The sequence below is a fragment of the Sinohyriopsis cumingii genome, chromosome 2 (genome assembly GCF_028554795.1).
Source record: "Sinohyriopsis cumingii isolate HCF-2022 chromosome 2, ASM2855479v2, whole genome shotgun sequence".
Taxonomy (NCBI): domain Eukaryota; kingdom Metazoa; phylum Mollusca; class Bivalvia; order Unionida; family Unionidae; genus Sinohyriopsis; species Sinohyriopsis cumingii.
Window position 1 is genome coordinate 68,152,748 of NC_142962.1, and position 128,279 is coordinate 68,281,026.

General features: G+C 33.9%; 1 protein-coding gene across 5 annotated transcripts; it reads left to right on the forward strand.

Annotated features, from left to right (window-relative positions):
• Positions 1–65,396: 65,396 nt before the first annotated feature.
• On the forward strand, positions 65,397–118,705 carry LOC149805093 (uncharacterized). 5 transcript variants are annotated; one of them, XM_089947300.1, is made up of 6 exons: positions 65,397–65,718; positions 66,532–66,684; positions 105,165–105,539; positions 113,026–113,377; positions 115,749–115,973; positions 117,481–118,705. In XM_089947300.1, exons 2-6 carry the CDS (start codon positions 66,589–66,591, stop codon positions 117,696–117,698), a joined length of 1,266 nt encoding a protein of 421 aa, XP_089803426.1. In that variant the 5' UTR covers positions 65,397–65,718; positions 66,532–66,588; the 3' UTR covers positions 117,699–118,705. The 5 variants fall into 5 exon arrangements, with proteins under 5 accessions (XP_089803426.1, XP_089803440.1, XP_089803433.1 ...); XM_089947314.1 differs by having other exon boundaries at positions 65,397–65,642; positions 66,529–66,684; XM_089947307.1 differs by having other exon boundaries at positions 65,397–65,642.
• Positions 118,706–128,279: the final 9,574 nt, after the last annotated feature.

Consider the following 128,279-nt stretch of genomic DNA (forward strand, 5'->3'; position numbering starts at 1 on the left):
TAACTTGGACAAATGTTGGTGCAGATTGTAGAATTCAATACAATTTAAAGCTTTTGCGGTGCTCATTTGAGGTCATATGGTCATGCGGTCGAAGTACATGGTGTTCTGTGGTATGACGAACCTTTAACACGCAGATGATAATTTCCAGTTGTCGCCATTTATTCTGTCTTCTTACATTGTGTAACATATGAAAACTGTAAAGGAAACTGCCCATACAAGAGATCACATGTTTTGTTCATTCACAACTGGTCTCAATAAACGAGAGCAAAGAATAAAAATTATACTCTTCACGAGATGATATCGCTATTTCTGAAGACTGGTTTTCAAGATCTTCACCGTTTTACCGTAATTCTGTCAGGGGAAGCTGAATCTACTTACGCAGAAAGTGTGTTTGGAAATGCTCTTGCAATACACACCGTCATTTTCAATTTATAAATGGTTTATACTATAGAGACGTCATCAGATGCTACCCAAATTGATGAATAAACTGTCAGTAACCATTATTATTAAGAATTAACTCAAAGCGGTCTCATGAGATTCCACTGACATTAAGCTCGGTGTATTTTTAAATAGTATTGATATAGGGCTCACCTAATGGGAATATACAGACAGTTAACACGGTAAAACTGGGAGATAATCTAATATTCTATGAACTAATTAGAAAATTCTTGAAAAAATGAAGTGCGTGTAAATAGTTAAATATATAAATTAAGAGACACAGACATAAATAATGAAATATATAGACATAGACAAATATAGATTGACACGTGCAGAACAGCAAATAGTTGCATTTAGACACTGATATGAAAACCTATAATTATTAAAGCTATATGTATGAGATACAGGAAAAAAGAAACAAATTACAAGAAATAAGCTTGTGTCTAGAATGGAATGTATTATTTGATAATCCCTTTCGAGTTATGAAGTTAATTCTTGTTATTTAGTTCGTGTCATATATATGTCTCTACCCATCTCTGTCTCTCTCTCTCTCTCTCTCTCTCTCTCTTGTTTATATATAGTGCATTCTTATCCTGCAAAACTAGCTACAATTTATGTCATCCATTTGGCACGAAATTTTATTACGATTACAGGCTTAAAAGATCTAAGTCAAGTTAAATGTTTAACCGTTGGTTGCCTTGATATGTCTGGATTTATGGTCCTCAGCTGAGCTAGGAATTTAACGTTACATCTTTATTTGTTTAAAAGTTTGATCATATTGACATCGGCATATTTGTTCTCTGAACACATTCAAAATTCATTTATTATTAAAATTTATTGTACTTGTTTAAAATTCAGATATGCATGTTACATGATATAGGATGAATGTTAATAAATTTATAAGTTACATGTGGATACATAAATTAATGGCAAAGGGTGATAGAAACACAGATATGTGGATACATAAATTAATGGCAAAGGGTGATAGAAACACAGATATGTGGATACATAAATTAATGGCAAAGGGTGATAGAAACACAGATATGTGGATACATAAATTAATGGCAAAGGGTGATAGAAACACAGATAACGATACCTACCCAAGGGGGATTATTATTATGGTTAAGAAGAGTTTAAGATTAGATTTGACTGTACAATAACCACCAAGGGGGATGCTCTAAAAATATTTTCTAAAAGTACACTTATACATTTCAGATTATTCTGACAGGTTCATCTTATATGTATAACACTTTACTATCATATATACGGTATTAAACGGCTAAGAAGTATTAAATGGTATGATCTCATAAAATCAAAGAATGTGACCAGAAAGCCGAACAGTAGAATATAAAATAAGAAATCAGTGCTGTATGCTCTGCTTTAATTTAATTTTAACAAAGCTTTTTTATCCTTCCTAAACTCTATTAAAACGAGAATATTGTCTAAACATTAAAAAGAACCATTCGGCTCATTTATATGTGGCTCAGCGTACTGTTTCATACCATTTGGCATCATCCTAAAGTACAGTTATCGTAATCATACTATTTCGTATTGGCTCATTTCACAACTGTTTCGTGTCGTACCGTACTGTTGATAACCGTTCTTACTGCCTACCATGTTGCAAAAATCGTTGCAGGTACTGTGGTCGATTGGCCATGTTACAAAATTGCTGTTGATCGGTGATGTAGAGTTGAGTTCAAATATTGGTGTAACTCAGGAAGTTATCGTACGTCACCTAACGGATTCGAAGTCGAAATTGGTCCAAAGGCACGCTAACAAGGCAACATGTGTTACGAACCTTGATCTTTAAGTAACAGAAAGAACGTGAAAATAGCAATTTAAATAAAACCAACCAACATTTTATTTCTTAACGTTACAAAGTGAAATTTTAGAAAACATAGTATTGTGAATTAAATCTAAAATAATCCCCAATGTCTTATCACAAATCCAAAAGTATAGAATGTTCCCAGTGAATTTCAATAGTCTTGAATGTCCTGATGTACCACAATTATATAATCAACCATGGTTTTGAATGTGTTCTTAATAATCCCAAAATAAAGTGTTATCCAGTCAATGAGCTGATGAGCAATTTAGTAATTCCCATAAATGATTTAACTAACTCCTCTCGAATTATATCTGAACAGGAATGCAAAATATGATCCTAGATTCTCCAATACTGATATGAAACAGAATATAATTAAAATTAAAAAAACAACACAAACGCCTATAATTCTATGCAACTAGTTCCTCATTTACTGTATGCTTCTTCAGAAACAATATGTTTTGAAACAAACGGACTTCATATTTATATTTTAAAATAACAATGAAAAGATCGATTGGCCTGATAGAAAAAAATCATGTAATGTGCGATTATTTGTATTAAAATGTCTAGAAACATTAGAGGAGAACTGAGGATATATACAATTTTTTTATATGACAGCGATGATTATTCATTCTCTTAGAAACTTGCTGAATGTCCGACATATTGCATGTTACATTTTCTACATGTTATCAAATAAATCACATTAGTTGATATGCAATCAGTACGCATGTATAATTTTTGTTGGAAATGTAAAAACATTTGATAATGCTATCTCTACAAATGTTCATGTAAACAAAACCTAATATCCTAAAATATATGAAATATTCTCCTTGTCATCCCACCATTTGTAAAATCGGTATACCTATAACAATAAAATAAGTATGAAAATTAATGGATTAAATAAGAGAGATATGAACAGGGATGTAAAATAGAACAAGATGAGCTCCCGTAAATAAAATATAACACGATCAAGTACATAAATGAAATGAAATTGAACATGGCATTTGAACAATTCACCATCTGTAAGAAATAGTTACAAAAGGTATAGAAAAATACAATTAGCCGTGCTAGAAAATACCGATACCAATAAAACTAAATTTCATCAAAGAATTGAGTGATTCATGGAACTAAAATTGCCAGCGTTTCAGCATAACCTGGTTGCCTCCGGTCCTATCCAAAGCACTGTTTTCTTCTCTCTCTCTCTCTCTCTCTCTCTCTCTCTCTCTCTCTCTCTCTTTCTTCAGCCCCCAGCCTCTTCGGGTCAACAACCGTAACTTGGTTGTTGTCTGATCTCATTTCAATTGTGCAGAACAGGTATGAAGCTATTTGTTCCTTCAAATAAAGTATAATACGTAACATAAATATTTATGAGGTCTTTTCCTTCTGGGATCGAACGGTGTTCCCACTCTTTTCACGTCAGATAAAGCCTTATCATAATTCGTGATAATGAATACACACAACCCTATTATCATAAATTAATGTCGTTTCCCTCAGCGGTTTGCCGCATTCGACACCGCCGATCTCTCAATCAAACAAACCCACAAATCAACTACGCAAATGAACTAATGAACTTAATGAATTAAGAAAATTAAAGCATGAAATTAAAACGAATATATTCAACAAATAATTACAAACTTAAATCAATGCGCAGAAAAACTTGGACTGAATAATTTCGCAAGAGAAATTAAATAAGACATTGAATTTCGTCTGGAAAACACAAAAAGTATCATTAGTTGTCTGCTATTATTTGCAAACTCAACAAAGGCTTTTAGTGATAACATACATACCACCTCGTATTTCAAGCTCAATGAACATAAATATGTCAGGGTCAGTGAACAAATCCGATTTTATTTTACTTATTTCGAGACAAACATCCCAGCTGAGTCATGATGATGAAAAATACCATGCATGATCAAGCTGATAATATCTTTGACAACAACCATTGTGCTGGATCAACTCTTCTTTAGAGTTTTAGTTTTTTTAATTTGTTTTGATCCACAGAACAGACCAGTTTTGTAAGCAGCAGAACATGGCACATGATTTTGAATAGTTGTGGTAAAAGATTTACTCAGATCATTCAATGGTGCTTCAACTGCCTCGAGTATCGCCTCGAAATCAGTGTGAATAATAAAAGGTATCATTAGTTGTCTGCTATTATTTGCAAACTCAACAAAGGCGTGTTTTGACATTGTGATAGCCTGAACATCACGACAAAACAAAGCTTGGTTATATTTGTCTCGAGTGAAATCCTTGCAAACATTTCAAACAGAAGAACTTAGCAGTCTTGTTTTGGTTGTATTGTTTGCTGACCAATCTAGAAATGTTCTTGATGAGCACGTAATGATTTTTATACAGCAGCAAATTTATCGTTTTATTATCATCGTTTTTGCTGATCAACCTAGGATCAACCTAGGATAAACAATACATTTTCGTTCTGAATCAGCTCGCTTTTCAATACCGAAGATATTGATTGTGATACCAGGATTCAACTTTTCAAACTTTGGAATATCTTTTTCAGCATGTGGAGATTGAAGTCCGGTATTGTTTACTTTGTTAATTGCTCTCCGTATTTTGAAAGTGGTTCTAGATTGTGACAGTTTGATGGATAAATGTGAGCTAGAATACACCACAAGAGGCATAATTCCTCGTTGTTTTTTATGTTCAAGCATGATTCTTGTTTTTGAATAAATTCAGGTAATTTGGTGTAAGATGATCCTCTTAATGGCGCCGTCTTTACAGTGTGAAAGGTTATCTTGTTAAATTTCTCAATCGGCCGTTCTGAACCATTTTGTTGGTAGGAATCTACTTTGTTCATTATTTCCTGGTACAACTGATTATCTATTTCAGTAGTATTAATACTCGGGTAAATTGAAATTGGTTTTATGTTAAGCCAGGGAGTTATCTCCTTTTCCTCTTCACCCCCTTGTCTTTTCATCAACGTATTTGCACTAACAATGAATTTTATACCGCCTTGTTTTTTAACTTCGTTGGACACAATAGGTTTCATCAATGTCAGCAAATCTTGTAGATCAAATCCATCACTGAGTATCGTTTTGTTGTCGAACACAAATGATTTTTAAAATCCAGCAAAAGCTTATTTCAATTTCTAGAGCAACAATTTGTTTTCGTGTAATTCTCTTCAGCTAGACACGTTTTCTGTTGTTCTTGTTACTATTGTCTCTCAACATCCTTATGCAACTGTTTTAGCTCAATGTTTGTTTTTGGGTAATTAGCAAATGTTTTAGAGAGAGTAAAATAATGTTCCATATGAACGTCGAGCTAATTTAGATCTGGTGACTAATGATAAACTTATCAAGTCGTTGAACTCATCAGCAAATTTAACTCTGTTTGATCCATTTGATATTGTGTCGATGATATCATGAATTGATTTGGTGATGTTATAAACATCAGAGTTAGATCTCATTGGACCATACTGCTCTTTCGTCTGATTATGACACAATTTTTTCAATCTTCTTATCTTCTTATCTCTTGTCATCTTGTTATCGGGAATCATATCAACTAGTGTTGATATTTTTCCTGGCATTATTATACATTGTATATTGTTTCTGTAAATGGACGGTCAAAATTTTTCTTTTAGAGAGATGGAATTTATATAGCAAATGTCGCCAATGATTATCATGATTGAAGAATTTGATCACAGTGATTTTCATGATAACGAAATGCTCTATCAGCAAAGTAGACATTTATTGTACGCAGGTAAGAAGCTAGGTCAAATCATAAATATTAAAACAAAGAAAACTTTTGTTCGATGAATGCCTTTTGGTCTAGTTGTGATGGTTCGAGCAACTGAGGAAGATAAATTTGATGCAATGTTGTTATGCAGATTTATTTATGAAGTAATCAAAGGAACATAGAAGGAGTCTATCATGCTGATGGTGATAGAAAGATCAACGATATCGATAATTTGTCGTTGGAGGACGAATACAAAACACCCAATTTACACAAATTACGAAGTAAATGAAGACGACAAGATTAGAAACAAAACAAAAAACGAAGAAAGTGCTCGGAAATCTTAATAATACAGGTTATTTATCTGTTAGAGTCTAAGGTGAAAAAAAAAAAAATAAAACTTGTTATACTCACAGGATAATTTACGAGTTCTACAATGGTTCGCTACTGATGGTCATCGATCAGATAAATAGCATTAAAACAGTTAACCGAGTTTTTAATCTTGAGTCGGTAACACAACAGGAAAACAGATTCCGAGTTAATACAGGAAAGCATAATAAAACAGCAAGGTCCGTTCTTTCGTTGAATTTGAAAACAGGTGAAGAGATAAAATTTAAATAACTTTATGTAGCTGGTAAACATGTTGGCATTCATGTTGACTCAGTTCAAAAGTTCGCTCGTGATAAAACGAACTCACATTTTTCAAGCAATTTACAAATTCAAGTGAGGTAAACTTATATAGCAAATGAATCTCTCAAGCTTTCTTGCTAGTTTACACAAGATGTCTGATCAAGCAGATATCACAATAGAACCAACTTCCTATTGAAGAACCTGTGTACACTGCAGATGAAGGTGAAGTAGTTGATGATGATCAACCTATTCAACAAAAAGCAAGAAACAAGTACGACGCAAAATATCACGTTGCGAAAAAACTAAAAAGGTTTGATTTAAGTTTTAATTAGAAAGAATCTTTTTATACTGTGATGAGGATCTTCATAACATTACAATTGTAGGTCGTATAAAAAACATTAAATTCGATTACATATTTTCAAAAATATGATGTATCAGCGGAACATAATCACAAACGAGAGAAACATCGAGTTAACGGCACTTTGTACCGCAGTTAAGTGCAAGACAATATTACTATAGTATGAGAGAAGTTTTGACAGTATTATCTCAAAGTGATTTTCGTATTGTGCCAGTCAAAACTCAACTGTTCAATGATTCGGGATACCCTCTCCACTTGACCAAACTTCTGTTGCCTCTTTTCATCAAAACTCTATCAATGACTAACATATATTTTGTTAATTTTTCAGTTCTTGTTCATAAAATGGGCCTGCTATGTCCTGTCCGTTTAGATCTTTCAATTTGTAAGTGATTTGTACAGTTGGTAATTCCTTGTCAAGAACAAAGACCCCTTCTGTCCAATTATTTTGATAACCTTTCTCAATTTCTTTTTTCGACTGAAATTCGGATTCGGTCATCTTTGTCAAACTTGTTTCGCTTTGCTAACTTTTCGATATCACATTGATATTGCTCAAACTTTATTTTGCTAGCCAGCAGCGGATTGTTTATTGCTTCATTTGGTCTCATCTTAATTGATTTGTGTTTTGTATTGTTGTACTCATCAACAATCTTTTGTAATGAACTTGTTTGTGTTATTTGCTGTCATCTCCCTGTAGATCGTTTCTTTTAGTGTCCTGTAGAATCTCTCAAAAATAACACGTTTTCCTTCTATACCTGTCACATACTTTCATTATTATTGTTATCAAACAAAATAGGTTTTGAAAAACTCATCACCATCGTATGTCCTCAACTTGTTTGGTTGTGTCTCAAATTTTTTATAACGTCGTGAAATGCAATTGTTATTGTAGGACCCATCTTATTTTTAGTGGTACACTAAATTCAAATCTGCTGAAGACATCAAACAAAGTTAAGTACATATGTATTACCTTGACTGAAATCAGTTAAGTGTCATGTCAGTTAGATCAGCTGCCCAGATATCATCTACTACGTTTGCAACGACCCTTTTTCGTAAAATCTATTTTCGGTTTGTGAAGTTCTCTCTCTAGATGTTGAAGATCAGTTAGTCCATCACCAAGCTTATGTTTTGCACCAATTATTCCTTGGACAAACATTTAATCAATACTCTCACGAATACCTTTGGTTTCATTGATGATAGCTCATCTAACATCACTTTGTCACAATGTTGTTTGTTATCTGCGTTATCTATGTAACAAATGAATGTCATGTCTCATGGCGATTGCATCAACTTGGTTGCAAGATTCTTGTCCTGGCAATGGTTGATCATTTTCATCAAGTTGTTCATCAAGTGGATTCCATGGACCTGTACCTTTATGTTTTGGCAGTGTGCAACCAACTTTTGGTCGTGGTAATTTACATATTAGATTGTGAACATCAATTGTGCCTCCAGTTACCTTTTCGACAAGTGGTCAGAGTTGATACGTTTCAAAAAAGATTTCTCTACTTTCACAATTTTTACAGTAAATAATAATCTTGTTATCTTTATTTCCAAACGATAATCATCATTACAATCACACATTTCTTATTTTATTGTTTTATTTATTTTAGCAACACATGTCCTCTCCTGCTGCAGTTGGCGTAGGTGATAGCTTTTTCTTCAAGAACACACTTTTCTTTCTTCTGCAAACATTGCAAGAGCTCTTTATCATCCTTCCATTATTTTTTGTTATGACCTCTTCAGGATTAACATTTTCTTTTGGCTTCTTACACTTCAAGCAATACGTGAGCATGTTATATTCAGCTTTTAGATAACATCAAACTTACTTTTGAAATCAATAAATTTTGTTGCTTTTGCTCATGTGCTTGATAAAGCTAACACAATAATAACCACAAGCAGATGATCCAAGTGTTTGTAGTTGATTTGATGAGTAATTTATTGTATCTTTCACATAATATTTTATTCTATTAGATGGTGGTAATCCAAAAGACTCAAAATAAGTACTGTTGTATAGCGCCGCCCAATGTGTCATAGATCCATGATTGTAATCTTGTGTGTTTATGACACATAAACCAGCTTGTCTTCGCTTTAGTAATTGATCCTTGCTGAAAACACCAATACAGACTTTTACGCCATTTAACCTTTTCTCGATATCAAAATTAGTTAACGGCGGACTGTACCTGGTAGTGTTAGACCTCGTCCTATTTCCAGTAATTTTTGAAGAAGACTCCTATCTATTCCGGCAGCAGTGGTCCAATGAAACACAGATTCATCTGTTTTACCCGCCTTTTTCTTGGTTGTTGTTGACTTTCTTTTCTTTTGACTAGTTGATCTTTTCTTTGACATTTATTTAATCGGGTTATGCAAAATTATTTTTATCCCACTACCTTCAACAGCTCTCCTTGTTACTCCATATGCTGCTCCAGATGGAGCTGAAATACCCAATGTTCTTTGTACAGGTAATAGGTTTGGGATAATTTATTTTATTAACGTTGTTATTGCTGGTCCGAAGAAACCACCAGTTGTTCTCATTTATTTTACTTGCGCAGCAGATAGATTCAATATAAATGGAGATCCTTTTGATAATCTGTTCCTTTGATTTTTTTGTTCACATCAAAGCCGTCTTTGTTTCAGCTGTTGACCCTGGTTTAACTTTCAACGAAACCTTTTCTCGGTTAAGTACAGCACTGAACGATTTTCTTATTTGTCCTTCACTTAAAGTTACTTCACGAAGTGAATAAACCATATATTATTAAGTTAACACACAATTAGATCTGTACGCTCATCTTGCCCTTAAGTGTATCAAGAGTGATCTATCAGGCGTAATAAGTGCGTATGCGCCAAAAGCAGCTGGTGGATAATCACCTAGTGTAAAATTTGTCTCTATTTCAGCGGGTGATAACAATGTTCTTTCACTGTTGCTGGTCTGAAATCTCATTCAAGTTCTCTATCAGGGTATCTCTTCGAGTTGATTGATGCATAGATCCTTAGATCAAAATGTTGAAATATTTTATTTTCTTCTTGTGGATTTGCCCCAGGTCCTGGTTTGAAGACAACGAAAATATGACGAGGTAACTGTTCACTTGAAGCACTTGTTATTCTCCAGCTGTTTACTGTGGCGACTGGCATCTACTTATAATAAACTCATTGTTTTGAACAAAATATACTTTTCTACTAAATGTTTCAAATGATATAGGCTGGAGTTCTTTTATAACCGATGGTACTACTTTTGGTATCCACAATGATAAGTATGTTATTGCAAACTCACCATTGGCGATACCTGCTGCAATATGCATTTACTCTGATGATTCAGCTCTGTTATTAATTAATGTGTGCTTGATTCCTCTGAAAACTGTGTTAACGTCTCGATAGATGATAGCGATAACAATATTGCCATAAGTAGCACCATTGTCAGTGAAGGCTCTTCCCTTTGCAAATCATGCGTTGTAGAAGTTATGTCTAACTTCATGAAACAATATTATCTCATTCAACCTGTTATACATTGCAGCACCACCAGCGGCAGCTCCAGGCGGATTAATTCTAAGTGCATTACAAATTGCTGTTAGTGATCCCTAGCTGCATCAGCAACAGCGTCTGCCGTAGGCGTTGCAACACCTATCTGAGGATTAAAAACAATAAGATAATTTCTTACTAGTATTACATCAGGCGCCGGATCAGCTCCATGGGGAATTGTATCTCCATCAGGAAGCAATTCGGTGATTTCACCTCCACCATTGTCAGTGTCCTTGAACCAAAATATATTAGTTTCCGCACTTCTCGAGTAGTATTTGTTGTTGGCAAATACTCAGAAATATCTCCAACTGTTTGATTAGCAATTTGATATCGAGCACTTCTGAAAATATTCCAACCATTATTTTATAATGTGACAGCTGTTCCAACAGCATAAGCTGTACCAGCTGGCGCTTGTCTAATAAAGCCTCTTACCTCAAGAAAAGCTTTATGAGGCAACAAGTAGATATCTTCACCTCGTGTGTTAATTGTTCTTTGTCAGGCCTGATTAGGGTCATTTGTGTTGTCATCAACATACTCAATGTACTCGAACTGTCTTGTTGAATCACCGAAATCCTAGCTCTTAACGTATTATAATTAATCTCCAGTAGAAAATCTTTTGGGTCGCCTCCAGTTGTTGATATCAACTGCTTTATAATTGTGTTCAAGTCAGTAACATTATAAACATCTTGTGGTATTGAGAAAGATGCCCAGACTCTAGTTGAATAACGAGGACCACATTTATTAATCCAAATCAATCCTATTTCATATTGTTCTTTTAGATCAAGTTATAATGGTGGAGTGTACGTAACAGAAAAATTTGAACTGTTCTCACCTGATTGCTTTGAGTCATACAGTAATGTAACTGAATTCATTATAATTACAGTTTGATAAAATCAAGCTAGATCATTGTGAAGTATCTTATACTCGTCAGTTGTTATCACACATTTTTTTTCTCAAATGATCAAGTATCTCAATTATGTCGTTAGTATCACCGCCAGATGATATTAATGATATTAATATGTTGGTTAGTTCGTCATTTGATTAATAAATGACTATACCATGACCATACGTCGCGTATTTTCCAATAAATCGCCTTAATGTGGCTTGCTTAAATTTCTCAAAGTCTTTCTTGCAATATTCATACATTGAGATACTATCATTCTCAAAAGCAGTTACATCTCCACTAGTTAACTTATTAACACACAATAAAAATGTCAGATAAAGTAACTTTTTTATTTCATCCTCACTTCGTTCTTGCACAATATAAAAAAAAAAGATTTTGCTGTTTGATTGACCAGTTTAGCTTCCACTTGATCATTTTCCTCCGGGTCCTCTTTAGGAACAATTTTGTTACTGATAATCCTCTCCTCATCATCGTCGAAATCTATGAAGTCAAGTATCTTAGTAGGATTTAGATTTTAATTGCTCTTTTTGTGATTGTCTTTATTCCAGGTTATTCACCAAAAATTTCACGTTAGAAATTGGCGCTTAATAGGATATCGAGTATGCAGTTAACGTCATCCATGTTGGTCTTAAGCACATCAACTTCAGTTTTAATCTGATCCGATCTATCACTAAAAACACCAGCTAGTCCTCTTTCTTGAATTGACTTTAATTTTGCTGGTTCGAGAGTAGACTCAAATGGTTTGTCACCTAGAAGAACTGATGTTGCCGGTCTGAACTGTTTGTTGAGATCTTGTTCAACTTCACTCTGTCCCATCCTAGCCGATCTCCAAGCTTTTTTTCAAAAGTTGTTGTTGTTCACTCAGTCTAGCAAAATCTCTGGATCGTTCATACTATCAAAGATTATTCTACAATAATTCATATTCATCTGTGGTTCGGTTATTGTATGACGTAAGATAATTAAGTGTTTCTGTTATTTCATCATCAATTTCTTCTCCAGTATTGCGTGCTTCCTTAGCTGAAATCAATAATAACAGACGATCTACAATATCACATAGTGATTGAAAAAGTTGTGTACTGAATCCTTCTCCTGTACTTGTAAACAATTTGTTTTTATTTCATTTCCAACAAGAACGTTGTAATGAGCAAAATCACTGTTGTACATCTCCATTATGTTTTACCCTGATATTTCGATTTTCCACTTTTTCCTTTGTTTTAGAGTAACTAGGCTTTTAATGCTACCTTCAACTATTTTTTTAAAAAATGGAGAAGATGGTATACTTATTTATTTTTGGTCCGGCGAATTCTTATTCTTCTTCAATCATCCCATTTCCTTGCTGTACTTTACTCCATTGATTTTGGATGCTAGATTCTTCACTTCTTTTAAGTCAATATCTTGAATGACTTGTATTCAATAAATTAATATTATCAGCAACAGGATTCTCTTGTAAAGTTAAAGGACCTTCATTTTGTTTATAATTAGTGAAGTTAAACTCAATTAAACGCTGAAAGTTATTCTTATCGTTTAGAAAAAACTTAGCTATCACTAGTGTTTCAGTCGTGTCAAGTTGTCTTATTTTTTCAAGAAGCGGTCCACTACTCCTTCAGTTTTTTCTGCCGCTTGACCAACCTAGACAATATTCTTTCCTGTCCATATTACTTTAGTCACTCAAAAAAATTATCAAGGTTATGTCGAAACATCTTGGAACTATCGTTTTAGAATTTATCGTACAATAAGAAGTCAGGTTTGTTACCTGTTGAATTGTGATATTAAGCAGCAAACGTTTCTTTTGAAATGTAACCACACTGTTCTCTAGCATTGTTCTGAATATCAGTGTTGTCTAGTCCGGAGAAATAAATGAAACAACCTGTGTTACGCCTAATACAGCGATCCTGTGACAGGTGGTGATTTGTCTCAAGCTGCCAGCTTAGTTCAACTGAACAGAGCCAAAAACGTTAAAATAAACAAATTTGGTGACACTATGACAGGTGATCTTAACATGACTGGAAAATACAATCTAGACACAGCGTATCCTTTGTTGAATCCTGATGTAAAACAAGCAACAATTTAAGTAAGTTTAACACAGTGAACAACCGGAAAGTAAATAAAACTGGTGATACTATAACAGGTAATTTAGCGTTTGCTAGTGACAATATAGCTGGGTTACCAAGTAATTTTCCTCCTGGTGATACTAATGATGTTAATCACACGCAAGGTAAATTCCAATTAAAGAAATATGCGTTGCTCAATGGGTTTGAAATGTCTGGATCAATTTACATTAACACCAGAGTGATAATAGAAGATCTTTGACTTAATTGATAAAGTAATAGCTCAAATTCATAAAGACTTCACGTGGTCATTGTTGACTAAAAATAAATTGATAAAGAGATAAACCGATGAGCACCATGACGAAAGACATAATTCAATGACTGATCATGCAAAGAATAGAAAACATATGATAAGACGCGACAAACAAATCCGTGATAGATTTCATATGATGCTTGCATGACAAACTCGGATTAACATTTAAGGATTTTGATTTGTTGATAAAGATATATGAGATGATGTATGATGGAGTCATTGTACGAACAGTCTAATAGTTCTGTTCAGCAACATAATACACAGAGTAAAAAATTTCAATGGTTATACAGATGCTGAGTATTACGCTAAAAGCACTAAAAAATCTCGAAACAGAAAAAAAAATGTATGTGCTAGCAGAGTATCTTGTGCATTAATACACATATCTCTTCGATAGTTTGCCATAACTGTATCAAAAAGAATTAACTGATGAAGAAAGAAAATAGATGCTAGAATAAAACCAAATGATCTGCTGTTTTGGATAAAGGAAATAAAGTTCGGAAATTGAATCTATTCAATGAGATAAAGGTTTAATGTTGAACACATCGTTTATGTCGCTGATGAAAAGATGTATGCTAGAATAGATGCTGATGTATTACCCATTGATGAAAGTAGAAAAGGTGAGTATGACAGACCACTAGCTGCTGAATGAGAGTTATTTGCTGTTTCTTTTAATATAGCCTGTTGTTAAACCAGTTGTTGACTTTGCTGTAAAATCAGCGGTCGATTTCATTGATAAACATATGTGTAAACCTGATATAGCCAATGCCAGCAAAAAATGAGAAGTTAAAACAACACGATATACATTTTGATGTTGTTTACCTAGAATTAAAGGAATGTTAGCTTATCCAAGATAAAGATATTTTGATGAATTCGATTCATTTTTGGATAACAATCCTGAATTCAAAAAGGCTTTAGAGCACTATGATTCAAGCTAAAATACTGGTTTAACAGTTAACGATGTTGTCATGCAAGAAGGTTTTAAATATGATTATGTTGCTTATGGAAGATTTCCACATGCTTACTTTGTTTTGGCCGACTTTTTAATAAATATATAATCGTTTTACAGTTGCAGTTGCAGTTAGCGTAAAAAGGCAATTAATTATATTGATTAGTATGAAGATTATGATTATATCACTAGTGGAAAAAAAATCCCCATGATACAGATTTTCGGTCAATATTAGAGGCACGTTCTGAATCTTAATCTGAACGACATAGAATCAAGACCAAAATTTGATCCAATCTTCGGCAAATACAAGAATTTTCTTAATGATCCAGTAAATGTTGATTTTGTTAACACAGTAAAGGATACACGATTTTACTCTGGGGATGATCCAAATGCTGATGATTATCTTGGAAAATACGCGACAGCTTATGTTTTTTTTGGAAACGTACTTCACAACAGGAACGCCAATATTTTATGGTAGGGAACCTATCAGTTTCATTGACGGTGTTAAACCACCTGAAGTCGTTAACTATATCACAATAGACGAAATAGAGCCTAATTTGGGCAAAAACGTTCAACGAAAATTTACAGCTGATGAAAAAGAGCAGTTGAAAGATAAAAGGTCAGACCTATTTGATAAATACAAATCATTTCACTAACAACCTTTTTTCTACCGTTGTGAGAGAAGCTGCGCAGAATTTTTTCTTTGGTCTAGAGAACAGTAATGTTGTCAACAGCGAGTGATAATGAAAAAGTGTTTAGATTTTAATCATATATCGGAGCACATTCCAGATGAGAACAAAAACAAATTGATAGCACTTTCACTTAGTGTCATGAAAAAGGCTACTGTGCAAGAAAATCTTTTGCATATTACGGCAGAATACTAAATGTAACTCATTATTTACTAGCAATAATAGCAACATCTGGCTCAGCAACAACTGGAGCATTGATTAATCCATTTTTGTTAATTTTGTCTGGTGTTGGTGTTGCATTTAACATGAAAGCGATAAAGATGAATCCAACGATCAGATCACAAAAAAATCATCGTGCAAGATAGCATTTATTGTTTAAACTAGAGTGTCAAACGAAATAACTTGAGAGGCGTTAGCTACAACTTAGATGACTTAATGAAGAATTGAAGACAACAGCCAATTTGCTGAATAAAATTCTTCCACACTGGATAATGAAGTATGAGAAGACGTACGAGGAAAAGCATGGCACCATTTTTATCTAAACTTAAGTATAATAAACGTGAGAGATATGCTAGATAAAATATTCAAGAAGACATGTACGATAGGTGTGAGAGATCGTGGTCGAGAAAACCTAGAGTACAATGTAAAACCTTTTGCCGTGATGATAGGCAATGAAGTAGCAAGTCGTTCTTTCAAAAAAGACTCTAGTGAAATAAAGTTGACCCTGGTTAATGTTAATAGTAGTAACCTTTACTTACGTCTGCTTGATACACCTGAGTGTTTGATTGTTGATGAGATTATCCTTCCCAATATTACAGGACAAATACACAAAACTGATGATGGATCTGAACCATGTAAAAGTTTATAATGAATTCAACGATATTATGACAAATGATGAAGTACAAGAAGCATTTAGCGAGAGCAAAAAAAAACAAAATAAAACAAAATAAAGAAAACACTAAAGTTCACCTCTCATTTTATAAATTTAACGAATAGTATTATATGATAGCTAGACCAAGTAAAATCTGGATAGTTGGGCCAAGCGACAATTTTATCCAACCATTAAAATAATGAGTAAGATAGAAAATCACTAATCTTTTTCGTTTTTGATTTTGTCAAGTACAAAAGAATGAGATTTTTTCAAACTTATCCAGTCGCAGAATATACTTGAATCAGAGAATGAACCTAAAATAATTGAAAATTTTTCGGATACTTAGTCTGAAGGGTGGAAACCCCCTTTTGAATTCCTACTCAGTTTGCTAAATGGTCGACAAAATTGAATATGATTGACAAATAAAGTGCACTCAGCTTCAGCCATTGCAAATAGACTTGAAACTTTAAATTATAATCATATCTGATTCTAAAGCATACATCAATATCAATTCTTCATTATGCCCCATTTAAATTAGATAAAAGTATTCGTACTAAACCGAGTCTTGTTTCTTTTACATATTATATATAAATTAGATCTCTTTTATAGTTTCAGTGATCAATTGTGGAAACTGTCACACCTCTCAACGAGACAATCTTTCCAATGCACACTTGTAAATACTTACAAAAGTTTAACATGCATGCGGATATACAATCAAAGAGATAATAGTATTATCGAAAACGTATATTTTCCTCTAGAACTGAAATTATCGAATGCAGGTTTTGTCAACTAAACTTAATATGCTTCGAGCTTGAATAAACAAAGTTGGTCATTACTGCTAATGAAATGTAATCCTATACTTTACGTGTGCATATCTCTCGCCTGCATTTCACTGATCACCTCTTAGTGGAGTGAACATTAAAATTGTGTATGTTTTATTGTTTGGTTGTTTTCAATATTGCTTCCATTCATCCTTGTTTAAGCAAATTATTCCGCCTTTTCTTAAGTACATTCGTATATACGTCCATCCATGAACAAACCTGAAACCCTTATAGCGTCCGAATTTCTTCTCTGTTGTATTTATTAAAATCCCTATGTTGCTTCAGTCCAAGGAAAGAAATCAATATCAGAAAGGAAAGAGATGGAGACCACAATAACATTCGATTACCCGTAATTATGGCACTTCATCAGCATCAAATCAATAATCGAATGTCTTGCAAAAAACTGAACATTGGTTGCATTATTTATTGCACCCAAACCGATGTAAAGCTTTTGCGAATCATCGATTTAGATGCTCTTGATAATCAAAAAAAGCGTGATGACGTTTTTTGAGTTAATGCCTCACGTGTCTAAAAAGTAGGCATTAGAAAGGCATGTTAGCAATCTGACATTCTGATATTTGTTCAGTCAACTATGTGATCAAGTTGTATCTTTATAAAATTGTAGATTTAATCATTGAAATCTTTGATCTTTTATCGACAGTTTCCATACCCGAATTTCTCACAGCCCTACAAGTTTCAAATGCTGTCGGCTTTAACGTAATTTTTTTATTGTTTAAATTTAATTAAATTATCTAGGAAGTTTTTTCTTTAAACGGATGAAAATAACTCGTGCTTTGCTTGCTGACAAGTGTCTCCATGGAATTTGTCTTTCTGAAAGCATAATTAGGAAACAAAAAGGTATACCTTTCAAATGTGGGAACTCGGTTGAATGAATTTGAAATATTCAAAAGCCGCGCGTTCGATACGCTCAAATATAATTAAAATTAAGGGATAATACAGTTACCAAAGTTCGATTACACAAGGATTCAATAAAACAGCCAATTAAATAAACAAAACAAATACATAAATAAATAAATCATGCATTCGAAGTACAAACTACCATGAGTTTACATTCTGCATTTCACTCAATATTTGTGAGACTGCTTGCATTTTTTAACTATCGTTTATATAAAATTACTAACAGCATAACTTAAGGGTTTCAGTTTCGTTTCCTGTTTGAGTCGGTATCGTGAATCAGACAAAGTACTGTAACTCGAGTGTGTGGGCTACTGAGTTAACGTGTCTAATGAAACTTGTACACTCATTCCTATTCTACGTTTCTGTTAATGTCAAGATGCCTATAACGTTACATACGTGATCTCTCGTCTTCGTGTACAAACAATTGTTACAATAAATGACTATACATTTAAAAAAATTCTCAACCATTTGAATTCGTTTATTAGCTGAACACAAAAACTGTAAGGATTACGAATCAACAGCGTTCAGTCAACCGACAGGCCTAGTCTGATGGAAAGTAATTCATCTACATTGCACTCTTAAGAAAAGCCTATCAGGTCCATTGCACTTGTTGAACAAATGAAGATTGTTAGGTAAACGAAAAAACAAATATCTCGGCTCGACAGAGAATTCAATCCCCAATTCCCAAACCACTAGCATAAATTAAACGGTATATCCAATATACTCAGAGCGCAAAGTCGCAAAGATCATCTGTTAGTCTTTGCGCGTCTTTTGTTGTGTGAGAAATAATATGTTTGTGTATTCGTTTTCTTGAGTCATATATCTAAGCTATTAAAACGAGTGTCAAAAATCTGGTAGTACAAATAATCTTATAATACAAATAATTCAAATCAGATCAGGGCCGCGGAGGGGGAGAGTCATATGGAGATGGCCTCAACCTCTAAGGGCATCGAAAGAGTCTTTTTTTTTATATAAAAAAACCCCAACAATTCTGAAATAATTCGTTGTGTACATAGTTGTCTTTTTAATCTTGATATAGTAAATTATCTCGGCTAATTTTGACATTCGATTCGTTTCAAAATTTCACTATAACCAGGGCCTAGGGTCGTCAAATTCTCTAAGAGGCCTCAGCCTTGCTCAACGCCTAAATGGGCCTGAATACCAAATTATCGAAACCTATATGAACATTGGCGGGAATAACAATACAATTTTGGGTCGACGCTGTCGCATGGGCAATGTAAAAGATTCCACGATAGGGCGTATCTGTAGCTGATATATATCAAATGTTAATACTCTTTCGCCTTAAAATAAGCAATAGAAAAGTGTGAGAACCAACACGTTTTTGAAAATTCAACTAATAATCAATTCCATAAAATACAAAGTAATAATGTAAATTTACCTTACGGTACTTGTGAATTCAATCTAAAATACTTATATAATTTATAAAACAAGTAATAATGATTACAGTTCTGGATAAACTTAAGTGGTATTCCGCAAAAGAAATCAAACGCAGGAAGTGTTGATGTGCCTGTTGTGGCCTGTGACATGAGGACATGTCAGTTTTTTTTTTAATTACAATAATAATAGCCAAGAATATATACTTATTTGAACTTCGCTATGTAATGCAAGTCACTGTGTCCAGGAATGTTATTTTTAAGCAGCCTGTATTTCCAGAGGAAAAGAAAACTTGTATTAAATAATTTGAATAAATTAATTCCAAGCCCAATTAAATACTAGACACAACAGTAATCCAACTGTTTGCTAAGCTCTTACAGCAAGAATGAATAATTTCAAGATAAACAAGATTATATAGTCCTCTACTTGACCTCAGGTCACAATTAGCATTTTCTAAAACAAAATCTTATTACCTAATGGAAAATTCCGTACTGGAAGGTACCAAATATTTTTAATATAAAATCCTGGTTATAATTAAAAGGTCTGTTACCAAAATTACAATATAAACTGTGGTAAACAACAGGCAGACACGACGTTTCATGGGGAATTTCCAATGTTCTGGACTCAGATTGAGATATACATGTTGTTTGCAAAACCAAAATTGATGATTCATGTCAGGTAGAAAATGAAATTGATCTTGGACAAGATCAAGTCCAAAATATAATTATTCATAGCATATAACGAAACCAAAAATTAAAAAACGCTGTAAATTAAATACACATAACACATAATTACTTGTATTATTTACTCTAGTTCACGTTTGTTCCTTTTTAAACGTTAGACTTTTTCATACGATTTTATTTCTTCTGATTTTTTTATCAGTTTCATTTATTTCCGTTTGTCGCTTCTTATTTTTTCCAACAATGCATACATCCTCCATTGATATTCTTTCGTTTTGCTATAAGAATCATTTGTGAATGATTGCCATTTTAGTATCTGAGTTTGATCTATTCATCGTTTTATTTGATTCCACATTTCCTCCAATATCGTCTTATTTATTTCATTATGTTAATCGAAGCTCAACGACGTTATTAGTTGCTTCATGATAACCAAAGAAATATAAATTTGAAAAGAGACTGATTTGCAAGAAATGCACACTAATGGCGACAAAAGCAATTAGATGAATCAGTTTCATTATAGAAACTTAACCCATTTTAATCAAGCCAGGCATTCATCAGTTACTATCGCATTTCAACCTACCGAAATGTATCAGTAAGCGGATCTTGAAAACCGTATGCCTTCATTTAATTAGACCACCAGGAAGAAGACCTATATAAATAGTTAGACTTTATTCTGTGCATCAGTTTCAATACGAGCTTCCAAAAATATATGAGGTAGTACTACAAATTTGGCACTAGTTTTGAGACTACTCTGCCCATAGCAGCGTCGACCCAGTAACGTTCAGGACCCGTAATGAATTCGGACCGCTCAAATCGCCCCATTACGTCTTAGGTACTCGCAGTAATCACTAATTCATTATTAGTATATGGGTGAAAAGAAATAAAGCATAACTATCATACTTGTGGATGAAACATTATTCATAATTTTGTACAGATTTTAAGCTTTGAATCAGGGCAGCGGACAGGATTTGGTTGCCTTTGTTTGCCCTAAAAAAATTATAGTGGGACCCCTATGAAGTACATATTGTAACAGCGGTGGACCCCCTGACCGTGGTGGGCCCCCTGAATTTTTTTCCTAGTTGTCCCACCCTGTGTGCAGTCCTGTTTTGATACCCTTGGTAACATAATCGTACCTTACTCATAGTTGTGTAAATCTTATACTTTTGATACCCTTGGTTACAGATGAAACAGTGTTCAATTTTGTGTTTGAAAATGCTTAATATTGATTATTGATGGTTATATATCGATATAACAATCATATTTTGTTTATATGTTCCATACGTTGACTCTTGTTTGGCTATTCGTTTAAGTTACATTTTCTGGTTCAATAGTTCCAGTTAAAAATGATATAATTTCCTCACATCAGTTGTTTAACCCCGTGCGAGTCATTCTGATAAATCTATTGTTGGACTTAATGCGCTCAATTTTGATGTCAGATTCATTCATCGTCCAATTACATTATAAATAAACTTACCATTCACGAAATTGCTAATGCTGTATTGGCAAAAATCTAATTTCAACCCGGCTTCACACAGATAAAACAAGATGAAAGGTAATGATCTAACAAAATCTACAAACTTTTGCCAACACCGTTGGATGGTATGGGTCGATCTTGACAGGCAATTAAAATTAAAAACTAAATTTGTATGGACCGAATCTGTGATGGGTCGACTCCGGAATGGGCTAAGAATGTTATAGGCCGAAATCTCGAGTCACCTAACACTTCTCGTCACCTGTGCTGGGAGCAGGGCCTTGACCCGTCCCTGTCATACATATCAAAGTCTGTGTCGTACATTGCAGGACCAGCAGGAGCAGTGTTCTTCATCGACCCCAAGTCAAATAATGTCTATCAAACTATTTTTACCGTGTATTATACTGAAGTTTAAGGAGAGAGAGAGAGAGAGAGAGAGAGAGAGAGAGAGAGAGCTAACAAAAACAAAGTTGTGTTGGCGACGTTATATCAACAAAATGAAATCAATTTACCCAATATTATACCAGAAGTGTGGTCTTGCTTACATATGGTGAATGTTATTATAGCGAAACCACGCAATTTGTTGATTGAAAGACATCAGAATCATACTTTGAGCATCTTGTCTAATCTGTGCAGAAATACAAATCTTCTACCGAAGTATACAATTCGCCCAATTCATGGATCTTCAGGAAGATGCCACTGTATATCTTCAGCTATCGTTTAGTGCAAGTCATTGGGTAGCAGAGAAATTATGTATATGGTATTGTTTTTAAATTTCTGAGTGTTGTTAAAGTTATATAATTATTGTGAAATTCACAGGATTCGAATTCAGCCGAATCGTAATTGGAATGAAGCGTTATCTTGCACTTGCGACTTAATATCTGTTGTTTTCCGAGATTGTGCTTATTTCGACTAACCTTTGGAGAGTCGGTTTTATATATCACCATGTCGGCCTATTCTGCGCGTCGGGAAATTCTGCGCAACGATACATCATTTCTGTGAACATTGAATCAGGTGTTATTCTTGGTCGAAAATCCAATTTCTATAGAGAATGAACGATGATCCTTTAATTAAGGAATGTGATATTCATAAAGTGTACAAAAATGTCCCAGATTTCTACTCTGAAATGCATATGAAAATGTGATTTCTAAATATCAACATGAAAACCAACTCCATGACCTTCTTGAAATTTTAACCCAGAAAACCTTTATAGTGTTTATCTTTTAGAATCATACAAATAGATACATTTTTAAAAGATATAAATTTTTACCCTAGAACAATACTGCATCTTAATCCAAGTTTTTAATTGCAAGAAGTTCTGCTGTCCTAAACATGTCAACCTGCCTCTCGAAAGGATTCTGAAGACATTCATGGGCGTATAGTCTGTTTCTATATTCTTGAGTAATTTTCCCCATAAACAAGACGTTTGCAACACATTATATGCTATTCGTTGTTGTTCCTCCTCAACATAATAGCTTTTTTAAAATTTGGCTTTTACGAATTTGTTTACCAGATCGGTTTAGTTTGCTTAATATATCTTGCTATTTAGTGGTATTATTACGTAGGATTTTGTAAAACCAGATAAAAACATGACCTAATCATCGGCTGAAACGTTGACAGACATAATCCAAAGTAATGCATTTCGTTTCCATAGCCCGATGTATAAACATCGCTTCTTTCTAAAGCAATGCGCAGAAATGGCCGACAGATTGTGAGGCGTAAAAACATAAGGGTGGTATCCCGTGTGTCCAAAATTAGTATTTTTTTAACAGAATATTCTGGTGACAATTGCCGCTTTTCAAATGGTAAGCACTGCAGTATTTTGTATGCGTTTTGCGCCAATATTTGTGACGGAAACCGTACACAAGCAGAAAAAATCCCAATGGCGGTATATATATATATATATATATATATATATATATATATATATATATATGTATTGAGAATAAAAATTAAAAAAGACAACCAGTAGCTGCATATTAGAGTTCAAATAGTCGAAAGATGCACCGGTCACAATGGATTAAAGCACAGGCGCATTTAATTAAGGAGTTTTCAGAAATTTGCCGGAAATACCGAAATTTGTCAAAGTGTATACTCAGCTGAAGAAATTGAGGTTTTTTTTGAAAACTTGTGTAAATTTAGACACGCAGATGTTGCTAAACATAAATTAATGAAATAATGTCGAAAGAATAGAAATTCTGAGAAAGTGTTTAACGTCAAATCACTAAATAAAATAATAGTTTTCAAAAATTTATTTTTCCAAATATGCTAAGAAACTAATTACTGCGCTTAAGGGTGACGGGGTCTTTACTTGCCAAGAATATTGACAGAGTCCTCTCAATAAATTCCTAATCCGCTTATACGATTGCTTTGCGACACACCTTATTCAAATCTCTATTGTTTGTTACAATACTACACTTTAACAGTTGTATTAATGGCCAGGTAATATTGATCGTGCACGTCTGTTGTATAACACAAACGGGTCATATCAACGAATTCTAACCGAAACGTTTGACCACAACATATATTATTACTCCTTTCTATCCTCTAGTGTTTGTATTTAAAGTTGATAACAATTTTGGTAGTTGGTGTTGTTTGAGATGCAATGTATTTCTTGTTCGTTTATTTGTTCCCTATTGTAATCCGGGTATTGCTATCCTTGTAGTTGCTGGTAATGCGGTTCCCGACTAGTAATTCATGTACATGGTACTTTAATCAGAGTGATACCTTTATAGATTACCTCTCAGGGCAAGGCGGACTAAATTATGAATTTTTACAATAATAATATTTCCTTATTTATCCCTACACGACTCAGACATGAAATGTTATTCAATCTATAAACACATTGAGAGATATGGCAAAGAGAAGGTTAAACGGAGTTCATGCATTTTATTTGAATGCAACAAGTAATTGATTCGGGGCTTCCCTAACACATACACGAAAATTAAGCAACAAATTGTATCAAAAGTTTTTGTTTGTGTGACCATACACCAATTTAACCAAGTCAAATGTTTTTTTTCTTCTGATTTAAGTAGTGTATGGACTGAAACAGGCTCACATTAAAAAAGAAAATAGATCACCTCTAAATTTTAAATTTTGTTGCAATAGATTTGTATACGACACTTTTCTCAAAAAACGAAAACAAACTTTAGCATGATACTATTTTTATTCAGTTTGCTTTGGTGTAAACTCTTGCATCTTAACCAAAGGACAAGGTTTGATAAGGTCCAGATTAGATTCAAATCAAAATCATGAAGATAAAAGACGTTCGACGCTCTCCCTTAAATATTTATAAATTGTTATCCAGTACCGGTTTTAATAAAGAAAAGCAATCTTTAAAGACCCAGTGGTTTTCTCGTCCGTTACGGCACATATTTTCTTGAATTATGGACATGGTGGTTAATGCATTCTTTGCAAACTTATATTAATTTTATTTAATTTTATAGTTAAAGCTAGGGAAATGAAATTTGTTCCATTATTAACAACAATATAAACACCATAATACTTTCTCTTTTTTAAAAAAAAATATTATTCCCCTCTCTCCACCAATGTCCAACTGTTGATCCCTAAGGTTGAAATGTTTTTATGTCTTTGATGTGCAATGTGATGTCGCATATATATATATATATATATTTCAACCTTGATCTTTGACAGTTTTCTACGCTTGGTTGCACGTGTATAATTAAATCTTTCAGCTCATATAGACATCCAGTGTCATTTAACAACACTGTAGGCCTTGCCGGCACTTCCTAATTGAGCTTATACTTATTCTTTGATGAAATTATTCAGACGCATAGTGACATTACCGTTTCGATGCAAGATTACGCAGGTAAAAAAGTTTTTTAGCTGCGGGCGTATCGATTTCAAAAGAATTTAAGTACTAAATTAATATCATTATACTTAGCAACAGTGAATATTTTAACCAGGACTGTAGCCCACTAACTTCCATTGATATGGACATTCCATTGCTACGAAGATGAAAGAAAAGGGCGATTAAAAAACGAAGTACTTCGACCATTAAGCAGAAATAGCGCATTTTGTTTGTATGCCTCAAATGATAATTTTAAACAGACGCCTATATTCTAAACATATTTGTGATTTCTTAACTTTGTAAATTTTGTCAATTCTTTGTTTCCTATCGGTACATTGTCTGCAACGTGTCTTACCTTTGTACAGGGATTACTTCATTGTTTAAGAGTAGTCAGTCTTAAATGTAGCAGAACTTCTTGTATGTAGTCTTAACAAAGAGTGGTACCATGTGTTCGTGCATGTAGTCTTCACAGAAAGCGTTACTTTGAGTTCTTGTGTATAGTCTTCGCAGAAAGCATTACTATGAGTTCCATGTAAGTTTACTGATGAGTTCGAAATGGTATAACTGTCTTGAACCTCATACACTCTCCTCAAAATGTACCATTTGTATGGAACTTTGTAGTTGTCTTCAGCAGGAGACATCTTATGAATATTAAAGTGTATTTGCACGAATTGGGGTGATTAAACTAAAATGTGATCAATGTTTAAGCTAAATTTTAATCAGTACTGAGTGTTGCTGCCATTGTTGGTAATACAGATGATGGCTGACAGACGCGCTGTAGAAGTTACACCGCTTTGGCTGAGTACAAAACTGAGGGACAACTGACGAATCTGTATTGTTTAATAAAAAGCGAGCTTTCATTACGTGGATAACATCCATTGTTACGAACCACTCAGTAACACACTTTTTGTTTATCCATAAATCATTTCATATAAATCAGTTTCCAATTACATTTGATTGTTTCCACATAGTCAAGCTTATTAAATGTTTTCTATCACGGAGACCATTAGAAAGTAATAACAAACAATTCCACCCGATCCCTACATTGTTAAAGCCTTCAAGTCGGGGTGACAATCCCTCCTTAACAGCATTCTGCTAACGGGCAGATGCAGAGAAACTGTCATACAGTTTCTCCTTCACAGAATTCTGCTAGTAGGCAGACCCAGTGCGAAAAGAACCACACAATTGTTCCTTAACAGAATTCTATCATTAGACCAACATAAATGATTATCATAGTATCACTTTGTTACATATATACACAATACAGAACTAAAAGAAATGATAGTAAAATATTTATTTATCAGATAGATACATTATATATACATTTTACTGACTATTATCATTACTTGTAAAATCAAATTTGAGGGAGCAACTCAGGCATGCAGTCATTTCTGTTACTACACATGCCGAAAGAAAAGGTTAGCAGAATATCGCTTCTTTACATATTTACATAATACAGATTGTTTGTTTAGTGTTTGACACCAGAGCGACACAAGCAGGTTTTTCATACTGTGGTGATTGGAGTAAAGTACTTTGCCCAAGGATACACCGCGGTAGCTGATCTAGGTTGCTCTGATGGTAGATTTAAAACACGCACCCGTTCGTTCGTTAGTTCGGCACGCTAACCACTGAGACAGCGAGCCTGCCCTACACAATGCAAAGCTAAAAGAAATTATAGTAAAATGTTTATTTCTCAGATATATAAAACTTACATCCACACCAGACCGCTCCTGTGCCATAAATGGTTAGAGTGTCAACTTCGAATGAGGGAGGTCACGGGTTCAAAGCCCGGCCGATTCATACTAAAGACTTATAAAACTGGTACTTGCAGTCACATTGCTTGGCGCTCAGTATTAAGATGTTAGTACTAATATGAAATGGTGCCATGTGTCTGGGGTACGATGTCCAAGTGGCATACATCACTATAAACTGCTACACTGTAGACTTCATAGAAACATGACTAAAATTCTTAAAGCTGCATTAAAATTCCAATCCGTCTGTCAAACCTCTCTTATCATGTATTCTTTTAGATAGATAGTTTGATACAGGTTTTACAAGTTTTTGAGAGAGAGAGAGAGAGAGAGAGTCTGTTCAAAAACAGACCATAACAACAAAATTCAGCAAGAAAGAGCACTAACGTTAACCTGAATTTAATCATGTTTTATTAAATCGTAACATTTTTCTTTGGTTTCTTTTTCACTTAAATTTAAATTGACCATGCCGACTGCACTTAAATTAAAATTGTTCATGCAGATTTAACGGATCCACCCTGTAATAAAGAAAGGTAAAACTAAGTTCTGCACTGAAATATTCAAAGATCATTAAGTTGACTCTTGGCTTTTGATTCTGGAGAGCTTTTTGTCCACTCAGATCTTCTTCCTCAGCGTACATGCCACTAACTTTTCAAGAGAATGTCCTGCAGCAAATTCTGCAATAGAAGGACCATTAATACTTACATCAGTTAGAAACAGAAGAGTTCATTTCATCTTTAATCTAGAAAGTATACGATCGATTGCCTACTCTTCGTTGTATATACATGGGTCTTAAAGCGGCATGTGTGGATCACAATTAGAAATACGAACATAACTGGTATACGTCTATAACAATTTGCTTTGAACCAACACTGCAAAAGCTATGTTATTGATATTATTGTTATGTGTGCAGCTTTATGTATTTCAATAATATTTGAACATTTGTTTTTGAAAGGAAACGGAAGAAATAGTGACTATGTTATACCAAAAAAGGTTCGTACAGACGAATGAAAGCATGCCGCGTCAATTGGTTAATATAGGAAATTGTTACTAAAAAAACATATTAAAGTAAATGCTGAGCTACTGACATTTATATCCCTTTTTCAATAATGCACAGTTGGCGAACAGCCTGGTGGAAGCGCCTCCAAGGGATCGGAGGTGAGAGAGGGACTATTACAAGAATATGGTAAACCAATAGAAGAAAGTGATGACAATAAATACGACCAAGCACTAGAATGCAATAGCTCACCTCACGTTAGCGAAAAATCAACAGTAGAAAAAGAGCACCACGAAAGCGATCAACCAACACGTCTAGGGCAGCTTCCATCGTACGAAGATGCTGTCGGACATAATCATCCCAAAAGTTAAAGACAAAATATAGATACACATATTCGTCTTACTTTATCGACCCTTCAAGAAATAAATATGGTTTATGGCGTACACAGCAGGCTTTATACAGGAAGGTTGTAAATAGATTGCATATGTCTTGAAATCGAAACTTTGAAACAAGAGATAGCTAACTATGCAAAGACATGTTATTAACTCTCCCTACGTACGGAATATTTAACTTATTTTGAGAAAGGATGACGTTTAGATGAGACATGAGAAGACAAAAATATGTTTCTTTTCCTGTTATAAAATGTATTTTGACGTCTGTTGTCATATCAAAGTTTTAAAAGCAACTAAGAGTTACGGAAGCATCCTCCGTTCCCAAAGTGATTAACAAAAGTTGAGATGGTCAAATCTGGGAAGTACTGAATTATCGCCATCTATTAATGAGTTTTTCAAATGTTTGTTTGAACGCAAATCGCTTTTATGAAATCATAGTCAACAACACATCGGGCAATATTACAAAGAGTCACTCACCAAACGTGTTACTGAAAGAAGACCAAAGAAAACCAAGTTCTAGTCTTACGATGACATTCTTGGAGTAAACACAATAGAAGTTCAACTGTGGTTTATAACAACGGATATCATTGCAAAGCTAACAATATACACGGTACTCATATTTCATGTCATTAAAGTAAAGCGCATGCTCCATCAGTGTCAATGCTAATTTTCTAGTGTTTTTCAAACGTCAAATCTCAAGTTCAAGACTTTGCTAAATAATTAGGAACGCACTCCTAGAAGTTTACTTATAACAATAATGAGCAAAGCAGCAATGTAATTTTTCTGATAATGTAGATATGTTTGGCCATCTATGATTTTATTGGAGTGTCTGTATCCCTTTATTTACCTCAGAACATTTGCAACACGTAATATATTGTCAATGTTACTAGGAAGTCAAGGATAAGAAAACACCGCTGCTCTTTCAACAAATCTATTTTTACAGACATAGTTCAAGATTAATTTCTGGAGAAAAAAATATCAAATGATATAAAAACTAAGTCATTGACTTTCTATGAAATGATTTACGAATAGTTGTTCTTCCCATACCGCAGTAAGTTGTTATGAAACATTGATTATTTTAGAACATTTTGATCTTATTACTAATAAAATTATGCATGACACTGTCATTGAAAAACAATGTACGCACGCACAGATTTTCTTAATGTTTAAACATCTTATGTTCTGAAAAGTGTAAATACGGGATAACATATATACATATATTGTTTTGATTTTAAAAAGGGTTACAAAGTACTATCGATCTAAAATTTATACATTTTATATCTAATTTCAAAGGAATGCACATAGGATATTTTATATTTTGTCGGTATACTTTGAGGACCTTTAATGTATTTGCGCCACTATACTGCAAAATCTTACGGCGGGACCACAACGTGTTGTCGGAATTCGTTCCACGCAGCATACATTTAATTTTAGCAAACTTGCAAAGAACTTCATGATCAAGGAAAATTAAGTCAAGTTTAATTTTAAGTTGTTATGTACAAATGTGACTATGAAATGGCCTGTTGACTTAGACTATTAGCTTTGCATCACAAATTATGCTTCGGCACAAAATTTTATTATAATTATAGGATTACAAGATCTATGTCAAATTAAATGTTCAACATTCGTGTCCTTGAAATGTCTGGTCTATGACCCTCAACTGACCTAACAATTTAACGTCACAGATTAAAGATTTGTTTCTAATTTATCATATTGGTTACGGCATGTTTGTTCACTGAACATATTCCAAGTTCATTTGTTTCAAAGTGAAAAAGAAGAAGAAGAAATTAAAATGATAATCAAACCTCCAAGTGCTAATCGCATTCCATGATCGTTATTTGATAATGTCAGTAAATTCGATTCATTGTACTTCTCTAAGTGTCACACCTTCATCTTGCATGATATCAGAAGAAGTTGAATACATTTTATAAGTAACATGTGCATATATAAATTAAAGGCAAAAGGTGATAAAAATAACAGATGATTATACCTATTAATGTACAAATATTATTTTGGTTACGATAACTGTCAGAATCAGTTTGCTTTTACAGTAACTACTAAGTAAATGCAGTAAAAATATAGCCTAAATCATTTAATAATACTCAAAGAAATTCATCTTAAATTTAGAACCTTTTGCTGTCATACATACTACATAAAGAGGCCAGGAGGTTTCAGGTGTTATACACTTCTGTACACATATAATCAAGGAATGTAGCTATATATATAGTTTAACTATGCTGTATAATGTTTTGACATGGGAATGGTAACAAAGCCTGAATCAGTTTACTTGGCTAGAATCGACCAAGCTACTTTTGTCACATGGCGCCGAACTTTATATGGTTGGATGTTTGCTATGAATTGTTAGCCACTACCAAGGATTCGGGAAAATTGCTTTTAGGTCCTCAGTTCCATGAGTTGATCTCTCACCTATTTCTTTTTCCTACAGCTTTGAAGTAAGTTTGTTGACCGTTGCTTTGAAGTTTTGAACCCCGACCTGATATTGTAAATCTTCATCCGTGGCCGGTCAACATCATCTAGAATAAACGTGTTCTGTAGGACATACTCTATTGAAACGATTTCCATGGCGTTCCTTCATAGAGTTTGTGCTAAAATACACAACTGATTGATTCGTTGTGGTGAGACATTTAGTCAACGTGCTATAAATGATACTGTATTTGGACGATAATAAAACTTGTCATCGAGTATCATATGTAAAACTTGTAGTGTTACGAAAGTGACGGATGGCCGAAGTTTAATCGCTGCCTAGTGCTCATACACCAGAAAGAGATTTACAAGTTTTGAATCGTTTTCTATCCCAATTTAATCTCTATATAATCAGTCGAATTGTCTAGTTGGGGGTATCATAATTTACTCATTATTTCATTTCATGTCTTGAGTCTACTGCAATCAGATAAATGGGTAAAACTTTGTGGGTCTATCGACCGTCTCTTGTGTTGTATTCAAACGTATGTCCCAATTCTTTTCACAGGTCTGTAATAATTGACGGGGGCATGTCCACAGAAGGTAAAATGACCTCTGAATCAGTCACTTGCTCAATCTTTTCATTCAAGATCTGCCTAAGCGACAAACCATTTTTCTTACATTATAAAAACAATTAAGATCTATGAAAGAATTGTGTCGTTAGGACCAACGATGTTGTCGCTTAGATATGATTCAGACCTTGACAGGTTATTAATTTATTTTGTAAATTATGTTCAGAATGAACGAAAATTATTTGGAAATTATATTCTCAGCATCTTATAAACAGAATTAATAGCTATCTCCACTGTAACGTCACATTTTCGAACGAAATTGGCAACGTATTCTTATTTCAGCTGTAAGAAGTATCCACGTGTTCAGCCATATTTTCATTTTGTTTGGCAATTAAGATGTGAAACGTAGCTGTACAGAATTTTCGGCGTTTGTGTTGTTTTTTGTCACTATTTATAAAGAACGAAATCAAAGCCTGAATCAAAGGTTTGATGCATTACATGCATAGAAACTACGTTTGGACTTCAGATATTCAAATGTATGTATTGGGATGACCTTGTAGAGGAATGTCACATTATCTCACACGGAAATATTTATGTTTGAAGGATTGCAGTTTATGTTCATATTTTGTACAAACAAAACTTTAAACTTTTATTTCAGTTTTATTGAGTTAAAAGGAATGAACGATTTTTAATAAGTTGAATGAATGAGTGAAGATTCATAGTGTCAGCAGGCATTATGGTATGAGGCACGGACACAAGATGGTTCTATTTCGTGTTACTCAAGTCCAGAAAATCTTAATATGTACATATGTCTATGAATTATAATCTCTCTCAAAACTCTTAAAGATCGAAATGTACACGACGTACACTCACATGCTGATTCGGACCAAGGCCGATTCAAACCAGGTTTATTCGGTCCAGATTACGGGCTGAATCAGACCATATTACCGGCTCATTCGGACTAAGTGCCAGGCTAATTCGAACCAAGTAAATTATTGTCAACTTAAAAGTGACATTTACATATTTGAAAAAAATGATATTTCTCATTATTTGTTACGTATATTGTGCAGTTAAATCTACATTTATGTAAACAAAAACACAATTTTATGCGAGAAAATGGAGGTGATATATATATATATATATATATATATATATATATATATATATATATATATATATATATATAATAAAATGAATTAATGGTAAACTGTTTATCCCGCATCGGCAGTTTAATAGTGAAATATTTAAAAGCAGCTCAATCACCTTTTATTCAAAGTTTAAATAGTGTTTTTATATGAAAAAATAAAACAAACTAATTACACTGGAAAAAATCGTTCGAACATGGCTCATGCAAAAACATTTATTTCGTCCATATATATATATATATATATATATATATATATATATATATATATATATATATATTCGTCTGAGTACATTTATGTTTCTGTTAGATTTGTGTAAAAAGTACTTTAATACTGTGTATTAAACTATATATTAATAGTGGTAAATAAATCTTATAAACTTAAAAATGGAATGTGGGGTCCTGTATAATTTAGCTTCATACAATAACGTACGTCTACATTCTCCTTTGCTGGACCAAGTAGGAAGAATATATATTTTATTAAGCTTTGTTTGAAGGGTCACATGTTAATTTTTGTAACTGAATTTATAATGTATCATTTGATGTTCTGCACGTTACTTATTCTCAAAACATCGAGAATAAAACCCAGTGTCCATGCATTAAATTTGTTTTCATCTGTAGATATTGGTCTCAGTATTTTAGGCTTTTTATACTGGTCTTAGTATGGTAACGCCTTTTCTAAAAATAGATTAATGTAGACTTAATACAAAATAAACCTTATGTACTAAAACAATGGGTACCGTACGTTATTGTTATAGAAAATGCATACTGTGCACAAGCAAACATAAAATGAAGCAATTAATATTTAAATTAGTTTAATTGCAAACAATAATAGTGACAGCATCTGACCAGCAATGTGCAAAATGCTTGATTAATACCGCTATTGTTAAACATCATATTAACACCCCTTGTTTAATACTTTGATCAGTGTGTCCTTAATTAATCTCTTAATTAATTTAATTGCAAACACTAATAATGGGATCCTCTGACAATGAACCAGCAAAGTTTGATGAATGTCACTGTAATTAAAGCACCTTTTTTTGCAAGTTTACCGGACATCTAAATTTAATATTGCTCTAGAGCGCAATATATAATGCCGACCTGAAGTAACTTTGTGCCTTTGATTACATGGATGATTCATTTATATTATATACGTAATAATATCATACAATATCTATTCAAAAATCAATATTTACTGGATCTAATATGTGCTTTAAATGAAATATTTTCAAAGGTTTCAAAAGTTAAAATGTATATGTGTTGGTTTACTGATTCGCTTATTTTCTCAAAAGATACCAATTCAACGATGTCAGTAATTATATTATTGTGTTACTCGTCAACAACTCTTCACAGAAAACTTTTTTTGTGGTAAATACAATGCAAAGAAAGCATTATTTGCATGAGAAATTAATGAACACCATGGGTAAATTTATATTCATTAGTCTTTGATAGTGTCCAAAGTCAGCCATACTGGCCTGGTTGATAAAAAGTTGTAGAATGTTTTTCGGATATATTAATTCAAAATTATGACTTTATATGTTCATCATTGTAAACATAGAAAAGTTCTAAAAAGGTCTGGCTAAATGCGATAACTCATATCTATTTTATGTTGATTTCGGCTAGAATTTTGCTATCTGATGTAAAAGATGACAATCGATCTTTTACATTCTCTTAGTATGTTTGTGGAAATAGTAATACCTACTAACGTAAATCAGGTATGTGTATTCCATTGTTTTTATTATGATTCACATGATTCGAATAGGCACGGCATTCGGGCCGAATCAGCCTGAAATCGGGGCCGAATCAGCGGCATTGTTACACGTATACAGTTCTTGTAATGATGTTTGCATCTATCTTTTGGAAGAACGTTTAAGTACCGTTTATGTCAGTTTAAATATCTAATCGAGCGTTCCGATTTCATATTGTTCCTTTTACTCGTCTCTTTCCTGTCTTGCTCCATACCTTTTGAAGATAGTTTTCGTGTCTCACCACCTGTAGTTATTGAAATTCTATTATGTTTTATGTTTTAATATAACTTTAAGAAAGTTATTTTATCCCTCCTAAAATCTATTTAAACGAATGTGATCTCTAAACATTGAAAACAACAATTCAGCTCGTTTATATGTGGTTCAGCGTGCATTTTCATATCGTTTAGTATCGTCATAAACTATCGTCATCCTTATCGTGCCATTTCGTATTGGCAACTGGTTTCCAACTGTTTTCTTATCGTACCGTGCCGTGTGAGCACCGTCTTGTCATCTTATTGTCTCCAATGTTGAAAAAGACGTTGCAAGTACTGTAGTGTATTGCCTATGATGATGAGCGACGTAGAGCAGAGTTCAGTGACATACTGGTATAACTCAGGCAGTTCTTGTAAGTCACTTAACGAATTCTACTCAATATTACTGATTCCATTTGGGGTCTACCTGGCCAGTAAGTAGATTGCCTTGCTTATTTTACTCCACCGGCAACGGCCTCTGAGCACTTGATAGTTTAGCCTGTTGCAATGATCCAGTGCCGGATATGTCACTTGCATAATTCAAATACTATTATTTCAAGACAATGCAACAACATACGTTAAGTTAAGAGCTAATGTTTTTATATGTCCCGTCCAAGCCGAAATTGGTCCAACTGTGTCACTAACAAATGAATTGGATTTATCCGAACATTTAGAAAAATGCAGGAAATATATCAGAAATGCAATTAGTGAAGTGATACCTGACCGCTGGCCAAAACACTATGTGCGTCCAGCACGGTCAAAAGGCAACATGTGTTAAAACCCGAGGTCTCAAAATAAGTAACAGAAAGAAAGTGAAACCAACAATTTGAACTGCAAAGTGAAACTCTGAGAAACACTTACAGTATTGTGAAATAAATCACAAATAATCCTAAATGTTCTATCACAAGTCCAAAAGTATATAATGTTCCTAATGAATTCCAATAATCTTGAATGTCCTGATGTACCACAAGGGTGTATTTCAGAATATCTTTGAATAAATTCTCAATACTCTCAAATTAATGTGTTAATCAAGTGAATGAACACTTTCGTAATTCTAAAGGCTGTTTTAAATAGTTCCTCTCGAATTATATCACTTGATCTAGGTCATAAGAGAATGTTCTGAAATCCGTTAGATGTGAGTCATTTCTAACCGAAAATACCATAAAATTGTTTTGAAAAAAATCCCTTCCAGAATATTTTAAATTCATAATAAACTACTTAAAACTTTAAGCATGGACAAGATGTAACTATGTATCACACGTAAAAAGCTGAATAGAGTAGTATTATCTCTCCATACCACAAAAACGCTGATGGTTATTTAATTGCTGTTGATTAACGAAATACCCCCAAAAAATTAAATAAACGTACATACACGATTTTCTTTCAATTGATTAGTAAAGATTTGAAACAAGTCGTCCTAGCTTAGCAACACTTAAACTGCCTGAAAACATTGATTCAAGAAGGTAAATTTCAATTGGAACAAAGGCCTATCGTATTTCAAAGAGCTCTATGGCTCTGTGAAAATAATACTTTGATTATGGAATGAAATGCTGCCAGTATCTGCCATGCGCAAAGTGACCACTCAATACCTGATCAAGGAGTATAACAAAAGATTAAAAATAAATATAGCATATTTTTTATTTTGACTGTAGATATTTATGTTCATTTGTTGGAACTTATTGGCATTTTATGTTAGATTCTGAGTTAATTTCCTATTCTGTCAGGAGCTCCTACAGACTGAACACTAAGTTTAATATTGAACGTAGACATATATATCTGCACTGCGTAAATGTCGACAAGTATAATTAACAATTTTGATGAAACTGTCTTCGGTGTACGTTTGCTTCTTTTAATATATTTAAGAATTACTGCACGTCATCTTTGTAAGTTCGGGGAAATGGATGACAAAAGCTAGTTGCCTTAGTGCAGATTTTACTTGTCCGAATAATAATTTGAACAAAAATATATGTGGACGCACCAACCCAATCAGAAAAGTTAGATTAAAGCTATTTTGTCCGAACTAAAATTATGGTTTTCCAGGGCAATAGGATATCCTTCAATATCACCTTCAATTTAGAGACCCAGTTATTTTTGGAAATGTAATGTGTATAAAGACAAAATAAAAAAATAAAATATTTTCACGCAGAAATCGATGAAATGGCTAACCTTATATTTTTCCCTCGTTCGACTGGAGACATAGGTGAGGGTTTCAGATATTACCATGTCAGCAGTTTATTTGGCCTTGACCTTGTTATTGCGTCTCTGCTTCTGTACAAGTTACAAGTACGTTTCAGAATAAGTTTCACTCCAGTGGAGAAATCGAATATTACAAGGTTTGATCAAATAATAAGCATTTGTCAAACGCGTTCTTTGAAATATATCTATATAGTCACTTTACATAACAAAAGCTTAGTGATTTTATATTCATTTAAATAGCTGTGGCTAGTAATATAAAAATTATTACTGTAAGGCGAATCATATTTACTTATCAAACCACTACATACTATATTTTACCAGCGATTACATCGTTCTGTAGATATAACTATCAAATGAGCTCAATAATAATAATACTAATAATAATAATAATAATATCTTTCCTTTATTCAAGTTGAAAACACGTGGTGGAAAATAGTTTTAATCTTTCGCTGTGCATGCAGTTATATCTATATAAAAAGTATCAGATTTAACAACCTTACAATCCATTAGTTCTAATATTGGTATCCTACTTCTTGGACGGGGCAATAACATGAGCCAATGGGTATCAACCGAGCAGCTGGGTGTGATTCACACCTGGCGCTTTTTCAGCCTACTATGATAAAAAAAAACAATTTGAACGTGTTCCTCACTTATTCTGAAACAAATCAAATAGTTCTCTTATTTCATACCAGAATTGCAACATATCATTGTAGAAATGCGGTTGAAACATCGTTTACCTTCTTTACCCGATATTCTCTTTTCGATCGTCCGCCATATTATTTCGACTGATAACTACTTCACTTCCTACCTCGTTTACTCGTGTGCCTATGCGAATATATTCATCCAGACAAAACCCATTTGATCCTGATATTATATTGATTTCGTCAAACAATTTATTTTGATGTAAATACCTGAAGTGTAAACCATAGTTTATAGAAGAGCACACACAGCAATACATTGTATACGAGTACAAGAGTAACCTTAGTACGAGTCAAAATGCGTAAACATATTTCGTATGAGTGTATATCAAAACGTTCAGAGTGTAAAGTACTCATACCAAATTTATGTTTCAATGTCTTGCTGAGATAATTAAGAGTCCTATCACTGTGATGATTATCATCCTACTGACGACGGATATAATAATTAAACTATTGGCCACTCCGTATCTGTCCCAGGCCTTTTAAACTTCTGTATCAAAACAAGCCTGAAAGGCAAAGCAGATCATGAGCATGTTCATGTTTAAAAGAGAAAGTGATTGTGAAGTTGGAACAAACATGTGAACATTCAAACAATGAAGAATTTAAATTTAAAATGTCAAAGGTGTTTTATTCACGATTCTACCAAACTGAAATACCAGAAGAATCGGTGTTGTCTACGTTTCATGTACGACTGAAGTATCTTGCAATGGAACTGTAAAACAGGTTTGTTTTGAACAGTAATACAAATTTGTGAAACTGAATGTAAGTAAACAGTTTGCTTTAACTCAACTTTTGTGCGGAAACAACTATTACACTTTATTGGATTTTGTGAACTAATCCAAGATATGACGAGTTATACAATAAAATACTGTGCACAATCAAAGTGTCCTGGCATCATACACATTTTGCTTATGGATGGACACACACGAGCACACTCTATAATCTATTTAGTTTATAACTGCATCAATATGTGAGAGTGAGTATGGTTACTTTCTCTTTTCAATGGAACCCCACATTTATTTCTCTGTAATATTTTGCACTTCTATCTCTACCTATCAATATAGCTGCTATTTAGTGACTGAGTAAAAGGACAGCTAATAATAAGGTTTGGACCTATTAAGTGAAAAATAGAAACAATCAAAGTTTGGGGAGCATAACTCATTATTTGGTTGTAGAAGTAGTATTAATAAGTAACGGTACTATAACACGCAAATGGTCTCACTGTCGAGCGAATTTAACAATTTTTGCATAGTGTGGCTGGCGATCCATGTTTTCACCAGTTTCAAAGAGTTTTGAAACGCGCAAATACCACAAATAGCATGGTTTAAGTCAACTAACAACCACACAGTCTCGAAACCCAGATTTCATAGTGCTTGAGTTTTGTTGCGTAATATTTGTGTGACCCAGTGGTGAGCCTGATCAAACTTTTAATCGGTATATCACACCATACACCAATAAACACGTCACAAACACCTAACACACAGTGATATAAAACTGAAATTGGGGAGACATTCTTAGACATAGCTTCAATTTTCTAATGTGCCGGTGTATGATATATATATATATATATATATATATATATATATATATATATATATATATATATATATATATATCAGGCTATTCAAATCGACAAGTGAAACGTCTACGTCTAGTGTAATTCTTCTGCGTGATATCCCAGATGGTTGCATAACTTTCTAACATGGCAATATTCTTATGTTTTGATGTATTCTTTTTCTTTTGTTTCATAACAACAGATTGTTATCTTTAATTAAATTAGACTTGAAATAAATTATTAAAATTGTTTAAAGTACTAATGATATTTGCATATTGTTATAATTGCAATACACTATTAATCAATATACCCACCATAATGGTAAAAACTACGGCGATTATCCCTGCTGGCCAACAGCAGAATAAAGATGACACAATAGCAAGCCGTATTCTGTCAGGTGGATGGTTATTTTTTGTGACTACCACGACACCTGGATTTGCCTGTATATAAAATTTCATATCTTCATTACCAAATATTGCTCATGCCCATGTAAACAATATTAAGCATGTGTACCTGAATAAATTTAAGGTCAACAACATTGATATCATAGCGAACAAAACAGTTTACGATTATTTCGCAGTGGTAGTACAGTTACAAATTAATAAGTTATAAGATTGAGATCAAAATAAGTTTGTTTTATGTTTAAAATGAGGTAATAACTGTTAATGACATTATATGTTTGAGGATAAATGCAAAACGTTAAGTTCTTAACGCTAACGAAACAGAACATTTTGGTAAAGGAACATTAACTTCAGAGGCAACTGTTTCTCTCTCTCTCTCTCTCTCTTGTTCGTTGAGTCTGTGCGAGTTACACTGGTCGCAAGATCAGTTTCTACAAGTGACATTGAAGGGTCAGGGCGGAAATGCTTAACCATTGTGACTAAATAGTATTATCTAAAAATCATATGCGAATGATGAGAATGAAGCTTAAACTTAATAAAAGAATTAAGAACCGACGTCCTCCAACTCAATGTCTCGCTGTACATGCCGTTCATTTTCAAACACAAACCTATTACCCTATTTTAGCCAGTGCGCAAAGGTTCAAGAAATGTGTACCGCGTATCACTCTCTTAATTTTGTGAACTTCCTCTCGGGCTAGTGCCTTTCAAATTTGAGCTTGTCCCAGCAGAATTCAAGCGAATATAAGGTAAAACATCAAACGAGAATTAAAAATGTTAAGAAACAAAATAAATAAAGCAATTAACTTAAAAAGTCTCAGAAAGAGCTTGCAAATATTAAATGACATTTTTCAGAAATATGTATTTAAATGACCCACAGATTAGAAAAATAACGGCAACACGTGAATTTTATAAGGAAAACTGCATCTTTAATAATTTCACTCCAATGCACAGTTTGGTGTATTTGTTTATTCAGGTATGACAGTGAATTATTTAGCTTGTTACCAAGATGATATGGAGGCGAAACGTATGAAATTAGTTCACATTGTAGTGCATGTGAAACTGGCTCACTTTAAATCGCTGGAGACGGTTTTACTACTTACTGGTTGAATGACATCAGAAACACCATACCTTTGTCATTGTAAAACATAAAGGCAACGGATATCTTCTATGCTCTGGAGTGTGTTTTAAACACATCAAGTGGTCCTGTAGATGGACCATTCAAATACAAATTTGGTCGATTGGTTAAACAAATATGAGAGAAAAACGGATGAAATCTCAAAACTTGAGCTTGAATTCGATTCATGAGTGAACGTGTATGAAATAACAGAAGCTGAGAGCGAACGTACACGACTTGTCCTAAAGAAGCTCTGATGCCAACCGACAAGTGTCTTTACATCAAGACAGCCACAACGTCAGCTCAGCTGATGAAAAATATATTAAACGGGGCGTAATATGCGTCCTAGAGAAATTCGGACACTCTCATATGTTGATCATATTCACTTCAAGTGGTGGTTTCAGAATGGAAGTATGGTTACATTGGAATATGAGATCTGTTTTTATTGGTGTTATCGCATATAAATAGCATAAATAGCAATATCAAATTAATATATTTGTTAAAACAATGTATGAATTTTCGATAACACATGTGAATGTATCAGAAAACAAAATATAATTTTACAGCATAAAGTACTGTACAAATGTAATGCCTGAGGAAGTAATAATTGTAAAATTAATATAAAATTTAAGCAGCATTTAAACATTACGTATAATTCTTATTATAATTATAAAAATATCAAAATATCATCCTTGTCTTTATTCACAATATGTGGCTTATTAAAGCCACCAGTTTGTTATGACGCATACTGAGATTGATCCTGACTTGGATGTACACATGATACTGAATAAAGATTACTTACGCGAAAAGTGATACTTTGTCGATCTGTGAAATTTTTTTAGGTCAGATTATTATATATGAACAGTTATATGACGAGTATCATTTTAGTGTAACATGAATAGCTCTTGATACGGGTTTAAATAAATCGGGCATATTACTTGACCTTTTGACAAATTAGTGTGTATTTACTGACCGGGATTAAAATTGGGAGTGGAGTACGATACAATATAGATACAAAAATATTAAGAGTTAAATGCTGGCAAAGATCGCAATAGAAAGAAATGATAGTGTCGGAGTCCACGTCCAGAAACGGATAATAATCAGCTAACTATACGTCAAATTTGATTACAAAATATCAAGGTCATGGTCATTCGCTATAAGTATCAACAAATTAATTGCTGCGCAAAGAACCACCACATGACGGCAAAGAACTTTAGCTGAACAAATTATGAAACAAATGGATGAGTAAAGTGAAGTCATATTTTGAAACACAAAAGAGGGTCACAATGGATAGACCTGCTTAGAGTAGATCTCTTGTGTGATTTTACCAGGCAGAACATTTCCTCAGGCCGGTAAAAATGATGAATACCTTATTCAAATGTTGTCTGCATGCAAATAGAGATTACTTGGCCATACGTTCCAACCAAATTCAGAGCCTTGGTAGCCGTGTGAGCTGCTAACTCGCGATGTTGATACTCAAAAAATCAGTGTGAATGTAGCAAATAGGAGATTTCCTGATACAAAAGAAAATTCATCAATATCCAGCTCAAGCAAAAATCACCAATATCCAGTCCAAGCAAAGATCACCAATATCCAGCTTAAGCAAAGTTCACCAATAATCAGCCCAAGCAAAAGATCAGCAAACCACTGTAGAATCAGTATGCCTAACAAAATTCGCATACCAAAAGGCAGGTTTAATTTCGACCTACATAAGAGAATCATATCACTGATACCACAATGCCTGCTCTAAAACAAACAAGAAGAATATTAGAAAATGACACATGAACACCATCAGCGTTATATCATATTTCGAACATCACTGGAATTTAATTTGAACTTTATTCATTAGGAATGGAGATTTAACTTGTTGGACTATTTGGGATTTAATCCGCATTTATGTCACTTCTTTTTAAATTTTCACTTTGTATCCTAGACTAATGTATGAATTTTTCTTTTAACTTTTATAAAAACATGTTGGTTTTTGTTAGGTTTCTATTACTTAGTTTAAGACCATAGAGTCGTAATAGAAGGTACTAAATATGATAAATATATTTGATTCTGTGATATATTTTAAACTTATCTGTGTCTAAATGAAAACGATTGTTACAATTTTTATTATTAAGTATTGATAACTTCTTATTTGAAAGTTGACTCCATATAAAAGGATCTCTGCATTTTTTTCTTTTTTTGATATATACTGTTTAAGCAATTTTAGAACTAACTTGAATTTTTAAACTGATCACAGTTAAACATTTTGGAAACACACGCATACTTTGATCTTTATATTACAAAAAATAGAAAATGTAGTTTCAGTAAGTAAATATATTTGTGAATGATTTCGCTAATGAGAATAGTGACTTGATGAGACCTGATAGTTTTAAAAATAGGATTTCTATTCTGGATAACTTAACTAAATTAGCAAGCATACTTGCATATATTCAGTATCAATAATGACAACAACCTTCTTTGTGAAATTTGGTGTACATGCTATTATCAAAATTAAGAAAGGTTAGATGTAAGAAACGTGGCAAGATAGGAGGTAAGATGTAAAGATACAGGGTAAGAGGTAAGAAAGGTAATAAAAGGTAAGAGGTAGAGATAATAAGGTAAGAGGTAAGAACGGTAACTTCTGAAGGAAATAAACTTTTGAGTGTGTTATGGTACAAAAGAACTCTTGACAGCAGGTTTTTTTGCGACCACACAAGAATTGTCTAAATTTTAGATAGTTACAGCTCAAAATATTACATAAAATTTTTGCCGCCACAGTTGCATTTATTGCAAAAAATGATTTGTTTCAAATACGGTTGGTTCTTTCTGCATGTTGTAGTCACACAAATATTTCAGAGTTCTTTATTATAATAATAATATAATATTATCTTCTAAAATACAAAACTCAGGTAATTATGCAAATACTTCAATTATCGTGTGCGCAAAACAATATATTAATAAATGTAGATTGTATATGGACTGGCAATTTATGTCTTACTTCAAGCATATCGTTGCTTTTTAATATGATCTGGAAACAGATAGTGGAATAAAAACTTCTAATGCTTTCTACAATAGACGAGTATATACAAACAACTAATAAAGATGCAGAGTCATTTATTTGCACTGTATTAAAGCCTTTTAATTTCCCAATATGTACTGCCTGAATATTCATATGGGCAAGGAAGCATGCATTGTATGTTGATTACCAATCAGAAAAGAAGGAATCTAATACATTTGTATGTAACTTCCTAGGGTGTACTTTCTATCTTCGTTCATCTCATCAAATGACTACTCCTAAATGTAGTCCATCAGTCCCTCGTAACAAAGGTGCAGACATTTAACAATAACCATCTTATCAGCATTGATTGCAATCCTCACTGAATGAGCATTTTTTATTTTTATTTTTACTGATGGGTATTTTTTTCTCACCAATATTCGAAGACCGCTCTGATGTTTGCCTATCGATGTTTCTGTATCCTGGACAAACCAGCTATGCAACAGTCACACACGATACTGATGATTTCGTTTGGTACCTTTTGAATGGTTTGTTTTCGCATCGGATGAATGAATTCGGCCAGTACTGACAATACATTCCAATATTTAGCTAAACTAGGAGGATGTTTCTTTCTATTCCCGTTTTTTGGAGGACATGCTTGTCTTAGGACAATGAGGAGGATGGTGTGAACTTCTTGGTGACATATATTGTTCAGGAGCAAATATACTGAAGTGAATCTTATCATAACCTTCTTTTTATACCGGAATTCGTCTCCTCTGATTGTGAACCAGTCATATTAACTTCGCTTTCGGACCCACTCAGCTATGGGGTGTTTTCAAAAGACTTAATCGTGACAGTTCTTCTTTGGTTAAATCTAGTAAATTCTGTGGCCTTCCGGTTCTGTCTTGTACTTTTGTCTTAGGTGAAACCACCCTTTTAGCTGAAGCAGCAGATACTATAGCAGAACTGTGGAAGAAGTCGTCGCCGGAGAAGTTGAGGCTTCTTAATAAACGGATTTCTAGTTTTTCAACAAATTAAGAAACACTGGTCTTAAATCAGGTGCGGAAGAAGTAGAAGTTGAAGGAGACACCGTTATCGAGATGCGTGGCTCTCAAGAGTACGTTCGTTTGTTTTCATCAGCACTTGTCTTTCTGCCAGAATATGTTTTCTTCTTGTGGCTTTTATTATTCTTATGAAATTGTGAGCTTCTTGCACCAACACTCTTCTTTTATATTTTCAGTGTACTATAACTGAACACGAAAACACATGAGATATAAATGACACCGTAATTCATAAAGGCAAAATTAAAATCATCAAAGTTGCAACTTGTTTTGTATATTTAATTTGTACTGTATGATTGTCCTCCTTGGTTCATAATTGAGGATAGGATTTTGGGCCTACCTGACTAATGTCTTTTTTTTTAAACAACATATTATGAATCTATTTTTTTCTCTATGATTGGAGATTATGTATTAAGATTATTCTTATTTTTGTAGTTAAACATGTTATCTTGGAGTTGAGTTCAGAACATTAGTTATCTCCTCGAGAATTCCTGGTCTACCTGATATTTTCCATGTTCTTTACCAAACATTTAGTAAGAGATCTGATCTTGTTTATAACTTAAAGTGTTCTTGAAATGAACTTTCTACCCTCATCCTGGTCTTCGCATTGTCTTAGGTTTTATATTATTTTTGTATTAGAATTACACACTCCTATCTTAATCTCTGCAGTGGAATCAGTCTTTTGGTTGTGTTCAGTTTTAATTTCTGAGGATTTATTTATTTAACTTATTCATTGGAATTACAAAGTGTTCATTAATTCAATTATTTTCATTGTTTTGAATTATTTTGAATTCATTCAAGAATAATTTATATTATATGATTTTGAAACACCAAGACTGTTAACAGTTGAATATTATTACAGGCTATTGGTACATCTACACGTTTAAGATTGGAATTCATTCGGAATACTCTCTACCTTTGGACTTTGATAGAACTTAAAACTATTTGGGGATTTAATTCACAATACTGTAAATTCTTTTTAAATGTTCACTTTATATTCATGGAAAACAATATTTGTTGAATTTTACTAAACTTGTTGGTTTTCGCTCTTTTCCGTTAAAGTCGGAACAATTTAAAGAAGTAAGTGTTCAACATTCTCGATCAGTTTGTGTCACATGGAATCTTCGTACACGCTCTGGTGTTTTTGTATTCTCACCCATACGACAGACAAATCTAGCTGTTTTGCTAACCTTACTTTTCGTTTCAGTCTAGTCATCTCAGACCAGTCGTCGCAGTCAAGGTGTCCACGCACTACGGACTACTTTATCAAGGACACAACCATTGTTGCCTTATGCTTGGCCTGATGGAGTTAACACTTTGGGACATTTCACAAAATAATTTTTTGGAGTAGAGAGAAATAATAACTCTTCTAACAGTCTATGGGGATTATAATCATGCTCCCACCCAAGAAAGGTAGCGACAGCACGGAGACCATGAAACGTTTATTGTTTTACGATTTGCACATCTCGAAGAGTCATTGGTATTCAGAGTATTTTGCCGGCGCACGGATGAGAACTATTGATAGATACATGCGAGGGATAACATTTTTTACCAGCAAAAAAGAACGAATGCGCAGCGATGCTTTCACTTATACTGAGTAGGACACACGAACTGCATCATTGTTATATACTTTATTGGAGTCCTCGTCTTTTCGGTATTGTTCTGTAGTAGGAAAGTGTAACCAAAAAATTATTTTAACATGGGTATCCATTATCCAGAGTATGAAAGAATTCGGCACTCACTCTGTCGAAGAACGTTTTTCATCTTTATGGCAACAAGGCTGATATTGGTTACATTTTTCAACACATGTACGGCATAATGGAAATGTCAATTTTTCTTGGCAATAATGTAGTAAACAGGATAGTACAAGCTCGTCGGGGATAAGACTTCCTATATATTATCAAACCTTCGTATTGGTGAATGTGTTCTACGTCAACTCGTTATGACAAAAGCTCAGAGTGACTATTGAGAAATGGTGCACATTTGCGCATCCAAGGATAAATGGAACACACATCGATTTGTTTTAATTTGTTCTCCTTAAGGTCGTCCATGTCGTTCAGCAAGCCTGGCGCTTTCGTTCGCCCTCAAACAAACTCTTTGAAAGTTCAATGTCTACAACATCGTAACGTTCATCAACGCTTCTAAATCCCGAATTGATTTTGTATCGTAAATTGTAATCGTGTTTCTATATTTCTATCGCTTGGCATCAAAGACTCTGACTGCAGGCGTCGTTGACGTGTTTACTTGTACAACTCTTCTATGGCGAAGTCTTGAGAGATGATTTTTCTAGTTTCGTTGAGGAAGACAAGTGGAGCATCCGTGAAATAAACATTCCTGGGTTTAGCAAACGATCCATGAGTTTTCTAAATCCCAACCATCCACAAAAAGCTTTAAACTTTCTTTGTCCACCGTTTCCAGCATGACGTAACTATTTGACTTCCGTTTCACGTAAGTACTGGAGCCACCGCAATGCTTTGGCGGAGAATTGAGGACCGACTGCGAAGTATCACTGAGGGGTACGATAGCTATTCAGTGATCGGGCGTGAACTTCTTTCGATAAACTAATCCAAACGCTTTGTCTATTCTAGAAGCCTCCTTGAAAGGATCGATAGCTGTGTGAGCCAAAAATAATTGTCCAAATTTTCCATAGAAACAGAATATAATGACTACATGCTATCTGTATTAGTTCAATTTTTCTTCTTGAAAGTCAAATGGGTGTGAAGAGTAAGTTTGGTACCAAGCGTTGAATGCTGTGTGTGCCTATCACAGCAAACATCATTTAAATGCTGGAGCACAACATGTTGATTTGCTCCGGTATTGAAAAAGTATGGAAAATAACCTTTCTTCCATTTCTGTTATTCCAAAACGTTTTAGGCGTTGTACTCAAATGCATGGCTAAATAATCCATGGAGTCTTTAAAAACCACTTGTCCAACTTTCATGTAGATGAGTTTGGCTCCATTCATAGTGATTGTGGGGCATTCAGTACTCTTGTTTTAAAAAAATATTTCACAAGAATTGTCCATATGGTTCTGAGAAATTGTAAGCCATGACGGTAGCATGTCGGTGGCAGTTTCTTTAAAGGCAGTTTCCTTAAAGATGAATGAAGTCTTTACTCGGAGTGTCATCGGTAGGGTCTAAACTCCATTCAGCGAAATTGGAAGAGTGTGGGATCCCCGAAATATGTGTTTTCTCCACCTCCTGTTATCTTACTACATTTGGGACATTGAAAAAATATAGGTTCGTGCACACACTTCTGATAAGCACAATGAGCAAAGCGAAAGTTGGGGATGTGACTGCCAGTGTCTTGTATGCATTCAAAATATTATATATATATATATATATATATATATATATATATATATATATATATATATATATATATATATATATATATATTAAAATTTTGGTATAAAGTGATTTTATCTACCACTAATATTAGTATATCAAATTGTGATCAGCCCATGGCGGAATCATGCGCATATATAAACATTCTCGCAACCGTTTACTGTTGATCATTGATCAATGAAGAATTTCCACACATAAATCATTATTGACGTATGACAATAACGTTACAATAATTAATAATCCCAGTTTTCTAAATGAATTCAATATGGCACACAATTTCACCGCAATCCTTTCTGCTTTCTGCCCTCTCCCACTCTCATGCATAACTGATAAACTGCGCAGTAATCTGGAGTGAGAGAGACAAATAATTTGCTCTGGATGAAAACCTTGAAATTAAACTTACACCAAGAAACCTTCAAGAATACAATCCATAGTAACGGTATGTGTACACTTTCCTTGGGATTTATCTACAGGGTTTATATAATGAATGATACAAAATTGCAAATCCTGTCGACATTATAGGGTAAATTTCTCGGTTACGTAGTACACATACTGTGCTGTATTTAATGTTTTGTTATTTTTGTTTCTTAAAAAGAGTATAGTGTTCTAAAAATCCATTATTATTAATTAAACAAGAAAATGTCCATAGTGCGCCCCCCCCCCCCCCCATCGATGAAAAGACGTGCGTAGAGGATTCTCACTTGTGTCATCCCACAATGTCTCTGGACTCATGAATGATACTGAAAGTTAAGTCAAACCGACCAAAGGATGAGAGAGAGAGAGAGAGAGAGAGAGAGAGAGAGAGAGAGAGAGAGAGAGATTGTTTTAAGGTCAAACCGACCAGCAGCAGAGAGGGTGAACAGACCTTTTGCTGAAACGTCAGTTTTGAAAGATAAAGCTTCCAATGGAAACGAAACATATCTGCGTAATAACGCCAAACCGAAGCCTCTAAATTTACCGAGATTTTCTCAAATTCGGTTAGATTTTTTATTACTTTATCTTTGTCGTTCGTGTTTTTCTAAATTTGTATCTGCGTTTTCGTTTACCCACCGGACATTTCATTGAGCTTGCACCCTCTCTGCTGATATCATTCAACTATTATTATATCAACCAAATATTTTATCAAGTCCAATACGCTATCTTGTTCTGGGATCGTGTAAATTTATTGTTATAAATCCGTGTGGGTTAGATTGTGCTTTTGAAAAGAAGTTTTTGAACTTAATCATGTCCATATCTCCACTACACCATGTCTGATGAATATTTCGCAGAGTATTTGTATCAACTCCATTAAACACAACTAAAATATTACAGTTATCTCTGATCACTTTAGGTATTTGTACATATCTCTGAGTAACATAGATATCATCCGTATCTTTCTGCCTTCCACAGGAAAATATTCTTGCTGGATTTGTTTGTTTGTCAAGCATAAAATCATCATACACAACTAAATTATTCATATATCCATCAAATTCATCTACGGACGGTGCTTCATTAATATCTGTAGTAAAATTAATAACTCAATTAATAAATTAACATCTCTGATCATTAACTTACATAGCCACTAAATATAACTTATCCCATTTGAGCCATCTCATTATCATATTAAGTAGCGATGTAGTAAATGTTACACGTTCTGTTGCTGCAAAATGGTTAACACGACAAGCAATATGGCAAATTTTCTACAACCACCTAAAAAAAATCAGCATGCACATTTCGATGTCAGCATTCCTAATGAAGTTCATCAAGCAGATATTTTATTTTTACCACACGATACTATTAAAATTGGAAGACGTCAATTAACATACAAATACGCGTCAACTGTCGTTGACGTTGCAAGTAGATATAAAGAATCAGAGCCGTTATCAACTAAAACAGCAACTGAAGATTCTTCTGCTTTTGAACAAATTTATCAACGCGGACCCTTACGATGGCCACAGCTATTCCAAGTTGATCCTGGCAAATAATTTCTGGGTACAGTATCATCGCTGATGAAACAACATAATGTCAAAATCAGCCGAGGACATACTATAATTCATCGTGATCAGGATATTGTTGAACGATTTAATCGAACACTTGCTGAACGATTATTTGGATATCAATATACAAAGGATATAATTCAGAAAGATCCGAGATCTCGCGAATGGGTTGCAAGATTACAAAGTGTGATAAATGCGTTAAATAATGAACTTATTCGAACAACTGCCATGAAACCTATTAATGCAATTACAACAAAAAAATAACATATATCAATACATCGACATGAATTTTCAAAACAACCAGTATTAGGTAATGTGACTGTAAGATATTTATATGAAACCGGTGAAACTGATGGTGGTAAAAATAAAAGACCGACTGGTCCTATTTGGAGTATTACAACACATACAATTTCTAGCGTGGTAAGATCTACGGGTAGACCTGCAATCTACAGATTAGATTCAACTGCTCCTCAACGTGGATTTGTACGTGAACAGTTACAAGTAATTCCTGAAGACACACAATTACCACCGCATTTACTTTTGTAAACTAGCACCTCGACGTCGATTACATTCAAGACAGGTCAGCATTACATTTTCGGTTTTGTATGACCAAAATTACTATTAATTCTGTCTGCAGCAGATTGTCTTGGATTGTTATTTGAATACTGCCACAACATTACTGTGTTACAGCTCGTACAATGATTATTTTGTTGTTGTTTCGATCACATAAAAAATTCAGCATCGAGATAAAAGTCGCGCTTATTGTTTTTTGTCACAGTGTTAACTATTTTTTTTCTTACCATATCAATGTCAATAACACCGCTATTACCAGCAGTTTCCATAAAGTCTATGACAATTCTCCGCAGCTGAGATATTCTTCTGACTCGAGACACTGCGAGATAAATTAAGTTTGACCATTCGATACGATCATCGACGATCCTAACATTTGTATTAGAGATGGTTAATCCTTGTGATGAATGAATTGTCATTGCGTATCCTAGCGTCCATGGAGCTTTTTCCATGGTTAACGCGCTCTCAACAACATTGACAGGAACCAAGACAATATCATTTAATACAATATTTTGTTTTTTTTATGATCCTGGTATATCAACGTCCATATTCTGCATCGCGTATCAACCGGTAGATAACACAATGTTACGGGTAGATTTAAAAATGTATCTTTATGTAACATAAATAATTGTTGTTGAAGTATATCACGAACTACCTTTCTGCTTGCAACTTTCAAAACATCTGGTCTCCATAATTCCAAAAATTATTAATAGGAGTTTCTGAAATTATTTTACGCATTATTTCACATTGAATTTTATTCGGTTGTTGTCTGATCAATTTCTTAAACTCTCTTAATTCTGGATCAAGTGCGCTATGATCATCCTTTTTTTAAATAATAATCTACAAAATTCCTCAGCCATCCATGAGACAATCCAAAAAAAAGGTGGTGGTTGACCATGATCGCCACACATTATTACATCAGTATTTTTTGTCCATTACCAATCAAGAAATATTTTTTATGTTTCTAAAGAAACGGTGCATATTTCATTTCAAACAATAATCCTTGGAATATATTTCTCTCCCATTCGTTCAGGAGTTCATTTATCTCCCTTCCATCGAAAGAATTTTTGATAAGTGCATGATTTAATATTTCTTTCTCTCATTTCTCTTGCGAGTCTGTGTGCAGGTGTTAATACAACTATTTCTCAACAACTGTTCAAGAATTATTCGATCACACGAGTTGTTTTACCACAATATCCAGGCCCACTGAGATAAACTGCTTTATGTCTAGCTACTGGATCAAATACCGATGGCGCAGATGATACTTTTGATATTTGATTTTTTGGGCAATAAACACCCTTAATTTCAAGGCCGGCGGACTCAGATTTATTATGTATATTCTCTTATTTTATTCTCCATTCACCCCATGATGCTTAAGTGCCGATATGTAGTTGTTAGAGCGATCCTGTATTTTTTTATTGATTTAAAATGAATCCGTAGCGACAGCAAACTCAGAAACTTTATTTATCATTGATTATTGGTTATCAAAACGTACGCGAGCATTGACTCACCATCAATATAACTCACACTTATACCTAATTTAGTTCTGTCTGAAAAATTAACATTACTTCGACTTATAAATATATTTCTATTCGTTGTATCAGCAATTATAAAATCTCACTCAGCATCATCAATAATTAATCTTGTACAATGTCGTTCATGATCATATGATCCTCCTTGGGTAAATTTACAGATTATTTTTCTGCTAAGATTTTTTTGCGATTTTATTCTCAAAATCAGTTATATCGTGATTTTCATCATCAGAATATTTCTTTTGCTGTGGTAACCAAACTTCTTTCTGCGGACGATATGATATAATTGCTTCACTTACTGTTAACAATAATAATGTTTTACATCAAACACATACCGTAACAATAATGTTGGTGCCACATTTTTTCTGAAAAATGTTTGCCAAAACAGATATAACAAATCGGATGAAGATTTTCGGCAAACTTAAATGACTCGATACTAGCGAATCCAGTCAAATCAAAATCTGGTAATGGTCCATTTATCGATACTCTGGTAATATCGTGTGTGGGATGTCCAAATCGCTCAAAATGCTTAGAACACTCTCCCATTCCAAGAAAACTTTCCGGATAACATGCAACCATATCAACCGAAATAACATCCCTATAATCATATTTAGTATTCTCTAATCCCCACTTGTTTATTATTTTAAATCTTTTTATCCGTTAAACCATTTCCACGTATTGCGTTTGTAAAATGTTTCGTTACTCGTTCGGCTACACAATTTATTTTTGAAAATGTCATCGGTTTTGGATTATTGATGGCGGGTTTATCATTTGTCGGATAAATTCCATAAATAACCGCGGTTACAGGATACGCTTTTTCATAATACTGTTTGCCAATCCCAGTCAACATTCCTGGTTTGGAATTTTTACTTAATACGGCAATTTTTTCATTATGAAGGACAGGGATACGTTGTCACTGATAATCCAAGTATTGTTTGTTTCTGCGAATACAATAAACTTTACTCTGAAAAAATATCTTCAATTGTCGAGATAATTAATAACTGTTACCGCTCGCTTGACTTTCATTGTAGCATCGACGACTTTGTTGACACTATCAGTGTTGTGTATGATTTTGAACGTCGATCACACATTAGATGCACCATCCATGCTAAATTCTTTCATGGCATCATGAATATTATTAATCAAACTTTTATTCGTCGGATCAACCAGGGCTTGCATCCGTAAGTTAGGGGATATTTTGTCAAGGTAATATTTAGTTTTAAAATTAGATATATATATAATGATTCAAACAAAGATGCGGGAGGTCGTAGGTTCGATCTCTAGCCGTGTTATACCAAAGACTTATAAAAATGGTACTAACAGCTGCCTCGCTTGGCGCTCACCATTAAGAGGTTAGTGTTATGACTGGTCGGCCTGTTGTCAGGATAATGTGACTGGGTGGGACATCATGCTACATGTCTGCGGTACGATGCCCCACTGCAGACATCGTAGCAATATGACTGAATTTTTTTAAAGCTACGTTAAATAGTTAAAATCACACACACACACACAAACACACACACACACATACACATTCAAACAAAGAACAGTGTAGGTGCCTTATGATAGGTTCTACAACTCCTTGTGACAAATCTTGTGTAAACGAATTCTGCGGCTATTATTTACAAAGTGTACGAAGAGGGAATTTAGGACCGAAACCGTGTTTGAAATGTGGTGTTGGAGTTAGAGGAGAAACACTGTTGTGTGTGCAAAGTCCTGGTCAAAAATACAGAGAGCTGAAAAGATATTATCATAAAAATAACACTGATAATAATGATAAAGTTATAAGAAACGCTGAAGACTATCTGGCTAGATTTCCAAATAATAATTTAGACAAAGTATCATTCAAACAAATGATATTATTATATACAAATGGAAGAAAATGAATTTATGAAACATACTATCATCAAAGGTTACGAGGCATCTCGTGGTGGTATCATCAGACACTGCCTACTAAAAAGACCTGTATTAATAATTTTGGTTATGTAAGATTTACTGCTGGGAAGAAAAGATATTTCAGTCATAAACGATTTCTTTTCGAATGTTTCAAACGGATTTATCGAACACGGTCCTGTGATCGATCATATTGATTGAAATATAAAAAAAATGTTAATTTATGTAATTTCCGAGCTGATACACAAAGTCAGAAAAGCATATTTGGAAATACTGGCTGTAATGAGAATAGAGCCAAAGCAGCTATTTCTACAAATGTAGTGACAGTTGAAAAAATAGAAATTCATTCGACATATGCAGCTTCTTAATATTTCGATATTTGCAGGTCTTCAATACATTCTGTCTCCAAAAAAAATATACTTTCTGCTTTTTTGAAGAAATATAAACAAAAGATAAGTTTTCATTATTGCTGAAGGAGGATAACTCTGTCAAGCTAAGATATCTATGGTAGTTGCTCTAATACTATTTTACTCTATATTTATTTATTTTTTCGTGTCACATTCTACATCGCTAAATTTAATTGTTATTTTGTTATTCTGAGACCTAGACCTATATCGTTGATGGGGAAACTTCCATAATTACATATATATATATATATATATATATATATATATATATATATATATATATATATATATATATATATATATATTATGAAAACGGAAGTTTCCCCAGTCGCAAAAAAATCATGATATATAATTGTTTAATTAATCAGAAGCTGTTCGTTGGTGTGAAAAGTATTTAACTGCAACATTTAAATATTGTTGACGGGAGATAACTCTGTCTCTTTCCGGCAGAGTAATTCAGTAGTTGCCTCGCTTGTTACTGCTAATTACCTCAAAGAAGGGATAAAACTCTGTAGTTTTCTTTCTCCGTTGAGCTTAATTTTTTTCCCCATAGTGTTGCAAATAATAAAACCAAATTGGTATTTTCAAAGAAATACAAACATAGGTATCTTAGTTCCGGGTATATCTCTATCGTATGACAGGGCAATTTAATGTTTTTATGACTTCGTCGATGATAAAATTTGACAGCGTCAAGGGGAATAAATCTGTTAGATAAAGGTAGAGCCTGTAATCTTATAAATATTTTTTATTGGTGAATAAAGTACTTTTGCTTGATGTTTTCAGAAACATTAACTTTATTTTTCTGAATTTGTCAGGTTTCTTGCTTTATCTTGATTTTATCAGCGATAACAATAAAGAACTACTACACAATAAAAAAGCCACACCCATTGCGTCAGCAACTTTTAGATCTATTTGTAACACAGAAAAACGGCATTTCAACGTTGACTTTGTCAGTGCAGAAATATATATAATTATTTTAATATGATGTGTTCCGGCAAATCAAAATAAATTCACGCTGCATTTTGTAGAAAGATTTGTAGCAATCCAGCATAGGTAACTTTATAATAAATTCTCATACTCGAGGTCCGGCGATCGAAACCCGTGATTGGACATACTGTCGACGGTGGTGATAATCGCGGTTTTTCTATTTAAGATGGGGGTCCACCCCAAAAACAGAACTTCAACAGAAAAACACCCTCTCCACCATGTCACCACGTGGTGGGCGCTCTTTTGCACTCTCCCGGGGTTGATTATTGCGGGGTGTACAAAAATCTGTTGAACGTAGAGAAGGCCTTCGTATATGTATTTTGCCGTCCTTAGAATTAAAATTGTAAATATTTCTTTCCCTCTGAACCTGCTAGAATGTCATCTGGCACTATAGGGTTTCACGTGTGAGTTGTGATATCTAATGTTGTTTAAATATTTTTTCTTTCAAATATATATATATATATATATATATATATATATATATATATATATATATATATATATATATATATATATATATATATATATATATATATATAATGAATTACGAAAATATTAATGATATTGTTTCTGCAATAAATAAATAAAAAATAGACGGCATAAAAATTCAACTTGATCCAGAATAAATTATTTGTGATTTTGAATCGCTGCAAACGTATAAATTTAATGATATATACAGAGTACAGATGCATAAAGATTATCCAGCAAGCTATGTTCCAATCTTTGGCTACTATAAAAGATACGGAAGTTAACATATTCTTTTCCGTCTCAAGCGTGATCGAAAAAATTAGATGATAATTAGCTCACGAATACGAAACGAAGTAAATTAATAACACGCATGTGAGGCAGTTTATGTCAGATCGTGAAAATGGAAATAGTAAAGAAGATTTTCAAAATAGTGACAAAAGTGAAATAGGAAATAGGATTTTGAAAACGAAAGCAGTAATAACGAAACACACAAAAATGAAAGTTACGTCATTGTATTGGTTAATTATCCTCTTCGTTCTATCTGAGAAATAATAAAAAAAATTGACTTGACTTGTACAATTTTTTATCTTAGTATATACCCATCTATCTGAAGAATTAGACAATATTTTTAAGCTGATCTAATTCAATACAAAAATTTGCATAATTCATAATCTGATCTCTATCGCACGTAATGATAATAATATTTTCTCGTTGCAGTTCATTTAATTGTTCCTGCGTCAACAAAATATTTTCATTGCCGTATTCGTCAATAATCATATTAACACTAAATTGTTCTGTATTGACTGGTAGTGGTGTCATTATTGTTCTGATGGCATTTTCAAGTACCTCTTTGCCGTGTATAAAAACTCTAACATGTTGGTACATTATATAGTGCCTCTTGATTAAATAATTAATTGCAAAACACTATGCATGATCAAAAATCGTTAAGATGTTAAATATAAATTTATATCCAAATTTTCATTTCTTAAATTAATTAAGTGTCCTCATTGGTCAGTATGTTTGAAATGTATTCTTGATAATAACGGATTATGACATCGTAGAAAAACAGGATTAAAACGCTCTTGCACAATTAAATATCCAGGAGATACCTGCGGTGTAAATGTTTATAAAATATATCCTTGTTGAGCTTGACTAGATTTTTCAAGATCTGTTTGATAACTGCCATCAATTGCATCACATACAAGATTGACTGCAATCGTTGAAGTTATTTTCTCCAATTCCTGGTGAAATATGTCCGCCGCCACCGTATGGATCATTGTTATATCTAAGAAGACATGATGTTGGTGATGTTTTTCTCCATCATTCAAGTATTTTAGGAATGTTTTCATTGATAAGATTACTGACTGATTTTTTTTTAATTAGTCAGTTTCAAATCCTGGCAATACAAATTTTAATAAATACGCTTCAGCTATTTTATAGTGATTAATATTTAATTGCCTGATGCTTGTTACTTTTTTACTTCCCATATCATAAGTACTAGCATTTACTATTTCAATAATAACTCGATTAGTAATTCCAAGATCTGATACAATTTGATTTAATGTTATAATCATATAATTTTGTGTTTGTTATGTACATATTTTTTTTGCAATGATATTAAGAATACCGGCAATCGTTGTTGCATCTGATACACAAATTGTTACACCTGCTGGGGTTATCACTAGCAAGGGTGTTATTGTTGATAATAATACACCGACTCCAGCAATAATAGAAGACGCTGAATAAACAATTATGTCAACGACAACTACACGTCTGCGATATTTTTTTACTTTATACTGCATACTCGTCAAACATACTTTTTATTTCTTTTTTTGCTATTCGCGTGCTTGATTGTATCTAAAATGTTGAACGTTGATCGGAATGCTCATTATATTATAATTAGGTCGAAATTTAGCTACTAATTCAAAACACCAATAATAAATCAAGCCGAGATCATTTTCTTCGGGTTCCACAGTAAATGTTTCCTCGTCGTTTTGACCTAACAACACTAACACAGATCCAGAAGATCCACTTGACAGAGTCAGTGGATAACGCCGTTAAATCGTGGTAGATATTATAAATGTTACAACACCGAGTGCTGAAAGCCATTATATACCGGTAACCTCAGCGCGATGTTTAATGGTTTTATTGAGTGGTGACCATAATGCTTGGGCATACGCTACTCTATATACCTCGCTGATAATCTTCTTGTGGGGAATTCAAATCAGATTAAATTTTTTAACAATATCAGGAATTCCCCTTATAACATCTAGTGTTCTTTAAATAGCATCGATATTTCTCCGCGCTATCGTGATTAACTCTGAAAATGATTTAGGATCTCCGATAACACCTAATCGTTTATTAATCGTTTTAATGTCTGACATCGCTTTTTTAACATCGCCGAGTTTTGTGCTAATTTCAGAGAGTGTTATGTCGGCAGTCAACTGACTTCCAAAGAAATCATCTGCGATTTTATTGAGTCTTTGAACGTTTCTACGAAGATTTGAAAACATATTTATGTGAACGTCATATTCAGAGTGGTTAATTCAGTATCTACTGTATTGTAGTTATTGTCTACATATTTTTTGTTGCGGCATCTTCGTCAGATGTTGGATCACTAAAAACAACTATTTTATTTCCATTCATGCTGAGATTACCTGTCATTGTATCACCGGTAGATCGCAAACGATTAGAAACGCTTTTTTGCAGTTTCATTTCTAATAGTTGCGATTGATATACTTAGTCTCTGATTCTACCACTGTCAGTAAATACTGGAATGTTATCCTCAGTAGCACCCAGAACTCTACGAACTATGTCATTTCATTTGATATTACTCGTCTTTAAAACACCGTATATATCCTGAAAAATAACTTCATCTCGGTCAACTCCAGAGAGCTTTATAATATCGGCAAGTTCATCTTTAATCGCGTAATTTGGCAAATCTCTTTTTAACTTGTCTTTGATAGAAGATCTTCCGTAAACATCAACCATTCTACTCTTAGATCTGTTTAAAACGACTAACGGCTACTTGTATAATTGTGCACGACTTTATGAGGTGGCAATGTTGATGAAGATATAGCATTTAATACATTAATTACTTCACAACCACATATTAGCTGATCAGTTAATGTTTGTGTTGGCAATGATGAATATCAAAATGGAATGTTCTTGGCGTTTTTTTACAAATGCTACTGGCAGAGGAAGTCCATATGAATCTAAATAAATAGAACCGCGTGGATCAAATTCGTATCAACCCAATGAGTACCAGGCCCAGAACTATTATCAAGATTAATAATTCCTGTTTCAATATTGTTTGGTTGTTTTGGTAATTGGTTACGCATAAAAACACCTCTCATTTTTATATTTAATTTCTAGCAGCATCAAGTAAATCAAAATTTGACAATGGAACGATTACCGAAATGTTCCTGGAAGTCTCAGACCTTTTCCGTATCGATAGGGGGTTCCTTGCAATCTTAGACCCCTTCCCCCATTTTTATTCTCTCTCCTATTATTTTTTCAGTTAGTTTTTTACCACCATATCCAGCAACACCACTTGAATCACCAAGTGCAGCTGCTTTTGCAATGTTTGGAGCTGCAGCGGCTATTAACGCCAGTAAAGCTGCAAAAAGTGGAAATATACCACCTGTTTTAATTGAGCCTTTAACAGCAGCAGCAGAAAGATTGAGTTTAACGCCTGTTTTTGATTGTTTGGCGCTATTGAAATGTCTGAGTTGACGTTGTGACAATGATAATTTATTCTGACCACCTGTGATCTAATCTTTTTTAAGTGATATTTGTTTTCCGCAGTTCTTTGCTGAACTTGATTGAAGCTTTTTAATCTGACCAGGAGTCAGACTGACACTAACATGATGATATGACATTATAAATATCGTGAGTGATTTAATTACATGTTTTCTACTGGATCATCAATAACTCTCATTCGTCCACTAACACCTTTAAGTAACACTGATTTGTCGCTGAGTATAACTGCAATTGCTCTGTAATTAACACCAGCTTGGTTTACACGAGCTCGAAAGTGAATATCAGCAATGGATTGTCTAGATAAATCAAAATGTTCCAGTGACAGGTAATAGATTGGATACAGATTTCTAAAATCTAACTGTGATATTTGTAAACCAGTATCTGTATTTTGATCATGTCCCATAAATATCATAATCGATTATATGCACGTGCTACATGATTATTTTCAAAATTTAACAATATGTCTTCAGATGGTTCTTGATGTCCATTTATCCTTAAGAAAACTTCACTAACTTCACGGTGGTCAAATATATGACTATGTTTTTGTGAATTTAATCGAACAGTAAAGCGATAAATATATGCCTCGGTGCAGAAACTCCTGGTAGTGATGCAATATGCCATGTAAATACCCCAACAACATTACTTTGAACGCTATATGTGGTTACTGTTAACCATGATAACAATGATTTACCACTGAATCCATAAAAAGAAAGTAATCTTTGTTCTTCATCAATTGATGGAGTCATTACTGGTATCCACAGTGAATGTTTTGTTAGTACTACTTTAGCATCATCAGCAATAACACCAGATCGCCAGATTGCTTCATTATCATTACCTTTTCTCACAAATACAACTGTATGCTTGGCTCCAAAGATAACTTTTCTAACATTTCTATAGAATCCAAAAATATGTGATAACGGAATTGCGCATAAAAATCTTCTATTTACGTCTTTTAATATTGATTTACGTGTAGCGAATAATAAATTAAATTCTGTATTGGCTCCATGAAAGACCGGCCACACATTAGCGTCATTAGCGTTTGTAATATGTTTAAATAATTTTTCTGTACCTTTTATATATTCAACTTGTGATTCTTGACGTTCTTGAATTTTTTGTCTAAGAGAATCACGAACAGGCAAAAACTTTTTAATTGCTTCTAATCTTTCTCTAGCTAATATAGCTGTATAAGATTACATAGCTGGCGCCATTTTTGATATAGTAATGATTTAATTATAGCAGCAGAGAGAGTGCGACCTCAATGAAACATCTGGAGGGGTAAACGAAAACGCGCATAAAAATTTATAAAACACAAACGACAAAGATAAAGTAACAAAAAAACTAACCCAATCTGAGAAACTCTCGGTAAAGTTAGAGGCTTCGGTTGGCGTTATTACGCTTATATTTCTCATTTTTGCAGGAAGCTTTTTTTTTTTCAAAAGTGACGTTTCAGCAAAAGGTCTGTTCACCCTCTCTGCTGCTCGTTCAGAGAGAGAGAGAGAGAGTGAGAGAGAGAGAGTTTTATGGTCGGCAATACTGTTATTAAAGCAAAATAATGACATAGATCAACTGTAAATATAGTAAAATATTTTAATTACCTCTTGTTGGTTCGTCATTTCGCTTAGTTTCTATTCCACATTAACTTCCATGTAACGGTACGTCAATGGCTGAACGTTCATGAGAATGGCGTAGCTAACCATGTGTTATTAATCCTCTACTTTCTTTCTTAAAAGCATATTTCATGTTTAAATCATAAGTGTGCATCATATTGATTTAATCAATATGAAGAAAAAAAAATAGAAACTAAAAAAGGAAACAATAAACTTGTCATTATGCAAAGGTGATCGTGAATAGCCACAAAGGCATAGAACTACATTTTGTAGCGGACACACTTGGCAGGGATGTGAGGAGTTCATTCATTCGGTCAATACACAGTTGCATGTAGTAAATCCTAACTCCGTTTAAATGGCAAATATATGTATTTGTATGTGATATACATACAATATTTGTATAGTATGTACGCTGTATCAATGATATACCACTCGTTGTATAAATGTTTCATTAAAAGGAAACTCGGTTATCCTCGTTTCCTTTAAATGAAAATGTATATATCTCGTGGTATATCATTGGGACAGCGTTCATAATATACATACATTATATATATATATATATATATATATATATATATATATATATATATATATATATATATTAGAGAGAGAGAGAGAGAGAGAAATTCTCGCGCTAAGAATATATATTCATTCAGCTTTCGGACTTTGAAGAAGAGTCAAAAACAGTTCTCGTCAGAGATTTTTAGGAAAGTCATTCAAAAGTATACCACTTCCAATTGGACTACAGGCTATAAAAGTCAAAATAGTTGCTACGTCTGTCAGGAGATACGACATTGACCACTAGAATATCTACAACGTTAAAGAAAAGAAAGACATGGAAAAAGAGTGCCAAAAAATGATGTATGTCATCATTGTCTGGAAATGACATTCATCTTCAGAGTGTCCCAAGAAAAAGGGAACAAGAAAACGAAAAAGAGGAGGAGAAGGGATATTCTTCTAAAACAGAAGAATAACCCCATAACTATCAAACCTCCCAAGAATGCATGAATAATAGATAACACTGAAGAGAAAGAACGCCTTCTAGTCAAGAAATTCAGGAATGTTAGAGAAAAAGAAAACAATGAAAAGACGTCGCCAGTCAAGAAAGGCCAAAAAGAGACAGACAGTGAAAGAAAGAAAGAAAGATAGAAAAAGAAAATGGACTGTTGTGTACTGAAGTTTCAATGAGATTTGTATTTAATGAGAATATACCAAAGAGGAAAAGCGTTAGTGTCTCTTTGTCCTCATTTGTTCTTTTCGTGTGGATAAATTACTTAGTCACACTCACACTCACATATTTAATAATGAGAAGGGATTTATGTTTTACTTGATCTGGCAGTCTTTGAGTAGTATCTCTATTCTAAAAGAAATGGGTGGCACAGAGTAGGACCGTTCGTGTGGTTTATTGAATCGCAAACATGTATGGACGTGACATCCTCAGGTTTAACTGTCTTAATCGTTTTCTAAGACCAAGTCCTACTCCTCCTCCTCCTGATGCTATTCCTGATTTGGTAGCGGTACTGGTAACTGCTGCTGCTGCTAATTAAATATGGTGGTGAAAGTGCTTGTAGTGATAGAAAGTTTAGAAGTTTTGCATCGTGAATGTCTCTTTCGGTTTGGTTGAGCTTAAGAAGTCTGATACATTTCTGTAAGATACTTGAACTCAGCCTAAATGTTTTGTTTTTTTAACAAACTCGCTGGTTTTGTTTCAATACCTTGTTGCTATTCACTGTCTCAAGTTTCCCTCATTTCTTCTTCCTCTTAGTGTATTTCCTAAACTTTATGCTGTTATTGAACAAATGCTTGTTTTTTCCGTGTCATTGTAAACAAGCTCTCCCATTCTTCCATCTGTTTCTTTCTGAAATCATCTACAACTGGTAACGATGGAGAATGAGGTTAAGTTAGTAATACCATCGCAGGTAAAACTTCTTACGGAGGCGATAGGAAATCATCAAAAGCTAACTCGAAGTCACCCTCTTCTGGAAGAAGAATATTGGTTACAGCTGCAGCAGTAGTTGTAGTTAATGCACATTCACTCGGAATAAACAATGTGTTCAAAGCTATAGGTATATTATTTGAAATAATTCTCAAGATTAAACCATAGGAACGCTTGTGCGCTTATATCTTGAAAGTAACGTCACTAGTCCGATCTCTTTTGATTGGAGAAGAGACCTTACGTTCTGATTAAATTTGTAACGCGCTTTTTGATTGTTGGAACATTTAAATCCTTTCAATCCAGTCTTAGGCTGTATACAAAGGCTCATTTTCCTATGTTATCACCTGTTCCCAAGACGACTCGAGCAAGATGTGGGTAAAACTGGAACCAACGACAACTATTTACAAAAAGGCTGTTCAACCCAGACTAACTAGTCTGTGTGAAGGCATCACAGACCATCACCAAGATGCGGCGATATGGAAATATAGAAAAGAAGAGTGCATGTGGAGAAAGAATGGTGTCTGCAAAGAGCATTACTATATGAATCTGCAGTGATCAGACATTTGCAGAGAAGACGACCAGTATTGTTTTCCCTTGTGCCACAGACTGCCTCATCTGACCCTAAATTTCTAGGGCAGTCTGGGGATAGATAAATCCTCTGTTAAATTCCCATTATGCCTCAGACTGCCTCATCCTATGTCAAATTTCCGTTATGCCTTCAAGTGCCTCGTACAACTACTCACCTCATGAGTTTATTGATTATTTAATGAGTATAATAAACAACATTAGGTAAAATTAATTTTACATTAGAATTTTCAAGCGAACATTCGATTTATAAACGGGTGTCCACACATCCATGAATATATACGACAAATATAAATGCCATGCAGTATTTCTTACTTAGGTAGCATTGGATAGTTTCGTAAATTGGCCTTAAGGCTATAGTGTGACCTTTTAATCTATTATTGTTACTAATTTAAGATACCGATATATTTGTGAACTAGGTGTTTCGAGCTTATGTTGTTATTGAAATTGATCCGAGGCATTTACACCTCCCATGCTTACTTTACAGAATATAGACAGTGAAATACTAATAATCGGCTATAGAAAAGCCAGCCACCCATAGCTTTAGACATGTGGATTCATGGCAAGTAGAATACACCATAAACGGCTTGGATGGCAACAGTTTTGTATCGCATCAAGCTGTTTAGTTCACAATGTTTTGTAGAAGTACCACAAAGGAAACGGGTTAACGTTTGAACTGTGAGCATCACATGATGTCAACAATGACCTTAGGCCCTGAAAAATGCAGGTATGTATTTGGGGTTTGGATGCATGAATTTATTTTGCTTTGAACTGCCATTGACTTATCTGGTCAAGTGTCTGTTTTGTTTGAATGTAACTATCCAAATATATGACCCTTTTGACCCCACTTGTGTTTTTTATTTTATGATTTTTTTTTACTAGGCAGTAAATGCGGGATTAAATTTGTGCATATAAACTTTCCTTATACCTGTACTGTATATCGTTCGAGAATCAAGTGTTCCGTTTCAAGTTTCATTAGTAGAGCAGTACTCAGTGTTATAAGGGACATAACTTGTATACTCCAACGCTGTATTATCGCGGGTCTATATTATCGCGGCAAACGGGATTTCCCGATTAATTTTGGACACGCGCCGTCTAGCAGTTGTTTACATATGTAAAGCCGTAGCCAGTAAGGACGCAAATATCGTACATCACAATATCCTCTAAAATGTCTACATTTTTTATAAGTTTACAATGAAAAAGAATGAACATCACTTTTTTGTAAAGTGCATTCATTTACGTTTCCAGTCGAACTTGCTATACCAGCATTGGCTTTGATTATGAATTTATATTCAGTTTTTGTCTGATGTTTGATGAGTATAGGCCAAAATGTTGCTTATGATCATACTTCTCATAAATATATAAGAATATAATAACAGTTAAAACGTTCTTGAAATCAGTAATATTTCAGTAATAACATTAATAATAGTTGTTATATATTCACATTTCGTTGCCCACATTGCATTTAAAATTCATATAACGTTAAATAATAATTGCTTTTAATTTGTAATTTTGTTATTCATGGAATTACAGTTGAATTACATATGTGTTTGATTTTATCATTGGATCCTTTCACTTTTTTTTTTTGGAAATATTATGCCAGTATAAGCGTGGACATTTCTTTTCATAGGTAAGTGGTATTTTATATTTATTATAATACCTGCGTGCTGCCATACGTAAGTTAGGCAATTACCGCGATAATATAGAGTTGTTCCCCCATGGAACGTTAATCTCGGTCAGCCACCATATGCTCTTATATTTACATTTACGAGCTTCGATTGACAAAGCATTCTTATAGGAATAGAAAGAGGGAAAGTCATTGAAACGTTATAAATAATAAGTAAGCAGCAATAGCAAAACAGTTTTATTATGTACCGATAAGAACATTAAGTACCGCGATAATACAGCGTTCCAGGCTACGTGTGTAAATAATCTTCAAAATCGAAAGTAGATCGTTGGAAGCTCACTTTCAGTATGTAAGTAAAAGAAAAGTATATGGTAAAAATTATCTGAATTCGAAGAAAAATGATACATGGCAAGAAATATTTTGAGGTAATCATATAACAATTTTGATCTTTAAAATATTCAGCAAAGATGTTACCTATTTGAGGAACTTCTGTCACTTGGCTAGCCCAACAATGTAAGACGTCTATATGATACGATAGTGCAACTCGCATAGATAGGGCTTCATGGAAATTTGATGTACAAGAAGCGAAGTAAGTGAATGAACGCCATTTAAAAGTATATGTAATCAAATTCTCCAAAATGACAACTATAGCTGCAAAAAGTGACTCAGAGCTCATCATTATTCCCCCTGCACTAGTAATAGTTCAATCCATTACTTTGGCAATAGCATCTTTCTTCACCGAGTCTATGCCGAACTGCTAATTTCCATCTGGAACTTTTGTTAAGACAATTATTTTGCAGATCACTAAAAATCATGATTGAATAAACTTTGTTAGAACTATATTTAGATTAAATTTTAAAACTAATATTAATTTTTTTTACATTTATATCACTAAAGGAGCTTACATGACCAGTGTGACTTTTACTTTACCTTGATGCATCGATAATTATGTTTAGGTCGACCCAAATGACAAAGAAAATTAAATAATAGGGTACATGTCTTACATCGTGTGACTGTCACTCTGTATGCTTTGGTTTCATTTGTTTATTTTTGGAAGTTGAGGCTTTATGGTCTCTATTAATATTTGATATCTATTTTGTATGCAATCCCCACCATGAATAATATCTTTTATTTCATCAATTTGTATATATATATATATATATATATATATATATATATATATATATATATATATTTCTTTGATTATCAATCTTTTGTTCATATTATATGTCCAGCAGCCATCATAAGAGGGGAGGTCTGAACTATATTGAAAGGGTTATCTGTTCTACTCTACTATGACATCATTGTTTCGGAGTAGCAAATCAAACAAAGCAGAAGGAGTTCCACTTGCAGCAATAAAAAAGCTGCAGAAATCACTTCAACATGCAGAGGTAAATATGTGCTATAACTTCATCCACATCAGCATTACATATGTATGTATTACAAATGGCAAAGGTAATGCTAATAGGTTATTGCCTTTTTCATTGATGCTTATGAAAACAACACTTTAAATTCCTGAAACTACCTTGTTACAAATCTAAAAGCAAATTTGGGTGAAAAGTAAACTTTTTATTCAGTGTTTAACTCTACACAGTCTACACTTGTGGTAAGACCAACATTTGTCATTGATCAAAAAGGCATTATAGCAAGGTTGGTAGTGTAACAGGATTCTGAATTTACCAATTATTAAAATAAGAATAGATAGACAACTGGGTAGATAGATGGACAGACAGCTAGATGGATTTGATGAAGTTTCATATTTTACAGCACAGCAGCAAAAAGTAGGTTAATTAGTGAGATAATTAGAATAAAGTGCTTTGCCCCATGTATAGTAGCCAACGTGAACTGATCCACTGGAAGGAATTCAGTTAACACTTTTTCAGTCACTAATAATGGAGCAACTGTGGCATCTAGATAGATGGACGTAATGAGGAAGAAAAATGATTTAATAAAAATTATTTTTTGATGATTGTTTTAACACCAATCGCATCAGTATCATAATCTGTACAGATAAAAGCCATGGCTGGATAAATTTGATAAAAGTCAGCAAGCTGGTATAAAAAATAAACTTGTCTTGAAAGATTTGAGCTTGCTCAATAATTGAACATAACATCACAAGAAAAGTATTAAAAAAAGAATTTTTCTAATTACAGGAGGGTTTTAATGAAGAAATAAAAGTAGGACTTGCAAACCTGATGTACAATCTTCACACATTTATTTTCACATTTTGTTCTTTTTTCTACATGAATTTTTCACAAATGTCAGTTCAGTTTTAAGCACTGTTCATGCCAGAATCATCAAACTGGGTGATTATTTCCATTTCTTTTAGTACCACATCTTTATAACAAAAGAAGGTCACTGTGAGCACAGATTTTAAACCACCTGTAAATATAATGATATACCTGGAATCATGAAACTTGGTGAGGGTATGCATCTCAGTGAGTACTACACAGTCAGTTGTACAGTAGGTCACTGTGTTTCCTGTTGAATTGAAAAAGAGCATGGTAATTATCCTCCAGAAAGGACACTTTAAGCACAGAAAAGGCATTTTAAATGCATATAATCATTCTCAGAAGGACACATCATTTTATCATGAATTGTTGTTCTTGTTAATAATAATAATAATAATAATAATAATAATTATAATAATAATAGTGTGTAAACATCCTGTGTGTGTACACACTGCTGTGAGTCATTCAGTTCCAGTAAACAAAGACCTTTTTTGTGTATGGTGTTATTTAGTATTAACTTATGTGGCCATGCTGCCTCTTATAATCATATATTAAAATTAAATTGAGTGCATAAGTGACTTTATGTTTGCAGGAACAAAACTGGGCATTGTCATTGGAGACAAATCTGTAAGCAAATGAACAAAGACCTCCTTTATCACTATTTGTGCATCTCCATGTGGTGTTAATCAGTGGATAAAAAATAGCCTAAGCTTTGGGCACAGATTAATTGCAACTTGTGATCATAGACATTAAAATCAAGCATATAAATAAGTATTACTAATGCACAAAAATGGCCGTTTGCTTCTGAAGAAAGGGCAAGTTGTTGGAAAAAGGACATAGTGGATGCTGGTAAAATGGCTCAGAGAGGAAAATGCTCAGTATGGCGTGATGCCAGCCTAAAATGGACTGTGAGAAACAACTACTATCTTTAGTTAAATTTGTGTTTTAATATTTTCTCCTGAATTTATGAAGCAGGATGATTATATACATCTTTCTTAATACCACACACATTCAGAAATGGTCACTGTGACCTACTTTTTATATTTTACTGGCTAAAGTTAAGATTTCTGGATTCAGCTCATGATTACCTGTGCTTTGCAGTTTAGGGGATGAATCTTGATGAGCACTGCTCCTCATTTCAAAGCCAGTACTTGCAGATTTGCTTAGTCTGGAACAAAATCTCATTGTTATTCTTATCATTTATTTGAAATTCCTGCATCTGCTGTTTAATTGTCCCTGTTGCTAAGGCAAGGGGAGATAAAATAGTCATTGTCCATCATTCTGTCTGTGCTGTCATCTGTCTGGCTCAATATGCTCCAGTAATTACATTATGATTGAACCCATTTTGCTGAAAAGATTCATTGCAACAACAGCTCAGTGGAGTTTGCTTAAGAGAAATTCAATGAGCCTTTTCTGTACATATTTGAAGTTCAGCTATGGATCGCATTATCATAGACATTGCTAAGCATGGCATTGTCAACACTCTAGATTCAGCATTTATTTTAAGATTCTAACCAAATTTCCAGTGAAGCTGAATCTCAACAAGGGCTCAGATAAATTCATTAATGAGTATTTTTGTTACGTATGTTTGTTTGAATTACAGCAGTGATCATCTTAGCATGAAATTGCTAATCAACATGTTTGTGAACACTCAGACTTCCACATTAATAGATTTAAATCAAATTTACTGTAAAGCTTCATTTCAACAATGCCTTAGAAAATTTTGATGATGAGCACATTTCTCTAAAGTTCAAGTTATGGACCTTTACCATTCACAAACAATAGCATGTACATTTAGTATTTGTTTTCAAACCTAATTTGCTGTGAAGCTTCATGCCAAAAAAGGCTCATCTGAGTTCACTGATGAGCAGATTTGGCTTTTGTTTCTAAGAGTTCTTGCCATTAATCAGTTTAGAATATGCATCCCAATGGGTCAAGAAAACTAGTATTCACATATTTTATTTCATTTCAATCAAATCTACATTTTTCATAACAAAGGCTCAGAATGAGTTAGATGATGCCTAGATTTTGACCACATTTTACAGAGTCTTAATATTACCCTTCATTTACATATAATCAGCATTCTTTTCATTTGTGAACACCTGCATTTACATTTTTTGTTTTAACTATATTGGCAAAACTTCACCTACCTATACAAGGTCTCAGATGAGTTCAGTGTTCAATATATTTCTAGCTCAACTGGTTGTAAAACCAAGTGAGTTTATGACATTATCACACAATCACAATTGGTAATTTCAATTCTTCTCATAAATGGGCTTCAACATCTATTCAGTTATGGTAATCCATTACAAAATATAACCTCTGTTAAAAAAAATAGAGAAACGTTTAAATAGCTTCTCAACCAAAACAATTTACAGAATTTAACAAACTTTTACAGATAGCATCCTGGCCTACGTGTCTTTTGTTTTATACCAGTGATGTTAATGTATTATTATATATGTCTGATATTGGTGAAAAGTTTTTAAAAGAAATTTAAGTAGATTCTCAAAAACAGTTCAAAGAAATTTAACCAAATATGACAGAATCTATCCAGGCATAGATGGCTTTCAAAATTTTACAAATATTGCTGATCCATGATCAAATATGGCTATGATTACTGGAAGAAAGAGGATTTAAATGACTGCTTCTCAAAAAGTGCTCTAAAAGTTTGATCAAACCTGACAGAAGGCATCATGGTTAGGTTGCTTTCAATTCTGCAGAATAGTGATGGTCTGCAATCAAATAGGGCTGTCATTACTAAAAAAATCTACTATTTATACAAATCAGACTTGGTGACTGTTACTAAAAGAATAAAACTAAATGGCATTTAAGACACTGCACAGTTAAATTCAACCAGCTGTGACTAAAAACATTCTGGCATTAATGTTAAATAAAAGAAGTAATATAAACAACTTCCTTTTGAAAACCACTCAACAAAATTTGACCAAATATGACCGAAAGCATCCAGGCATAAAGGCCTCTGAGGTTTATATCAGGTCTGTAGTCAAATTTGGCCATTGTTACTAAAATAGAAAACAAAAATTATGGCTTCTGCTCTACAAAATTTAACCAACTTTGACAGAAAAGTCTGGCATTAATGGCTTTCAAACTGTTGCAAATGATATCTACACACCAATTAAATATGGGTTTTGGTAGTATATAATGGAAAGTCTTTTCACTTATGTCTTCTAATTCTATAAAGCACTCATAAAAATGTCACCACACATAACAAAAAGTATCCAATCATCAGAGGGCTTTTAGGTTTATAGAAATGATGCTATTCTGCAATCAAATATGGCTTATGTTTCTAAAAATAGAACTTTAATTACTTAAGCAAAAAAAAAAACAGAGCAGAATTCAACCGTGTGTGACAGAAAGTGTCTTAGCTTTTCACATTTTTTTTTTACAAATGATGTAGCTCCACCATCATATATGGATACTATTACTAAAAATAGAATTAAAAAAAACAATTACACATTATAGAACAGAATTTAACTAACTTTGATAGAAAGCATCCAGGCATAGGCCTTTCAGTATTGGACAAAATGATGCTAATGTGCCATACATGATGATTTTAAAGCTGACCAGATTCTGACCTTACTTTACAAAGTTATGGCCCTTGAAAGACTTCAGACAGGCATCTGACACATTCTCACTATTGTATTTTCTGTTTGATTGAAACCAGATCATCATTATAGCTATATGTTAGCAAGGTCTTGGATGACTTGTCTGATGATAAGAACATGACTCTTGAATGACTTAGGGATCTCATTGACTTTTGAATGCCGTTGCATTCAAACTTTTATGTTATTAAAGTTCAATCTCTTTTGCTAATAAAATTCAACTCATCATTGTCTTGGATGAGTTTGATGATGACCATTTTGATTGTTTTGTGCATTTATGGCCTTTCACTGACTTTGAATAGCTGTGCATCCAAGTATAATTTAAGCACTGTAGAATCCTCATCTTTTGTTTAATACCAACCAAGCATGGCAAGATGTCAGATGAATTTGATGATACATAGATTTGAATAATAATTTACAAAGTTGACTTGACTAATTTAGAACATTTTAATGGCTTGTAAAAAGTTGCATTTTTGTTTTTACTTCTAATTATACTAGCCATGAAGCTTCTTTTTTCGGCATTGTCTTCAATGTATCAATGTTAAGAAAGATATTTCCCATGACTGACTCAGTACTATATCAAGTTCTCAGTCCTCCAGCCCATTAGTGGTAGCAGCAGAGAGGGCGAACAGACCAATGGTCTAAAAACGTCCAAATGTCGAAAATAAGCCTTCCTACAAATGATCGAAAAATAAAAAGCGTCGACAGGTTTAAAAAAAGCGTAGACACTTTTGCCGAGAAAATCTCTCCGGAATTTTTCCAATTAATATTACTCCATTGTAGTTGGTGATTTTTTCTAGCTTATTATGCACGCTGTTTACGCAATTACATCTTAATTGAGGTCGCGCCCTCTCTTCTGCTATTAATTTATCCAAATATCTTATCAAGACCCACACGATATCGGGACTTAGAATCATGTAAATTTATTGTTATAAATCTGTGCGGAGTAGCTTGTGCTCATGAAAAGAAATTTCTAAATTTAATTATATCCATATCTCCGCTACACCAAGTTTGATGAATATTGCACAACGTATGTATGTCTACGCCATTAAACACAACTAAAACATTACAGTTATCCCTGATTACTTTCGGAATCTGTACGTATTGCTGAGTAACATATATCACATCAGTGTTTTTATGTCTTCCTTGAGAAAATATTCTAGCTGGATTTGATTGTTTGTCTAGCATCACATCATTGTATACAACTAAATTATTAATAAATCCATCTAGATCATCTACAGATGGTGCTTCATCAATATCGGTTATAAATTTAATGACATCGTCATCCAGTAATCACACGTTTTCATTAAAATCTTTAAGCACATTGTAGCATCTCTGATCATAAACTGATGGTGCTACCAAATACAACTTATCCCATTTTAGCCATCTCATTATAAGATTAAGTAACAATTGTGTCTTACCTGATTGAGATGGTCCTATTATAATATTATTATCATTCTGATTGAATTTGGCAATGCAGGATGGTGTTTAACTACCACTTGTTTTCAAGTCGCTGAGAAATCAATTATATCCATATTATATAAACATATGAATCTATATTGTTTACGCTGTAGAACCAAAACCCCAACTAATGATCTATCCACGGTTACAACAAAAAATGCGAGAATAGCATATGGTGGAAGATGTGCATTATGTAACAGAAAAAAGTTTTCTTTTTTACCTATAAAAGATGGTGGTGATATTGCTAAATTAATGTCAAAGTTCCTAGGAACTCCCGGGCTAAATACCCCGGAGAAAAACATCTACCAGGATATAATTATTGTGGTCCTGGTACTCGACTTGATATCAGACTTGACAATCAAGATCAACCAAAACCAGGTGAGTATCCAATAAACGCTATTGATAAAGCGTGTCATGTTCATGATGTAGCATATAAAAGTGAAAATCTACAAGACAGACATATCGCAGATGTGAAATTAATTCATGCGTTAAATTCTATAAAAAATAAAAATATAAGAGAATCACTAGCTAATTGGTTAGTAAGATCCGCAATGAAAGGTAAATTAGTGCTAGGTGCTGGTAATTAATTATAAATGGAAACGATTTATTATTCCCCAAGAGGATACTGGAAAGGTAATGCAGCGATTAGTAAACTCGCCGAGGCAGCAAAAGTTACACGTGTTACTGCTAAAAAATGGTTATCCAAACAGGCAATATCGCAAATTTACCTACCACCACCGAAACAAATTCAGTATGTGTATTTTGATGTCAGCGTCCCTAATGAAGTTCATCCAGCTGATATTCTGTTTTTACCGCATGATACTGTACGTAGAAAAACGTACAAATACGCGCTAACCATTGTTGATGTTGCAAGTAGATATAAAGATGCAGAACCGCTATCAACGAAAACAGCATCTGAAGTAGCTTCTACGTTTAAACGAATTTATCAACGTGGACCCAGACCACAAAGTGGTCTACAGTGGCCACAGCTGCTACAGGATGATCCTGGCAAAGAATTTCTTGGTCCAGTATCATCGTTGATGAAGCGATATAATGTCAAAATACGACAAGGAGACACTGCAATTCATTGTGATCAGGCAATTGTTGAACGATTTAACTGAACACTTGCTGAGCGCTTATTTGGATATCAATATGCGAAGGAATTTATTCAAGACAAGAGTGATAACTGCGTTAAATAATGAAGTAACTCGAACGACCAACATGAAACCTATTAATGCAATTACAAAAAAAATATACCTGCACAACGACGTGATTTTTCAGCACAGCCAATACTGGGGAATGTCACTGTGAGATATTTATATGAACCAGATGAACTTGAAGGTGGTAAAAATAGAGTGACTGATCCTATTTGGAGTGTTACCACACATAAGATATCTAACGTAACAAGATCCTCAGGTAGACCCGCAATCTACAGATTAGATTCAACTGCCCCTCAACATGGATTTACATGTGAACAACTACAAGTAATTCCTGAGGATACGCAATTACCACCCAGATCACTTAACTAGCATCCCTATGTCGATTACACTCAAGACAGGTCAACATTACATTTTCTAGTGTATGACCGCGACTGTTATCTTTTCTATCTACGATAAATTGTCTTGGATTATTATTTGAATATCTCCATAACATTACACAATTACAACTTGCACAATGATTGTTCTGCTGTTGTTTCAACGTGCTGATAAATTCAACATCAAGATCAAAATCGCGTTGATTTTTTTTATCAGATTGTTTATAATCAGCTAATTTTTTTCTTATTATATCATTGTCAATATCATCACTAATCAATGACTCATCCAAAATAATTCTCCGCAACTGAGATATTCTTCTGACTCGAGACACTGTGAGATAAACTAAGTTTGACCACTCGATACGATCATCTATAATCCAGACAACTGTATTGGTAATAGTTAATCCTTGAGATGAATGAATCGTCATCGCGTATCCTAGTGTCCACGGGGATTTGTTCATTTTTATCGCATCTTCAACAGCGTTGATATCAACTGTGATAATATCATTTAATACTAAATTCTGTTTCTCGGTCTGTCCTGGTATATCAACATCAATATTTTGCCGTCGTGTATCAGCTGGTCGATAACATAACGGAACTGGCAATGCTGGAAACTTTTGTTTATGTAACTGAAACAATTCCCATTGAAGTGTATAACGAACTATTTTTCTACTTGCCACTATCAAATCATTCGGTTTCCACGTCTGCAGAAAGTTGTTCATAGAGGTTTCTGAAATTATTCAGCGCATTACTTCACACTGAATTTTATTCGGTTGTAGTCTGATTAATTTTTTCAATTCCTTTAATTCTGCATCAGTTGCTCTACGATCATCATTTATTTCTTCGTAATAATCAACGAAATTTTTTAACCAATTATGTGGAGATGGTCCAACAAACGGTGGTGGTTGACCATGATCGCCGCACATTATCACAGCAGTGTTTCTTGTTAACAACTAATCAAGAAATGTTTTTAATGTTTCTAATGGTACTGTACATATTTCATCCCAAATGATGATCCTTGGAATGTATTTCTCGCCCATCTTTAAAGATGTCCATATATCACCTTTCCATCGGAATAAGCTGTGATAGGTACATGATTGTACTCCTCGTTGTTTCATCTCTCGCACGAGTCTCTGTGTAGGTGTAAGCACGATCATATCTGATTTCTGAAATAGTTCGATCGCTCGAGTGGTTTCACCAGAGTCATCCGGTCCGTTTATGTATATCGTTTTATATCTAGTTATTGGATCATATACCTATGGTGCAGATGATATATTTGATCGTTGATTTTTATAATAATCATCTTTGATCATAACATCTGCTGATTCAGAATAATCAAGTATATTTTCTTTCTTTATTCTCCATGAACCCCACAGTGCATCATCGTCCGTGAAATCATCCAACAACGTTGCATATTTCTTATCGATGTAGAACGAATCTGTTGCAACCCTAACTGCGGTATCAGGAAATTTATTTATCATAGATAGTAAATTTATGCTCACGTAGGTCAACATCGATGATCTTAAATGCGTATACTGAGGCGATTCTCCATCCATATAGCTTACAATCGTACCTAACCGTGTTCCATTTGATAAATAAACATCTTCGCGGTTTATAAATATATTTCTCGCTGCTGCATCAGCAACTATAAAGTCGTATTCGGTATCATCCAGTATTAATCGTGCACGACGTTGTTTATGATCATATGCTCCACCTTGAGTAAATTTTCCTATTTTTTTTTTCTTCCAAGATCCTTTGCTGTTTTATCGCTATTATTGAGTTTAATCTCGAGGATTCTAGGAGATTCTTTGATGATATCATCCTTGAAAGCATCAGGACATTTTTCTCTAAATTCTTTAATGACCACATCAAGACTGATATTTTCCTTCGATGGTAACAAAACCTTGGTTTGTTTCTTATATGATATAATTGCCTCACCAACCGCCAACGATACCAATATCGCACAATCGAGCATATATCGTAATAAAACTATTGGTGCCCAGCGTTTTTCTGAGAAATGTCTACCAAACCAAACATAACATATCGTATGAAGATCCAAAGCAAACTCGAATGATTCAACACAAGGAAATCCAGTTAGATCAAAATCCGGCAATGGTCCATTTATCGATACTCGCGTTATTTCATGTGTTGGATGAAAGAACATTGCAAAATACTTAGAACAATCTCCGTATCCGAGAACACTTCCTGGATAACACGCAACCATATCAACAGATATCATATGGTTGTAATTATATTTGGTATTCCACAATCCGCCGTGGCTATACTCGACACAACTTGTTTGTATATCCGAAAGAAATTCATTTCGGGTTGGTTTCCACGAATTTTTTTCTCTAGCAACACGAGCTGCAACAGATGGAACAGTAAAACAGTTGCTGAGCAACTCATCAATATTTTCTGAATATTTTTGAGCAAGATTGTTCATTTCTTCATGAAGGGCTTCTTTATGATATATTTGACCATTAGGTCGCACAAATTGATCATATTTTTCATCATCTGAGCTCTTAAATAACCACACTGACACAGGATCGTTTTTAGTTGTTTTGTTAATAAAATCAAACATGTTATCATCATAAAATTTAACAGTTCGATTTCGTGGAAATATTGTTACTGCGCTAGTCCACGCGTGCGCGTTATGATCAATAATTTCGATCGAAGCTCCTTTTGATTTAAATTTTGATTCATATAATATTTCTCCCGTTATTGTTCTTACGGATATTGGGAATTTTAATTTTTTTCCTAACTCAGTGACATTTTTGATAGACGCCCCGGTATCTTGAACTATCTCGCCCCACTCGTTTATTATTTTACGTCTTTTATCTGTTAAACCGTTTCCACGGGCCGCGTTTGTAAAATGTTCTATTACTCGTTCAGCCACACAGTTTATTTTTGAAAATTTCATCGGTTTCAGATTATCAACGCTAGGTTTGTCATTTATCGGATAGATTCCATAAATAACTGCTATTACAGGATACGCTCGCTCATAATACGGTTTGTCAATACCGATCAATAGACCTGGTTTGGAATTTCTACTCAGTATGACAGTTTTTTTATTATTGTGGACAGGATCATATTTGTCACGGATAATCCAATTATCTGTTTCTGTTAACACGAGAAATTTTATTATGAAAAGATAACTTATAGCATCGAGCTGTTTAATAATAGCTGCTGCTCTTTCGTCATTCATCGTAGCGTCCATTATATGTTTGTCACGTATAATTTTGAACGTTGACCATATATGAGATGCGCCATCTGCGTGAAATTCTTTCTTGGCGTCGTGAATTTTATTCATCAAACTTTTATTTTTCGGATCAACCAGATCTCGTATTGGTAGATCAGGAGATATCCTGTCGAGGTTGAATTTACTTGTTTTCCAGGGCCTGATTCTGGATAATCTCTCGAATTCTCCCATATTATATTTCAGACAAGTATTTAAATAAAAAATATTATATATACAATGTCTCAACGAGATAATTGCAAATGGTTGATGATCCGATCATTGACTCACTGTAATAAACCCAGCAGAAAGGAATTTTGTGGACAACATTTACAGTCCGTTCTCAGCGGAAGTCTAGAACCAATACCGTGTCTGCGATGTGGTGTTTGAGTACGAGGTAAAACACAGTTATGTGCGAGTTGTGGTGGTAAGAAATACAGAGAACTTAAGAGATATTATGATTTTAAAAAATGATGTCAGTGACGGAGCTATAAAATCCGTGGAGGACTATTTAACTAAGTTTTCAGACAAATTATGATTTAAACAAATAATAGTATTATATAAATGAGCAAAGAATTTGTAAAGCATCCTATAATAACGAACTACGAATCAAATCGTGATGGTATGATTAGAAATTCTAGGTTGAAAAGACCAGTTGGTTTTGTTACTAATACTGGTTATCTGATGTTTGGTGCTGGGAAGAAAAAATATCTCTGTCATCGATTTGTGTATGAATGTCACAAGGGGTTGATCAAAGACGGTCTTCTGATTGATCATATTGACGGGAATCCTCAAAATAATTTATCCAACCTTGAAGCTGTTACACAGAGCGAGAATAATACACGTGGTAATACTGGGAGATGTAAAACAACCGGAAAGAGGGCAGTACAATCTACAAACATAGAAACTGGCAAAGGAATTATATTTCAATCAATGAGTTCAGCTGCGAGATATTTTTACATCTGCCGGCGTTCAGTACAAAAAGTTGCAGAAAATATATATAAATCCGCTTTCTCAAAAAATATAAACAGAAAATCATGTTCCAGTATCAATAATGGAGATAAACTATCATCACTATCAAGTAATTACGTAGAATTATATTTATTAACCATTTATTTAATTTTTATTTTGGGTCCCAACATTCTCCACTCGTATACTACTTATTTTTTGGACTTGAGCGAAAGGGAGATAATTCTGTAAATATATATTTCTCTGTAGATTTCTGATTTTTACGGTCATAATTAGTCAGTTAACCATCTACGTCGTAATTAATATCAATAATTATACTCGTGAAAGATATTTATGGTTTTTTAGCTTACAAAATATAAGAATGAACATATTTTACATCGTACAATATAGCGAGTTATTTATAAATCTGTTACGAGAAATCGAGACAGAACACGCTGTTTGAGTGCAGATATTTACAATTTGTTCAGAAACCGCTGTTATAATACAGAAATATTTAAACCGATCTGTAGGTAATAAAACGTTTGATGGTGTAGTGGTAGATGTACATATATTTTATCAAGGCAGAACACGCTGTTTGAGTTCAGATATTTACGATCTGTTACGAGAAATCGAGGCAGAACACGCTGTTACATTTATATATTTACAGTGTCTTGAGAAACTGATCTGTAGGTAACCATAAAATATTTGATGGTGCAGAGATTAGAGTTCTGGTGAAAAATATTCAATTTTAGGATATTTTCGCTATTACGATAAAAGACTATTTTTTCAAGGCAGAAACCGCTGTTTTAATGCAGAAATATTTACAATCCATTCAGAAACCGCCATTTTAATACAGAAATATTTACAATCCATTCAGAAACCGCTGTTGTGTTATTTCCATACAGAAATATACACAATCTATTCAGAAACCCATATAATAATGTCTGAAATTGTCATATGATTCCGTGGCTTATTGTTAGCGTGTAGAATTACTGAACTCGAGGCCCGGCGATCGAGTCCCATGACTGACAACTGTCGGTGGTTACGCTTATTAGCGATTTTTATAATTAATTGGGGCCCGCCAGCCCTCGATACTCAACAGGGAAAAAAAGATACCCTCCCACCACGTCACCAGTGATGGATACATGTTTTTCCATCGACCTCAGAATGGGCAGTAACCAGTGCCAGTAATTTTCCATTGACCTCAGAATGGACAGTAACCAGTGCCAGTAATTTTCCATTGAGATCGAAATGGAGCAGTAACCAGTGCCAGTAACTTTCCATCGATCTCAGAATGGACAGTAACCCGTGCCAGTAATTTTCCATTGAGGTCGAAATGGAGCAGTAACCAGTGCCAGTAATTTTCCATTGAGGTCGAATTGTCCTTAAGATATATGTTTGTACTGTCCTTAATTAAGATTTATATATACTGTTAATATAATGGGTTAGGGTTAGGGTTTTGAAGGTTGGGGTTAGGCTTAAATACGCCTCAAATGCAGCAAATATTTGTTGTACTGTCCTTAATTAAGATTTATATATACTGCAAATACAATGCTATAAATGTGCTTCAAAAAACGGGGTCATGACCCCCCATTTTATATATATATATTAAAACTCTAGAAAAAAACGGAATTAATATATCTGATGAACTAAATCCTGAAAAAATAATTTCTGATTTTGAAATTTTACAAGAACGTAAAAATCAAGGAATACACACACTATCATCTGAATACAGGTTCATAAAACGGATTCAAGCGGCGATGTTCCAGTCGCTAGCTACTGAAGAAGATGATCAAGGGAAGGAATTCATTCCTCTTTCTGCTGCAGTAGAAAAAGTTAGGTCGGAATTATCCCGCGAGTACGAGGCAAAGAAAATAATTAGTACTCGTATAAGACAATTAAGAAAAATTATGTCAGATTATGAAACGACCGAGCACGTGTAATATTTTATCAGAAATATTTATATTATTCAGGAATATTTTATTTTACCAGAAATATTTTTATTTTTTCTGAAATATTTTTAATTTTTTCTGAAATATTTATTTTTTTCCAGCTATTTTAGTCGATTTTGTCATGGAAAATTGATGAATTTTCCAATATCATTCCGGTCAAACCTCAAGCGTTTCTTAACTGATTTATCGATAAATCGTTAAAAATCAGTAAAATTAGCTCAATAAATGAAGATTTTCATGTGATTTTTGTTAATTGTTAATGTTTCTGATGATTTTCGAAAAAAATGAGGATTTTTAACGATTTGTCGATAAATCAATTAGAGAACCGCTTGATGTTTGACCTGACGAAAAATTGTAATTTGATGAATTTTCTTTGACAAAATCGACTAAAATAGCTGGAAAAAATAACAAATTTGACTAAAAACGTCGGAATATTTCTGAAAAAATATTTCTTATAAAATAAAATATTTCTGATAAAATATTTCAGAAAAAATAAATATTTCTGATAAAATAAAATATTTCAGAAAAATAAATATTTCTGATAAAATAAAATAAAATATTTTTGATCATAAATCTTTGATCAAAAATCATTACGATAAAAGTCTTTAAGACTTTACGTGTAGATTCACAATTAATTCCTCCCCACGCAGGTCAATTAATCGTCCGATGTGGTCGGTGAGTTTGAAAATGATTCGTGACAAATACTGATTATATGTGTGTAGATAAATAGGATTGGTTGGCTCTTGCACGATCAAACTCCCAGGAGATACTTGAGGAGTAAATGTGTGTAAAATATATCCTTGCTGATCCTGATTTGACTTTCCAAGATCTATTTGATAACTACAATCGATTACGTCACAAACAAGATTGCGATCGTTGATGTTATATTAACGATTCCTGGTGAGACGTGGCGTCCGTCATTTTGTTGACTGTTGCTATATCTAAGGATATTATCAGTCTGTGGAGCTATTTTTCTCCATGCCTCAACAATGTTAGGAAAGTTGTTATTGACAACATTATTAACAGATTTTTTCAATTCATCTGTAGAAAATCCTGGTAGTGTAAATTTCAATATATCCGCGTCAGTTATCTTATAATGACTGGTGAATAAATCCTTAAGTCTTATTGTTTTCTCTCTAGTTTTTGGAAGAATAAGATAACTCCCTTCCCCCAAATCCACTCTTTCATCCTCCAATCTGTGTATAATTCTTTTAACTACCTCATAACCATCCAGAATTACTTCTTCAGTAATAACCCTATTAACGAACTCAAGATCTGATATAACCTGATACAAATGTTCTATTGTTGAATTATATCACTGTTGTAATGTTGTATAATACTTAAAAATAATCTCTGTAGAGTCATAAGTGATCGCATGTGTTCATGTTTAATACTATTAGAAAAACTGCCGATGAATTCTTCATCAATACATGGATCAGTAGGTGATTCAGGTTTGTAACTGTATATAATTCTGTCTATCATAGGAAGTTTTGTACCATCTGATGATGTATAATATCGTTCGAAATCATCAGGATTTCTACCAATGTACAACCATGGATAATTTTTTCTATATTCCGGAAGCTCAATGAACGATTTTTTTATTTGTAATAAAATCATTCAGTGTTGGTTCTGGTATCGGTGTAGGTACTAGTGGTCCTATTTCAGGCCATCCTAGCACGTTTCTGATCGAAGATTGTTAAATATCAACGGCGTAATCAGGTGAATGTATTTCAATCGTTGCTGATAAAGTTGGCTCATGAACGTTAATTGATATTTTTGCTTCTTTTCCTGCTATTGATTTTATTCTACGTTGAAATTCGGCGTTGATCTCTTCAATCTCATAACTACCAGTTGGTATTCCAACAACGACCCAATCAGGTGTTCCATCGGGCTTGTTTTTATTAGCGAACACAAGCGAATTAGTTGCTGGTGTTCCATTAAATGATTTCGATCTGATGTTTGGCCAGCTGTAATATACTCGTAATTGTGCTAACGCGATTTCATTCGCGTGAATCGCAGTTGGAAAATTAACACTAAATTCAGGATTAGTCGAGCTTACCGAGATCATAGTTGTTTTTGGTGGAGCTGTGTTTGTCACGATCTGTTGAAGTAGCTCTCCTGACGTTGTCAGTGATGTCATTATTATTATTCTTACCTTTAACAGCACTGTTATATATTTTAATCATTTCTGAAAACTCGAAATCAGAGATAATTCCATCACTGAGGCTTGCTGATAACAACGAAGATAACTTGGAATATGCGACCGTTGCTGTGTGTAATTTTATTATGTAATCGGATAATTTTTCATTCATGCAGGTGCATATTTTTTTGCTACGATATTAAAAACACCTGCAGTTGTTGTTGTGGCTGAAATACAGATTGTCACGGCTACTGGTGCCATCATTGTCATTGTTGACAATATAACGCCTGTTTCAGCAAAAACAGCGGATAATGAATAAACAATCACGTCGACAATAACCAGTCGTCGTCGATTATTTTTTATTTTTACTGCATATTGTTTGATGATATCTTTTAATTTTACTTGCCATTCACGTGTTTGATTATACCTAAATTTCTGAACGTCGATTGAGGTACTCATTATATTTTATGCAGTAAATAATTGAGGTGTTTCAGCTACATATTCCAAACACCACCAGTAAGATGTTGCGTTTAATATCTTATCAACTGCTTCCAGTATAAATTCTTCTTCTGTTCCTTTATTTAATACAACAGACACAACCCCGGAAAACCTATCGGTGGAATGTGGCCATAGATACTTTGTAAATATCTCAAATTTTGCAGCACTGAACACAGACAGCCTGTACACGCCAGTGACTGTTGCGGTATATTTAATAATTTTATTCTGCGTTGACCATGTTGCAAATCCAGATGATACCGTGTATACGATGTTGGTAATATACCCGGGACTTATTCCAGGTGGAATTTTAATCAAACTAATTTTGTTAACGATCTCAGGAATCCCCGCTACGATGTCTTCGAGTGTTTTTTTAATCGTGTCGATGTTAGTTTTGATATCAGAGAGTTTCATATCAGCGGTGGGCGGAGTGCCAAAAAATTCCTCTGCGATTCGTTAATTTATTTAAAATTTCTACGGAGATTTGTGAACGCGTTTACGTGAACATCATACTTGGCCCGCAACGTGGCTAGTTTACCATCTACGGTGTCGACGTATTTCTTCGTTGCTGCGTCTTCGTCGGATGTTGGATCCCTCAACACTACTATCTTATTCCCGTTCATGCTGAGTTCTCCCGTCATTGTGTCGCCGGTGTTCCTTAAACGATTAGCAACGCTTCTTGCAATTTCATCTCTGATGGTTGTAAACGATATACTTGAATCCCTGATTTTTCCGCTGTCAGTAAACACAGGGATGTTATCCGTGACCGCACCGAGTACTCGTCGAACTATATCATTCCATTTGATATTACTCGTTTTTAAAACACCGTATCGGTCCTGAAAAACAACAACTTCATCTCGGTCAACTCCAGCCAGGTTCATAATATCAGCGAGTTCATCTTTAGTCGCGTACTTTGACAGATCAGTGTCATCGGATTTTTTCTTACTTTTCTTACTTATAGAGGAAGATCTTCCGTAAATATGAACCATTATATAAGATCCTTGATCTGTTTAAAACACCTTGCGCGCAACGAAGCTGTTACTCGTATAATCATGCACGGCTTTATGTGGCGGTTTGGATGATTTTGATATGGCGTTAAGTACATTAATTGCTTCACGGCCGCATATTGGCGGATCTATCATTGTTTGTGTTGGTAGCGTTGAATACCAAATTTTTTTATGACGTTGCGCGACATGATAGATTCAACGGGTGGAGTTAATCCGTACGAATCGAAATAAACAATTCCACGTGGATCAATTGCGTATGATACCCAATGAGTACCGGGTCCTGAATTGAGTCAAGATTAATAATACCCGTTTCGAGTTCATTCGACTGTTTCGGTAATTGATCTCGCATGAAAACACCTCTAAAGGCAGATATTTTTAGTTGTTTAGCAGCATTAAGTAAATCAAAATTTTATGCTGGAACGTCTAACGAAGTGAGCCTGGAAGCATCAGACCTCTTCCCCAACGAGATCCTGGTAATCTTAGGCCGCGTCCCTTTTTTTGTATCCCTTTCCTGTTGCTTTCTTCTGCGCCATTCCAGCAGCGGTTCAAACAGCACCTAACGCAGCCGCTTTTGGTACGGCTGGAGCAGCAGCAGCTATTAACACCAGTATTGCTGCAAGAAGTGGAATTATACCACCTGTTTTATCCATATCTTTAATGGCACTCGGAGAAAGATGAAATCGAACTCCGGTTTTTGATTCTAGGGCTTTATTGAGATGTTTAATCTGATTATTTGTCAACGATAATTTGTTGTGACCGCCACTAGAAGTCTGATCTCGCTTTAGTGATATTTTTATTCCGCATTGGTGTTTTTTGATTGAAGTTTCTTCACCTGACCGGGACTCAGAGTGACATTAACATGACTGTACGACATTTTATGATAAATACTTACCATGCTTCAAATAATGATTAAAGATTTTCCACTGGTGCATCAATGACTTTCATTTAACCGCTACCACCTTCAAGCAACATGGCTTTATCGCTGAGTATGACCGCGATTGCTCTGTAATCAACACCACCATCTGTATTTAATGTTGCTTTAAGATGTATATCAACGACGGATTGTTTTGATAGATCAAGATACTCCAGCGAAAAGTAATAGGATACAAAGTTCTAAAATCATGTTGTGATATTTGCAAACCGGTATCCACATTTTGATCACGTCCCATGAATGACATCAAACGATGATATACACGTCCTATATGATTTTGTTCATAACTTAGTTGTATATTTTCTGTTGGTTCTTGTTGTCCGTTTAGAAATATCTGAGATACTTAGTTTGTCAAATATCATATGAGTACGTTCTTGATTATTTAAACGATCATAATTCTGAAACGCAATAAAAATATGCCGCGTTGCAGAAACACCTTGTTGTGATGCTATATGCCAAGTAAACTGACCGTTAATGTTACTTTGTATACTATCTGTGCTTGTTGTTAACCATGACAATAGGGATTTACCACCTGTATCCATGAAAGAAAGCAATTTTTGTTCTTCTGCGATCGTTGGAGTCATTAACGGCATCCACAAGGACAATTTTGTTAATACTACTTTATTAGCATCACCAACAGGTCTCCACAGAACATCGTTATCATCACCCTTTCTTACAAAAACAACCGTGTGTCTAGCTCCAAAAATAACTTTTCTAACATTCCTACAAAATCCAAAAATATGCGATAGTGGAATTGTACATGAAAAACTTCTATTGGCTCCTAGCAACATATTTTTACGCGTTGCAAATCCCAAGTTGAAATTTGGGTTAGCACCATGAACTACTGGCGTCACATCAGCATCAGCGTTTCCGGCAAAATTTCTTGGTCGTCTTATGTTATACGGATCGCTTTCAGGGTGACCAGTATTATCTTTTACAAACATCATCGTGATACCTGCTGATCTTGTATAATCATCAGAATATCTTGCTAATCCTATTATTGTTGTAGCAACGTCGACATCTTTCTGAATCAATTCAATATTTTTTCCATCAATCATATATGTGGCGCTATCAAATAATGCTATCAAATAATGCCATAATGCCATTGTTGACAAAACCAACTTGTACTGCATCTGCGTAATTGGCATTAGTTGTTCTTACAATTGTACCTTCTATCTCAATAAAAGCCTCAGCGGGTGGAAGGTATCTACTTGTATCATGAACTTGTAGTTCAATTCTTCCACGTTGATCTGGTAATCTTGCGTCATAAGAATAATCACGTACAGACTCATCTTTAAGGACAGGTGCTTCCATGTCAAATGCTGTGTCGGACATGCTCTTGAACATTTTATTGTAATTATTTTCGTCTAACACGTTGATTACCGCGTTCGGGAAATTCCGCTTCCTGATATTAAACTTGAGATATTATTTTCCGATTCACCGAGTCCCTGATCTGCTAGTTCTGCTAGTCTTTTATTTGCAGCTTGATTTATTATTTTAATGACATCTGCGGGCATCACTTCAGTACTTGGTAATTTTCCTGGTTGTCGTTTTCGTCGTATTAATCGTGCTAGTCTATCTTTGATCGCCGAGAACGCCTTACCAGCAACATTGATAATTGCACCAAGAGCTTTTTCACGAACAGCATCAATAGCTTTCATCGATAATTGCTTTACAACAGGTGCTACTTTTGGAGCTAATCTTCTAAATAATCCCTGAACAACATCACCAAGTCCATCTCCGTAAATTGCGCTGTAGACTGGTAGTCGTGAGTTCACTACTCTGACCGGTACAGATCTACGATAATTATTGTGTATGATCATCTTATATTATTTATCTTTTATCTAATCGCGGTGACTAATCATCAACAAGTTCATCAATAAGTTCCCGGTAAACACCGATATCCATAATACCACCTTGGAATAATCGTTGACAAATATCAGCTGCTTCATTAATTATTTCTGGTGAGTTATTTCCGGCACGTTTTCGTCCTATGAGAACTTCTAACCGTGACACGTCATCGAGGATATTGTCAGGACAAAGAAAATTATTTCCTCCTGATGTATTCAGGAGACCACTCCCTACGGCGCCGGGAGGTTCATCATCATCCTTTCCTGCCAACATCTGTTCCCTTTCTCTTTTAAACTCCTCAGTTGGCTTCCTCAATGTAGTAAGTCGTCGGGTTTTTGCTCGTTGCAAGGATGAAGGTTTTTGCTTTGGTGGAGGAAGTTGTTCTATTTGTTGTCTCTCTATTTGTTGTAAAGGTGGAGAAAATCGATATTGTTGTTCTATTTGTTCTAGTCCCCCTCCATCAAGTTTTTTATTTCTTTAACAAGTGCATCGTATTTATAATCATAACGTTTTACTTGATTTTTGTTGTAATATATACGATATACCCACTTAATAAAATTTTCATCGCTTGTTTTTTCATAGCTGGGTTTTAATTTTTTAGATTTATTATGTATACCAAATAATATTTTTTTCGGGTAAATCATCTTCTTCAGTATTTCTAATATCTTCGATAAACTTCTCTCTAAATTTTTTAATCAGTTCAGCATTTCCTCTTTCTGTTTTAGATTTAGGTGCAAGTTTTTTTTCACATCGGCAACCTCAGTACGAATTTTACCAATACCTTCATGTATTTCTTCATCGACGGGTTGAGGTTGAGCCGCAGCTATATCAACTGGAAGATCTCGTAAAATCTTTTTTGTTTGTTTAGTTCTTCTTGCTATTTTTTCAGTTTGTTCTGCTGTTTGTTTTGATACTGGAAGAAGGTCTTCTTTGATGACAGTTGTAACTTTTTCAGTAGCTGCAGTGACGGGTTTAGATAACATTTTAGTGTCTTCCTCGTACTCAGCTTGTGCTTCCTGCTGCGCTCGTAAGTTTTCTCTAAATGAATCTCTAACAGAAGAAATTTCTTAATTGCTTCTAATCGTTCTCGAGCTATTCTTGCAGTATAAGATTCCGGATGTACCATTTTATTATAACAATAATTTTTTAAATTAATAGCAAGCAGCAGAGAGGGCGAACAGACCAAAGATCGAAAATAACCCCTCCTACGAACAAAAAAATAAAAAGCGTCGACACGAATTAAACCAAAAGCGTCGACACAAATTGAAGCAAAAATAAAATCTTCCAAAATATTTCTCAAATTGCTGTTACTTTACCGTCGTTGTTTTTTTGGGTTTTTTTTTGTTTCGTAGGAAGGATTATTTTACCACGTGGACACTTTATTGAGGTCGCGCCCTCTCTGCTGCTATCCAAATATTTTATCAAGACCTACACGATATCTTGTTCTTGGATCATGTAAATTTATCGTTATAAATCCATGCGGAGTAGCTTGCGCTCGTGAAAAGAAATTTCTGAATTTATTATAATCCGTGTCACCGCTGCACCAAGTTTGATGAATATTTCTCATCGTGTGTGTATCTACGCCATTAAACACAACTAAAATATTACAATTGTCTCTGATCACTTTTGGTATTTGTGTATACCGTTGAGTAACATAGATCACATCTGTATTTTTATGTTTACCTCGAGAAAATATTCTAGCTGGGTTTGCTTGTTTATCCAGCATCACATCGTCGTAAACAACTAAATTATTAATAAACTCGTCTAAAACATCTACGGACGGTGCTTCATCAATATCTGTTATAAAATCAATAATATTATTTTCACCGTCATTTATTAATCTTGCAATTTCGTTAAAGTCTTTTAATATTTCATAACACCTCTGACCATCAACGGATGGTGCTAAAAATACAATTTATCCCATTTCAACCATCTCATTATCAAATTAAGTAATAATTGCATCTTACCCGATCCAGATGGTCCTATGATAATCGTTCTGATGGAATTAGGTAACGCAGGGTGATGTTTAACTGGCTCTCGTCGCCGAGTTGCTGAGAAATCAATTATATCCATATATTTTATAACATGAATCTATATTGTTTACGCTGTAGAGTTAAAGCTCCAACTACTGATTTAGCTACGGTTACAACAAAAAAATAAAAAAATAGCGTATGGTGGAAAATCTTCTGTGTGCGGTAGAAAGAAATTTTCGTTTTTACCTAATAACGCGGTGGTGATATTGCTAATTTGATGTCAAAGTTTCCAGGTACTCCATGGGCTAAATACCCAGGAGAAAAACATCTACCAGGATATAATTATTGCGGTTCTGGTACTCGACTTGATATCAGGCTTGATAATCAAGATCAACCAAAACTAGGTGAGTATCCTGTAAACGCTATTGATCGAGCTTGTCATGCTCATGATGTTTGTATAAAAGTAAAAATCTACAAGACAGACATATTGCAGATGTGAAATTAATTCACGCGCTAGATTCCATAAAAAATAAGAATATGAGAGAAAAATTAGCTAATTGGTTAGTAAGATCCGCGATGAAAGGTAAATTAGCGCTTGGGTCTGGTAATATATAATGGAATCAATTTATTATAGTCCAAGAGGATACCGGAGAGACAGAGCAGCAATTGGTAAACTTGCAGATGCAGCAGCGGTTAAACATTCTACTGCTGAAGCGTGGTTATCCAGGCAAGCGATATGGCAAATTTACCTACCACCACCGAAACGAATACAGTACGCGTATTTCGATGTTAGTATTCCTAATGAAGTTCATCAAGCAGATATTTTATTTTTACCACATGATACTGTACGTAGAAAAACATACAAGTACGCGCTAACTGTTGTTGATGTTGCAAGTAGGTATAAAGAGGCAGATCCGCTATCAACGAAAACAGCATCTGAAGTAGCCGATGCGTTTGAACGAATTTATCAACGAGGACCATTACGATGGCCACAGCTGCTACATGTTGATCCTGGTAAGGAATTTCTTGGTCCAGTATCATCGTTAATGAAACAACATAATACCAAAATACGACGAGGACATACTGCAATTCACCGTGATCAGGCAATTGTTGAACGATTTAATCGAACACTTGCTGAGCGGTTATTTGGATATCAGGACGCGAAGGAATTTATTCAGGATACGAGATCTCGCGAATGGGTTGCAAGATTACCAAGTGTGATGGCTGCGTTAAATAATGAAATCACACGAACAACCAACATGAAACCCATTAATGCAATTACAAAAAAAATATACCAATACAACGAAAATATATTGAAAAACAAAATATTCTGGGTGATGTTACAGTTAGGTATTTATACAAACCCGGTGAACTTGAAGGTGGTAAAGCGAGAGCGACTGATTCTATTTGGAGTGTTACCACTCACAAGATATCCACCGTGACAAGATCCTCAGGTAGATCTGCAATCTACAGATTAGATTCGGCTGCTCCTCAACGTGGATTTACACGTGAACAACAACAAGTAATTCCCGAGGATACACAATTACCCCCGCGATCACTTAACTAGCGCCTCTACGTCGATTACACTCGAGACAGGTCAACGTCACATTTTCTCGAGTATGACCGCGACTATTATCTTTTTGTCTACGGTAAATTGTCTTGAATCATTATTCGAGTACCTCCATAGCATTATACAATTACAACTTGCGGAATTATTATTCTGCTGCTGTTTTAACTCAATAATAAATTCAACATCAAGATCAAAATCGCGTTTATTTTTTTATCAGATTGCTTATATCCGGTTAATTTTTTTCTTACTATATCACCGTCGATGATGTTGGTTTTATTAACGATTTCAGGAATTATAATTCTCCGTAACTGAGATATTTTTCTAACCCTTGATACTGCTAAATAAACTAAATTTGACCACTCGATACGATCGTCTGTAATCCAAACTCGTGTATCAGAAATAGTTAATCTCTGAGACGAGTGGATCGTCATAGCGTATCCCAACACCCATGGAGATTTGTCAGCGCGTAATGCATCTTCGACCACACTGATATCAACAGCGACAATATCATTTAATACGAGACTTTTTTTCTCAGTCTGTCCTGGAATATCAACATTAATATTCTGTTTTCGTGTATCTGATGGTCTATAACATAACGGTACGGGTAATTCTGAGTATTTTTCTGTATGCAGCTGAAATAACTGCCGTTGTAAAGCGTCTCTGATTATTTTTCTGCTTGCTACTATCAAATCGTTGGGTCTTCATAAATTCAAAAAATCGTTCATTGAGGTCTCTGAGATCACTCCGCGTATTATTTCACATTGAATTTTGTTTCATTGTAATCTGATTAATTTTTTTAACTCCTTTAAATTTGCATCAAGAGCTCTATGATCATCATCTATTTCTTCGTAATAATCAACGAAATTTTTTAACCAATCATGTGGAGATGGTCCAACAAAAGGAGGCGGCTGACCATGATCGCCACACATTATTATAGCGGTATTTTTTGTCAACAACCAATCAAGAAACGTTTTTAATGTATTCAATGACACCGTACATATCTCGTCGTAAATAATTATTTTAGGTATATATTTTTCTCCCATTCGTTCAGGAGTCCATGTATCCCCGCGCCACCGAAAGAAACTATGATACTTGCACGATTGTACTTGCCGTTGTTTCATCTCTCGTGCAAGTCTATGTGTGGGTGTCAGCACGATCATATCTGAATTTCTAAAAACGTTAATTGCTCGAGTCGTCTTGCCGCATCCACCAGGTCCATTAAGATATACTGTCTTATATCTAGTTATTGGATCAGTCACTGCCGGCGCTTTCGACATTTCTGATATTTTATTACCTTTACGATAAAAATTTCTCATCGGAACATCTGCTGATTCTGTATAATTGTGTAATATTTCTTTTTTTATTCTCCACGAACTCCATCGTTCATCATTACTTATAAATTCCATAACAGACTCTAAATATTTACTGGAAATATAAAACGAATATGTTGCGACTCTGACTGCGGTCTCAGGAAATCTATTAATCATCGATAATAAATTTATAGAAACATAAGCCAACATAGAAGATCTTAGATGAGTATACTGTGGGGAGACATCTTTTATGTAACTAACGATCGTACCCAATTTTGTTCCGTCGGATAAATAAACACTTTCTCGATTTGCAAGTATATCTCTCGCTGTTGTATCAGTAATTATAAAATCGTGCTCGGCATCATCTAGAATTAATCGTGCGTGATGTCTTTTATGATCATATGCACCACCCTGAGTAAATTTACGTATAATTTTTGTACCAATATCTTTTGCGGTTTTTTCATTATTTTTAAGTTTAATCTCGAGAATTTTAGGAGCTTCTTTGATAATATCATCTTCGGAAACACCAGGACATTTTTCCTTAAATTCCTTAATGACTTCATCGAGACTGATAGAATCTGGCATGGGTAACCAAGCTTCGGTCTGCGCGTGATATGATATAATTGCCTCACTGACAACCAACGATGTCAGTACCGCACAATCTAGCATATATCGTAATAAAACTATGGGCGCCCAAGGTTTTTCACAAAAATGTCTGCCAAACCAAACATAACAAATCTTGTGAAGATTTTCGTTAAACTCGAATGATTCAACACAAGCTAATCCAGTCAGATCAAAATCAGGTAATGGTCCATTAATTGCCACTCGCGTCATCTCGTTTGTTGGGTGACCAAATCTTTTAAAGTACATGGAACAATCTCCATATCCTAGAAAACTTACCGGATAACATGCAACCATATCAACCGAAATAACATCCTTGTAATTATACTTGGTATTTCACAATCCGCCGTGTCCGTATTCGACGCAACTTGCGCGTATGTCCTCGAGTAAATCAAATCGTGTTGGTTTCCATGAATTTTTTTCCCTAGCGAAATGAGCCGCAACCGATGCAACGATGAAACAATTAGTAATTTGTTAGTATTTTCCGTGGAGTGCTTGCACTCTAAAAACTTCTCCGCGACATTTTTCATCTCATCGTGGAGATATTCTGTTCGATATATTTCACCGTTCGGTCTGACAAACTGATCAAATCCACCTTCCTCATTACTTTTAAATAACCATACCGATACAGGATCGTTTTTACTTATTTCGTTGATAAAATCAAACATTCCTCCCCCTATATCTGAGGGGTAAAATCTAACAGTTCTATCACGTAGAAATATTGTTACTGTGCTGGTCCATGCGTGCGCATTATGATCAATAATATTTATTGGAGCTCCTTTTGATTTATATTTTGATTCGTACAGTACTTCTCCCGTTATTGTTGATACTTTTATTGGAAATTTTAATATTTTTCCTAATTCAGCGACATCTTTTATTGTAGCACTGGTATCCTTAACTGAATCAGCCCACGAGTTTATTTTCTCACGTCTTAAATCAGTTAATCCGTTTCCACGCATCGCGTTTGTAAAGTGTTCTATTACTCGTTCGGCTACACAATTTAACCTTGAAAATTTCATTGGTGCCAATTTATCAACGCTGATTTTTTTATTTAACTCATAGATTCCATAAATAACTGCTGTTACAGGGTACGCTCGCTCATAATACGGTTTGTCAATACCAGTCAATAGACCTGGTCTGGAATTTTTACTTAATATGGCAATTTCATTATTACCAAGGACAGGATCATATTTATCACGGATAATCCAACTACCTGTTTCTGTTAGTACAATAAATTTTACTCTAAAGAAATATTTTTGATCGCCCTAGTACTCAGCGATGTAGTTAATGATAGATGCCGCTCTTTTGTCATTCATTGTAGCGTCCTTGACAGCGTTGCGTATAATCTTGAACGTTGACCATACATGAGATGCACCATCCGTGTAAAATTCTTTCTTGGCGTCATGAATTTTCGAGATCAAACGTTTATTTTTCGGATCAACCAAATCTCGTACCAGTAAGTCAGGAGATAATCTGTCGAGATTAAATTTATATTTAGAAGGCCTAGTTTGGGATAATCTCTCAAACTCATCCATATAATTAAAACAAGTATTTAAATAAGGAATATTATATATACATGTTGATTCATTGTACTTGGCTCATGATCGGTTCAGTAAATCGCTGTAACAAATCCTGCAGAAGTGAATTTTGCTGGATGCACTTACAAAGTATACGACGGGGAAGTCTAGGACCAATACCGTGTCTGCGATGTGGTATTGGAGTGCGAGGAAAAACAGAATTATGTGCAAATTGCGGTGCAAAACGATTCAGAGAACTTAAAAGATATTATGGCAACAAAAAAAAAATAACAGTGAAAACGCCATAAAGTCCGTGGAGGATTATATATCAAGATTTCAGACACACAATGATTTAAACAAATAAAAGTATTGTATAATGGAGCAAAATAAATTTGTCCCACATCCTGTCATAACAAACTATAAATCAAATATTGAAATTGTCGATTAAAAAACCAGTTGTTTATATTAATAATCGTGGTTATCTATTGTTTACTGCTGGGATGAAACCCTATCTCTGTCATCGATTTACGTACGAGTGTTTCTTCGGAGTGATCAAAGATGGTCTTGTGATCGATCATACTGACGGAGATCCTCAAAATAATAGTTTATCCAAGCTCGAGTTGTTACACAACGCGAGAACTCTGCACGTGGTAATACTGGAAGATGTTGTTGTTGTTGTTGTTGTTGTTGTTGGGTTTAACGCCATATTTCAGCACACGATAGGCTATGCATGGCGGCCAGTATTAATGGTGCTGGAAGATGTAAAACAACCGGAAAGAGGGTGATCAAGTCTACAAACATAGAAGCCGGTGAAGAAATAATATTTCGTTCGATGAATAATGCTGCGAAATACTTTAATATTAATCCGGGTTCGATACAACTCGTTGCAGAAAATATATATAAAACTGCTTTCTCAAAAAATATAAACAAAAAATCACCTTTCAGTATTGTTAACTATCATCACTACATCGAATTAATTTTTTTAATTTATGTCACAATATTTTCCCCATACATTACTTATTTTTGACTCACGAAAGGGAGATTACTTCTGTATTCGTATATTTCTGATTTTTTATGGTCGTAATTAGTCGGTTTTAACTAATTACGTCATATATCAGCTCTGTTCAAACATCATATAAATTACTCGTAGAAGTATATTTATGGTTTTTAAATATATAAACGTATTTCCCATCATACAACATAGCGAAGTTATTTTTGGATCTGTTGCGAGAAACTGAGGTAATTTACAATCTGCTTGACCGTTGTTATTGATCCGCAGGTAGTTGTATATAGGCAGAACATGCTGCATTTACAATCTGCTTAGAAACCGTTGTTATGGTACAAATCGATCTGTAGGTGGAACACGCTGTATTCATACCGCTTTGGACCGCTATTATTGATCTGTAGGTTTGTATTTACAGTCTGTTTAGGAACCGCTGTTTATATATTTACAGTTTATTCAGAAACCGCTGTTATTCAGAACCATTGTTTTAATGTAGAAGCAATTATTTAAATGTAGAAACCATTGTTATTCAGAAACCGCTGTTTTAGTGCAAATATATGTACCATAACTATATAATAATTTCTAAAACATATACTGTTAACTGATTCGATAGCTCAATCGGTATCGTATTGGACTGACGCTCGCGGTCCAGGATCGAATCCCCATGGCTGACAACTGTCGGTGGTGCGCATAATTGCAATTTTATAATAATTGGGGGTACCGCAAAACCCCTCCGCTCAGCAGAAGCCTCCAACCACATATCAACTGGTGGTTGATACATGTTTTGTATCACCCACGGGCTGATTATTGGGGGGTGTTCTGCTGAGCGTATATGTTTGTACTGTCCTTCATTCATTGTATGTTTGTACTGTCCTTCATTCATTGTATATATCCATTTCATTGTATATACCCATTCATTGTATATACCCATTTCATTGTATATATTCATTTCATTGTGTATATCCATTTCATTGTATATACCCATTTCATTGTATATATTCATTTCCTTAATTAAGTTACATGTTTGTACTGTCCTTAATTAAGTTATATGTTTGTACCGTCCTGAGCTCGCTAAAACACTCGATTAAGGGCTCATCATTCATTCATTACATGCGTAATGAATTACATGTTTGTACTGTCCTTAATTAAGTTATATGTTTGTACCGTCCTGAGCTCGCTAAAACACTCGATTAGGGGCTCGTCATTCATTGTATATATCCATTTCATTGTATATATTCATTGTATATGTTGTGCCGTCCTTGAAACATCCCGCCGAACTGGCTAAAACACTTGATAAGGGTTCTATAGGGATAATTTTTTTTTATTTTAAATATTTATACATTATATAATGAACCATGAAAATATCAAAGACATTATTTCTACTATTAAAAAATTAGAAGAAAACGGAATTAATATATCTGATGAACTAAATCCTGAAAAAATAATATCTGATTTTGAAACGCTAGAAGAACTTAAAAATGAAAATAAGTATGTTCTGTCATCTCAATATAAGTTCATCAAGCGGATTCAGGCAGCTATGTTCCAGTTGCTAGCTATGGTGAACGATCATCAAGTAAATGAATTTATTCCTCTTTCTGTTGCAGTAGAAAAAGTCAGATCGGGATTATCCAGCGAGTACGAAACGAAAAAAACAATCAGTATCCGCATAAGATACTTAAGAAAAATTATGTCAGCGAGTAACCTCGAGTAGCTCAAAATAATTCTGGTGAAAATGAAAGTTTCGGTAACTGGGTAGATCTTTGATCAGAAATATTATTCTGAAATATTTAATTTTTTCTGAAATATTTTATTTCTTCTGAAATGTTATATATTTATTCTGAAATATTTTATGTTTTCTGAAATATTTTATTTTTTCTGAAATATTATATATTTATTCTGAAATATTTTATTTTTTCTGAAATTATATATTATCTTTTTTGAAATATATATTTTTTCTGAAATTATATTTTATTTTTTCTGAAATATAATATATTTTTCTGAAATATTATATTTTATTTTTTCTGAAATATTATATATTTTTTCTGAAATATATATTTATTCTGAAATATTTTATTTTTTCTGAAAATTATATTTTGTTTATTCTGAAATATTATATATTTTTTCTGAAATATTATATATTTATTCTGAAATATTTTATTTTTTCTGAAAATTATATTTTGTTTATTCTGAAATATTATATATTTATTCTGAAATATTTTATTTTTTCTGAGATTGATGGGCTAGTTGGTACTCTGTACTATGTAAAATGATCAAATTTTCAGAAAAAAATAAAATATTTCAGCATTTGTCAGTGAAAATTGATGAATTTTCCAACATCATCAGGGTCAAACCTCGAGCGGTTCTCTAATTGATTTATCGATAAATCGTCAAAAATCAGTCAAATTAGCTCAAAAAATGAGATTTTTCATGCGATTTTTGTTAATTTTTCTGGTAATTTTCTAAAAAAAAATGAGGATTTTAACGATTTATCGATAAATCAATTAGAGAACCGCTCGAGGTTTGACCTGACGAAAAACTGTAATTTGACAAATTTTCCTTGACAAATCGACTAAAATAGCTGAAAAAAATAACAAATTTGACTAAAAATGTTGAAATATTTCTGATAAAATAAAATATTTGTGATAAAATAAAATAAAATAAATATTTCTGATAAAATAATATAAAATATTAAGATCAAAGATCTATGATAAAATATTAAGATCAAAGATCTAATCACCCCATCAGAATTACAAAACTGATTGATTTGTATAATTTTGAGTATCAATCACCATATCAATAAGAAAAAATATTTTTATTTATTTATTTAATTATTTATTCTGAAATATTTTTTTTAGTTGATCGAGTTTAATACAGAAGTGTGCATAATTTAGAATCTGATCTCTGTTACAAATGATCTCGATAATATGACGGAGCTCATCTAACTGTTCTTGTGTTAATAAGAAATCTTCATTTCCGTATTCATCAATAACTAAATTAACGTTAAATTGCACTGAGTTAGGAGGTTGTGAAAACACTGTTCTGATGGCGTTTTCAAGTACTTCTTTGTCATGTATAAAAACCATCACGTGCTGGTACATAATGTAATATTTACTGGATTAATTAAGATTTCACATACAGATTTATTACAAGCTCTTCTCCATGTATGTCAATTAAGCGATTAAGGTGATCTGTGAGCTTAAAATTTATTCGTGTTAACATATTATTGTGACACCGCAGATACACAGGATTAGTTGGTTCTTGCACGATTAAACTTCCAGGGGATACTTGTGGTGTAAATGTATATAAAATATATCCCTGTTGAGCCTCATTTGATTTTCCGAGATCTATTTGATAGCTACCATCGACTACGTCACAAACCAGATTGACCATGATCGTGCTGGTTATATTAACGATTCCCGGAGATACGTGCCTGCCGCCGCCGTGTGGATCATTATTGTATCTGAGAACAGTTGAAGGTGGTGGAAGTTTTCTCCACGCATCGAATATTTTAGGAAAGTTTTCGTTGATAAGATCATTGAGATATTTTTTAGCTCAGTTGTGTCAAATTCTGGTAATGTAAATTTTAATACTTCCTCGGCGGTTTTTTGTAATGATTGGTAAATAAATCATTAGAGGAATAATTTAATCTTACACCTGTCAATTTACCATCATATGTAATTCTTGTGACCGATCTACCAACAATTACTGCATTAGCATCACGAAAATCTGATATAACTTTATTTAAATGTTGTATTGATTCAATGATTTGTTGTTTTACATCATCGCTGTAAAATTGTGTAATACTAGAAAATAAATTCTGTAAAATTTTAAATCGAGCTTGATATTCATCCTTAAATTTTTTACCTATTGATTCAATTACTTCTTTGGTAATTATTTTTTTTATAAAATTCATAATCAAAAATAATTCCACCAACGTACTGATGAGCGGGTTTTCTATTAAGGTAATTTAATCCTCTTGCATAATTACTCACGTGCGTAAGAAAATCATTTAACTTCGGTTCTGGTGGTCCTTCATACACTGGGGGAACATCCGGCCAACCTAGTACGGATCTTATCGTGGATTGATAAATATCAACGCCATAATCAGGAGAATGTATCCCAACCGTCGAGGACAGCGTCGGTTCATGAACGTTAATTGATATTTTTGCTTCTTTTCCTGTTATTAATTTTATTCTACGTTGAAATTCCACATTGATCTCTTCAATCTCTTAACTACCAGTGGGTATTCCAACATCTATCCAGTCAGGAGTACCATCTGGTTTGTTCTTGTTAGCAATACAAGCGAATTATTTGCTGTTGTACCATTAAATGAATTTGATCTGATATTTGGCCAGCTGTAATATACTCGTAATTGAGCCAGTGCTATTTCCTTTACTGGAATTGTAGTAAGAAAGTTAATACTAAATTCAGGATTAGTTGAACTTACCGAGATCATCGTTATCTTTGGCGGAGTTGTATTAGTCACGATCTGCTGGAGTAATTCTGTCATTATTAGTACTTGTATCTTTAATACCGATACCTTCGTGATATATTTTAGTTATCATTGAAAACTCGAAATCAGATATAATTCCTTCGCTGAGACTCGCTGATAACAACGAAGATAATTTCGAGTATGCTACCGTCGCTGTGTGTAATTTTATTATGTAATCGGATAATTTTTCATTCGTGCAGGTACATATTTTTTTGCGATGATATTGAGCACACCTGCAATCGTTGTTGCTGCTGAAATACAAATAGTTACGGCTACTGGTGCCATCATTGTCACCGCTGATAATATAACACCTTTTCCAGCAACAACAGCGGTTTCTGAATAAACAATCACATCAACGATAACTAATCGTCGTCGATATTTCTTTACTTTTACTGTATACTGTTCGACTCGATCTTTTAATGCTGCCTGCCATTCACGCGCTTGATTGTACCTGTACTGTGCACCGTCCATATATTTTTATGCAGTAACCAATTGAGGTGTTTCAGCTACAAATTCCAAACACCACCAGTAAGATGTTGCGGTTAATTTCTTATCAGCTGCTTCCAGAATAAAAATTTCTTCGGTTCCGCTATTTAATATAACAGATACAACCCCCCGAAAACTTATCAGTTGAATGACGCCATGGATACGTTGTAAATATTTCAAATTTTGCAGCACTGAACACAGATAGCCTGTACACGCCAGTGACTGTAGCGGTATATTTGATAGTTTTATTTTGCTGCGACCAGATTGCGAATCCCGATGATACAGTGTATACGATGTTGATAATATGCCCAGGAGTTATTCCGGCTGGAATTTTGATCAAATTGGTTTTATTAACGATCTCAGGAATCCCCGCTACGATGTCTTGCTGTGTTCGTTTGATCGTGTCGATGTTCATCTTGATATCAACAAGTTTTATGTCAATGGCGTGCGGAGTGCCGAAGAATTCCTCTGCGGTTTTTTGATGCTTTCTGCGAAATCTTGCAAAAGCGCTTACATGAACGTCATACTCGGCCCGCAACGTGGATAATTTACCATCTACGGTGTCGACGTATTTTTTTGTTGCTGCGTCTTCATCGGATGTTGGATCTCTTAGCACTGTTATCTTATTCCCGTTCATGCTTAGTTCACCCGTCATTGTGTCACCAGTGTTTCTTACACGATTAGCAACACTTGCTGTAATTTGATCTGGTTGTAAACGATATACTTGAATCCCTGATTTTGCCGCTGTCAGTAAACACAGGAATATTATCCGTAACTGCACCGAGTACTCGTCGAACTATATCATTCCATCTGATGTTGCTCGTTTTTAGTTTACCATATCGATCCTGAAAAATAACAACCTCATCTGGGTCAACTTCAGCAAGATTCATGATATCAACGAGTTCATCTTTAGTCGCGTACTTTGACAGATCAACGTCGCCGGGTTTTTTCTTGACGCGTGAAGATCTTCTTCCGTAAATATCAACCATTATAATTTAAGATCTGTTTAAAACGAATCGGTTGCTTGTATAATCATGCACGACTTTATGTGGCGGTTTGGATGATTTTGATATAGGTTAAGTACATTAATTGCCTGACGGCCGCATATTGGCGGATCTGTCATTATTTGTGTGGGTAGCGTTGAATACCAAACTTGCGCGTGAAGTGGTTCGACATACTTGATAAATTCAACAGGTGGAGCTAACCCGTATGAATCAAAATAAACAATTCCACGTGGATCAACCGCGTTTGATACCCAATGAGTACCGGGTCCTGAATTCGAGTCTAGATTAATAATACCTGTTTCGAGTTTGTTTGGTTGGTCCGGTAATTGATCTCGCATAAAAACACCTCTAAAGGCTTTTATTTTTAATTTTTTAGCAACTTTTATCAAATCAAAATTTGATGCTGGAACATCTAACGTGGAAGCCTCAGACCTTTTCCCCAACGAGATCCCGGTAATCTTATGCCGCGTCCCTTTTTTTGTATCCCTTTCCTGTTGCTTTCTTTAGAGCCATTTCACCAGCTGTTCCAACTGCACCTAATGCGGCTGCTTTTGCTACGGCTGGAGTATCAGCAGCTATTAACGCTGGAATAGCCACAAGAAGTGGAAATATACCACCCGTTTTAACCATGTCGTTGATGGCGCTCGGAGAAAGATGGAATTGAACTCCGGTTTTTGATTCTAGGGCTTTATTGAAATGTTTAATCTGATTATTTGTCAACGATAATTTGTTTGGACCACCACCAATCTGATCTCGTTTTAGTGATATTTTAGTTCCGCATTTGTTGGCGTTTTTTGATTGAAGCTTTTTGACCTGACAAGGAGTCAGAGTAACATTAACTTGACCATACAACATTTTTATATAAAATATATTTTTCTAAATAACACGATTAAAGGTTTTCCACTGGTGCATCAACGACTCTCATTCGACCACTACCACCTTCAAGTAACATGGCTTTATCGCTGAGTATGACCGCGATTGCTCTGTAGGTGCCACGAATAAGAGGTGGACCAGGTATATCAGGAGGAGGGTTAGTAACACGAGCTTGAAAGTGTATATCAACGACAGACTGTTTGGACAAATCAAGATGTTCCAGTGAAAAATAATAAATCGGATATAGATTTGTAAAATCTAACTGTGATATTTGCAAACCGGTATCCACATTTTGATCACGTCCCATGAATGACATTAAACGATGATATACACGCGCGAAGTGATTTTGATCAAAATTTAATAATATATCTTCAGCTGGTTCTTGATGTCCATTTATCCGCAAGGAAACCTCACTAACTCCAAGGTTGTCAAATATCATATGTGAACGTTCTTGATTATTCGTCCTAGCATTATCTTGCAGCGCAATAAAAATATGTCGCGGCGCAGAAACACCTTGTTGTGATGCTATATGCTATGTAAATAAACCATTAACAGAACTTTGAATAGCATCTATGGTTACTGTTAACCATGATAGCAATGATTTACCACCTTGATCCATAAAAGAGAGCAATTTTTGTTCTTCTGCGATCGCTGGAGTCATTACTGGCATCCACAATGAAAGCTTTGATATATTTACTTTGCCATCAGCCTCGCCAGATTGCATCATTATCATCACCTTTTCTTACGAGCACAATTGTGTGATTAGCTCCAAAGATGACCTTTCTGACATCTGCAAAATCCAAATTTTGAGATAATGGAATTGCGCATGAGAAATTTCTATTATCTCCTGACAACGCTGCTCGGCGCGTTGCAAATCCTAAGTTGTATCTCGCATTAACACTTTTTATAACATCAAAAGCAGCAGCTGGTCTGGCTTCGTGTTCAAAATCAACCGGTTGTGGATCAGCTGCAGTATCTTGTGGTGTCCGTAACTTAATATACTGATCATGACTAGCATGGTCAGTAATATCCTTAGCAAACATCATTGTTGGACCGGCTGATCTTGTGTAATCATCAGAATATCTCGCTAGACCAATTATTGTTGTAGCAACATCAACATCCTTCTGAATTGATTCAATATTTTTCCATCAATTATGTATGTGGCGCTATCAAACAACGCCATAATCCCGTTGTTGACAAAACCAACACGCAGATTGGCACCATATGGCGTATTAGCTACAACATTCGTTACAAGTCTACCTTCTACTTCAATAAACGCCTCAGCGGGCAAGAAATATCTACTTGTATCATGAACCTGTAATTCGATTCTCCCCCGCTGATTTGGTTGTCTTGCGTCATAGGAATAAAACTGATAATCACGTATCGGTTCATATTTAAGGACAGGTGCTTCCATATCAAATGCTCTGTCTGATTCACGCTTGAACATTTTTATTATAATTACTATTTTTCCAAATGGTGATCTAAATTATCGTCGACGAAGACCGCTTCCTGCTATTAAATTTGCTGTTATATTTCTTTCTGCTTCTTCAGATAATTGCGCTAGTTTTTGATTTGCAACCTGATTTATTATTCTACTGACATCTGCTGGCATCACTTCAGTACTTGCCAGTTTCACTGGTGGTTGTCGTTTTCGTCGCATTAATCGTGCTAGTCTTTCTCTGATTGCCGAGAAAGCCCTACCAGCAACATTGACAATTGCTCCAGGAGCTTTTTCACGAACAATATCAATAGCTTTCATCGATAATTGTTTTGCAACAGGTGCTACTTTTGGAGCTATCCTTGTGAATAATCCCTGTACAACATCACCAAGTCCATCTCCGTAAGTAGCTCTGTAGATTGGTAATCGTGAGTTTACCGCTCTGACCTGCACGGGTTTACGATGATTATTATGTATGATCATCTTATTTTATTTGCTATTTATCTAACAACTAGTCATCAACAAGTTCATCGATAAGTTCTCGGTAAACGCCGATATCCATGATACCACCTTGAAATAATCGCCGACAAATATCAGCTGCTTCATTAATTATTTCTGGTGAATTATTTCCAGCTCGTTTTCCTCCTATGAGAACTTCTAACCGTGATACATCATTGAGGATATTATCAGGACAAACAAAATTATTTCCCAGACCACTACCAGTAGCACCCGGTGCATCGTAAAATTCTTCTTCTGGAGATTGCGGTCGAGGAGGTTGTTGTTTTTGTTGTTGCTGAGGAGGTTGTTTTTCTGTTGTGGAGGAGGTTGTTTTTGTTGCTGTGAAGGAGGTTGTTTTTGTTGTTGTGGAGGAGGTTGTTTTTGTTGTTGTTGCACTCGTGTATGAAATCCATCTATTGCGTCTAAAAACGCAATATATCTAAGATCACTGTTTTTAGCATGATCAAGATCATAATGTATACGAAATATCCATTTTCGCCAGTTATCACGACTTATAGCATCATTAGCATACTCAGATTTTAAAAGTTTTTCTCGCTGATTATAAAATATTTCGATAAATTCAGCTAATTTATTTATATCATCAATTTTCTTTATTATATTAATACTTTCTTCAGTAAATTTATCGTTTATATCAACCCTAGCCCTTGCTTGCTCTGTTTCTGTTTCTGGTGCACGATCTTTTATATCACCTATTTCAGCACGAATTTTACCAATACCTTCAAGTATTTCCTCATCAGCGGGCGGAGGTTGAGCCGCAGCTATAACAGTTGGAAGATGTCGTAAAATCTTCTTTGTCTGTTTAGTTCTTCTTGCTATTTTTTCGGTTTGTTCTGCTGTTTGTTTTGATACCGGAAGAAGATCTTCCTTGATGACAGTTGTAACTTTTTCAGTAGCTGCAGTGACGGGTTTAAACAGCTTTTTAGTGCCTTCTTCGTACTCAGCTTGTGCTTCTTGCTGCGCTTGTAGATTTTTTCTGAATGAATCTTGCACGGGAAGAAATTTTTTAATTGCTTCTAATCGTTCTCGTGCTATTCTTGCAGTATGAGATTCTGGATGTACCATTATTTTTAATATAACAATTTTTTAATTAATAGCAGCAGAGAGGGAGCGACCTCAATAAAGTGTCCACGTGGTACAATAATCCTTCTTACGAATCAAAAAAAAAAACAACGACGGTATAATGATCTAAAGAAAAAAAATCATACAGAGTGACAAAAATACCTTAGATTACCCCCATGACCCGTTCTGACATAGGACCCTCTCTATCATAATATATGAGAGTATTATGATAGAGAGGGTCCTATGTCAGAACGGGTCATGGGGGTAATCTAAGGTATTTTTGTCACTCTGTATGATTTTTTTCCTTTAGATTATTATTTTTTTTTCTTAACATCAAGCTCGCGTCGAGCACCTGTGATTATCACCTGTATGGTAATTGGAAATAAAACCTGCAGAGCTTATGAAATCCAATAATTGGGAGTAGTGGAATATAGAAAAGTGAACTAGACTGTACAACAATTTTGTTTTATTATTTCCAGCAGTTTCTTTCTTGTTATTTTATATCTACCAGTTGTCTTCAGTACTGCAGGCAAAATTGAGAAAGGATATATTTGAAAAAACCTGTGTGGTGACTGTTTGTTTAATTTATACATTACAGAATTTAGCATCAACTCTGAAGGAGAATTCCAATGCATTAATATCACAGATTCTTTCACAAACACTGACATTGCAAAAGCTTCACCAGGATCTCAATTCCCAAAAGGCTGGACTGGTAGTGGCAGAACTTCAGACACCCGTAACAGATGAATCACTTAGAGGTTCACCAAATGTCACAAAGGATAGGAATGAAAGTAAGATAAGTGATAGAGGAAGACAGGCCTGCAAACAACAAGCTGATGTGACACCTCAAGGTGGTAGACCATGGGAAAATGAGGATTCATGGACAAATGTGGATGCACATCACAAGGTTAGACAACAAGATCTAAAGGAAGATGCAGATGACCTACTTACAAGTCTCTTACATAATAATCAGGTTTGTTTCTTAAAGGAAAATATTCACTGTTCTTTAGACACTCACTATGCGTAAGGCAGGGGCATATAGCATTAAGCTTGTCTGTCTGTCCAGTACATGTTTACATATATTTGTTCTGCAATTCTTATGTGTGCAACTACTCAGACCTACATTTTTCAGTGGACTGGGTTGAAACTTGCAGATTTTATTGCTATAAGACCAGTCTGTACATCTCATTCTGTCATCATTCCCTGGTGCATTTTCCAGTTATTCCCCCATTTTGGGTGTTAAAGATACAGTATGTAGTATCTGTGCTAATTCTTCTGTATTTCAATGTTGCATAGCTTTTGATGGATTGCCCAGAAACCAGACAGACATTATTATTATTATTTCATTTTGTTTCGTAATTTTTCATTTTCTTTTAAAGGTGTTTTTGACATGAAAGTATATGATACATAGATGGTACAAGATTACAACCTTAACAGTGCTCAAAGAATTTCTTTTTAGGCACAGGCTACGGACTGCTGAATTAAATTAACTCACAAGCCCTGAATGAAATTCCACAAGCCTGGACAATTCATACCTGTCAACTCTCAAGCCGATTTTGGGGTTATTTCCACACCTACCTCGTGATCTCATATCTCCTGATTTTTCACAGAGAACTCAAGATTATTACATTATGTGTGTAAATTTTCATTTCTCAGAAGAAACAAATCCACCATACATAAATAGATATATCATATGCTGTCTACAGGTGCCATATTCTGTTGTATCACTTGTGAATATTGTTGTGATGAAATAATTATTATCACACTACAAAGTTTGTTTTTTCTTCAGTAAATTGAATGTTAAGAATAAATAATATTCACATAAATTTCAGATTTTGTAAACCCCTGCAACAGTACTATATTAAAAAAAAATATAAAAATATAAAAGACTGTTATCGGTTAGTTTCAATCCCATGAATGATCACTGTGAATGCTGTGTAATGTTCTCTGGAAACAAAATCACATATTCATTTTCACCGAAGAAACTCGGCCAGGAAACACCTGGCATTTCTCTATTTATATGTAAACTTTAATTACCATGATTAGATTAAAAGAAGGAATAAAACAAAGTATACCACACAGTCTATGTGCCCCCAAAAAACTAATTCAGAGTAAATATTTTATTGAGTAAAGTGTTACATGCCTTAAGAGTTAAACTTAAGGAAATAAGGTGGGATATAAAATGTGTGAAAAACAGTTGCCATATGTTTCAATAACCTGTGACTGCAGATTTGAACTGTTAAAATGAAGTCCTAGGCATTGTAAATTACAACAAAATAGAGATTTTATTTATTTGCCAATCAATTGCTGGTGCTTATATACACACACTGTAGAACATGGTTTCTTTGAAGTATGTCTGAAGGGCAGTCCTTTCACAAGATAAATGCAATGATAAGGATTAACTGTTAATTAGTCACGCTGGTTTTATTGTTTGTGTACTCAAGTCTAACCTTTAGCTGTTTATGCAGTTAATCCACAGCTGACTAGAATATGAAAAGTGGGGTTTGTCCTGGGGGAAAATAAGGCATGTCCAGGGAGAAATGATGCACCCCATGGGTTCTCGCATATTGGGGCAAGGGGGTGGGGGCAATAAGCACTTCCCCCAATTTCAACTTTAAACATGTTTTGTCCTACATCCATAAAGTATCATGGCAGACCACTGTGTCCCCTCCCAAAAAAAAAGTTTCTGCAGTGCATCTGGCTTTCCTTTGAGAATTTCACCCTTATTAGACCTGGAATATTGGTCAATATTTATTGAAACTAGTGCTTAAAAAAGACCACATAAAAACCTTTCCATTTTATGTCCAAATCACACTATTTTATTTGCTGTTCTCCCTACTTGGCTTTTCAAAAAATTGGTAGGTATGCTGATCTCCAATTTCCACATGCCCAAAATTTCCCGTTTTAATATTGTCACAAAATGTTGCAATAGCCTCAATTCGAATATAAATTTAATAAAAATGAATTACATGAACACTATTCCAGTAACTCATATGATCATGCTTTGCATTCTATATATGCAGTAAAATCCAGCTTCATAGAAATATTGCTGCTGTTCACAGACTTGTCAAAAATATAATACATATGGCTTAAACATTCTCATTCAAGGCAATAATATGTAATAAGTTTTGTTCTTGTACGTGTACCATCTCTTTGATTTACCTATAATGGGTTGTTCCACTTCCTGATCCTACCTATGCAAATTAGCACAATGGTTTCACCCACTTCAACCTTCTACACATCTCACTAGCTGTTGTCAGACAGTTAGTGAGACTTTGATTTTATACCTGACCTCTTTTCCTTTAATTGCTGCTATTTAAACTGCCCAAGGGATAGTTTTGTATCAGTTCCAATCATTACAGATTACCGTTTATACAGACTACATGTAACTGGCATAGATTGTTGTTTTTGTTTTTGTTATTATTATTTTTATTTTTTTAAGATTACTGAAAATTGTGTTTTCTCAAAACAGGTCTATGTCTTGGGTTTTGTGAGTACAAATCGTATTTTAGCAAAGCTTCCATTTGATTAAAATCAGATCTCAATTTCACATAAGAAAGTGGTAGTCTGATTTAGATTATGGAATGCATGTCAACATCTTGAAAATACATTTACTCATTTCATCAGTGTGATCAAAGTTTCCTCAGGCAAACTAATTTTTTTTGGACAAACCTGATCGGCAGATCACTTTGAATACAGGATGAGCCCGAACTAAAATTAGAGGAGTCCTTGGCATTGGGCTATCGGATTATTTTAGCACTGCTTAAGATAAACATGAATATATTTCCTGACAGTTCATTTTATAACATTAAAATAAAAAGAAAGAAGTAAAGAAAACAGAAAATGGAGAATAGTAAAAGAAACACTGTTTACATATGTATTTTAAAGATAACATTTCATTATATATGGAAAAAAATTGGCATTTCTACATAATAAATATTATATTTCTTCCCATGAGAATTTAGATGTTCAGGCCCCAAAGTCAGTTCCTAGAAGTGAATTAGCTCTTTTGAAGAAACATTTTCCTCCATTTACTGCCCTTGCATTTTTCTGATTACATCATAAACTGTGACATGTTCCTTTTGCATCATGATGGCTATAATCAGAATGAATATCAGTGTCTTCTGTTCTGCAGCATTTAAATATCATCGACACAAATATTAGACATATACATTTAAGAGTGTAGTACCAACAGTATAAAAAAATCTTCAAAAGGAATGAACATCTTGAAAAACATGACAAGAAATACCACAGTTCTATGGACGTCCTCTGTTTGACTCAAACTTAGAGTTGTTGAAGATATGAATACAATTTCTGATCCAATCCATTTACAACCATGTATGATATTCCAGTCACTATATTGATGGATACTTTTTTGAGGGGCCCCGAGTGGCCGAGTGGTCTAAAGTGCTCTCCGTTACAGATCACTGCCATCTCACCTCTGTCTGCGTGAGTTCGAGTCTTGGATTCAGCCAGTGTGGGTATGTGAGAAAGCATGCCAGTAGCTTCTCATGGGTCGGTGGTTCTTTCCGGGGTTTTCCCGGGTTCTTCCTCCACCATTAATACTGGCCACCAATTATAGCCTATCGTGTGCTGAAAAATGGCATTAAACCCTACAACAACTTGTCTGAGGACATAATGAGCCTGACACTTTAATGAAACTTAATACCAGTCAAGACATTTTTACTCACTTCAGCATGTGTCTCCCCCAAACAGCGATGGAGAACAGATAAGCCATTCAAGGATCCATTCATCTGTTTATTAATCAAGTTGACAATCTCATATTTCCACCAGGATTGATGTTTATAAACAGTATGATGCTATGATGGACATATAAATAACAAACCTGTATAAAACCACGGCAGTTTAATACTTAGCAATACAAGCTTAAAGAATACTTATCTACAAAATATAGAATAGACAGCTCTTGTAATTAAAAATATAAATTTCAAGAGAGTCTTCTAACCTGTTCATATTTACCCCTATAGTTGACATAGAAACTTGTTTCAGGTTTTTATGTTTTTACTGCTACTCAAGCCGAATCCTGACTGCATGACAGTTATGTCATTTGAAACCAGGCTGCATCAGTATAGTCTGAAACTAAGTACACCAGCTGCAATAAAAGGTTATGACAATATAAAGAATTGTTGCATGACTGAAAATGCAGCAGTACCGGCAGCCCTACTGACTAAAGGTGTATAAATTTCCCACCTACAAGATATGGTGGTCAGTTGAATAAATGAATCAAGAAGACCATGTTCCTCTGAGAAGTTACAAAGATAATGAAACTGGTCATAGATCAGGGGTGACTTTACCATCCTTGCAGGTGGGAGGGTATGCCTCCACATCCTATCAGGCATCACTTTTTTTCATTTTAATTTAATCAGAAGTGAAGGTGACCTTCTGCATGAAACCAATCTGACAGATTCCAAAATCACAGAGAGCCCAACAAGTCTCTACAGAAGTATCAGCACTTCTATCCAACTTCTCCACAACCACAATGAATAAAAGAGATATAAACATTTAACAAAATGAGAAAACTGAACATTCCAGCTTCAAACACCAACAAGCCAAGCATTTGCTACTACATAAGTGTCTATACATTTTGAACAATCAGACCAATCAGATCACAAAATAAACTGAATTCTTTATCAGATATTAGAAGTCATCTGATTTGATACAAAGCTCTCTAGTAGCAATATTAATCAGAAAGGTAGAGAATGTCACATACTCTACTGCTGGTAGGGATCAACATCTCTGTTTAAATGGAAGTCCAGGCTTATTTAACCGAATTAAATTTATACTCAGGAAAGTATTTCTTGCTGCTACCTGTTCTTTTTCCTATCAAACTACCTTTGTTTTTTTCAATAATTATATTAAGATCCAAAAATTTGGAATATTAATATCAAAGATGTAAAGCTGACATTAAAGATTTCTCTGACCCATCAACATTGGTTATATATGTATTTTCCTTACAATATGGACTAAATTCTCTGCACACAGAAAAAACATATATGGGGAAAGTGGATCCTGTCTGCATCCTCTTTCTAATCCAAACTAACTGGAGACTTGAACATTACATAAGATTTCATGTTTCAGTGTAAAAGGTACCCAATTTATCATCATTTTATCAAAATGTAAAAAATATATAACTTCATCAATAAATGGCCATACAAGAGAGTCAAATGCTTTTTAAAAGCCAGTCAAAATAAGCAGTCCAGGAATGGTGTGCTTTTAGTGTAAACATTAAACCATATTAGTTTCTAATCTCCCCAGTGAATCATCCTTTTAGAAACCCTGTTTGATTCTTATGTATAATTGTTGGAAGCATGGTTTTAATCCTGCATGCAATACATGCAGAATCCACTTTGTATGACACATTTAGAAGTAACACAGGTGTCCAGTCTGAAATATACTTGAAACAACTTCTTTGAAAAAAATTATTAATGAGAATTTGACAAACTTTGACAAATTGCCTGAAAGCCCTAAAATTTACACGAAGAATGTGATATGCTATAAACTGCACTAAAAGAGAAAATCTTGAAGCAATTTTTTGTTTCATAACTGAGCAGCAGAATTTAAAGACAGTCACAGGAAGGATCCAACAAACCAGACTAAATTTATTTGCTAACTATTCTGCATTTTGACTGTAATGCAGAAGCCAGCCAGGTCCACTTGGGCATTATGGAGTGCTTCAGCTTTGTTTACAGAGTGGATGGCAGGAGGGGCATTTTGATACTTATTTCAAATGGGGAACATTTTGTAACAATGGGTATATTTTGCAACCAAAGAACTAATATACAATCATCAGTTTCCAAGTGTCATCTCTTTTGGAAGTAAACTCAAACAAAAGTACATTGATATATGCATCAAGCATTAAAGAAACATAATTATATTTGAATTTAATGAAAACAATCATACTTTTATATAGTCTTTTTGTGATGTAGAAACAAGGATGGTGACTGTTGAAGAGATGGCTATGGAGGTGGTCTCTTTAATTTATCTAAGGGGGAGTGCTGTCTTGTTGTTTTCTTCCAGTATTACTGATATTATTCCATTACACTGGATGACCTTCTATTTGGTCTAAAATATAAATTCCTTAGCATATGTTATATAGGGAAGATAATGAAACCCCTAAATTTGCATATTATTATGGAAGTAAATGTGAAGAGTTGGCATGAGGGTAATTAATTACATTGGCTCACAGACTGGTGAACAGATGTAAATTATTTATCAAGTCAACTAATGCTAGAAATACAACTGTAAACATTATGTGAGGTCAATTAGAATGAGGTAAAATATCTCACAGAATTCAGTCACTTTTATGCTGTCATTATTTAAAGTTTATAGTATTCATAACAAAAAACAATTTAATATTATGCAATCTCTTTTGTGCCATAATTTTTAATGAAGATTTTGTATTAGTTGATTGACTTCTGTATTGGGTAAACACTGTAATATCTTTAATTTTCAGGGACTTTTCATCAACTTATTTTCTCATGTACAAATTAAATATTAGTAACATATGAAATAAACTTATTATTACAAAAAGTGTGCATTCTTTTATTAAAATAAATGTTCCTTGTACAAAAGTGAGAGTAAAATAAATATAATTATTATTATGGATCAATGGTATATAAAAATTTGATGTTATAACAAATTCCAGAACAATTCAATAGATAGCTTAAAACAACTTTGTAATTAACAACTTTAAGCCTGAAGCAATAAAAAGCTGTTTGTTGCCAGGACATCTATCTTGCCTTTTTTGCACATACTTTAAAAGGAACATGATAAAACCATTGACAATGAAGTTCATCTAGGATGTGGATGGACATCAGATGTCAAAGTGATTGTAGTATTGACCCTCTGCCGGGGTAGGCTTTGTAAAAAAAAACTACATTAATTATCATATTAATAAATAAATTAGGGATAATTTGATCTAGATTGCATACATACACCTTACAGTTTGTAAACTATGCATTTTGACTCAGATTTTTGCACTGTTGAACTTAAAGTAAAATCTGTCTAGAAAGCACCTTGTCTGCAAACCTCACAGCCTGGAACCTGTTTATTATGCACACATGAAAGAAAGGCACATGAATATGTCACATTCTAGTGGGAAGAGTCTATGGTATTTGACATAAATGGTGATTGTTTCCTTGCATTTAATATCAGTAGCATATATCCTGTTAAAGAGTATATAATGTATTCATGCTAACAATTTATATTACCGCTAATACATATTTTCAGTGAGTATTCAACAGGTTTGATAATAGGCATAACCTGCTAAAAGGATAAACAGAGTATGGGCAATATTAAAATCAGTGAACCTAATACTGCCCTTTTGGCAGTATGATAAGCTTTGTCATTATAACTGTCATCATATCATTGTATAAAATATTCATATCAAGGTCATATGTTTACACAATGTATACAATTTTTATCATCATTCTTTGCAGACCGTTCTCATGAATCAAGCCAAAGTTATACAAGGAACTGTGGAGACTCAAATTCACTGGTTTCAGTGTTTACAAGAAGAAGTAGGCAGTCTTCTGTCCCCAGACTCTGAGTCATCTTCAAGTGAGCCAGACAAGAAATTTCTTGAGAAGTACAGAGTGATTGAGGACGAAAAAATCACTTTGACTAAAAATTTTGAAAAGCTAGAGGCAACAAATAAGAATTTACAAAGAGAAGTTAGAGAGCTAAAGAAAAAATATGATGGCTTAGATAAAGAAAATAGTATTTTGAAGAGCAAACTGGCAAAATTCAACCCGCCATCTTGGGTACAATGTGCACCACCCAAGACACAAGGTAGTAGTGATGTTCCATTATAAGTGTTTCGGTTTGGATTTACTAAATAATCAGTTATGAATTCAGTGATTGATTTTTGCTCAATTTCAGTTCTAAACTATTTCCCTTATTTCATACTTTAGGCTATTTTAAAATAGATCAGTCTTGTCAAAACATCATATGGAGAGATTGATAAATTTTCAGTTGATCATTAATAATTTACATTAAGCTGATGATCAGACATGAAATTCATTAATCCAGTTCCCAGCACCATACTGCAGTATCTTACAGTGTTATTTTATACCAATTGATTGTAATGGAAGTTGAATAATCTCATATTTGTCTTCCCAGCTGGTGTCCCCTATTCTGTGGAGAAAATAGTATTGCCTATCCTATCATATCCCTCCTCAAATCCATTCATTGCTTCATACATTTCTTTTGCCACTATATGTTATCAACTTTCAAAAGAACTCTATCAAAATTTGCCCAAGAATTATGAATTAGGTTTGATCTTAATATAAATTTGAAGGACTTCCTGGCTTAACACAAAATTTCATGTAGGTCAAGTAACTATAAATAACCTAGGTCAAGATTCATTTTCACTTATCCCTGAAAAATTTGAGTTCTGCGTGGTCCTGTTTGATTTAAAGCTTACCCTTGCATCTTGAATAGGGACATCTTCAGTTGTATCATATACATTATTAGCTGTGGCACTATACACAAGACTTTAAATTAAAAAACTTTACCTGAAATTTTTTATTCATGAAATGTGCTGTTTTATGTTTGAAAATGTTAATCTTCTCCCTGCACACAGGCTGCTCTTAGCCAAAACCTGACCCCGTCTCCCTTACTTTGAAGAACAGGTCACTGTTGTGAAAATTAAGGTATAGCACTTATATTTTTTGCAGGACTCGGATATATATATATATATATATATATATATATATATATATATATATATATGCAAAGAAGCAGCACGAGAAATATTTTCATTAATATTTGTTTCCAGATTTAAGTAACATAGAAAATGCAGTTACTATGGTTGAGAGAGTTGCTTTATTTTAATTTAATATTGAAATTCTTTAACTTTTCAGAACAAAACTATATATATTTGCAGAATATTCTAATCCTTTTAGTTCAACTACTCATGGACTTAGTTTTAATAACATTAATATAAATTTTATCATCTTGATTCAGTAACATGCATGTGATTTCTTTATGAAAGTACTTAATATAAAAAAGTGTGTAGGCCTTTTTTTAATGTGCAATTATTGCTCACATATGTAAAGGCCGCTGGTTATAAGACCACTTTCCTGCTGAAGTCTGGTCTTTTAAAATCGGGACTGCTGTTTGACATTAAAATGGATAAGCCCATCATTTTTAAAAGCACAGATAGAAACCTCAGCTATAGCTCAAAATTGAGAGGTCATTGTATCACTAATAACACAGTTTATTTACTCACCTTTTCAGCTTATAGATAACGATACGTAGGTGAGATAAAAAGGGAATTTCAAGTTAAAATGAAAGAACATCTCAAAGACATCTGTAGAAGAAAGATAAATATTTCAAGCTGCTTAATCATGAATGTAGATTGTGTACAGTATCAGATGATAGAAACTATTTCATCTTGTACCAACATTAAACATAGTGGTAGAGAATATTTGTGGATACACCAGTTGCATGCTTTATTTGGGAATTTCCAGGCATGTTATTTCACAGTGTCTTTAATGTACATCTACCAATGGTGGGACTTGGGTAAGATCAGTATTGTGTATAAAAAATTTCTGATTGTTTAGTTTAAGTTCATGGCCATAGTTGTTATGGGTGGCTGTTAGAGTAGGGATAAAACTATGCTTAAATACCTGGTTGGCACTTCTCAAGGTTAGTGGGGAAAAAAATAGTCCTTTTTTTCTACTGAGATTAAACTTGTTTGGGTCTTGCTTGATAAACCATTACTGCTGCTATTTCCATGATTATGTTTAGTATTGGTCTATAATGGGGCTGAAAAGTTATATTTTTACTGAAATTCACCCCTTTTCAGAGGGTGGACAGATGGATTTACACATAAATGGGTGAAATAACCTCAGGGAAAGTGTACCATGTTTATTGGCACACATAACAATATGTACATGTTGATGATTGCATTGTAATATATAATGGATGTATTTTCATCTGACAAGGTGCATGCAGTTGTATGGACAATACTGTTTAGTGCTACTGCGGATGGAAGTGATAAAGACAAAATCTGAATTAAGGCATTTATGTGACCATAAACAAAAAATAATGAGATGATACACTAAATGCAGAGAAAATGAAAATAAAATGCAGATTTGGTAATATTGTCAGTTTAGAGTATGTACCAGGATGTATGTACATCTTTGTTTATTTGCAGTGAGATGTCAGCTGTACTGCCCAAGGAAAACAGACCTAACAGACAGTGTTATTACAGAACTAACAAGCATGCTAAAACTTAAGATGGATTTATTCAGTCTGGAGCTCAACATGATAAACTGTGAATCTACCACTCAGATCATTAGATCCTTGCCTTTGATAGTTATTTGTCTGTATGCTTCTCGTCTTGGTACAGATGTCTCAAATGCACTGCAGAAAGTTCCAGGCAAGTTGCTTTGTTCATTTGTATTCCAATATTTTTATCCCCAGCTAACACAATAGAGAGTTGATGTCACATTTTACCCATTCATTCAAGGGTTTGTTTACTTTTTTTTATTAATTTGTATTTTCATCAATTTGTTTGTTGCAGCTGCCTGTATATGCTGTCATACTGTCAGTACATGCAAGCTGATAATACTTTACTTCAACACTAAACTGACAAAGCCTCAGTTGTTGATGCAACTTATTGACTGGTATATTACAATAATATTTCCTTCTTCCATGGGATGATATAGTCTTAGACTCCCAAGCAGTGGGTAATGGGCTCAAATCCTATCCAGACCAATCTGTATCAGCTGTCATAGAGTATATGTTTCCAAGGTTCTTAACTTCCATTTCTGAGAATCTTCTATACCAGTCAGTGTATTGTGTGTGTGTGTGTATATATATATATATATATATATATATATATATATATATATGTTGCTGTTGGCATGGGGATTCATGTTTACATATCAAAACACCTTGTTGTGATTTGATTGTCTGTATGTTAACAATAAAAGAAAGACAAAAGTAGAACTTCAAAAACTCAAACTGCAATTTGTCAGTTGCTATGGTACAAGGAAGGTTGTAAAAGTTTTATTCTCCCGTTAAGGGGTTCAGCTGATATTTCAGTATCCACTCTATCTTATCATCCTTTCACTGTTGGAGACCTCAGATTCATGAGGAATAATGACCAGGAAGTTTGGGCTATCGCTACTTCATGAGCCTATCTCAATTCTCAGTCACTAATTTTTTGAGGATATTATGAAATTGCATTTTGAACATCACACATAACCTTTTAAATTTACCTTCAGTCCTTAAAAACCCAGAGCCAATGTACTTTTTGTCTGAGTCCAATTTTTTATTCCAAACCAGAGACACAGATTACTGTTTATAACAGAATTTGAGTGGCTGTGGTCTCAGGGGAGTAATGTTTAATGTGATCTCCCTCACAGTAAATCAGCCACCCTCCTTACTAACAAATTTAGTTTAATAATAGTGACAAGTAACATAATACTAATATTAGAATTGAGATTTTTGTGGTAGTAAAACTAATTTTAATTATGTACTAGTTTCCTGTCACTGTTGGATGCCCTTCTGCTACACCAGTGATATCCTTCATTGGCTCAGCATCCTTTAAAAGAATGAAAACTTGCCATTGCAGATGAGCCAGTGATGTAGATCAGACTAAGTTGATGCATGTACTAGTAATTTCTAGAACAGGAGGATGGTGCATATATCACAGACATGGTTTTTCCATTATGGAAAGATTACTTAGTACCTTAATAATTGTGACAGGTAAGTATTATAAATGTATGATGAACATTAGTTTTATTCCAACTCAGAACTACATTTTTACAAATAATAAAGCACATCCCCTTAGCATAGTTTATTTTAAATCAGTAAAATTAGGCTGTGATCATCTTGCATATTAGTAATTTTGCTTTTTTGAATAATTTTCTCTGTTACAGTTGGTCCTAGTGTGGCTGTTTTGGTACTTCATCACAAGGATATTCATGCACTTCCAGCACAAACAAGTGACAAAATTCTGACTGGGGATGAGTACAGGAATATAGGTGCCATCATTGACATGGCCTTTCTTTCACAGAAGGGAGTTTACCCCTGTAACATGAATGACAGAGGCTTGGATGATCTTACTAACTTTATAAAAACACATTCAAACAAGTAACTGTATTATTTGCTCTAATTGGTTGCTTTCATGATTGTTTTTAGCTGTACAAGTTTTGTCTGCATTATTGATGCATATTATTTTTATCCACTGTAAGTTCAACAATTATTCATGTATTCATCATGAAAATATTGAAAAGTTTTTATATTTAGTCATGATGTGCCCAGAAAATATCCATATCATGTGTGAATTTATTGAAGACCTGAACTGCACTACTTTTAAATGAAAATTTGAAATGGAACCAGTACCCAGTCAGTAAGGAATTATGTGACAGGTTTGCATTATGGTAGCCACATCTGGCCATCACTAATGTTTTTATTTGTATCAACATCATAATGCCATTGTTTTGTTGTTTAACAACAACAGCAACTTTTAGTGTCTGATTGGTAATGTTTGGAATACTTAAAAGAATTTCTGATTCATGGGATCTATTTTATGTATGACAATGAAGCTTTTCAACCTAATTATTAACTTTTCTTTTATTAAAGTATTCTTTTTATGATTTGTAAGATCTTCTGTCATCATGAGAATGTTTAACGTGGTTAAATAAATAAAACAAAGACCTTAAGATGATTTGTTCAAAACATTCATTATTTAAAGACATTTACAAAAGGATTCATTTAATTTTTGACAAAAGACCTTCAAAATTATATATTGTTGTATAAACAAGAACTGAATTTTCTGTAAAATCAAATTCTCTTCTTGTAGTTCAATAAACCAGTCCCAAATCCTGTATTGATACATGGCTCTTTACCTGTTGTTTATATCATTATTTTAAGCAAATATGCAGACCTTTACTTATTTGGACTAGAAAAGTACTTTTCATCAGTCCATGAGTTCAGGAAATAGGGTCAGAATTTGGAAAATCTTATCTGTAATTTTAATAAAAGTGAATATATTGACATTGTTGACTATTGTTTGTCATAAAGAATTTCAAGTGCTTTAGTGGGTGCAAAACAAAAATATATGATATTTACAATTTGAAATAAAACATGAAATTATGCATGGATGATTGTTGCTATTGTTAGTTTATTGTTATCATTTATTAAATGTAGTCATATGGTTGAGATATCTCTGGATTGTACATAGTCTAATTTTAGACAGAAATTCATAATTATCACAGTAAAATAGTTTAGTCTGTGAACTTTCCTGTGGCTTAAGGTTAGAACTGACTTGTTTTCCTTATTATTATCATCCACATAATATGTGGGATGAATATAGTTATCACCTAGTCACTTTCTGCCTGTCTGTCTGTCTTTATATATTTTTTGTTTATGGAATATAACTCTCAAACCGTTTAAATTTTTTCGACCAAGCTTGGTAAATTTGTCAAGCAAGTTGATTAGAGTCATATTTATAAACTTTTTCATTAAGTATTTTTTAATGATATCATTGACGCATAGTGTAGCATAATTGGTATAAAGGTACTGCCATAAGTAGTATCAAACTGAGTGTTTAAGCATAGGGTACTTTCAATAGAACATCTCCATATATGATACACAATTGCTTGTCCAAACATAAAAGTTTAAATAAGCCATGGACCATGGGAATATGACATCTTTTTGTAGACTTGTGTTATAAATGCTGTTATCAGTAAAACTAGCATATTTCTTTTCAGAGAAAATGATTTTAAACTTTTTACATAGGCAATATATTTTTCATAGCTAGCGTTTATTTAACAACTATTACTGTTTCCCTATAATTTGTTTCAAAATGTTATAAACATTTTTTTTTCTGTAGCCATATTTTTATAAATTAGTTACTATCAATTGACATGTACTTAATAATTTCCTCCACAAACATGATTAATTCTGTCATGAAGAAAAGTATTGTTGACAGTACCTACTTGAATTAAACTGGTTTCTCCAAGAATGAAATTAATCATATTAACAAAATCTATGACAGATATTAGCCATCATAGTAGTGAAAACTTTATTTGCACACAGTTGAAAATTGTTTTTTTTTACTGTAGTAAAATTTTTTTTACTAAAGTGAAAAATAATTTTACTTCAGAGGAAATGCATGACTGTGATATCATAAGTGTATCTGTTAATCAGGCATGGTGTCGATTACAGATGCTCAATTACGATTGGCATTGATTACAATTATGATTGCAATTACACTTTATTAAGAAACCATGATAACTATGACAATTACAGGGGGATGATTATGATTCAGTTGCTTTGTATTTGCCTATGGTTTGTTTTTGTATAACTGGAAAAACTTTTATCTCTTTGTAAATGTTTATTGACAATTATTTACATGCAGAATAACTTGCCAGATGAGCACTGCTTAGCTCTGTCTACATCACGGTCACATCAACAATTTAAGTTCTTACTGTTTTTGGTTGTAATCATGATTACTCTACATAATTACACTGCCAGTGATGGATGATTATGATTACATTTAAAGAGCTTCTGAAATCAATGATTATGATTAAGATTGCAGCTTACCCTGCAATTGATTACAATAGATTATGATTACATTCATGAACGGCCCCTGCCTGCAGTTAATTTTTTTCCATGCATTAGGTTATTAGATTATTGTTCCACTTTCCTTTGCAAGTTAAATTATATTTACCTTACATAAAACTATTCTCACTACGAAATATTTCACAACTTGGTGAGGGATAAGTGTATGAATAGTATGGACCTTGTTTGTTGACCACCAAAAATCAAACATTATTTTGGAAATTCTAAATATATTGCCATCATCATGAATAATTAAGAAGTTGAAACACCTTCATAAAATTTTCGAGCTTTTAAGAACTGTTTTTGCAGTATCCAATGGCTTTAAAGTGTAAAATCATCCAATTATTAAAGTCCTGGGCACTGTTGTTATTTATTAGTTATTTCAAAAACCACCAAAACATAACCACAGCTCACAAAGTTACTATATATTGTCAGGTCAGTATCATCAAATTTTCCACCTTAAAATATCACACATATTCTTAACTTGATAAGAGTGTTTGTAAACCGTTTCAGGGCCTGATCCAGTTAGGCTTCCCAACACTTAAAATATTCAGAGAAAAAGAAATAAAAGGAAAAAATGTTATAGCAGTTGCATACTGGACTTTAGGTTAGACAAGTAAAGCACTTTATTCTTGTCTTATAACTCAGTTTAATGCTATGGTTAACAGAAACTAATCTATGTTGTGGTTTGGACAAAGACAAGGAAATCTCAGTCAAGGGGTTACATTATAATGTAACCCCACCACAGGGATTCTGTTGTGTTGATAGAATCACTGACATACATTATTTTCTCACCCAAATTTTTACAACTAAATTAAAATAACCCTGCACCCAGCAGATTCAAAACAGTGTTCATCAGGTACTGTTATTGCTTCTCACTCCATATAAAGGTTTTGTACTCTTTATATGAAAATCTGAATGATTATCTAAAGTAGAATCTAGCTATATATGCTGCTGTTAGAAAATGGGAAAAATAAATCAAGAAAAATGTTAGAATTGTTATGTGTTGGAAGAAACACTAAGTACGCAAGTTCTCCGCATGAGAAAATAGAAGCATAAAAACATTTGATATTATTATTGTCACATTTAATTGATGGATGTCATATGAAGTTGAAAAATAATTAATATCTTTTATATGGTTAAGTTTTAACTTTCATCAGTTCTAATTTGGAAAATGTTCTGTGATAGGCAACAGTATGATACTGTGCAGTAAAGTATGTCTGCTGGGTACAGTTCTGACGAAGTGAATAGTGAAATCAGGAAATTTCTAATTCATGACTCTTGGAAATTTTTATTTTCCATCCTGGAAATATGGCAAGTGTTGCTATCACTAGTGCAGTGATACGCTACATGGAAATCTTTTTGTGGAACAGGGTGTGGACTGATGAATGAACCACTCTGGTTGGTAAGTTCAGGAGTTTTTATTTGCGATTGTATTATTATACAGATGTGGTGGATTGTGGGTGTTCAACAATGTTAGAAGAAACATTTCTGGTTTTTGATGGCTTTGCAGTAGCACTTAAGAGAGTTTGGTTTTGTGTGGCCAGTGATGCATATTGCCTGTGTCTGGAGCTCTATCAAATACCTTGACTTTGTGTGTGTGTGTGTGTGTGTGTGTGTGTGTGTTTCAGAATATTGTGTATGGTGTTATCAAAGTTAGAGAGACCTTAAGTTGCTTTATGATTGAATTTCTTTTGTTAAATATCTTCTTGTTCTTGGATTATAACAACTCCATCAAGCACAGCAGAAAACATAAAGTAGTTCCTAAATCATGGACAACAAGACTGAGAAGACAGGTCTGAGATAAACAGACTGAGATGGTAAAAGTAAAGTTAGGAAAACATTTCTTTGTTGCATGGGTGAGAAATTGCACATACATTAAAATAGATTAAAATATACTCCACTTATTTCACTTGTAAACCAATTAAATATTTTTAAAACTAAATATTATGATCAGACAATTATGAGTTTGTTCACAAATACAGAGCAAAGGTATGATGTGAGTTTTGGGCAGGATCAAGTTATATGGGCAGTGTGGATAGAAACTGCTCTATGTGGAATAGCTTGCAGGTATTTTTACAAATCAGAATGTACCAGTATTAGTGAAAATCAATTTACATACTTCTTGTTTTCTTTTCAAATCCAATTTTTGTTGTCTAAATGTAAAATATCTTTACCGTGTTGAGCAATAACTTCATCATAAAATATAACATAGATTTAAAATAATGCAACTTTGTGATAACTCTGACATTTAAAAGCTCTCATGAGTTGAGATGCCTCAAAGGAAGTATATTTTTTATCATTGGAAATGATAAAAGACTGTAACTTAAGAATAAAAAAAATGTATAATTATTAAACAAAAGATTTTGGATTGTGGTACATTAGAGAAAAATTATAAATGTTTACAACAGCAATGTTGATTCCAATGAATCCTTTGGCTGTGCCTACTATATCACATGAGAGCAACATATTAATTAAGACATTGCAAGATTAAATCAAAGCATCAGATCTTTTTAATTTGTGTGTTATCTGTCCAGGTTCTAGACATATCTTACGCTCTCTTTTGACAGCTTCAGGGACAATGAAAAAGATAACAGAGTTGCTAATATTAGGACAGCATGGTTGTAACTCAGACAAAGTCATTTTTACTAAATTTCAACAATATATGTCAGACTCAAAAGTGAAATTAGACTGTGATTCTATACTTTGTATTTATAGTGATATGGCAATGAATGTTGATGTCATTTTGGAATAACATAATTTTAAACAATTGTCTGATAACTTTAAATTAAGACTGAATATTGCTATGAATACTGTTATGTATATTTGATTTAATTTAATTGTCTGTTTTTAAGTTCTACATTTTTTATTTATTTCATGTCATGTTAAAGTTATGTAATTTTGTTTACTGGAATTTAATATTTTTCAGATAATAGTTTTGACCTGACTGTTTAGTCATAAACACCTAATAATAGAACTTCGATCTAAAAGCTGACTAGTTCCTGGCCTTGATTGAGAATCAATTAAACAATTTTTTTTTGTATTCATTCTTAATGTATGATTGATAAGAGTGAAATCGAGGCTGACTTGGACTACGTGACTTTAGATGTAAATAGATTCTACGATGTTCTAGAAATTCTGGTTTTACCAGAGGTTTGACCCTCACCCGGGAAGCTGTTTTGCATCTCATGTTAGTGTTTAACCTTTGTCTCTAGAGAATTTAGTCATTTGGGCATTTTACCTTCGATACTGAAGGGTGTTTTCTTGTGACCACTTGAGTTGAGATTTTATTTTATGGAATTATTAATTCTTTTCCCTGGAAATATTTGAGTGCTCATACAGAATTTTTAGACAAATACATTTCTTGAATTTTTTTTGGGAAATTCAAACACCAGAATATTATCTTCTGTGGTACAACAGGGAATTGTGGTCACATCAGTCTTATACAGGCTACAGTATACGTCATCGCCTTCTAGTTTGGATTTTCGTCGGGACTCAAATTCAAAATTCATTAGAATATTGTATTACTAGGACTAATAATTTAATTCTTGGATTTTTTTGGATTTGATTCTTAAAACCATAAGTTATTTTTCCATATTTTCCTTGCCTTTCTAGGGAAATAAATTATTTGTTCCATTTTAGAAAGCTTGTTGTCTTCACTTTTTCTTTTTACAGTTTATGAGAGCCTACACACGTAACAATACCAATTGCTGTACATACCAGTATTGTAAAAGTGATTATTCCAGCAGCTGGTAACCAGTCTCCAACAGTGCTTCAAAACAGAGAGCAAAGGGAAGAAACATCAACACAAACCATGAAGATGATGACAAGGCTGGTATTGGAATTATAGTGCTAAAATGTGTGATTTAAAAAACAAAGATTATGGAATCATCAAAGAATTATTTATATTGATACCAATGTATACAGGAGCTAGCTTATTTTTTTATAGGTTCTGAATTTATAACCCTAAGTTTTATTGTGGCTGTAGATTTAATCCAACTGCAAGCTACATGTCAGCATAGGCTAAAACCAATATATTGGTGTGATCAGCAAAGAATGAACCCACCAAACTTTAAAAAGTCAGTAATTTCAATGTTGATGATTCTTATATTGATAACTTGAACAAATAGGCAGCAATATTTTTTTTGTTTAACTTTTATCAACAAAAAATGATTATGCTTTTTTTCACCATCAAACATTGCTCAACCAGCATTTAAATTGGCTAAATAAAGAGCAAGTGTTCACCCAGTCATACCTAATGATGACAATTATACCACCTTTTCCTTTAAACACCTTTATAATCTTATCCCTAATTGTAACTTTTTTCTTCCTTTTAAATTTTTGTATATTTTTTATGGATTCTACAGTTATCCTTTGTATCTGTTAAATGTCAAACTTTTTTGCTTTTATGCTTTCAGCACGTTCCATGTTTTCTAGCAATGTGCTTTTCTCGCTGGGTAAGTTTCTTTGCTATCTTTCCTTATTTACTACATATCTTTGTTGTACTTTTCAATGTCAAATTTTATTGATAATATTTTTAAAATTATAACTTCATTAACATAACCCCATAATTTTCATGTCTCGTATATATAGAATATTTTCACTCCAGGTTTATGTGTACCAATTTGTATCCACAGTAATCATCAATTATAATACTGCTATTCTCTTCATTTGCGTTGTTTATTTGCAACTCTCTTTTCTCATCATTTTTGTATAGCTGTCTAGTGATAATGTTATGTATATTTGATTTAATTTATATCTGATTTAATTGTTTGTATGTTTTAAAATCTTTCTATTTTTTAATTTCATTATATGTCAAAAATAATGTAGTTCTGTTTACTAGGAACTCATACTTTTTCCAGAAAAGAACTTTGACCGTGGCTGTTCATTTGTGTAAATATAAGGCTGACCTAGTTCCAGACCTTAATTCATAATTAGTAACTGCCACGTGAACATGCTATTTTTAATTTATTTTTATTGTGGAATAAAAGGTTGAGATCAAGGGTATGTTGGGTATGTGACCCTCGACTTTGAAATAGTTTTTAATGGAGTACAAATATTTTATTCTCGGAGTAAAATGATTGGTTCTTATCAAGGACAAACAGGGGCTATGGATTCTTTTATATGTAAATATCACATGACCCTTATCAGGGCATATGTTTTACATAAAATTCAAGTTTTAAACCATAGTTTTAGAGAAATAATCTCAGTGGGGCATCTAAACATGTGAGACGTAAAGGTGTCTCTTTTGTTGTGTTATTTTGGAATTACTTTTTAATGTTTATTCAAATTGTTTGGATTCAAAAGGATTAATTCGTTTCTCTGGAAATATTTTTGAGTGCTCATACAGAATTCGTGAACAAAGACATTTCTTAAAAATCTTATTTGGATTTCCAAAACCGGAGGATTATTTCTTGTGTTTCTACAAGGAACTGTAGACAACAGGATGCAGTATAAGTCATCGCCTTCCATCTTGGATTCTTCGTCGGGATTCGACTTGAATTCGTTAGAACATTTTATTGTTAGGACTTCTAAAATATTATTCGTGGATTATTCTTGGATTATTTTTGGATTTGATTCTTAAAACCGTAAGTGCTTATTTTTTTTAAAACAGTTTTTACAGGTTTTATTTTTCAGGGAAATAAATTTGTTAAATTTTTCAAAGCTTATTGTTTTCACTCTTTCTTGTGTTACTGTTTATTCGAACCTAAACACGTAACATGAATTGCGGGCTCGTCTGGGATTTTGAATTCTGGATACAATATTTCGGAAAACTTTGTTTTATGAAATTTGAATTCCCCTAGTTTTTAAAATGTTAGTGAAATCGACAAGCTTTTTCTAAAATGTCATCAAAAGTAGAAATCTTTCTTTCAAATCCTACCCAGGACCAATAAGATCTTTTCAAAAAAGACGAATTGATTCAACTTGCCAGAAAATACAATCTTCCTGAGGTAAAGGCTTCCTTAATGAAATAAGAAAAAAGAAATATTTTGGTTCAGTATTTGGTAGAAAAGAAAGTTTTGGATAAAAGTGATTTGGTTTTGATTAGTAACCCCGTATCAGACTCTGACATAAACGTAAAATAATTGGAATTAAAATACAAGATGGAATGGTAGTTGAGGAAGCTAGAAGCTAGAACTTCAGAAAGGAAAAGAAGAAAAACAAATGAAGTTGCAATTGGATAAAGAAAATTAAAAACAAAACGAAATTGGAGAAAGAAAAATAGCAAATGTTATTACAAATGAAGTTACAATTTGAGAAAGAGGAGAGTGATGGGAAAGAGAAAGAAAAACTAATGCATTTACAAGCAGAAGAAAAAGAGAAAGAAAGAAAAATGCAGTTACAAAAAGAACAAATGCATTTACAAGCGGAAGAAAGAGTAAAAGAAAAACAAGTGCATTTACAAAAAGAACAAACGCAAATGCAATTAGATAAGGAAGAACGAGAGAAAGAGAGGGAATATAAATTTAAAATAAAAGAAATGGAGCTGGCAAGTGAAAAGCATATTCACACTTCAAGTCCAAATTTAAGTTTTGATCTTGCAAAGAATATTAGACTAATGCCCTCAGTTAGAGACAAAAAATGTAGACAAATATTTTCCTTATTTTGAAAATGTTGCTGAAAGTTTGAAATGGCTACGGGAGCATTAGACTCGATTATTACAATGTGTACTGATTGTTAAAGCTAGTGGCATATATCTTAAGGGGTTATGAATTAGTCCCTGAAGCTTATCGGCAGAACTTCAGAAACTATAGAAAAGAATCTGGACAAACTCATGTCGAATTTGCTACAGAAAAAGAGCAGTTAATTGATAGATGTTGCTTAGCCAAGAACGTTTAACAAGATTATGAAAGTCTCAAAGAACTTTTATTACTTGAAGAGTTCCATAGTGACATTAAGTCTTATCTTGACGAGCTTCAGATTGAAACCTTGGAAAATGCTGCTTGAGCTGCAGATGAGTATTATTTAACTCATAAAGTTCCTTTTGTAAATAAGACTTCTACTCATCAGTCTTCTGGCAGAAAAGTATTTCAGCCTAATACAAGCCTTCTCAAACTCAAACTGGCTCAACTTCTAAAAATCAAGCTTCTGATAAGCTTGATTCAAGATCCTTGTCTCTTCCTGCGTGTACCTATTGCAAGAAAAAAGGACACATTATTTCTGATTGCTACAAATTGAAATATAGGCATCAGAATCAATACAGATCTATTCCAAATGCTCTTATTTCTAAGAGGTCAAGGTCACAGTCATGTTTTGAAAGCAATACATTTGTTGGGTCAAATAAACTCCAGTCTGATTTGATTATGGAGAATTATGAACCATTAATATCAAAAGATTTTATATCACTCTTGGTTGATTCGGCCAATAATGTCCTTAATAAAGTTTTAAGGTTTACAGGAGCTTCTCAGAGTCATTTATTGTCAGGTAGTTTGCCTTTTTTTGAGAAGTTTTCTTCTAACTAATGTCTTTTTATTCAGGGAGTAGTAGAGTGCGGCTTTGTTAATGTTCCTCTCCATTGTGTAAATTTGTCATCAGACTTAGTCTTAGGACCCTTGACAGTCGGCACAATGTCTGTTTTACAATTTGATGGCATTCATTTATTCCTAGGCAACGACATAGCTGGAGACAATGTTGTGGTTAATCCACTTGTAACTGATAAGCCTTGCTTGGATCAGAAAGTCGATCCAATTGAAAAAGAACTCACTGATTTATTTCCAGCTTATGTAGTTACCAGAACTATGGCAAAAAAAAAGCTCTTGAGAATGATATAGATAAAGAAAGTATTCCTTTGGCTGACACATGTATTGGTCAGGCTTTGATGATGTCACTTTCACTCCTTGTTTGGATTAATCAGAAGGTATTGATCGCAGTGATCCTCTTTTAACGACTCCTTCTCTTTATTCTAATCAGGGTGATTAGTGAAACCTAAGCCACTGAAGTTCCTGTTTGTTATTTCATTAAAAATAGAATTCTTATAAGAAATTGGAGACCTCCTGAGGTACCTGCTGATGATGAGTGGTCAGTGAACTTGTAGTTCCAAAACCTTACAGACTTAAAACACTTAGTCTTGCTCATGAAACTCCTTTGGCTGGTCATTTAGGAATTAATA

Excerpts from the sequence above, each read along its gene's own strand:
- LOC149805093 (XM_089947300.1), top strand. The coding sequence starts at position 66,589 with ATGACATCATTGTTTCGGAGTAGCAAATCAAACAAAGCAGAAGGAGTT. Across the intron at positions 66,685-105,164 it reads AATCACTTCAACATGCAGAG|AATTTAGCATCAACTCTGAA; the intron begins GTAAATATGTGC and ends TATACATTACAG. Across the intron at positions 115,974-117,480 it reads TGCACTGCAGAAAGTTCCAG|TTGGTCCTAGTGTGGCTGTT; the intron begins GCAAGTTGCTTT and ends TCTCTGTTACAG.